This window comes from Taudactylus pleione, unplaced genomic scaffold (assembly GCF_031769625.1).
Source record: "Taudactylus pleione unplaced genomic scaffold, aTauple2 ptg000372l, whole genome shotgun sequence".
In the NCBI taxonomy this organism is placed as follows: domain Eukaryota; kingdom Metazoa; phylum Chordata; class Amphibia; order Anura; family Myobatrachidae; genus Taudactylus; species Taudactylus pleione.
The window spans coordinates 18151410-18290743 of NW_028284773.1; the positions used below are offsets into that span (position 1 = coordinate 18151410).

The 139334-nt window shown below is 53.9% G+C and overlaps 1 protein-coding gene and 1 non-coding gene across 6 annotated transcripts; both read left to right on the forward strand.

The window, feature by feature from the left end:
• The first annotated feature begins 355 nt into the window (after positions 1 to 355).
• LOC148508333 (UAP56-interacting factor-like) lies at positions 356 to 42221 on the forward strand. Of its 5 annotated transcripts, none has more exons than XM_088444864.1 (10): positions 356 to 457; positions 9251 to 9561; positions 10567 to 10680; positions 13926 to 14044; positions 25973 to 26076; positions 40025 to 40121; positions 40454 to 40509; positions 40662 to 40736; positions 40878 to 40998; positions 41164 to 42221. In XM_088444864.1, exons 2-10 carry the CDS (start codon positions 9453 to 9455, stop codon positions 41257 to 41259), a joined length of 891 nt encoding a protein of 296 aa, XP_088300990.1. In that variant the 5' UTR covers positions 356 to 457; positions 9251 to 9452; the 3' UTR covers positions 41260 to 42221. The 5 variants fall into 5 exon arrangements, with proteins under 5 accessions (XP_088300990.1, XP_088300989.1, XP_088300987.1 ...); XM_088444863.1 differs by lacking the exon at positions 356 to 457 and adding an exon at positions 787 to 892; XM_088444861.1 differs by lacking the exon at positions 356 to 457 and adding an exon at positions 902 to 1443.
• An 8453-nt stretch (positions 42222 to 50674) lies between these two features.
• On the forward strand, positions 50675 to 50856 carry LOC148508334 (U2 spliceosomal RNA). Its single transcript, XR_015869607.1, has one exon. It is a non-coding gene; the product is annotated as a U2 spliceosomal RNA (small nuclear RNA).
• Positions 50857 to 139334: the final 88478 nt, after the last annotated feature.

Sequence of the window (139334 nt, forward strand, 5' to 3'; positions counted from 1 at the left end):
ATCTGACCGTGTATGCACCATAAGGACTCTCCAGGCGGCACTGCTGCATAGATTCTGGCTGCAGGATGCCATTCTAAGCACCCTGCAAGCCAAATGAGGCTAGCAGAAAAACCTATGAGGGCCAGACAAAATGATTCCGGAGGCCTTATATGGCCCCCGGTTCCCCATCCCTGCTATAGATGAAAGACATGAAGGATCAGATGCTACCGGTCTCATTGGTCACATACCATGTGGTCAGTTGTTTGAATGCTGAGAGGCGAGTCAGGATGTTCCAACTCAGCTTTATACACTGGATCACCATGCACTACCTGGCATATACCTGTAGAGCCATCAGAAGTCCAGGTGTGGTCACGGTGGGGGGTGAGCAGGGCTGGCTAGAAGAGGAGAAAGCTGTCTCTAGGACTCCTGCTTTACTGACCTCCCCTCCTGCATCGCACATAACTACTCTGACAACCGGGTGAGTGTTCATGACCAAAGTCGCTCCTCTAGGCAACAGAGAACTACATTCAAGCAGCCAGACAGCTCCCTGGTCTCCGGCCGCAGCAGCTCCATCCCTAGGTGGAAGTGGTGCAGCCGGTACAGCTAGAGGCGGGGCTGGTGGTCCCGGTAAAGCGCTGTTGAGAGCCCAGGACAGGCCCCAGCCGGTGGAGAGGGCCGGACATGGCGCGGCAGGGAGGAAGTAACGAGGCCGTAGCTACCGAACCCACGACAGGCGGAAATACGTACAATAGCAGGTGAAACTATATAAAATACAGTGGAGGCCCGGTCTAGTCCGGGAGGAGCAGCAGCTGAGACCGGCTGGCCCGGGACAGGAAGTGACAGAGCTGAGAAGAGGCGCGGCCTGGCCTGGGACAGCCCACCCGGCGTTCAGCAGCTGAGTGAGGAGATTCGGGTAATAACGTTATTACTAGCCGGGAGCAGGAGGCAGTGCTGGGTGCGCTGTCATTATTCTCCCAGTCTGCGCGCACACCGAGAGCACCGCACTGACACAGCGCCGGTGACGTAGCGGCGCCATTATGTAACCAATGTCACGGCCTCCTCCGTATGTTACTGTCCCGGCGCTGGCCGCTCACACGCCCGCAGACAGCGAAGCCGCTGCACAGCACCACGCATCCATAAGAGACACTCCTGTAAGTGAGACAGGAGGACGTCTCATCTCCGCTTCTACCGCTTAGCAAAAGGTTTACAGCACAGACAGCAGGTGATGACCCATTCTATGCCGCTTACCGCCATCCCCCCTAGACCAGTAGCCTGGATACTGCTGCGGTAACGTGACTCCGCCTTCCGGCTCCCGCACAGGGTGTAGGGAGAGACGTCATAACGTCTCTCCCACAGTTACAGGGCCAATCGAGGAGCCTTTGGACAGCTGGTGGCGGAAGCAAGTTCAGCGCCGCGGTGACTGATTTACAGTGCGGCTGGCTCAGCTCCCAGATTGGCGGCCGGGTGAGTGCTGTCACTGTGACTCATACTATGGAAGGGGGCACTACTATGTGGCCTACTGCGTGTAAGGGGCACTACTGAGTGGCATAATGTGTGTAAGGGGCTCTAATGTGTGGCATACTGTGTTTAAGGGGCACTACTGAGTGGCATAATGTGTGTAAGGGGCACTATTGTGTGGTGTAGCATAAATATGGGGCACTTATGTGGTGTAATATGAATAAGGTTACAGGGCAGTAACTAGGGTGGTGCGACCAGTGCCATGGCGCAGGGCAGGGGGTGCTGTTTGGGCCTGTCAATTTTCTTTTTATTATCAAGTTCGCTTGTAGCTTCCTCTTTTATCACCAGCATCTCTTGGCCTACCCTATCTCTTTTCTAGCTGTTACCCATAAGGCCATGGCCCTTTTTCGGGTGCGCCGTCTTATTTCCCTATTTAAAATATTATGTGGGGAGGAGGGGGGGGAGTGCCAATGCTCTTTCTGGCACAGGGCATCAAAAAGTCTAGTTACGGCTCTGTAAGTTGCACTACTGTGTGCCATAATTTGTAAAAGGCTCTACTGTGTGATGTAGCATTAATAAGGGGCACTACTGTGGCGTAATGTGAGTAAGGTTGCACTACTGTGTGGGGTAATGTGAATAAAGTTGCACGACTGTACGGCGTAATTTTAATTGGGGGTATTATTGTGTGGCCCTGCCCCTTCCCCACAAGACCACACTCCTATTTGTTCCTGTTTAAAATATGGGTGGGGGCGCTAATGCTCTTTCTTGCATAGCACCAAAATGTTCAGCATCACCTGGCTGGACTCCACATCATGCTGTATTAGCGTGTCTGCCTCTTCTCCTAACCCTGGTCTTCCAGAGCTCAGAGGGGGTCATTCAGACCCGCTCGCGAGCAAAGGACGCTCGCAAGCGGGTCGATGTTGCCCCACTGCGCATGCGCACGACGGAGGGAGCTCCGTCGTGCGCATGCGCGAGACCCGGATAGCGACCGGCTCTCCGTCGCTCCGGGTCTCGCACCAAAGGGGGCGTGCTGTCGATGTTGATTGACAGCACGTCCCCTTTGGTGGGCATGCCGGGGGCGTGGCTGCCAGACGGAGGCGTTCCCATGGGAACGCCTACCGTCTGAAGCCGGCCCCACTGACATCACTAGTGATGTCAGTGGGAGTGATTTTGGCTCTGATAGAGGCAAAATCACTCCTGGGCTTGCGGCAGCGAGACCCTACCGCAGGGTCTCGTCGCAAGCCCGATGGTCAAAGACCATTGCGACGATCTTTTTGGCCGCTCGCATATGCTGTGGGTGGTCACCCACAGCAATGCGAGCGGCCAGGAGGCCGCTCCATTTTCAGGTAGGAGGGCACTGATTCAGAGCGAGCGCTCTGGTCAGAGCGTTCAGCTCTGAATCAGGCCCAGAGTCTCCCGCATCGCCTCCTCAGTGGTTGTTAGGCATGGCATCCCTGTTGTGGGCAGAGACTGCAGTCCCTGGAGTGCATGCAGGCAGCAGCATAGCTGTGGGCAGGAAACTATGGAGCGGTGCACACAGTGACAGATCCTCGCTGTGCCCAGTGTCTATCTGCACTCTATTTCCATCTCCCCTTTACACTTCCCGTGGCATCTTAAGTTTCGGGCAGAATAAAGGAGGCGGAGCCACATTGAATGTGGTGGGAACTTACTCCTGTGACAGGCACACAGCGAAGCGCCCACTCCTGTAACCACCTCTGGGGGAACATTTTTATTTAGTTTTTTTTAACAATTAACTTTATTAGAAATAGACCTGGCTCTTGTAAAATGTAGTTGCCAATACTTTAATTTATGTGCAAACTGAGGATTTCCTGGAAAATCTGCTTTATATACATGCCCATTTCAGATGTGATGTTCTTGTGAGCAGGTGGGTAGTGGTTTTTATGCTGTTTCTGTAGGTTTGTTTTTTTTTCACAAAAAAATAAAATATTTTCTATTTAAAGTTGTGACTGGGGGTTTTGATGAGTTGGTTGTTCAAATAAAAGTTCATTTCAAACTGTGTTAAGCTTTTTTGTATACTTTTAGCTATGTGCTTTGGCAAAAATTGGTGCACACAACAGTCATTTGTTAACAATATCTTGCATTATATCATATCATTTATAAATGTAATCTAATGTAATTGTATGTTCTTAATATCGCGTGTGTTCATCTGTGAATGAAAGAGTGCCCGGGTTTATATATTTTCCATATGAATAAACATGGTTTCTCTGCGTTCCTATTGGGCCACTGGAGACAATGGGCTCGATTCAATTCAATGTGAATTGAATAGCGCCGGGAATGAGCTCCTGGAGCTATTCAAATCTGCGCGCTGTTAGGTCGGGGAATGCCCGTTCTCGCGCCTTAAACAGGGTGTTTAGTCGCGATGCACCTGTACTTTTGTCGGATTTCTGCTCGCAGCCCAGAGAGGTATAGCAGGTGCGGAGAGAATCTGGGCACTAAAAGGTTAAAGATCTTCCTGAACAGGCTTCTCTCTCTCTATACCCCACACCCTGCCTCCTGATAGACAGGGGTTTTTTTTTTTTCTAAGAGCCTCAAGAGTCGGCACACAAATTTTATTCTACTTTTGCACTGGGTTGTACGTGGCTCTTCTGTGTACAGCTGCAAGTCCAGTTCTCTGTGGAGCTGCTACGGGGTCCCGCCGAAGGCAGTTACAAGGACCCAACAGCAGATGAAGAACTCCCGGCTTGAGACGTCATCTGCACGTGGCTAAGGTAACAGGGGTCCTGCTACCCAGCGGGCCACCATCTTCCCATTTATTGGGTGGCTATTCCCCACTTGTCAGTGGAGGCTGACATTGGGGGGGAGGGGTCATAGAGGCAAGCGACAGCACGGTTTACCAAGCCCTCACTGAGCCACAAGGGATAGAGGCTGCGGTTCGATGGCTAGGCACCTAAGTGGTCAGCCCTGGGAAAGGAGCTCTTCCCCTTTCTCTTAATGCGCTCGCCTGCTGGACTGCCCGCTGAAAAGCTCATCTCTCCCAATGCTGAGTGGTAATTTTTTCCAGAGGCACTGGTGTTCCTGCAGTTAAGTGGTTTGGGAAAAGGGAAAATCCTCTTGTCTATACCTCCCAGCCTCCTCCTGTGCAGCTATAGTTTATTGTGTACTATTAACAGTTGGTGACCTGTGTGTTTGCGTTCTCACTACTCTTGCACTATAGTGACGGACTTCCTCACTTTCTTTAGGACATACATTACAGAGTTGTTTTTCACATGTTTTTTTATATACATTGTGTCACCATGTCTCCTAAAGGGAGTTCTAAGGCTGCTGACAAATCTTCTCGCCATAGATGCAAAACGCTGCCAAAGGAAGCTTCATTGTGGGGCTCCAGACCGCAATGGGCTCTGTGAGGCATGTTTTGCAGAGCCACAGGAGGATAGTCCTCATGTTCATCCCCATCTTAGACAACTTGGGCAAATTTCCTATCTAATGCTATGCAAGAGCTGTTCCAGCAATTATCCCTGTCTAGACAAGCTCCTAGTGTTCCCGATAGGCTGTTTTAGAGGGGCTCAGCGCCCTGCCCTTTTGCCGGCACCCCGTTTAAACAACATGCAGGGTGCCGTCTCCACCCGCAGGTGGGAAAAATTGCGGTGCGCCGGTGAATAGATGCCGTGTGCATGCGCACAGCATCTGTTCACAGAGAGGGGAGAGCTTGGGGGCAGTCCGACATGTCCGTAAGTGCCGGGCATGCCCCCATGAGTGATGAAAAGGGGGCGCGTCTGCCCCCTTTTCTCGTGGTCACTCTCCCTTTTCGGGCGCTAAAGTGTCCCCTCTATGGTCCGGCTCTTTGCCCCTCGCCACACCTAGAGTGAACTCTAAGCTGCTCCCAGCACGAGTGCCCAACCACCCTCCCAGGAGCCTGCTTGGGTGTCTAGCTTATCCTAGTCTGTACAAGGGTTAGTACAGGATTCATCTTCCCTACACCGGATGTTAGATCCGACAGTTGCACGCACCCAGAATCGCCACTTATTTGTCCCAGAGGTACAGGATTATCTTTCTGGTTCTGATGTTTCCTCTGTAGGTGAGGAAGCGTGCCCACAGGAATCTGATTTTGAACAATCCTCAGTGGTTGAAGAGGATTCTAACAGTCCTTTCAATGTGGAAGCTCTAATTGGGGAGATTAAGGCTCCTGATGGTGTCCCTGAAAAGGTGTCCTCCTTTTTTAAGTGCAAGAAAAGGGAATTCATTACTTTCCCCTCCCCCCGGTAGACGCCCCCATTGCACGTTTTGCTAAGGCTACTACTATTGCTCTGCTAAATGCAGCCTCGCTTAATGATGTAAATGATAGGAAACTTGATGGGTCTCTCAAATCTATTTTTTATCACCACAGGTCTCTCACTTCATCCAGCACTCTTTGCAGCCTGCGTCAACAAGGCCATGGAATGCTGGGTGGACTCCTTAAATGATGGACTTCTTAGTGGTTCATTATGTGCGGAGCTGTTACCTTTGGTGGAAAATCTCAGATTGGCATCCAGGTACTTGGTGAAGCGGCTATTGATTTGGAGGTTTTGTCTTTTAGGGCCTTAGCTTCTGCCATCGCTACCTGTCGTGCTTTGTGGTTATACACGTGGCAGATGGATGCAGAATCTAAAAAGGCACTGGAGTCTCTTCTGTTCAAGGGTGACATCTTGTTCGACCCTGAACTGGAGAAGATCATTGTAGCAGCATCAAAACCCACACTTTTGCCTTACTTTGCACCAGAACCAATTTCTTTCTTTCATCCGCAGGGAAGGCAAAGGTTTGTCCCCTCCTCGAGGGGAATGCAGTCTTTTCACCCAGTTCCCTCCCAAGGATCAAGGTCCAGAGGTCGTCAAGCAGGTCCGGAGCGTCAACCAGCTCCCAAGCCGGCCAACAAGCCTGAAGCATGACTGTTCTTCACGTCTCCTTCCACACCACTAATGGGATTCGATGGTGGGAGCTCGTCAGGTTCAGCAACCAGTGGCTTCTTTCAAGAACAGAAAGATGGGTCCACAACATCGTATCTAGGGGGGATATGCTATTCTTGCCAACTTCCCAGTTGGTTTGTTGTTACAGGCCTTCCCTCCGATCCAGTAAAAGCAGCGGCTCTGTAGGGTTCCATCCTTTCCTTGTTAACATCAGAAGTCATTGTGCCTGTACATCATCTTCAGTGAGCACGAGATTTCTACTCAAACCTCTTCCTTGTGCTGAAGCCGGACAGGTCCCTCCATCCCATGAGGGATTTGTGATTCCAAAATCTTCATCTTTGGTTTCCCAAATTCAAGATGGAATCCTTCAGATTGATCAAATCTTGGAATCCTTGGTTCCTGCCCAACAGATGCTCCATTTGGGAGCTCTTCTGGACACTGGGTCAGAGCAGTTTTTCTTGCCAGAAGATAAGATCTTAGGGCAGATGTTCCCAAACACTGTCCTTAAGGTTCCCCAACAGTTCAGGTTTTAGAGATATCCATGGTTGAGCACAAGTGATTTAATTAGTACCTCAGTCAATTTGATTTAACCACCTGTGCTCAACCATGGATATATCTAAAACCTGAATTTTTGGGGAGCCTTGAGGACCTGTTTGGGAGCCTCTGTCTTAAGGGTTCAATCAATTGTACAGCTGCTTCTCCCAACGGACGACAGTTTTGATCCATTTCTGCATGAAAGTTCTCTGCAAACTGTTGTCGACCATCGACATGGTGGAGTTTGCATAGGGAGCTGTTGTCCAAATAGAACGGCCCTCTTCAGATATGCTCCCAGTTCATCCATCTGTTTACCAAGACAAGGCAGTCCCTACTGTGGTGGTTGATCAGGCCTTACTAGGACAAGGGCTGTTTTTTGTTTTTCCAAATATCGCGGACAATAACCCTTCACACGACCTTTCAGGGTCATTGGTGATCTCGGGAGGCGTGTTTTTCCATCAATAGTCTCGAACTCAGAGTTGGCTATCTAGCTCTGGTACAGGCTCTTTTTCAGGGACTTCCTGTCAATGTCCCATTGAGACAGTGCGACAGCGGTTGCTTACATAAATAAGCTGGAACATGAAGTGCTGAGACCATGAGGGAAGCAACACACATTATGTCCTGGGCCAAAAAGCATCTTTCTGCCATATCTGCGGTCTACATTCCCGGGGAGACAACTGGGAGGCAGATTCTCAGCCTCCAGGATGTCCACTCAGGGGAGACATCCCTTCATCCTACAGTCTTCCAGTTCTCGTACTCTGTGTCCAGCGGCTTACCTCGTAGACGCTCTGTCCGCTTTGTGGAATTTGAGGATGGTCTATCTTTTTCCTCCCACAGCTCTCAATACCCAGTTATGGGAGGAACGTGGCAATCCCAGTAGCTCTTTGTTGGCCTTGTCACTCCTTGTACACTAATGTTCTTCGAATGTCTGTAGCCTCCCTCCCCTTGGGGCTAACTTTGTCCAGACCTTGTCAGCCAAGGTCCATTTCATTACCAAGATTTAGTCTCTGCTTTGACGGGGTGGCTATTGAGAGAGCCATCCTGAGGGCGAAGGGATTCTCTGATGCAGTGGTAAAGACCATGCTCAAGGCGAAGTAGCCATTGTTGGCTATGATTCATCATAGGATTGGAAAGCTTATTTCGTTTGGTGCGAAAAACAGGAGCTTTCTCCTTATTTCCGGCCCGGCTTTCCAGGCTGCTCTCTTTCCTTCAGAAGTGATTGGATTTGGGTCTTTTGAGTTCACCAAAGGTCCAGGTATCGTTTTTTTCAGTTTTCTTTCAAAAGAAACTTGCAGTCATTCCTGCAATTCAGACTTTCCTACAGGGGGTGTTGCACATTCAGCCCCCCTTCGTACCTCCGGCAGTTCCTTGGGACTTGGTTTTGGTTCTTGAGGCTCTTCAGAAGTTCGTTCTGAACCGCTGGACTCTGTGGACCTTCAAATGGACGATTCCTGACGTGGAAGACCGTCTTCTTGCTGGCTATCTTTTCGGCCAGGCCAGTCTCTGAATTATCAGCCTTGCCGTATGGGTCTCCTTTTCTTGTTTTCACCAGGACCATGCAGAGCTGTTACCTTTTGGTGACAAATCTCAGATTGGCATTCCAGTACTTGGGTGAAGCGGCTATTGGGGGATTTGTCTTCTAGGGCCTCAGCTTCTGCCATCGCTACCCGCCGTGCTTTGTGGTTATGCACATGGCAGACTGATGCAGAATCTATTCACTTTTATTAAATTCCACCATTTTGACACCTTTTGCTTCTCGTAATGCAGCTTTTGGTCGCAGAGTGTTATCTTCTGCACAGGAGCCCTCCCTCCCTTAGGGACAGCTATGGTACGTCCCCATTGTCTACAGTATCGCCCATAGGAAGGCAGAGAAAACAGTTTTTTTGTTCTTAGCTGTTAAATCCTTTTCTCTGTTTCCATGGAGGACACTGGACGCCCTCCTTGGCGCTCCCAGCTAATTCTTGGAGCATGTTGGCTTTCTGACCATCTTCCTGTGTATGTTTGTGGTTGTGATTGCCTTCTTTTTCTCCTCTCCTTTCTACTCCCTCTGTCCTTTCAACTTTGTTAGTGTAAACTGGCTGCCAGGGGGTGGGGTATAGAGGGGGCGGAGCCTGTGCAGGAAGAGAGCTAACCTTTTAGTTCCCAGACTCTCTCCGCACCTGCTATACCCTATTGTCTCCAGTGTGTCCCATGAAAACAGAGAAAATTATTTAACAGGTAAGAACAAAAATCCAGTTTTTTTTTCCTTTGGAAACGTGTTTTAATGCTTTAGCTGGCAGGGAATTTCCTATTATATCTAGCATCTATGATATTTTGTAAGCGTAAGTAATTTACTGATGACAATAATACATATAAAACCATTCCATATCTTTCTATAGTGCCACTCAAGCAGCAGCGCGGCGCCTCCACAAAGATGGCTACAGTATAGTTCTGTGTTGTCACAAAGGCCCTTTATGATGTAACAGGTCAACAACAAGCATAAGATTCTGGCTTACTCAGATCATTGTATCAGCACTCTTCGTTCTGAGCGGACGCAGAATGATACACGGCTAGCTGCGGAAGAGTTCTCTGGGACAACTCATGACGGCAGTGACCGCAATAATGCCACCTGCTGCCAACGCAAGCATGGATGATATTACTGCGAAGATTGACAAGATAGCCCTAATTGACAAGATTGACATGTCACTGGGTAAGGGAGCTCTTGTTATACATGTCCCTGGTATTAGTGAGTGAGCTGTGTGTACTGTACTTTTGTGTGTAGCTGGGCAGAGAGGGCTTCCTCTGTACTCATGACACCTAATGCTTAGTAAGCCATTAATGACACTTGCACCTGTCTGATAGGTCACTGGCTGGCCAGCAGTCAGTGATTCTTTCTCCTTACACCACAGGTTTCTGTCTCATACTACTATATACATATATCCTGTCATTAACACAGCCTTTAGTGGTTGTATGTAAAGGTGCGTACACACTGGGCGATAAAGTGGACGACTGAACGATAACGATATCGTTATCGTTCAGTCGTCTACTTTATCGTCCATTTTTAACCCCAAAAAGATTAACGATGGCGCGCGTTCCCGCGGGTCGTTCGTCATTATCGTTCATCGGGCTGACATGCAGGCCAACCTGACGATCTCGTCAGGTTGCTGCATGTCAGGGAATGGGGGAGAGAGCCCGGCGCTGAACGATATCGTTAATGATATCGTTCAGCGGCTGTGCTCAATGTCATGAACGACATTGAGCACAGCCTGCCGGGGACAACACTACACAATATCGCTCAGGGAGCATATCGTGTAGTGTGTACCCACCATAAGAAACACATTTTCTCCTGGAACAATTTATGGTAATTTCCTGACAATCTACGTACAGTTTTTACTGCCATTTATGTAGTGCGTACTTATATATTTGCTAGGAGCCTACTACACAGAGGCACTGCATGATCAATAATAATAATTATGACTACTTGTTATGAGATTTTGTAGGTGCTGATTACTTGTGCTTCCCAATTGTTTGTCATGTGTGTCATATTTTTTATTTTATTTTTTCTAAACGTCTTTATATCATCTGGTTAATTTAGCAATGTTTGTCACTCCATTTTGAAAAGTTGAAACTAATTTAGTGCTAATTATAAATGATGTTGCTCAGTAGTATGCTACATATTTATATTCTATTTTGTTTATTTACTTTTTTGCTGCAGATGAAATTATCAAGCTGAATAAGCAATTACATAATGATGTGCTATTCAATGGGAATGCACCGACAAATTCATTCCAACAAGCGAAGAGCAACTGGATTCTTCCATACCATAAAGGTGTGTGTGTGTGTGTGTGTGTGTGTGTGTGTGTATGTATTACCCCACTGTATACAGTACACACTTGTACAGTAAGACTTGAGATCAGATTCTTCTTAAAATTACACTTTAGATTGAAAGTCAGATGAACATACAGATTGATGTGTACACACAATTACAATCTACCGTTGATCCTCATCTCTTGAAAATGTCCTGACTGCACCAGCAGCAGAAGTATTAAGCTGGTTGCACACTAACAGATATATTGGCCAATCAATTGGTCAGCCAATGTATCTGCTGCCCATCGGGCAGTGTGTACCCGTGATATGTCGGTGAACGTCGGCGTTCACCGACATCGCAATTGGCTGTGCTGCACAGCCGATGGACATATGTCTGCAGACATATCTGTCCATCGACAGGTGTCGACCGTCCGTAGACACACAGCGGCAGCCACGAGGAGGGGGGTGGGACACGCCCCCCCTGCCTGCAGGGACACGCCCCCTGGTCACCGGGACCTGCGGGCAGGCACAGATGATGGTGGTTCAGTGTGTACTAACAACCATCATCTGCAGATCACTCGATCTGCAGATATATCTGTATAGTGTGTACCCACCTTTAGACAGAACGCTTTGTGGTGCGTACACACTTCAAATTTTGTCCAACATTCTGCCATCGCATCTCACGTCCATAAAACCTGATCTCCAGATGCAATCTGTTTTCTTCGATAAAACATTACTGTATGTGCATACAGTTTAAGATTTCTCGCAAATGGATTTGGGATTGTATAGGTGTGTACCTAGTTTAAGCTCGTACAAGGGCAATGTTAAGTTTCTCTATCAAATACTTGGTTGGATCCTTGCTAATACCTAGTTTAGCAATATTTCCAGTCCCATCAGGAGTGGGCACTGTTATCTATATTCATTCCGTTTGCTATTTAAACAATGAGAGACTGGTGTATTTGCTTGTTCTAAGTTATAATGTGAAAATAACTTCTTTATCTTATTAAGCTGAGAAGCTAACCGGATTTTGATTCAGTACTTCCATTGCAATTTCACTTAATGTATTGTGCTTTAAGACTTCATTCACCTATCCTGACTCAGCATTACTGGGGATATACTGAGTTGTGGTGCTGCAAAACTATCTGACAGTTTCCATAACAGCAGCACATTAGAAAGTTTAATGCTGCTGGCTCACATATTCACATTAAATCTTTTTCTCTAAGTCCATTGAGGACCCTGGAACAAAGGGCTATAGAGGTGCCTGTAGTTTGGGTACTTTATGAATAAAAATAACTTTTCAATCTCCTCCTTCTCTATATACAGATGTGTCCACATGCATCTATCCCCCGTGCCCTACAAGTCCAGTTACACACAACACGTGAGAGCAGTGTGACTCTGTAACGCAGAGCGTCTTTTCGTGCAACTTTTTACCTTCAAATGCGTCTTATAATAGGACGCACAAGCAGCTTCTGTTGATTCTGTGTGCGACTGTAGTTTTATCTGCATGCGAAATGCTATGTTAGTGTCAGCGGCTGTGACACTGTAAAGTAGCGCTTCACATGCAGATACACCTGCAGTTGCACACAGAATATAGGCATGCCACATATTTTAATCAGCAGAAGGTGTTTGTGCATCCTATTCACACCACTGTGCCAATAAGAAGCATTTGAAGGTAAAAAGTCGTACGAATGGACGCTCTGCACTACTGAGTCACGGCATGGTGCGAGTAGAAGGGCTTTTTAATGCACATGGAGGCTAGATATATGGGGACACATCTGTACCCCAGCCGTTAACACTGCAGTTATTTGATTAACACAACCACAGAATAGTAGACTAAAAATCAAAGTGAGAGAGAGGAGAGGACAAAATGCAGAATGTTCAAAACAAGAACATGTCAAATAAAAAGAGAAGAGCCTAAAGCAGAGTACACCTGGCCGAAACAGCCGACCTATCTAACGATTGGTAAGTACACACACACACTTCCTAATTGTTCGGCTGATTTGTCTGCACTGACATCACAACTGGGCGGGCATTTCAATTTGCCCCTCCCAGTTGAGATGTCAGTCGCCCCCGTACTCACAGCAAGATGTGCCGTTATATCTGCAAGATATATTGGCATCGGCTGTGCTGCAGGGCAGATGCGATATGTCTGTGAACGACGTCTGGCTGACATTTTCTCCAAGAATGAAAATTAAGATATACAGATTGTGAATTTTCACACAGAATGCTTTTCTGAAGCTGCGATTTCCGTCCTGATCAAAGCCACTGGAGTTGGTATTGAAATACTGTCCGCAGCCTAGTAGACTAGCATCTATGATCACAATTGTGTAGATTGAAAATGGATGACTTCTGTAGAGATTCTCACTTCCTCAGCCACCAGAGAATGGCCTTTCAGTCACAGGAAACAACCTGTATAGTTGTTTCGACAGGTTGTTGTGAGACTTTATCATGAGCAACTCCCTCTGGAATTCTCTTGAGTGGAACTGAGCAAACCGGACTGCCATTTTTACTAATACTCTCATAGCTAACTGAAATACTGTGATATAGCCGCAGCTCTGAATAGCACTCGGTGCATCAATATATCTGCTACTGATTTGCCAGCAGTAGCCTCATGGGTTTGTGGTCATTACCAGCAACTAATGTCTGGGTCCCCCTTCAGTGCTCAAAAGAATGGGGCCAGCAGCATTAAGAAGTGCCTGCCAGGACTTCAGCTCTTACTTATGTACAAGAAAAAATGTGTGAGAACAATAACTAAGATCAGCACTATGATAACAAAATGAAGAATGAAATACATATTTTACAAATATACTAATAAATAGTGCTTGCTAGGTAGCATTGAAAGAAAACTCTCTGGGTACTTAAAACATTTATTTATTTTTTAAAGTGCAGATTTCCTAGCTGGAGATTATAAACTGCAAGAAGCTTTAGCTTCAATTTTTTTTTTATTTTTTTAAATTGCTCAAGATCCTACCGCTACCTCTGGTCTTCGGAAAAATGATATGGCGGACATTTTCCCACGGTGGATGCGCAGATCACTCGGAAAATGTCAGCACCATCATTTTCCCAGTGATTGGTGCAGTGCTGCTGCAGGTAAGTATTAAAGAAGTTAAAGAACATGGGTATGGGCGTCTTGGACCCAGGGGCCCATGTGCACCGCACACCCTGTACCCATTATAGATAAGCCATTGCTTTCATCCTACAAACATATTATACTGTAGGTTGTCAGGAACCAAAGACATTTTTATGAAGGTTGTATTTTTCATGTAGGTGCTAGTAGTTTGAGAAGAGAGGAAATGCGCCTATATCGTGCTCGCCCAGGCCAGTCGGTGCAAAACATCTCATACGGGATCGGTGTTGAACTCTTTAAACGTCCACTTCGTGTGAAGGTGAGTTATTCAATATTTAGTATAATCTTTTTTACACAGCCATCATTCCAAAATGAGATGTATCTTATGGTGCATACATACGGTACGATTAAAATGGACGATATGAACCAACGACTTGTGATGCGCGGGCACGTATGGACGATATCGTCCATCGCCCGTGCATGCAGGCCAACCTGGTCGATATTGACCAGGTTACTATAGGAACCCACGATCGTTGGCCATCGTTGGTAGGTACATGGTGTGATGGATGTTCGATATCGGACATCCAGCACACCCAGGATATCGTACAACAATAAAGTGGGTTTCAATTTTGCAGCTAAATTGCTTAAATCAATGCACTTGCTGAAACTCACAGGCTATTAATTTTGTCCATAGTCCTATCTTGTTCCTAACTCAGTTTATAAAATATTTACCAAAGTTCTAGCAGATCGTTTAAAACTAGTACTTGCCATTTCCATGTGTGGTTTTCTATTTTCTGCAATACGAAATCCTTGTACAATGTACCATGTTTTCTGATGGCTGTAAAGCGACTTTGAGTCCTACGGGAGAAAAGTGTAATGTAATTAAAATTAATATTATTATTCTAAAATCCAAAAGTATTGGTCTGGTCCTATCTGAGGTTGGAACTCCTGTGACTAGCATATGGGAGACAACTCCCCCTCCTCCCTTTTCCATCTATACAGTAATTGGAGGCATCTCGGCAGAGTGATCCCAATCATTATGCTTTTTTCGAATGCTGAAAAACTTTTTGCATTGGTCTCTTGGAATTATCTGTTTGAGACCCTCCATGGATTGGATTTTTCTGACTCCTATATAGGTATAACATGAATGCTTTGGGGGTAAATGTCTTTTTGCATTCAGCGGTGCAAGCGCAAGAGTCTCCTTTCTCTGTTGCTGTTGGCCATGGCCTCAGAACCTCTGCCTATAGTTTTATGGGATAATGCCTCCCTCTCTGATATCACCGTTGGCACCTGCTGGAGTAATCCGGCTTTAATCGCAAATTATAGGCTTTTACTGATTTCAAGCCATCTACTTCTATTCCTACGGTGCTTGATATTGTTTCTATTTTTAACTCTTTTGTTAGCTACAAAATAAATTTTAATAAATCAGAATTATTACCTCTGACTAATCCAAATTTTTTAATCCTCCTCTCTAGCCTCTTTATGATGGCTCAGAAAAAATGTATCTTGGAGGTCTTATCCTATCTATGCTTTGTGATCTGTATAAACTTCTCTGATCAATTAAATAACCCAAAAGTTCTAAAACTGGAAACATTTAGGGGTAGATTTACTAAAGCTTCTAAAACAGACAAGTGGGGGTGTTGCCCATAATAACCAATCAGAGTCTAGCTAATATTTCTCTGTTGCATTCTAGTAAATATTAGATAGATATAATATGATTGGTCACCACCACTTGTCTGTTTTAAAAGCTTTAGTAAATCTACCCCTTATAATCTATTTTGGGACTGCTGTTTGTAATCAAGTGTGATTGTTTTTCCTAAGACTGGGTACACACCTGGGCGACTTCTCCACCAACCGAGCGTCCGATTGATAAGCCAATACACACTTTCCAATCTGCCGCTCGATGTGTCTGCGCTTACATCACAACTGGGTGAGCATTTAAATTTGCCTGGCAAGTTGAGATGTCAGTGTCCAGTACACACAGCCAAATGTACTGATATATCTGCAAGATATATTGGCATAAGCTGTGCTGCAGGGCCGATGCGTTATGTCTGTGAACGTCGTCATTCAGATATTTTATGTGTACACACCCGCCGATGCACTATACGATGTTGTTTGTCGGCTGATTGAACTACATATCGAATAGTGTGTACCCAGCATAAGTCTCCTACCAGATCCAAATGCTTCCCATTAGTATAAACAAACAGCATGCAAATGCTTGTTCTAATATTTGAACCGCTTTTATTTAGTAAAATAAGAAACCCAACATAGCTACAAACTAAATGTCATAGAGGCTTAGGGGAATTCATATGTAATGCCGGTGGATGTTTGGATCAAATACCAACAGCGGCAGCCTGACTGATTGAAATCCCTAGTAGTGCTTAAACCTCCCTTTCCCAACCCTAACCCTCCCGGAGGGTTGCCTAGACCCTAAGTCCCCCCAGGGGTCCCTAACCCTCCCCTCACCTCCTCCTCTCCCATAAATTAGTGAGTTGTATACAAATAAATAGATAAAATGGGCTAGAAACAGACATATATTATACTAAAGCAACTAAATGAATAAGCGGCCTTAAACCAGACATAATGGGATGATCCCATAAAATAGCGAGTTATATAAAAATATTTAAATAAAGAACGGAAATGACTGGGCAGCTAAATGTGGCAGGTTTTTTCCTTAGAATAACAACTTGTGTATGTGTGTGTATATATATATATATATGTGTGTGTGTGTGTGTGTGTATATATATATATATATATATATATATATATAATAATTTACATCAAAAGAGCACAAAATCAACCATAAGAATATACACAAGGATACAGTAATATGAAAAGATAAAGACATCGATCAAACGGTACAGCAAAATAATGGACTACTGGCTATTAAAATGCCTCGGGCTCCTGTGGGAATGTAAAAAGAGGAGCAGTCCCGTCCCAGCGCATCCAAGGACAAACGGAGAAGTACATAAAATATATCAACGGCAAATCTTGAAGCCGTGGCACATCCGACAGGATAGAAAAACAAATCTTTATAGGAGCCACAGCTGTGTCCAACCACCCTCGATCGAAGGAGATAACAAATTCGGAGAATCCCAGCCATAGGGAAGGAGAAATCCAGGAAATGAGCTTTCACAAAAGAAGTGGGGACTGCAGATTCAGGAATTGTAGCTACAGACACCCCAATGTCCTCCTGAGGCTTCCAAAGGATACAGCAAGGGGAGAGAATAGCCCCCTGTAAATCTCCTAATGTGTTGATAAGCTTTTGGGCAGAGGCATTAATAGCTTGCAGGATCTGTTGTAGAGAGGTATCCATTCTTAACTTATACAGAAAGCAGATGAATATTAAAGGCTACTGTGAGGTTCTCAGCTGAGGCAGCAAGAAAACAGGATTTCTACTTCAGGGTCCATAGGGTATCCACAGGATACCTTGGGGTATAGGTGTGACGTCAGTCGCAGGGCACCAAAGAGTTAAGCTTTCAGCCTCCCAGGATGCACTAGGTCCCCCTCCTATACCCCGCCCCCGGGCCAAGGCACCTCAGTTTAGTTTGGTGCCCAGCCGGAGTCGGGTGCACCTGTTGGAGTGGGGGCTAGAAGAGCCCCTGAAGCTTTTTCTTCATGCAGCTGTGGCTGCACATCTGGATGAACAGCATGGACAGTCAGTCCTGACGTCCATGCTGTCTTCCCTACACCCCGCCGGTACCAGAACGCCGGTACTGATCCGGGGATGCTGGTGGGCGTCTGGGGTCACAGCTAGCGGTGACCCCAGATGCTCCGGACCATGGCCGGATTCAAGGGGGACAGAGGTAAGCAGCTGGGTTCCTGCGGTGGGTCCCCGCTGATCACATGGTCCTAAGTCCCCAGGCAGGGGGCTCCCTGGGGACTGGCTGCAGCGTGGAGCCAGGCGACCAACCTGCGCTTCCACTACCCCCTGGGACAGCGGACCGCAGCAGAGCGGTAGCGCTGCGGCGTCCCAGGGGTTAAATGCATGCCAGGGGAGCGCGCCTTCCCTGTCTCACAGCCGGCGCCTCCCCCGCTGCACACAGCCCTCTCTGCATGCTGCCGACTGGTCCTGTGGCAGCGCTCCTCCCCCAGGCCAGCCTCCTCTCTGCTCCTCGGCGGCCATCTTCTCCAGAACGCATGGTGAACGCTGCTGGAAGCGCTGGACGGAAGCATCGTGGTCTGGGTCCCCCCGCATACCTCTCCTCCGCTGTGGCTCAGGTCTGTGTATGCAGCGCTGTGTCCTACCAGGCCCTGTGTCTGTGTAGTTGAGTAATCAGCGCTGTTAGTGCAGGAATTGTTATTTCTCTGCATTGTATGTGACTGTGCTAGCGCTGCCTGTAACTTTCCTTCTCTAAACTGTCAGCTTTATTACTGTCCCTGTTCTTCTGCTAAAGCCCTTGCGGTGCGGTGCTGCAGGGTGGTCTCTCGCCTATTTAATACTTAATTGGTGAGAGAGGTCACATACGTGGTGCCATCATGTCTGAAAGTGATTTTCCCCTCCGGCTACAGTGTACCACGTGCAAAGTACCGTTAGCGGAGGGGGAGGGTAGCGCGGAGGGCCTTTGCCGGCAGTGTTTGTCCATGGCGCGGCCTATTACGGTTACAGCACCGGTACAGGAGCCGCCCTGGCTTGTTTCGCTCAGGCGTTAACAGCTTTAGTGGGCCAGTTAGCTCCGCAGCCCACGTTTACTCCGATGGGTTTGTCCCAGCAGTCTGTGGTGTCGTCACCCATGCAGGGGTTCCCACGACAATTGGTGGTACCCCACAGTCTCCCTATTTCCCCGCTCCCGGGTTCTCAGGAGCCAGCGTGGGTTAACTCCCTGACGAGTTCTGTACAGCACTTGTCGGATGTGTTGCAAGGGGAGTCTGTGATGCGGCCTCATAAAAGGCCGGTGGCGTCTCTGTCCGCTCCTTATGAGGATGACGAAGGGACGTCTGATGATGGGGAGATTCTGGATCCTTACGATCAGGAACCTCTCCATACTAAGGACGCTGATGCTAAGTCCAAAGTATATATTCCTGGACTTATTCGGGCGGTCCGCACAGCCTTGGTGATTGAGGACGAAGTTCCCCCAGCGGCTAAGTCTAAGTATGCCTTTTTCAAAGATGTGAAGGGCGATGCCACAGTCTTTCCTCTTTCGGGTCAGTTGGTGGACCATTTAGAGGAGGCGTGGAAACAACCTGGCAAAAGATACCAGCCGCAGAGACGCCTGGCGGTGGCTTATCCGTTCGCGGATAATTATTTTGCTAAGTGGGAATCCCCTCCACAGGTGGATTCTCACGTGACCCGTCTTGTCCGTAGTGCCACATTGCCGATGCCATCCATGTCCTCCCTTAAGGATGCTACGGACCGCAAGGTAGAAATCTGCCTGAAGTCCGCTTATTCCCTTGCAGGGGGGGCAGCACGGCCGGCTATGGCCATTTGCTGGGTTGCCAGAGCGATGGAGCGCTGGGCGGATTCATTAGAGGCTTCTTTTGAATCCGACTGTCCGGCCGAACAGGCGGAGTTGATTGGCAATCTCCGTGATTCGGCCACCTACATCAACGAGGCGGCTCTAGACATTAGTACTCTGGTGTCTAGAATTTCTTCAGCAGCGGTAGCTGCTCGTCGCACCTTGTGGCTGCGATCCTGGAAGGCGGACGCAGATTCCAAGAAAGGTCTGGAAGCGTTGCCGTTTACCGGAGAAGTTCTCTTCGGTCCGGATCTGGATAAGATTGTGGCCACGCTGGCGGCAGCCAAATCTGCTTGTCTCCCGTCGGCCGCTGCTCCTTCTGTTTCGGGACCATCGTCCTTTCGGTCATCTAGGGCCCAGGGCAGGCCCAAACCACAGTCGTTTCCTCGACAGGCTGGCCCTAAGAAATCGGTCAAGCCCCGGAAGCAGGCATGGAGTACCAGACGTCCGGCCCCCAAGCCAGATGACAAGCCTGCGGCCTGACGGTCCGGGCCTCCCTTTGGGGGATCCCAGGGTGGGAGGCCGCCTGCTACAGTTCGCCCAGTGTTGGTCGACCACTACGACAGACACTTGGGTTCTGGAGGTGGTTTCCCACGGATACGCCCTCTCCTTCCGGCACAGACCCCCGGCTCGCTTCTTCACCACGGGTCTCCCATCAGACCGGAACAAGGCTACGGAACTGCGGAAGGTATTGCACACTATGCTCCAGGCTGGAGTTATAGTGGCTGTTCCATTCTCCCAGAGGGGCCAGGGTTTCTATTCAAATCTATTTTTGGTACAGAAACCCAATGGGTCATATCGTCCGATTCTCAACCTCAAAGCACTCAACAAGTCTTTGCGGGTCCCGAAGTTTCAGATGGAGACCCTACGGTCCATCATTCTGGCGCTGGAACCTGGGGACTACTTGGTGTCATTGGACATACAGGACGCTTACCTGCATGTCCCTATTCTTTTGCGCCATCAACAGTTCCTCAGGTTTGCAATCCGCAGCGACCACTTCCAGTTTCGGGCGTTACCTTTTGGCCTGGCAACAGCACCACGTGTTTTCACCAAGGTGATGGCGGTCATGGCGGCTTCTCTGCGGCTGCAGGGAGTCCGCATGTTGCCGTATTTGGACGACCTGTTATTGGTGGCAGGATCTCCAGAGCTCCTGTTACGCCACTTGGACCTGACCATTGCACTGCTGCAACGGCACGGCTGGCTAATCAACTGGCAGAAGTCCACTCTAATCCCGTCTCGGAGGATTCTGCATCTTGGAGCCTTATTGGACTCGGGACAGCAAAGGATCTTCGTGACGGAGGACAAGATCTCTGCTTTACAGTCAAGGGTGCGCAGTTGCCTGCACAGCCGCCGGGTGTCCTTACACTCTGCGATGAGGTTACTGGGCTCCATGGTGTCGGTGTTCGACATGGTGGAATACGCCCAGTTTCACTCCAGACCTCTGCAGCACCTGATCCTGTCCAAGTGGAACGGGCTGACTCAGTCTCTGAAGTCCCAGACGATTGTGCTAACCCAGGAGGTTCGCCTGTCCCTTGCGTGGTGGTTACAGACGACCCACCTCAACAAGGGACGTCCGTTCTGGGTTCCAAATTGGGTCCTGTTGACAACGGACGCCAGTCTTCGGGGCTGGGGAGCAGTTTCGGGTCCACACTTGTTCCAGGGCAGGTGGACGCCGACAGAAGCGGAGCTTCCAATAAATATCTTGGAACTCCGTGCGGTCTTCAATGCTCTCCAGCAGGCACAGCGGTTTCTCCAGGGTCGCCCGGCGCAGGTCCAGTCGGACAACGCTACCACCGTGGCCTACATAAACAGACAAGGAGGAACTCGCAGTCGGGCGGCTCTCGTAGAGGTCTCTCGGATCCTGGTTTGGGCGGAGCGCAATCTTCCGGCCATATCAGCGGTCTTCATCCCGGGAGTGCTAAATTGGGAGGCGGACTTTCTAAGTCGCCAGGACGTTCATCCGGGGAATGGTCCCTGCACCCGGACGTTTTTCAACTACTGGTGGACAGGTGGGGTCTTCCAGAAATCGACCTCATGGCGTCCCGGCACAACAACAAGTTGCCGGTGTACGGGTCTCGCACAAGAGACGAAGGGGCGTCTCTGGTGGATGCTCTGTCCGTCCGGTGGACGTTCCGGTTCGCATACCTGTTCCCTCCGGTCTCCCTTCTTCCACGGGTAATCCGGAAATTCAAACAGGAAGGAGGGACGCTCCTGTTGATAGCTCCCGCGTGGCCCAGACGGCACTGGTTCTCAGACCTTCAGGGTCTGTCCGTGGACAGTCCTCTGCGGTTGCCGCTACGACCGGACCTTCTGTCTCAGGGTCCTTGCCTTCACCCGGACCTGACTCGGCTGTCTTTGACGGCGTGGCTGTTGAGACGGCCATGCTGAGGTCCCGGGGGTTTTCCAGCTCTGTGGTGCGTACCATGTTACGAGCTCGGAAACCGTCTTCCGCGAGGATATACCATCGCGTGTGGCATACGTTCTTCCAGTGGTGTCGACCGAGAGGTTATGCACCGCGGGAGTTTCGTCTGTCTCGGATTCTCGCCTTCCTGCAAGCGGGACTAGATCATGGGCTTCGCCTTGCTTCTTTGAAGGTACAGGTTTCGGCCCTATCTGTCTGGTTTCACCGTAGGATTGCTACAATCCCGGATGTGCGCACCTTTATGCAGGGTGTTCTCCGCATTCAGCCGCCCTTTGTTCCACCTGTGGCGCCTTGGGATTTGGCTGTGGTCCTGAGGGCTCTCCAAGGACCGCCGTTTGAACCACTGGGCTCAGTGGATCTTAAATGGCTAACAGCTAAGACTGTTTTCCTTCTGGCCATTGCTTCGGCCAGACGTGTTTCTGAGTTAGGGGCTCTTTCTTGTAGACCCCCTTTCTTGGTTTTTTATGGGAACAGGGCAGTGCTCCGCACTCGGCCCGAGTTTCTTCCCAAAGTTGTTTCCCGGTTTCATGTTAACGAGGAAATAGTTGTTCCGGCCTTTAACTCACCGGGTCTTTCCGTGGGTGAGGCCTCTTTGGATGTTGTGCGGGCCTTAAGGACTTATGTTGACCGCACTTCTTCGTTTAGGAAGTCGGACGCTTTGTTTGTCCTCTATGGCTTCCGTAAAAAGGGTTGGCCTGCTTCAAAGCAAACTTTGGCAGCCTGGATCCGTATGGCTATTTCTGAAGCTTATCTTCATGAAGGCCTACCGGTCCCTCCTTCTCTGAAGGCTCATTCCACTAGGTCTGTGGGTCCTTCGTGGGCAGCTCGACGTGGTGCCTCGGCAGTTCAGATCTGCAAGGCTGCTACGTGGTCTTCTGTCCATACCTTCGTGAGGTATTACAGGTTTGACACCTTCGCCTCTCAGGATGCTTCCTTCGGGCGGCGGATTCTCCTTTCTGCACAGGAGCGTCCCCACCCTTAAAGGATACTGCTTTGGGACATCCCCAAGGTATCCTGTGGATACCCTATGGACCCTGAAGTAGAAAATATGAGATATGGTAAGAACTTACCCTTGTTATCTCTATTTCTACGAAGTCCATAGGGTTCCACAGGACTCCCGCCCTGTCGCACCTGTGCTGCAGATGGGCTTTGCTCTGGTCACCGGTTTTCCGTCTCCCTCTGGTGAGAATGTGATTCTTGTATGTGTCCAGATCTTTGTTCTCTCTCTTCCTTCTCCTCCTCCGGCCTATGGCTTGGTAACTAACTGAGGTGCCTTGGCCCGGGGGCGGGGTATAGGAGGGGGACCTAGTGCATCCTGGGAGGCTGAAAGCTTAACTCTTTGGTGCCCTGCGACTGACGTCACACCTATACCCCAAGGTATCCTGTGGAACCCTATGGACTTCGTAGAAATAGAGATAACAAGGGTAAGTTCTTACCATATCTCATATTATTTCTCTGAAGTCACTTCAGATAGGGAAGGCAGGGAGAGAACTCCTAGATAGCCAGAAACTACATATTGGAAAAGTCAGGGAGACATTGGGGGTCATTCAGACCCGCTCGCAAGCGGGTCGATGTTCCCCCACTGCGCATGCGCACGACAGAGGGAGCTCCGTCGTGCCCATGCGCAAGACCCGGCGAGCGACGGGCTCTCCATCGCTCCGGGTCTCGCACCAAAGGGGGCGTGCTGTCGATGTTGATTGACAGCACGCCCCCTTTGGTGGGCATGCCTGCCAGACTGAGGCGTTCCCATGGGAACGCCTACCGTCTGAAGCCGGCCCCACTGATATCACTAGTGATGTCAGTGGGAGTGATTTTGGCTCTGATAGAGCCAAAATCACTCCTGGGCTTGCGGCAGCGAGACCCTACCGCAAGGGTCTCCGTCGCAAGCCCGATGGTCGCAATGGTCAAGACCATCGCGACCATCATCATGGACGCTCGCATATGCTGTGGGTGGTCACCCACAGCTATGCAGGAGGCCGCTCCATTTTCATGGAGGAGGGCCCTGATTCAGAGCGAGCGCTCTGGTCAGAGCGTTCGGCTCTGAATCAGGCCCATAGAGCGCAGTAACAGACGGGCATCCAATAAACTTATCTTGTCTCCTCTAAAAGGACTGGAGTTTCAACAGCCACCAGCAATACAAGGCAGGGAGGAACGGCATGCAGCCCACCAGTAGCTCTACACAGGACAATAGCCGGAGGAAGGACTCCACTGACAGCCGAATCCAAGATGGCCGTCGGCTTCACAGACGCTGCTCTCGTTTGCAGCAGCTGAGACTCCCGAAGTACCGGTGGCAAAGACACTGGACAACAACAGGCAGGAGAAAGGAGATCCGCCGCATCAGACCACGCCAAACACAGCCGGAAGTGAGCAGAGCCAGCTCAACGAAGGAGGCACGCCATACAGGACCGAAGAAGAGGATGCTAGCAGGGCCAGCATGCCGGGACCCTGCCAGGAGGCAAGTAGGCAGCAAAGGCCACGAAAACAGCGTCCCAGGGAGCAGTATGCAATCACCCCCTAGGCAGACAGGGAGAAAGTCGGGCCCCGCTGCAAGAAACGGATGAGACAGATGGATTTATGCAGGAGAGCAGGGAACCAGCGACCTACTCCATACTAGTCCAGGCCACGCCCCCACAACAATAATCTTTTTAAAGACACCTATAGGACTTGACTTTGTATCTATAGAAAACTAAAGAGATCACCAGTGTAGTAATTACATCTCTATTTGTGGTAACCCCGGATTTCTTCTTTATTTGGAAGCTTATAGGTATTTTGATGATTAAGGATGTCACAGATCCAGGGGGCATTATCTTTACTTTCCAACAGTTAATGGAGAAACATGGGCTCTGAAATTCACTCTTGTATCTTCAAGTGTGTTGCTATATCTATAGTTTACAACATAACTGTGTCTTGCCCCGTGCCCGATATACTTAATGCATTACTAACCTTCTCCTACACAACTCCATAAAGAATTTGGTACCTTTGCTCAGACTTCATTAAGTCGGCCACCATTTCTCTATGGGCTAATTCTTGGAAAGCATGGAAATCTGGGTAGCATCTTAGAACGAGTTGGGTATGGGATGCCGGCAATCTGGATTCCAGCATCCCGACAGGGCTAGCATACCCTTAGTGCCTAACCCTCCTCCGAGTGCCTAACCATAACCCTGAAACCTAACCCTCAACCCTCCCCGCTACTTACCTTCGGTATCCTGGCGGTTGGGATGCTGGCGCCAGGATTGTGAGTAGCGTCGGAATTCCGGTGCTGGCATCGCGGCCGCCGGGATATTGACTGTATCCCCTTAGAACACATGGTTCCAGTGTTTGAGGCCCTTAGCTCGTCAATGTTACAAGAAGTACACCTACAAACCATGAACAGAGCATACATTTCTTCAGCTCAAAGGAAACCTTTTGTAGATTGTGAATTGGGGCTCTGCCCTATATAAGAGAGTCACATAGCCACTTTTGTACATAATATGCAGGAATATAGAAAAATAACCAAATACTAGAATAGACTTCTGGCTTACATAAACTGCTGCTTTGGGCTTGGTAAAGCTTTGAATCATTTCCCCAAACTGTTAATTTCACATGTTGTAAGCTAAGCTCCCATAATGCGCATATTACACCTTTTTTATTGGCTACTTCCTATAACCAAAAACGTTATTTTTTTTAAAACACTGACTTCCTCCTCCCCTCCCAAGGTTCTGATGTTGCTATTTTCTCTATTGTTTTGTTTATCGGGTACCTTCTAAATTAGACACCAATGGTGTTGGCCTTTGAATCTATCTTTGTTTTCCTTCAATGTCATTTATTTTATCTATATGTAAAATACAAATTTCTGCAGGTTTTGTATTTGTTTTTTGCAATGTTTGATAGTTTGTAAATTTGTTGTGCCATGAAAGAAGATAATAAAAGTGTATATGCAGGATGAGGAGACAAATCAAACTGTTCCCTCTGGTACAATTAATTAATGCATTATGTGTAATATTACTGAAGATTACTTATTATCAGAGAAATATTAAAAAGGATAATGTCTAAAAGGTGAAAAATTCTGGTAAACCTACATTGTGCTTGTAACATGTTTTCACTGAGATCATATTACTATAAACCCACTTTTTGTAATGAACTTTTTGTAGTCAGACAGTGCGGCATTTAAGCATGGGAGTATATGAAATACTGATCCAGGTAATGGCTGTTGAGAATATGCTAATTGAGACAACACATAGGCCTATAATAATCTCAATCATTCCTGTGTAGCTTTTGATACTCAGTATATATTTTGGCTTCCTTCACCCACCTGTGTTGATTGTACTAGTCTATTCTAAATTTTGTCTGTACAAACAGAACAGTTAATATCCATATTTTGCTTTTGCAGAATACATCTGGTCATCTTAAAAATTTCAGAAGAGCAAACTTTGCAAGACCTTGGGACTTTGTAAACAATTCCTTATCTTCAAGTTGGAGACACTACTATAATGGGTAAGCTGGAGATATCGCTGACTGAATAATAAAGAGTCCGTAGAAGCTGGGACAACCAATCCCTTTAGGAGAATTCTCCAAATCGGGTGCTCTGTGCTCCTCATATAGGATACAGGCACCTGGTATAAACAGCTAATGTGAATCTCGATCCAAAGGTAGAACAAGGATGTAATTGCCGACCAGCAGATTATTGCTGTAAAGATGGGCTGTAAACACCAGATTGCAGCTTGCAACTGTAGCAGATTATTCCCACAGGTCCTATTGCCGAACAGCGGCTTATTGCATCATTTTATGTTAAAATCCGCTTGATACATATGCCCATAAGTCTCTCCCTTCTGAGTACTTTCTCTGTATTGCAATTTTTTCTTTTCTGTCCATCTCTAAATTTCTCTATTATAGACTGTTACTTGCATTTCACCACTCATTTGTAGTACACAGACATTTATTGCCTCTCCCCTGTATACACGAACTGTGCCTCCTGGTTATACACTGTGTTTGGGGACTACCCTCTAGTTTTCCAATAGTTATGCTACTAAAGCTTCTAAGGAGGTGAGTGCTGCTTCTCGAACACAGGGCCTGATTCTGACCCGCTCGCAAGCGGGTCGATGGTGCCCTAGTGCTCCGTCGTGCGCATGCGTGAGACCCGAATAGCGACGGCCAAGCCGTCGCTATGGGTCTCGCACCAAAGGGGATATGCTGTCTATGTTGATTGACAGCACGCCCCCTTTGGTGGGCGTGCCAGGGGCGTTGCTGCCCAGACGGAGGCGTTCCCATGGGAACGCCTACCGTCTGGGGCCGGCCCCACTGACATCACTAGTGATGTCAGTGGGAGTGCTTTTGGCTGTGATGGAGCACTCCTGGGCTTGCGGCAGCAAGACCCTACCGCAGGGTCTCGTCGCAAGCCCGATGGTCGCGATGGTCTTGACCATCGCGACCATCTTTTTGGCCGCTCGCATAAGCTGTGGGTGGTCACCCACAGCTATGCGAGTGGCCAGGAGGCCGCTCCAATATTAGGTAGGAGGGCCCTGATTCAGAGCGAGCGCTCTTGTCAGAGCGTCCGGCTCTGAATCAGGCCCACAGCTCCCTGCAGAAGCTGCCATGAGGTTATTTCTCCTTGGGGCCGTATTCAATTAGAAGCGAAAAGCCGTTTTTGGCGAAAAAGTATCGCGGATGACAGCGATACTGCTATTGATTCGGACATAAGATAACTGCTTCCGTGGTGGCCACTAGAAGGACCCTTTGGCTACGATCCTGGAGGTTGGACTCAGATTCCAAGAAGGCACTAGAAGCTCTCCCTTATTTGGGTGATGTCTTATTTACTGAAGAAAGAGAAAGTGTTCCAAAAAGGGGCACTCATGGACTCATTCTGCTATAGAAATCTCATAACTGGTAACCCAAGACAAATGAAAATCTTAAAAATTAACTTTTAATTTATCTATTAAAATATTAGTGAAATATTATGTGTTAAAGTGCTTTCAATGTGAGACAAAACTGACATAAAAATAAAATGTTGTGTCCACTCTCAGTCTGATATATACTCCTGGTAATCAACTCTAATGACTTCTAAATCATATCTCCTTCACAATGTGAATACGCTTTCCCCTACGTACTGTGGGGTTGATAGGGTGGTATGGATGTCACTTATGATCTATTTCAATATAGATTAGTAGTCTTAAATCCAATCACTCCATCGCTATATGTGATTTATAAATTCCTAAATCGCATTAATTCCATATCACATGACATATTAGTCCACATGTCTCAATATGTCACTATACAGTAAGACTAAGGGCCAAATGTAATCGGGTGAGAGTTTAGAAAATGTGAGAGTTTAGCAGTATACTCTCACATTGGTTGAGTTTTATCTTCAAAATGGGAAAACATCTGAATGAGATTTTAAATCATGAGTTTTTTTAAGTCTAAAAAAACATGCAAGTTCACTCTGTTACTTTGTTTTTGGACTCTATTACATTGGCAAAGTTTAAAAAGTGTCAGAAACTCACACTTTTCTAAACTCTCACCCTATTACATTTGGCCCCAAGTATCTATCATGCAAAAATAATTGATATATTGTCAAATGATTGATAGATGGATCTATTAAGCGTGTCTCATTCATACAAAAATTATTATTATTATCATCTATTTAATCGTCCTCGGGGCATGTGAATTAAATTCATCATCACTCTCATAAATTCTATTCAACACCACTAAAATAATATTTAATCCAGTAATCTGGTAGGGAGTCTAATGTGCCTGATCATAAGTAGTCACGACTATGGTTCATCACCTGTTAACTGGTAACCCAAGACAAATGAAAATCTTAAAAATTAACTTTTAATTTATCTATTAAAATATTAGTGAAATATTATGTGTTAAAGTGCTTTCAATGTGAGACAAAACTGTGATCACCTGTTGTTATCAATGTGAATAACTTACGATGGTAATATCCTTCTCATTTATATACCACTGTGTTGCCACATTGCTCACTAGACACAGTGTCATTGTTACTGCTTGTGACCCAGATTGTAAATATTGTAACAGTGTTCGAGTATGAGGACTATATACTGAAATAGATGGTATATAGGTCTGTTCCTAGATTAGTATCGTTATAATTAGTCACCGCAATCCATAATCAGCCTAATTCATACAATTATGAATTGCTTATAACGGTGATAATCACATTATTCCCTAGATAAATAGTATCAAATTGTCTGTTGAGACACACACAGAAATATTGTAGCAATAATAAGGAGTGTAGACTGATTACACCCGGTATTTTAATTATGAGTCCTATATTCACAGCATCTCTGTATATCAGATAGCGTTATATTGCCACATTGTTTAATCATCTAGACACATAATTATTGCCATAGGATATATGGGGGCATGATTGTGATACAAGCTGGTGTGGGAACTCTGCCGCTTATTATATCCGTTGTTAATACGAGCCCTACATTCGCAGCATCATATATTTATTATTTGCTGATAACAATATCAATCAGCAACACACTGTATAGGGAAAGCATGTGGATAGACATACACCAACACAGACTCCCGGACACGCTAGCCCACGTGTGCGGTACTCCTGGCTGGTATGAGAGCTCTGTCACTTTTGTAGTCCGTTACTAGTACGAGCCTTGCATTCACAGCATCTTATTTTTATTATTATTAGCTGGTAACATTATCGCCCAGCAACACATTGTATACGGAGGACATTTGAGTGAACATACAACAATTAAAACCACCGGACACGCGGGTCCACGTGTGCGGTACTCCTAACGTACATTTCGCGAACACTTCATCATAGGATCAACCCGACAAGTGGTTTGCACGGGGCTATAATCTCACTGATCACCAATCAGTATACTTGTTAATGATCAACAGATCTCTCAGCCTATCAGTGTTGCCTGTCAGCTTATTTCTTGGTTGAATCACGATCCTCTTGTTTTGTTACAGGGAAGCTGTTGTAATTTCTATGAATGACAGATTTCCCAACCAATCGCCTTTCGCTGTCATTCTCCTCAAAGAGTTCCGAATTAAAAGATGAGATATATGTATATTCAGTATATGGAAAAAAGAAAACCCGTTGCTTCCTCTGTTTGTTAGTAAATCTATATGGATGAATCTCATCAGGATTAATTAGTTAGTATTTGTAAAATGCCTAACCATAGAGATGAATAAATTGGCATAATAAGATCAACTCCCAATATTGCACATATAGTTATCCGTCTTAGAATATAAATAATCATGAAAATAATTAACTAGCTGTGACATAATTTAACCATAAATTACAGTATTAAATAATATAGCGAATGACCCATTAAAATAAATAATTGACTGCAACATCATTAAAATTAACCATAGGTTACAATACTAAATAGTATAGTGACAATCTCATCTAACAATAATTAGTATTGATAATGAGAATTAAAGTGATATAAATAATGTGAATAAACCTAAACAAAAATAATTGATTAACCATAAATGCTAAACACACTGAGGTATGTGAAAAACTATAACTAAAACTCATATAAATAAGTGTAATATAAATGTGTGTGAAGTAATAAATATATGTGATCCCGTGATCACTATGAAAATGATATATAATGTATAAGGGCCAAGTTAGATAATATTATCCTACCCTGACCACTAGTTCATAATAATGTATATGATATATATAAAAAACAAAGTGAATAACCAAAAATTGGTGAAGTGTCCTCTCATATCATTAAACTAATTAACTATAACAATTAGAATCATCCCATATGCGTTATTGTGTTATATCATCTCATTGAAGAAATACCCCATAATTTATGAATTCATTAAGTCCTGATGGTTGTAATCCTCCCATTAAAAAGTTCCATTGGCTTTCTCTTTTAAGTAGTCGTTGGGTGAGGTTTCCACCTCTTATACCCAAATACACTCTTTCCAATCTAAACGCTGTTAATCCACTAGGATTACCACAATGATAATCATTGAAATGTTTCGCTACAGAGGTCAATGGTTTAAATTTTTCTTTATCGGCTCTAGAATTTCTAATTGAGCCTATATGCTCCAAAATATGCTGTTTTTAGAGCTCTTGTAGTCATACCAATGTACCTCTTCCCGCACGGACATGTAATACAATATCCATTGTTTTACAATTTATATAGTCTCGTATCTGTTTTTTTCCATATTTGTCTATGAAGTGGGTGGTTCTTTGCATGTAATTACATGCCTTGCATTCCCCACACCTAAAACTTCCTTCCGCAATAGCCTTCCTCCTGTTGGACTTGGTAAAATGGCTATGGACCAATTGATCCTTTAAGTTGACCGAATGTCTCCAAGTAATCGATGCCCTTGTACCAAGGGCCTTTGCAAAATCCTGATCTAGCAACAATGTGTGCCAGTGCTTTTTAATTATATTTTGAATATCCCTCCATTCGGAGCAGAAATCTCCCACTAATCTTCTAGTTTCTAATTTCCACTCAGCCACTCTTCTATTTGGGTATAGCAGGGAGTTCCAATCTCTCTGATTTGCTTCATATCTTGCTCTTTTCACAGCTCTTCTGCTGTAACCTCTCTGTATCAACCTCTCAGCGGAGTTAATCAGCCCTTGTTTCAAATTGTGAGGCATCTGAGCAATTCCTCTTGATATGAAGGAACTCACCTTTCGGGATTCCTTTAAGAACTGGAAGGAAATGAGCACTAGTTCTATGTAGAACACTTACTTGCCGTGATTTTCCTATGTAAGTAGTGGAAGCCGACCACCCTCTCCTCTTTGTATTTTCAAGTACAAGAAAGTAACATCAGAGTTACTAATTTCATACGTCAATCTTAGATTTAGGCTATTTGTGTTCAAGATCTCAATGAATTTAACAAATTTATGTCTGGGACCATCCCATAGGATAAGGAGGTCGTCTACCTAATCCACATTAAAATGCATTTAGTATACTCCTCATGTATATCACTGAAAACAATAGACTCCTCCCACCATCCGAAATATATGTTGGCATAGGTGGGGGCACAAGCCACTCCCATGGCTGTGCCCCTCACCTGTAAGAAAAACTGGTCATTGAAAACACAAAAAAAATTTTCAACACAAATCTCAAGTCCAAAAGGAATTCACCAAAATGGGTTAATCTCTCCTTTTCCAGGAAGAACTTGACTGAGTAAATTCCCCTGTCATGTATAATGCTGGTATATAGCGATTCTACATCGCATGTAACAAGTAGAACCCCTTCTTCAATATGGATTTTATCTAATTTACGCAGGACATCCAATGTGTCCTGTACGTATGAGGGTAAAGTAATCACATACTTCCTCAGGTGAATATCCAAGAACTTACATGGTGATCAGTGAGATTATAGCCCCGTGCAACCCACTTGTCGGGTTGACCCTATGATGAAGTGTTAACGAAATTTACGTTAGGAGTACCGCACACGTGGACCCGCGTGTCCGGTGGTTTTAATTGCTGTATGTTCACTCAAATGTCCTCCGTATACAATGTGTTGCTGGGCAATACTGTTACCAGCTAATAATAATAATAAAAATAAGATGTTGTGAATGCAAGGCTCGTACTAGTAACGGACTATAAAAGTGACAGAGCTCTCATACCAGCCAGGAGAATCGCACACGTGGGCTAGCGTGTCCGGGAGTCTGTGTTGGTGTATATCTAATCATATGCTTTCCCTATACAGTGTGTTGCTGATTGATATCGTTATCAGCAAATAATAAATATATGATGCTGCGAATGTAGGGCTCGTATTAACAACGGATATAATAAGCGGCAGAGTTCCCACACCAGCTTGTATCACAATCATGCCCCCATATATCCTATGGCAATAATTATGTGTCTAGATGATTAAACAATGTGGCAATATAACGCTATCTGATATACAGAGATGCTGTGAATATAGGACTCATAATTAAAATACCGGGTGTAATCAGTCTCCACTCCTTATTATTGCTACAATATTTCTGTGTGTGTCTCAACAGACAATTTGATACTATTTATCTAGGGAATAATGTGATTATCACCGTTATAAGCAATTCATAATTGTATGAATTAGGCTGATTATGGATTGCGGTGACTAATTATAACGATACTAATCTAGGAACAGACCTATAGATCATCTATTTCAATATATAGTCCTCATACTCGAACACTGTTACAATATTTACAATCTGGGTCACAAGCAGTAACAATGACACTGTGTCTAGTGAGCAATGTGGCAACACAGTGGTATATAAATGAGAAGGATATTACCATCGTAAGTTATTCACATTGATAATAACAGGTGATCACAGATTGGGGTGATGAACCATAGTCGTGACTACTTATGATCAGGCACATTAGACCCCCTACCAGATTACTGGATTAAAATTATTTTAGTGGTGTTGAATACAATTTGAGCGTGATGATGAATTTAATTCACATGCCTTGAGGACGAGTAAATAAATGATGATGATAATTTTTGTATGAATGAGACACTCTTAATAGATCCATCTATCAATCATTTGACAATATATCAATTATTTTGCATGATGGATACTTTCTTACTGTATAGTGACATACATTGAGACATGTGGACTAATATGTCATGTGATATGGAATTAATGCGATTTAGGAATTTATAGCAATGGAGTGATTGGATTTAAGACTACTAATCTATATTGAAATAGATCATAAGTGACATCCATACCACCCTATCAACCCCACAGTACGTAGGGGAAAGCGTATTCACATTGTGAAGGAGATATGATTTAGAAGTCATTAGAGTTGATTACCAGGAGTATATATCAGACTGAGAGTGGACACAACATTTTATTTTTGTCAGTTTTGTCTCACATTGAAAGCACTTTAACACTATTTTTGCACATAATATTTCACTAATATTTTAATAGATAAATTAAAAGTACATTTTTAAGATTTTCATTTTCCTTGGGTTACCAGTTATGAGATTTCTATAGCAGAATGTTGTCATATTAAATAATCCGTGAGTGCCCCTTTTTGGAACACTTTTCTACTTCAGGGTCCATAGGGTATCCACAGGATACCTTGGGGGTATAGGTGTGACGTCAGTCGCTGGGCACCATAGAGTTAAGCTTTTCAGCCTCCCAGGATGCACTAGGGTCCCCCTCCTATACCCCGCCCCCGAGCCAAGGCACCTCAGTTTAGTTTGGTGCCCGGCCGGCGTCAGGTGCACCTGTCGGAGTGGGGGCTAGAAGAGCCCCTGAAGCTTTCTTCAGTGCAGCTGTGGCTGCACATCTGGATGTACAGCATGGACAGTCAGTCCTGACGTCCATGCTGTCTTCCCTACACCCCCGCCGGTACTAGAACGCCGGTACCGATCCGGGGATGCTGGTGAGCATCTGGGGTCACAGCTAGCGGTGACCCCAGATGTTCCGGACCATGGCCGGATCCAAGGGGGACAAAGGTAAGCAGCGGGGTCCCGCGGTGGGTCCCCGCTGGTCACATGGTCCTAAGTCCCCAGGCAGGGGGCTCCCTGGGGACTGGCTGCAGCGTGGAGCCAGGCGACCAACCTGCGCTTTCCACTACCCCCTGGGACAGAGGACCGCAGCAGAGCGGTAGCGCTGCGGCGTCCCAGGGGTTAAATGCATGCCAGGGGAGCGCGCCTTCCCTGTCTCACAGCCGGCGCCTCCCCCGCTGCACACAGCCCTCTCTGCATGCTGCCGACTGGTCCTGTGGCAGCGCTTCTCCCCCAGGCCAGCCTCCTCTCTGCTCCTCGGCGGCCATCTTCTCAGAACGCATGGTGAACGCTGCTGGAAGCGCTGGACGGAAGCATCGTGGTCTGGGTCCCCCCGCATACCTCTCCTCCGCTGTGGCTCAGGTCTGTGTATGCAGCGCTGTGTCCTACCAGGCCCTGTGTCTGTGTAGTTGAGTGATCAGCGCTGTTAGTGCAGGAATTGTAATTTCTCTGCATTGTATGTGACTGTGCTAGCGCTGCCTGTAACTTTTCTTCTCTAAACTGTCAGCTTTATTACTGTCCCTGTTCTTTCTGCTAAAGCCCTTGCGGTGCGGTGCTGCAGGGTGGTCTCTCGCCTATTTAATACTTAATTGGTGAGAGAGGTCACATACGTGGTGCCATCATGTCTGAAAGTGATTTTCCCCTCCGGCTACAGTGTACCACGTGCAAAGTACCGTTAGCGGAGGGGGAGGGTAGCGTGGAGGGCCTTTGCCGGCAGTGTTTGTCCATGGCGCGGCCTATTACGGTTACAGCACCGGTACAGGAGCCGCCCTGGGCTTGTTTCGCTCAGGCGTTAACAGCTTTAGTGGGTCAGTTAGCTCCGCAGCCCGCGTTTACTCCGATGGGTTTGTCCCAGCAGTCTGTGGTGTCGTCACCCATGCAGGGGTTCCCACGACAATTGGTGGTACCCCACAGTCTCCCTATTTCCCCGCTCCCGGGTTCTCAGGAGCCAGCGTGGGTTAACTCCCTGACGAGTTCTGTACAGCACTTGTCGGATGTGTTGCAAGGGGAGTCTGTGATGCGGCCTCATAAAAGGCCGGTGGCGTCTCTGTCCGCTCCTTATGAGGATGACGAAGGGACGTCTGATGATGGGGAGATTCTGGATCCTTACGATCAGGAACCTCTCCATACTAAGGACGCTGATGCTAAGTCCAAAGTATATATTCCTGGACTTATTCGGGCGGTCCGCACAGCCTTGGTGATTGAGGACGAAGTTCCCCCAGCGGCTAAGTCTAAGTATGCCTTTTTCAAAGATGTGAAGGGCGATGCCACAGTCTTTCCTCTTTCGGGTCAGTTGGTGGACCATTTAGAGGGCGTGGAAACAACCTGGCAAAAGATACCAGCCGCAGAGACGCCTGGCGGTGGCTTATCCGTTCGCGGATAATTATTTTGCTAAGTGGGAATCCCCTCCACAGGTGGATTCTCACGTGACCCGTCTTGTCCGTAGTGCCACATTGCCGATGCCATCCATGTCCTCCCTTAAGGATGCTACGGACCGCAAGGTAGAAATCTGCCTGAAGTCCGCTTATTCCCTTGCAGGGGGGGCAGCACGGCCGGCTATGGCCATTTGCTGGGTTGCCAGAGCGATGGAGCGCTGGGCGGATTCATTAGAGGCTTCTTTTGAATCCGACTGTCCGGCCGAACAGGCGGAGTTGATTGGCAATCTCCGTGATTCGGCCACCTACATCAACGAGGCGGCTCTAGACATTAGTACTCTGGTGTCTAGAATTTCTTCAGCAGCGGTAGCTGCTCGTCGCACCTTGTGGCTGCGATCCTGGAAGGCGGACGCAGATTCCAAGAAAGGTCTGGAAGCGTTGCCGTTTACCGGAGAAGTTCTCTTCGGTCCGAATCTGGATAAGATTGTGGCCACGCTGGCGGCAGCCAAATCTGCTTGTCTCCCGTCGGCCGCTGCTCCTTCTGGTTCTGGACCATCGTCCTTTCGGTCATCTAGGGCCCAGAGCAGGCCCAAACCACAGTCGTTTCCTCGACAGGCTGGCCCTAAGAAGTCGGTCAAGCCCCGGAAGCAGGCATGGAGTACCAGACGTCCGGCCCCCAAGCCAGATGACAAGCCTGCGGCCTGACGGTCCGGGCCTCCCTTTGGGGGATCCCAGGGTGGGAGGCCGCCTGCTACAGTTCGCCCAGTGTTGGTCGACCACTACGACAGACACTTGGGTTCTGGAGGTGGTTTCCCACGGATACGCCCTCTCCTTCCGGCACAGACCCCCGGCTCGATTCTTCACCACGGGTCTACCATCAGACCGGAACAAGGCTACGGAGCTGCGGAAGGTATTGCACACTATGCTCCAGGCTGTAGTTATAGTGCCTGTTCCATTCTCCCAGAGGTGCCAGGGTTTCTATTCAAATCTATTTTTGGTACAGAAACCCAATGGGTCATATCGTCCGATTCTCAACCTCAAAGCACTCAACAAGTCTTTGCGGGTCCCGAAGTTTCGGATGGAGACCCTACGGTCCATCATTCTAGCGCTGGAACCTGGGGACTACATGGTGTCATTGGACATACAGGACGCTTACCTGCATGTCCCTATTCTTTTGCGCCATCAACAGTTCCTCAGGTTTGCAATCCGCAGCGACCACTTCCAGTTTCGGGCGTTACCTTTTGGCCTGGCAACAGCACCACATGTTTTCACCAAGGTCATGGCGGCTTCTCTGCGGCTGCAGGGAGTCCGCATGTTGCCGTATTTGGACGACCTGTTATTGGTGGCAGGATCTCCAGAGCTCCTGTTACGCCACTTGGACCTGACCATTGCACTGCTGCAACGGCACGGCTGGCTAATCAACTGGCAGAAGTCCACTCTAATCCCGTCTCGGAGGATTCTGCATCTTGGAGCCTTATTGGACTCGGGACAGCAAAGGATCTTCGTGACGGAGGACAAGATCTCTGCTTTACAGTCAAGGGTGCGCAGTTGTCTGCACAGCCGCCGGGTGTCCTTACACTCGGCGATGAGGTTACTGGGCTCCATGGTGTCGGTGTTCGACATGGTGGAATACGCCCAGTTTCACTCCAGACCTCTGCAGCACCTGATCCTGTCCAAGTGGAACGGGCTGCCTCAGTCTCTGAAGTTCCGGACGATTGTGCTCACCCCGGATGTTCGCCTGTCCCTTGCGTGGTGGTTACAGACGACCCACCTCAACAAGGGACGTCCGTTCTGGGTTCCAAATTGGGTCCTGTTGACAACGGACGCCAGTCTTCGGGGCTGGGGAGCAGTTTCGGGTCCACACTTGTTCCAGGGCAGGTGGACGCCGACAGAAGCGGAGCTTCCAATAAATATCTTGGAACTCCGTGCGGTCTTCAATGCTCTCCAGCAGGCACAGCGGTTTCTCCAGGGTCGCCCGGTGCAGGTCCAGTCGGACAACGCTACCACCGTGGCCTACATAAACAGACAAGGAGGAACTCGCAGTCGGGCGGCTCTCGTAGAGGTCTCTCGGATCCTGGTTTGGGCGGAGCGCAATCTTCCGGCCATATCAGCGGTCTTCATCCCGGGAGTGCTCAATTGGGAGGCGGACTTTCTAAGTCGCCAGGACGTTCATCCGGGGGAATGGTCCCTGCACCCGGACGTTTTTCAACTACTGGTGGACAGGTGGGGTCTTCCAGAAATCGACCTCATGGCGTCCCGGCACAACAACAAGTTGCCGGTGTACGGGTCTCGCACAAGAGACGAAGGGGCGTCTCTGGTGGATGCTCTGTCCGTCCGGTGGACGTTCCGGTTCGCATACCTGTTCCCTCCGGTCTCCCTTCTTCCACGGGTAATCCGGAAATTCAAACAGGAAGGAGGGACGCTCCTGTTGATAGCTCCCGCGTGGCCCAGACGGCACTGGTTCTCAGACCTTCAGGGTCTGTCCGTGGACAGTCCTCTGTGGTTGCCGCTACGACCGGACCTTCTGTCTCAGGGTCCTTGCCTTCACCCAGACCTGACTCGGCTGTCTTTGACGGCGTGGCTGTTGAGACGGCCATGCTGAGGTCCCGGGGGTTTTCCAGCTCTGTGGTGCGTACCATGTTACGAGCTCGGAAACCGTCTTCCGCGAGGATATACCATCGCGTGTGGCATACGTTCTTCCAGTGGTGTCGACCGAGAGGTTATGCACCGCGGGAGTTTCGTCTGTCTCGGATTCTCGCCTTCCTGCAAGCGGGACTAGATCATGGGCTTCGCCTTGCTTCTTTGAAGGTACAGGTTTCGGCCCTATCTGTCTGGTTTCACCGTAGGATTGCTACAATCCCGGATGTGCGCACCTTTATGCAGGGTGTTCTCCGCATTCAGCCGCCCTTTGTTCCACCTGTGGCGCCTTGGGATTTGGCTGTGGTCCTGAGGGCTCTCCAAGGACCGCCGTTTGAACCACTGGGCTCAGTGGATCTTAAATGGCTAACAGCTAAGACTGTTTTCCTTCTGGCCATTGCTTCGGCCAGACGTGTTTCTGAGTTAGGGGCTCTTTCTTGTAGACCCCCTTTCTTGGTTTTTCATGGGAACAGGGCAGTGCTCCGCACTCAGCCCGAGTTTCTTCCCAAAGTTGTTTCCCAGTTTCATGTTAACGAGGAAATAGTTGTTCCGGCCTTTAACTCACCGGGTCTTTCCGTGGGTGAGGCCTCTTTGGATGTTGTGCGGGCCTTAAGGACTTATGTGGACCGCACTTCTTCGTTTAGGAAGTCGGACGCTTTGTTTGTCCTCTATGGCTTCCGTAAAAAGGGTTGGCCTGCTTCAAAGCAAACTTTGGCAGCCTGGATCCGTATGGCTATTTCTGAAGCTTATCTTCATGAAGGCCTACCGGTCCCTCCTTCTCTGAAGGCTCATTCCACTAGGTCTGTGGGTCCTTCGTGGGCAGCTCGACGTGGTGCCTCGGCAGTTCAGATCTGCAAGGCTGCTACGTGGTCCTCTGTCCATACCTTCGTGAGGTATTACAGGTTTGACACCTTCGCCTCTCAGGATGCTTCCTTCGGGCGGCGGATTCTCCTTTCTGCACAGGAGCGTCCCCACCCTTAAAGGATACTGCTTTGGGACATCCCCAAGGTATCCTGTGGATACCCTATGGACCCTGAAGTAGAAAATATGAGATATGGTAAGAACTTACCCTTGTTATCTCTATTTCTACGAAGTCCATAGGGTTCCACAGGACTCCCGCCCTGTCGCACCTGTGCTGCAGATGGGCTTTGCTCTGGTCACCGGTTTTCCGTCTTCCTCTGGTGAGAATGTGATTCTTGTATGTGTCCAGATCTTTGTTCTCTCTCTTCCTTCTCCTCCTCCGGCCTATGGTTTGATAACTAACTGAGGTGCCTTGGCTCGGGGGCGGGGTATAGGAGGGGGACCCTAGTGCATCCTGGGAGGCTGAAAAGCTTAACTCTATGGTGCCCAGCGACTGACGTCACACCTATACCCCCAAGGTATCCTGTGGAACCCTATGGACTTCGTAGAAATAGAGATAACAAGGGTAAGTTCTTACCATATCTCATATTTTTCTCTTTCTTCATATATATGTATTCAATTGTTCCTGGGTGCACCCCCCTTTAAGCAGTAATAATTATTTATATTAATACTATATAGGGGAAGGACATTATATTATTACATAGGTCTGTGCGGACAACCTTTTAGTTTTGGGTGATGTCTTATTAGGCCCAGAGCTAGATAGGATTGTGGCCATGGTAGCAACATCTAAGACAGCCTTCCTGCTGTCCACAGCTGCCAAGCCTCGGTCTCTCCTTTCAGTCCTTTCACAAGGGAAAGCAAAGGGGCAGTCCTACTCCAGGTCTCTGGTTTCCTTCTCCAAACCTCCCAAGCCCCGCCTCCTGGGCTTCCCGTTGCCTGACTCTTAAGCCTGCAGACAGCAAGCCTGCCGCATGACTGGGTGGGCCCCAACCTCAGGGTTCCCAAGTTTTGGATGAAGTCAATTGTGTCGTTCGGTTTAGTGGAAAAGCACTCAGGTTTACAGATTCACAGTGCTGTTTTTAATTTCTTTACTTAATGTTACAGCAATTATTCTGAAACGAGAAGCTTTAGAAGAGGTCAGAAGATAAAAGAACAGAGGAACAACAGGCACGCCACATATGTCCATAGAAGAGGCTTGAAGGTAATGATCAGCAACACAGAGACTGTGATCAAAATCCTAACAGGATTGCCCACAGTCTGTTCTCACTACAGCCCCCCCTCTCCCAGCTCCCAGACCACAGCAGACCCCAGATACGCCCACCTCCTGCTGCTGACTGCTTTTCTTGCAGGAAGTATAACTAGGTACTACTGTGCAGCTTTATATCAAATCTATTCAGTTTTGAGAAGCTTTATACTTAACTCTGAAGCAGGCAAATCTACCTTCAGGGGGTACACACGGTCATAGCCGAACCTGCTTGGATACCATATTTATACTTCCTTTTATTTTTTTTATTTTTCTCTGTGTCTCTGCAGGTTCAGGCTACAATGGACTTCTATGAACCTAAAGCATTTAACAGCCCTGATGACCCGTGAGTGTGCAAATATTGTATTTGAGTTTTCCAAAATTGTGCAATATCATGTAATTATTACCATATTGCTAGAATTGTTTATGGACTTGTCTTTCCCCATTGCTGAAAAATGTATATTGTGAGTAGAACAGCTGCCATTCTTTATGTTTCAGATGGAGGACATGTAAAAACCACAGTGGTATTCTCACAGTGTCACTCTCTAACCCTTCTGCTGTAGTATTCCCAAGGTATGTCGCTAGGTTCTAAAATTCTTAAGAAATGTAAGTCTCATTTATTTTTATGCTCTCATGACTATGAAGTCTTCTTAAACGTGTATGTATTTGACTTCAAATACTTAAACATGTCTCTTACGTGCTTGTGTCCTACAGCAGTGTGGAGACCAGGTTGCCTCGACCCCCGCTCCCCTTTTTGTTGAAAAAGGAGGGTACAGAAATAAAGGTTCCCAAAGGAGTCCCTCTAGACTTTGACATAAACAGTGTTGCAAAACAGGTAACTGTCGTCTTGTGTTTGCTGACTCTATTGCCTTCTTAGGAAAAGACTATTTTGGAGCTGTCGTTGTTTTTTTGTTTTGCTTAACATTACTGTGTGTGTTTTTCAGTGTGTGAAACTTAACTATGCTAGGGAGATTATTCTAACGGTCTTGTTTTTCACTAGACTGGAATCACATTGAATGAACGCTTCAAGATATTGAAGGAACAAAGCCTGTCCCAGACAGTCGGCAAAGGCAGCAGATTTGTGACTGTGGGATGAGGCCCTGATGTCTGCACCCTGCCTCTGCTTGTTCTTGTGTTTACGTTCTTATTTGTTCACTTGACTTTAAGCAGAGACCAAGTCGACATAAAGTCGACTGCACTGAGGCTGTGGATTCCTCAGATCCTTGGGATTTTTTTTGAGAGCTCTAAAGTGGAAAACCTTTTTGTATCGTTTTTACTGTGAAATATGCATAAAGGAAAATTTAATACGAAGACGGTGAAATGTGACTTGGAATTGTTAGCTCTAGCAAAAGTGTTCGCTAGGCAGCCAAGATACCATTATGAGTACATGGTAACTATTTTATTTTGCTGGACAAAGATGGTTTCATATTAAAAACCTAACATATTGATGTTTTCCTACACTGTTTTCTTGTACAGTTTTATTTATGCTTTGTACCCTTTCCATTAATAAACTGGATGGCTAAAAAGTCTCCTGCAAACAAAGGCAACATATAATTTGCTCTACCAACAGTTTCTGAGACCTACTACTGGAGTGAAAGTAGTATGGTGTTCCCCATGAAGGCAGAGGAAATATCCGTCTCTTTGTAGCACTCTTATCAGCTGCACATACTGGGAATCTGATTGTACTTTTGAGCAAGAGCAAATTGTTTATGGTCATCTTATTGGTCCCCTTACCAATTTTCTGCTTAAACTATGGACTAGTGGCAAAACTATAGAAGCTCAAGAAGTGAACTGGGAAATGTTCCTGCGTAGCATACTGGAAAATATATAAATAACGTTTTTGTTATTGGTTAGAGATTTGATTGATATGTAGAGGCATGTTCTTTGCCTGAGTTGAGGATTTCATTCTGAGCTTTCCCACTGGATACAGATCATACACCTTGTTTGTCACCCTGAATGACTTTTTTTTTTTTTCTGCTAAAGTTTAATTCTGTTGATAAAATTATGTTGTTTAACTTACCTTTTCGTTTTCATAATAAAATGTTCTGCACTGTTTAAGTCTCATATAATAGGTGTTTTTTATTCTCCTTTTACACAACAAATTATCATATAAGGCAATCCAATGGTTTTTTTTTTGTGAAGCCACTTGCGGTGTGCTAGGTCAAAAGCCTGGGCCACTTGCTTGTGTTTTCTTCCCAGGCTAAAATTTGCCAGACAGTTATGCTGGGTACACACTGGCCGATATATTGGCCGATCAATTGATCGGCCAATATTTCGTGCCCCTGTCGGCCCGTGTGTCCAGACGATATGTCTGTGAACCGCGTTGTTCAGACATATCGCATTGGCTGCGCTGTACAGCTGATGAACAGATATGTCTGCAACATATCTGTCCATCGGCAAGTGTGTACGGGTGATCAGCCAATCGCCCATACACAGGGGCGCCGAGAGGGGGGAGCCGCGAGCGGTTACTAATTACCCAGGTCCGGCACCGCTCCCCATCCCTCTTAGGTCACAGCAGCCCAACACACGCTGCTGTGTGCTGGGCTGCACTGAGAGACTGTCCGAGGCTGCTAAAGCAGCAGCCGGAGAGTCTCCAATGCCAAAAGGGGGGAGCGATCACGCTGACCGCACCCCCCCCATGGGCTGTGCGCTGGGCTGAAGGCCACACAGTGCCTCCCTCCCCAGCACCGCAAATGGGCTTTCTCCCCCGAAGGGGGCGTGGCCACGAGGCTGTGATTAGGCCACGCCCTCTATCCGCCCCCAGGCTGGCCCAACCCGCTGCATCATGCAGATGATGGTCGTTCAGTGTGTATGAACTACCATCATCTGCAGATCACTCGATCTGCAGATATATTGCTATAGTGTGTACCCACCTTTAGCCACTGGTCCAATTACTTAAATTGCTGGGATTTATTATACATTTATATATACACCCTGAACACACCTGATCTCGTAATGCTAAGCAGGGTCAGGCCTGGTTAAGACCTGAATGGGAGACCACCTGAATACCAGGTGCTGTAGGCTAAACAGTACATTGAGCCAGAACTCTCATTCAGGACTTAATGTGCTTGATTCCCAGGTGACTCGCATCATTATATGTTGTTACCTTCTAATGTTTTATGCGTACCTCAGCATGCTTGCCTGGCTGGGGAGATACCACGGTCAGAAGATTTTTCACCCACTTGCACTCCAGCTGTGCTGACCTGTTATTTTACCAAATACGGAAACTTGACTGCTTATTTTGGTAGTGAGGGACTGCGTTGTGCTCCCCTTGTACACCTGGGTTCATACACATTAGTGTTTTCTACTTCAGGGTCCATAGGGTATCCACAGGATACCTTGGGGTATAGGCGATGGCGGCAGACATCGGGCACCTCCAGAGTTAATTTTTCAGCCTCCCAGGATGCACTGGGGTCCCTCTCCTAATCCCCACCCCCGAGCCAAGGCAATCCAGTTTCGTAGGTACCCAGCTCTGAGTCGGATCACCTCTTCAGAGGGGGGCTGTTGGAACAGCTCCTGAAGTTTCTTCTAGCAGCTTTTGCTGCGATGATATGAGCGGGCAGCATGGACAAGCTAATTAAGATCCATGCTGCCGCTCCTTCACCCCACCGGGCCAGAACGCCGGTACTGACCCGGGGATACTGGGGGGTATCAGGGTCTCAGCTAGCAGGGACCCCGGTATTCCAGACTGTGGAAAATGCTCCAGCGTCCGAGGGGTTAACAGCATGCCTCGAGTGTGTGCTTTCCCTGTCTCACAGGCGGCGCCTACCCCCCTGCACAGTGCCTTTCCACAGCGGTCTATGGCAGCGTTCCTCCCCCGGACCTGTCTCCTATCAGCTCCTCAGCGGCCATTTTATAAAAGAGTGGCGAACGCTGCTGGATTCTGATACAGGGGGCATCGCGGTCCGGGCCCCCTGCATACCTCTTCTCCAATGAGGTCAGTGTATGCAGCACTGTTTCCTATCAGGCTCTGTGTCTGCGTAGTTGATCATAGTGCTTGTAGTGCAGGTGATTTATTTCTGCATTGTATGTGACTATGGGGGTCATTCAGACCCACTCGCGAGCGGCAGTACGCTCGCAAGTGGGTCGATGTTCCCCACTGCGCATGATGGAGGGAGCTCCGTCGTGCTCATGCGCGAGACCCGGCGAGAGACGGGCTTTCCATCGCTCGGGGACTCGCATCAAAGGGGGCGTGCTGTCGATGTTGATTGACAGCACGCCCCCTTTGGTGGGCGTGCCGGGGGTGTGCCTGCCTGACGGAGGCGTTCCCATGGGAACGCCTACCGTCTGAAGCCGGCCCCACTGACATCACTAGTGATGTCAGTGGGAGTGATTTTGGCTCTGATAGAGCCAAAATCACTCCTGGGAAACCCGACCGCAGGGTTTCCCTCGCAAGTACGATGGTCGCGATGGTCCAGACCATCGCGACCATCTTTTTGCACGCTCGTATATGCTGTGGGTGGTGACCCACAGCTATACGAGCGTCCAGGAGGACGCTCCATTTTAATGTAGGAGGGCCCTGATTCAGAGCGAGCCCTCTGGTCAGAGCGTCCGGCTCTGAATCAGGGCCTATATGCTAGTGCTGTCTGACTATACTTCACTTTATGACTGTCAGCCATTTTACTATCCCTGTCTTTCTCTCTCTTGTGGTGCGATGCTGCAGGGTGCTTATTGCCTAAAATGAAAAGTGTTTTTCTGTGTGGTGCGTCACATACACATCGTTTACACTCATCATTTCTGAGAGTGAATGTGATTATTCTCCTCAGCTAAAACGTACTACATGCACAGTACTGTTAGCGGAGGGTGATGTGAACACTGAGGGTTTCTCACATTTATATATGCTATGTATTTTTGAGAATTGGTTTTGCACTCTGCCATATTTATGCAGTAAGTTTCTGCGGCTTGACAAGCATCAGACAGGACTAGTATTTTGCTTTACTACTATAATGTTTGTGTGTATGTATAGATATTTTTGTATATGCTATGTGGTCGCATTATACCCAGTGCATGCTGTGTGCTATTACCATGCGGTTGTGCCTGCAGGTATTACGTACACTCTGCTGTTCCACTCTACCTGTTATAAGGCAGGTACGTGAGGAGAAACAGCTAATTCTCACTCCCTGGTAGTTCACGCAGTGTTCACAGTAGTCTCTCCCTCCCTCCAGTCCATGTTGCAGGGATTTCCCTTAAGCCAAAATGGGACACGCTTTATGCGGAATCTGCATATTGCGCCCGTTCGCCTGCTCTTTGCTTCGGCGATGAAGTTTTGCGTGTATGCCTTGCTAGGTAGGCGGTCTGGGATTCGCCTGCGTGATACTTTTTTGCCAAAGCGAAATTGTTTCGCCTTTGCGATACTTTTTCGCCAAAGCGAGGTGCGAAACATTTATGTGTAAAGGGTATTCTGCGGAATTTCCTTCGTCAGTGATATCACAGGAATGTTAGCTGCAGGTTATCCATTTCCTGTAGTTCGTTACATGCCTAGTGAGTGCTGCAACCTTGCCTATGTTCTCTCGAATGCTACGTATCATAAAGTTGTACTATGTTGGAAGTCCATATACTTCCCAACAGAGGGGGCTTCCAGACCAGCTATGACCAAGCTTGGGTAGCCAGAGAATGGAACAAGGGGCAGATGCCTTGGATCCATATATGTCAATGAGGCAGCCTTAGTTATAGGTCTCCTCACTTCTAGAATTTCCTTGGCAGCAGTGGCAGCGCGCCGCTCCCTGTGGTGGCGCTCATGGAGAGCTGATCCAGACTCCAAGAAAGGGTTGGAATGCTTACCCTTTAATGGTGAGGTCCTCTTTGGCCCTGATCTGGACAAAATTGTGAGCACTTTGGCAGCAGCTAAATCCGCATGTCTACCATCGGCCCAAGTTCCTTCTGGGTCTGGGATATTGTCCTTTTGGCCCTGTTGGCCCAGGGTAAGTACAGGGGCCAGGTAGGCTATCAAGCCAAAGAACCAGACGCCCGGCTTTCACATCTGATAGTAAGCCCTAAGCCTGACGGGACGTACCTCCCACTGGGGGACCCCAGGGTGGGACGCCGACTTCTTCAGTTTGCCCAGTGCTGGTATCAGACTACTACAGACACTTGGGTAGGAGAAGTGGTCCCTCACGGGTACGCCCTCTCCTTCCGCAGAAGGCCTCCCAGCCGGTTTTTCTCCACAAGCCTTCAGTCAGTTGAAGACAAGGCCCTGGAATTCCAGAAAGTAGGGCACTCTATGCTTCAAGCGGGGGTTATAGTGCCTGTTTCGTTGCCTCTGAGAGGCAATGGGTCCTATCAGCCTATTCTCAACCTCAAGTCCCTCAACAAGTCTTTGAGGGTCCCTTGGTTCAGGATGGAGACCCTGCGTTCCCTCATATTGGCTATGGAGCCTGGGGATTTTATGGTGTCCTTGGACATTCAGGATGCCTACATGTATGTCCCAGTTGCTTTAGCTCACCAGCGGTTCCTCAGGTTCGCAGTGGTCAATCAACATTTCCAGTTTCAGGTACTGCCCTTTGGCCTTTCCACGGCACCTCGGGTGTTTACCAAGGTTATAACATTTATAGCAGCCCACCTGTGGATGCAAGGGGTCCGCCTGTTACCCTATTTGGACAACCTGCTATTGGGGGTACTTCAGGGCCATCTGCAACAGACAATGGCCCTAATTCAGAGCCACTCGTAAGCGGCCGCTCGTTCGTTCTGACCGATGTTCGCACATCTGCGCATGCGTACGGATTTTAGTACGCATGCGCGAACCAGTCAGTGTGGCCGAAAATCGTTTGTTCGCTATATAGCGAATGCCTGCTATTTTGAGTGACAGAAGGAGGCGTATGTGGGTGGTAACAGGGGAAGGTGCTTGAAAACGGGGGTGTGGAATTCGAAAGCAGGCGTGCTTAAAGGTCAAAACGGGCGTTTTAAGGGATTGCATAATTAATACAGGAGCGTCATTGACCACGTCACTTGTTTTTTTTTTTTACTCAGAACTGCTCGCAAAATAGCGGTTGAAAAAACCAGCCACAAAAATAGCGAGCAGTTCATACGCTGTTCGATGTACTCAATTAATCTAATAAATAGTGGACATGACGTATGGTGCGAGCGGCAAGGGGGCGTATTTTTCAAAATTACAACCACAAGTTTTGCTCGCTCGTTCAGACATAGAGGCGTGAACAGACCGCAATTAGCGAACGGTTCATTTAAATAGCCACCCCTTGTTTTAGAACGAACGACCGCAAATAGCGAGCGGCTCTGAATGAGGGCCAATATCTGTGTTGCAGAATCACGGCTGGCTGATAAACTGGAAGTGGTTCCTCAGACAACGAAGGATCTTTGACAGAGGAAAATATCTCTGCTTTACAGGAAAAGATTCATACTTGTCTTCAGAGTCGCCGAGTGTCCCTTCACTTAGCAATGAGGTTACTGGGATCCATGGTGTCAAAGTTCACCATGGTAGAGTATGCAAAGTTTTCACTCCAAACCTCTGCGGAATTTGATTTTCTCCAGATGGAATGAGTTGCCCCATCGGATAAAGACACTGACAATGGTGCTTTCTCCAGAGGTATGGCTGTCTCTGGCCTGATGGCTACAGACGTTCAACAAGGGACGCCCCTTTTGGATATCTGTCTGGGTCCTCCTGATGACGGACGCCAGTGTCCGAAGTTAGGGGGCTGTGACAGGTCCACACTTCTTTAGGGAAGGACAGCAGAATCTGCTCTTCCAATCAACATATTGGTACTTTGAGCGGTATTCAGAGCTCTTCAGCAAGCTAAACTAGTTCTTCACGGAAAACCCGTGCAAGTCCGGTCAGACTACGCCACCAAAGTGGCTTACATAAACCGCCAAGGAGGAACCAGAAGTCAGGCGGTCCTGACACAGGTGTCCCGCATTCTGGCTTGGGCGGAAGGCAATCTCCCAGCCATCTCAGCAGTGTTCATACCAGGAGTCCTCAACTGGGAAGCAGACTTCCTCAGCCGTCAGGATGTGCATCCAGGGGAATGGTCTCTTCACCAGGAGGTGTTTTAATTCCTAGTGAACTAGTGGGGCCTTCCAGAGATAAACCTCATGGCCTCCCGACACGACAAGCTGTCTATGTAGGGGTCAAGAACAAGAGACGAGGAGGCTCTACTGGTAGACTCTCTGTTGGTCCGGTGAACCTTCCAGTTTGCGTACCTCTTCCCTCTGTTCTCCCTTCTTCCTCGAGTACTTGGAAGTTCAAGCAAGAAGGAGGCACGCTCCTGTTGATAGCTTCAGCGTGGCCCAGACATCACTGGTACTCAGATCTTCGGAGTCTCCATAGACACTCCGATGCTGTTGCCTCAACGTCTGGACCTATTGTCTCAAGGTCCTTGCCATTACCCGGACCTGGGTCATCTGTCTTGACGGCGTGGCTGTTGAGACAGCCCTTTTAAGGTCCAGGGGTTTTTCCAGCTCTGTAGTTAACACCATGCTCAGAGCTCGGAAGCCTGCTTCTGCAAGAATTTACCACAGAGTGTGGCATACTTTCTTTGAATGGTGTCGCCCTAGAGGCTATGATCCTCAGGTGTTTAGGATATCCAGGGTTTGCTTCCCTGAAGGTGTAAGTGTCTGCCCTGTCAGTGTGGTTTCAGCATAGTATTGCTACTCGTATTCAGCCTCCCTTTGTTCCACCAGTGGCTCCTTGGGATTTGACTGTGGTTCTGAGGGCTCTCCAAGGACTGCCATTTGAACCACTGGGCTCAGTGGATTTCAAATGGCTTACAGCTAAGACTGTGTTTCTTCTGGCCATTGCTCCGGCCAGAAGGGTGTCAGATTTGGGGGCTCTCTCATGTCGCCCTCCCTTTCTGATTTTTCATAGGGACAGGGCAGCGCTTCGCACTCGCCCTGGGTTTTCTACCTAAGGTGGTATCTAGTTTCCACACTAATGAGGAAATTATAGTGCCGGCCTTTAATTCCTCAGACCTCTCAGCTGGTGAGGCCTACTTGGATGCGGTACGTGCTCTAAGGATTTATGTTGACCATACCAATTCATTTCGGAAGTCGGGCTCCTTGGTTGTCCTCTATGATTTCCGTAAGAAGGGTTGGCCTGTCACTAAGCAAACTTTGGCAGGGTGGAATTGCATGGTGATTTCTGAGGCTTACATTCATGAGGGCCTTCCTGTACCGTCCTCTGTTAAAGCTCATTCTACTTTTTCTGTGGGTCCTTCGTGGGCAGCTCGTCGTGGTGCTTCTGCTGTTCAGCTCTGCAAGGCAGACACGCGGTCTTCTGTCCATACCTTTGTGAGGTATTATACATTTGATACCTTCGCCTCTCAGGATGCTTCCTCCGGGCGACGGATTCTCCTTTCAGCACAGGAGCGTCCCCACCCTTAAAGGATAGGGTTCCACAGGCCTGTCGCACCTGTACTGCAGATGGGCTTTGCCCTTGTCACCGGTTTTTCCGTCTCCTTCTAGTGAGAATGTGATCCTTGTGTGTTCCAGAACTTTCTTCTCTCTCTTTCTTCTCCACCGGCCTATGGCTTGTTACGTAACTGATTTGCCTTGGCTCGGGGGCGGGGTATAGAAGGTACCCTAGTGCATCCTGGGAGGCTGAAAGATTAACTTTCAGATGCCCGATGTCTGCCGCCATCGCCTATACCCCAAGGTATCCTGTGGAACCCTATGGATTTCGTAGAAATAGAGATAACAAGAGTAAGTTCTTACCATATCTCATATTTTCTCCATACGTGGAGTTATAACATCCATAAGGGTTTTCGCCTAACGGCGTCAGTCCTTCTCCCAAACATAGCTTACGTCTGGACTATAGCTTATGTTTGGGCTATTGCTATATGTTGTGTGTGTGTGTGTGTGTGTGTGTGTGTGTGTGTGTGTGTGTGTGTGTGTGTGTGTGTGTGTGTGTGTGTGTGTGTGTGTGTGTGTGTGTGTGTGTGTGTGTATATATAATATATATATATGTATTTATTTTAAGTCTTGGGCAATACAGATTGTGTAATGGTTAGCATTACTGCCTCACAGCACTGAGGTCGTGGGTTCGATTCCCACCATGGCCCTAACTGTGTGGAGTTTCTATATTCTCCCTGTGTTTGCGTGGGTTTCCTCCGGGTGCTCCGGTTTCCTCCCACACTCCAAAAATATACAGGTAGGCTAATTGGCTCCCAACAAAAAAAAATTAACCCTTGTGTGTGAGCATGTTGTAGGGAATATAGATTGTAAGCTCCACTGGGGCAGGGACGGATGTGATTGGCCAAATATTCTCTGTAAATCGATGCAGAATATGTGTGCACAATATAAATAACTGGTAATAAGTAAATAAGTCTTCCTTATGAGACTAATGTGGGCAGCACGGAAGGTGTGGTGGTTGGCTTGCTGCTGACTGAGGTCATGGGTTCGTTTTCCCACTGCGGTCCTAGTGTGGATTGTGTTATATATAATTTACTTCAGCTCTGCTTTTAGTGCTGATGCTGTACAGTATTACGTTGCACTGTACTGCTGGGTCTCTCTTTTTAAACTATGAGGCTATAGACGGCCCAGTGTATCACTAACTGGTTCGGGTTCTCTCTTCCTGTTTTATAGATATGATGCTCGGTTTCGACCGATCATGTGTAGTATCTGTTTTTATCAGTAGCTAATATATGATTGCCCCTAGCTTGGGGCCATATGTTAAATTAATTTTACTACAGGGTGATGGAAGAAGAGTTTGCTCTGTCCACTCCACACATTAATTAGAGTATATCTTTGTCCCTCCTCTGGGGGGGAAGGTCTCCATAGCCAGTGTGAAATATGTGTTTATTTCTTCAGGGTCCATAGGCTCCACAGGGAGACCTTGGGGATATAGCTGGATCTGGATCCTGGGCACCACACAGTTAAAAGCTTTGCTCCCAGGATGCACTGGAACCATCCTCTATACCCCGCCCCCGAGCCAGAGGCACCTCAGTTCTAGTTGGTACCCGGCTGGAGTCGGGTCACTGTTTTGCGCAGGGGGGCTGATTAGCAGCCCCAAAGCTGTTTTTATTTTATGAGTTATTAGGTTTTTTTTACTTTGACTCTTCAGAGAGGGCAGCTGCACACTGTCCATAGGACGTCTGCGCTACTGCTCCGTCACCCTGCCGGCACGGTGACGCCAGTAAAAATCTGGGGATCTCGTCTGGACTGTTTGTGCTAGCAGGGCTCCGCAGGATACCCTGGACTGCTGACGGACATACGGGGACAGGCAAGAGTGGATCACCGCTTGCGGTGATCCGCGTGTTAGCAGTCCAAACCTCTGATCTTTGGGGACAGACTGGAGGTGCTGGCGGTGGAGGCAGGCCCCCCCATATCCTGCGCTTCCACTAGACCACCAGGGACTTGAAGTTGGTAGCGGGAACCAGCGTCCTGGGGGTTAATTGCCGGCCTGGGCAGGCAGCCTTCCCTGTTTAGCGGCTCCTCAGCTCAGCGCGCCTTTCAGCTATGGTCTGGCTTTGCTGAGCTGCTCTCCTCCTACGGCCACGCCCCCTTTGAAGTGTCCGGCAGCCATTTTCTCTTGGTGCATCGCAGATCTCCTCGGGCAGTGTGCGGACCAGTCCACCTGTATACCTCTTCCCTGGGGTTAGTGTATACAGCACTATAGCCTTCTGGGCAGTTGAATGTAGTGCCAATTTGCAGTAAGTAATCTATCTGCATTGTATGTGACTTCTGCTAGCGCTGACTGTGTCTTTTTTCCAATTCTGTCAGTTTATATCTATCCCTTTCCCTTTCTATAGCCCTAAAGGTGTATTTGGGGAGGTTATTTGAGCTCACATATATAGACTAAGTATTTGTGACGTCTGTCACATACATTTGTGTGCTGACTTTTTCAGTTCACCTAGAGCTGGTGTCACTCCACCAAGGATGCTTGGGTAAAAGAAGTGGTCTCAAGGGTACACCCTCTCATTCCGTCGAAGGCCTCCCCACCAATTTTTCTGCACAAGCCCTCCGCTGTACAAGAACAAGGACTTGCAGATCCAAGAGGCCATAGAGTCCTTGCTGAAAGCAGGGGTCATTGTACCAGTTCCACTGTCTCTGCACAGGACTGGTTACTATTCTACTCTGTTTCTGGTTCAAAAGCTGAATGGGTCTCATCGGCCAATCCTCAACCTAAAATCTCTGAATGAGTTCCTTAGGGTGCCCAGGTTCAGGATGGAGACTTTACGATCCATCATACTGGCTATGGAACCTGGGATTACATGGTATCACTGGACAGTCAGGATGCATACCTACATGTCCCCATAACGCCTTCCCACCAGCATTATCTGCGGTTTGCCATACTGCAACAACACTTCCAGTTTCGGGCCTGGCCTTTGGCCTTTCCACGCTTCCAAGAGTATTTACCAAAATTATGGCTGTCATGGCGGCCCATCTACGGAGTCAGGTTATTCGACCCCTGCCATACCTAGACGACCTCCTCTTGTTGGCGGGCTCTCCATAGGTACTTGAGCAACACCTGCACCTGATGGTGGCTGATCAATTGGAAAAAGTCCTCCCTAATTCCCTCACAGAGGATGATTCATTTGTGAGCCTTTCTGGATTCTCATCAGCAGAGAATTTTTCTAACTCCAGAAAAGATCTCCTCTCTGCAACTGCGGAACACTCGGCAATGCAGGTTCTAGGATCCATGGTATTCACATTCGACATGGTGGAATATGCCCAGTTCCATTCAAGACCCCTGCAGGGGCTGATACTATCCAAGTGGAATGGGTTAACCCACCGGATCTGGACTCAGATGCTGGTGCTTTCTCCGGAGGTGTGCCTGTCTCCTTGGTGGCTACAAACAACTCATCTCACCAAGGGTCGCCTTTTGGAACCCAGACTGGGTACTTCTGACAACGGACACCAGTCTCCAGGGTTGGGGCGCGGTGACCGGCCCGCACTAATTTCAGGCCCGATAGCGGACGAAGCAATCCTACCCATCAATATATTGGAACTTCGGGCTGTGTACAGGGCCCTCATGATGGCAAAGTACATTCTTCACGGAAAGCCAGTGCAGGTTCAGTCCGACAACACCACCACAGTGGCTTACATCAACCATCAAGGGGGCACTCGAAGATGGGCAGCAATGACAGAGTTGTCCCGCATACTGACATGGGCAGATTTTCACCTCCTGGCCGTCTCGGCAGTGTTCATTCTGGGAGTCCTCATTTGGGAAGTGGACTTCTTCAGCCGCCACGACATGCATCCAGGGGAATGGGAGATACCGAAGCAAGCTTAGTGGATGCTCTGTTGGTGAAGTGGACCTTCCAGTTTGCGTACCTGTTTAACACTATCCCTGCATCCTCGGATTCTTCGGAAGTTCAAACAGGACGGAGGCACGGTCCTGCTGGTGGCTCCAGCTTGGCCCAGACGTCATTGGTACTCAGATCTGCAGAGTCTTTCTATCGACACTCCGTTCCTGCTACCTCTGCGTCCGGACTTGTTGTCTCAAGGTCCTTGCCTTTTCCCAGACCTGGATCGGCTGTCTTTGATGGCGTAGCTCTTGAGATATCCATCCTAAGGTCCAGGGGATTTTCTAGCTCGGTCATCAACATGACGCTTCGAACCTGCCTCAGCCAGGATCTATCACAGTGTGTGTCATACTTATTTCCTGTGGTGTCGCACAAGGGATTACGACCCTCAAGTGTTTCGTGTTTTCCAGAATACTAGCATTCCTTCAAGCTGGTTTGGATCTCAGCCTACGCCTGGCCACGTTGAAGGTGCATGTCTCTACACTGTCAATGTGGTTCCAGCGAAGGATAGCTCCGCTCCTGGATATCCACACCTTTTTTTCAGGGTGTTCTCCGGTTTCAACCTCCCTTTGTGCCACCTATGGCTCCTTGGGATTTGGCGGTAGTTCTCCGGGACCTCCAGGGTCCTCCATTTGAACCACTAGATTCGGTGGAAATTTAGTGGTTAACCGCTAAGACTCTCTTTCTTCTGGCAATTGCATCTGCCGGGATGGTGTCAGAATTGGGGGCGCTTTCCTGTTGTCTTCCCTTTCTGATATTTCACCAGGACAGAGCTGTGCTTCGCACTCACCCTGAGCTTCGGCCTTTCAGTCACATGACCTCTTGGCTGGTGAGGCCTCCTTGGATGTGGTCCTGCTCTCTTCGGAAATCGGACTCCTTATTTGTGCTCTATGGATTTCACAAGAAGGGATGGCCAGCTAACAAGGAAACATTGGCTAGATGGCCTCGTATGACTATATCAGAGGCTTACACACAGGCAAGCCTGCCTGTTCCGGCTTCTGTTACCGCTCATTCTACTCTGCCTGTGGGCTCCTCGTGGGCAGCTTGCCGTGGCGCCTCGGCTGTTCAGCTTTGTAAGGCGGCCACGTGGTCTTCTATCCAGACCTTTCTAAGGTTCTATGCATTTGATACCTTTGCCTCTCAGGATTCTTCCTTTGGGCGCTGGATTCTCCTCTCAGCGCAGGAGCGTCCCCACCCTTAAAAGGACTGCTTTGGGACATCCCCAAGGTCTCCCTGTGGAGCCTATGGACCCTGAAGAAGAAAATGAGTTATGGTAAGAGCTTACCTTTATTGACTCTCTTTCTTCAAAGTCCGTGGGGTCCACAGGGCACCCGCCCTGACGCACCTGGCTTCATATGGGCTGTCGTACTGGTCACCGGTTTCTGTCTCCTTCTCTGTGAGTGTGATTCTCGAGTGTTCCAGTCTTCCTTCTCTCTTTTCCTCCTCCAGCTTTTGGCTACTTATGAACTGAGGTGCCTTTGGCTCAGGGGCGGGGTATAGAGGAGGATCGTTCCAGTGCATCCTGGGAGCAAAGCTTTTAACTGTGTGGTGCCCGGGATCCAGATCCAGCTATTACCCCCAAGGTCTCCATGTGGAGCCTATGGACTTCGAAGAAAGAGAGGTAAAGGTAAGTTCTTACCGTGACTCTCATTTTTATCCATCCCAATACTAGCTTGTAAGGTCTGGTCTGTTCCCTGAACCTGTTCCTTTAGACTTGGAGTTCTTCCATGCTTCCCATGTGAGTGCATTAAGAATTTTAGTTTTACGCTGTTCTCATTCTGCGAGTCTTAGACTGCGGTATCCTGGTGTGACCACTAATGTCTCCACTAACAACTCTCCCAGTTTTTAACACAGGGTGAGGCTTTTACTGACTCTAGTCCATTCTACAGACCATGTAAGGCATAGGTTCTCAGTCTACCTACGAAACCTATTGGTGCTCTACCTGCATGAGGATATTGGCACCGTTGTACACAGGTCACTTAAGTCCACAAAGAGACCAGGTGGTCCCTGGTCGCCTCTGGGTAAAGGTTCGCTCCACTTTTCTAAACAGGTGCTCTTGTCTCCCTTTCATTTAGCCGAGTAACAGTCTCACTGTGCAACAGCACGCTCCTGACATAACACCTTAACAGCTATACTGGCAGATATCTGTCCCAGTAGGGTACCTCCCTTCCTATCCGTTTGACTCAAAACCCTAGAAGTATGGTTCTATATTCAATACTTCTTTCTATATGAAAGACGAGCCAGAGTTAAGGAATCGACTCTGCTTCGCACTGTCCTAATGTACATAACCTACTACATGTCGTTACTTTATGTTCATTTGTTTCTTGGTATCCTGCTGAGTGCTTGTGAGCAGGTCGATGGTGTGCTCACTACAAAAGGCGCAGCGGGGTGGTGGCTTCATAAACTGAGGCGTTTGTGGGAGCCCCACTGACATCACCAGTGTTGTCAGTGGGAGAGCTTCCGGCTCTATTAGAGCCAGAAGCTCTCTGGGGCTTGCGGCCACGAGACCCTACCACAAGGGTCTCGTCGCAAGCCCCGATGGTCGTGATGGTCTTGACCATCATCCTGGCCGCTCGCAATGGCTGTGGGTGGTCACCTACAGCTATGCGAGCGTCCAGGAGGCCGCACAAAAAAAAACGCCCTGATTCAGAGCGAGCGCTCTTTCAGAGCGTCCGTCTCTAAATCAGGCCCTCTGTCTGCCAATCCTTTAGTGCATTATGTTTCCTTGGGGAGTTATATCTGCATTGCCTTATGAGGTACATAGGTGTTCATAGTTTCACTTACCGAATTTCCCTCCTTGCTAGAGTGATACCCCTTGACTAGCATGCTCTAGATATTTAATGGTTGTTCTGGACAGTCACTTCCAGGGTCAAGGGTTGCCTCAAGAGTCATCGATCCAGACGAATGTGCTGGAACTCAGTGTAATCTTCACACTCTTCTGAAAGCTACCTCCCTTCTCGAAGGTCGGTCTGTTCAGATCCTGTCAGACAACGCCACAATCGTCTAGTTTATTATCCATCAAGGATGGAGCTTTGCACTAGACGAGTAGCTTTCTATGGTGGACAGAGGCTCATGTTTTGGCGAACAAGGGTGTTCTTCCAAAAGTGGAAATCTAGGAGGCCAACTTTCTATTAGGTCCTTTATCCTGAAGTATAGGACCCTGAGCAAGTAGTTTTCTCCCAACTGCTAGTCAGTAGGTGGGGCAGGCCAGACTTACATCTCAGTGCCTCCAGGTACAGTCATCTGTTGCCTCAGTAATGATTCAGGACTCGGGACCCAAATGCAGAGACGGTAGGCACTCTAACAGTGCTAGTCCTCTAGCGTGTCAAGCAAGAAGTGGACACTGTTTCCTTGTATCTCCGTTCTGGCCGTTGAGCTTGGTTCTCAAGTCTCCAACTGCTCCTCGTCTAGGATCCCTGGCCACTACCGTTTTCGGACGGACCTACTGTTTATAGGTCAGTTCGTATTCCCTGACTTACAGCACCTGCATTTCCTGGCATGGCTGTTTGGCTGCCATTTTAGATGTAGTGGGCTTCCGGACTCTGTGATTCCACTGGGTTCATGGCTCGCATGCTGGTTACGTCTGCTCCTTATTTTCCCACCTGGTGTTATGTTATCTGGTGTGAAGAGTAGATGTTTCCCACCACTGTCTTCTGTCGTCTTGTCTCATTATTTTCTTCACCGGGACCTGGATGCTGGGTTACGCCTCGGTTCTTACAAGAGTTCAGGTCTCGGCATTGTCGATTTTCAGCGCCGCCTGGATTCTCCTTTCAGATTTAATCTTTTTTTCAAAGGGTTCTCATAGGACAGCCACTGTTGTCCTACCTACACCTTATCCTGGTGCTGCTGTTCCTCCAGTTGTCTCTATTCAGGACTTGGAGGATGTGGACCCAAAACTCAGTTTTTGGATGATGGTCCTCCTATGGGCCCTGGCTTCGGACAGGCGAGTCTCTCTTGTCGACTTACTTATCTAATTTTCATGTTGACCTGCGGAACTCTGTTAAAAACAGTCTTCCTTCTTAACAGGGTTTTTCGGCTTTATCTTCAACCACAATGGTGTTGCCACTGCAATATGCGTTCTGCTGCATTGCGGCTTTCAGTATCCTTGTCTGCCCTTTATTGTGCTGCTAATCGGGTTTGGCCTGCTTCTAGGCAGTTGTTTGCCATATGGATCCAGTTGGCCATCCAACAGGCGTATGTTGCTAGTGCCCGGCTTCACCAACTTTTTCTATCTGTGCATTTCAGTCGTGTGGTAGGCTTATTCTTGGGCTGCCCATGTGGCACCTCAGCTGTTTTATTCTTCCGTGTGGGCCGTGGTCCACCTTTGTGCTTTTGGTTCGCTATGTGACCTTTTCTGGCATCTGTATCTACTTTGGTTGCAGGGTTTTGCAGGTTAATCAGGGCTCTCCCACCCGGAGGAGGGTAACTTTGGGACGTTCCCAGTGTCTTTAGCTCCAGTTTCCCCTGGTGGATGAAGGAGAAAATAGGATTTAGGTACTTACCAGCAAAATCCCTTTCTCCGATTCCACAGGGGACACTGGACGCCCTCCCAGCACTTTTTTACCTGCCATTGTGTTCTTTTGTTTTATACATGTTGCCTATATTTTTGTTATGTATGTTTTTATGTGGCTTTTGCCGTCCTTGTTGTTTGATTCCTCCTCCTCCTCCTCCTCCTCCAGTATATCTTCTGATTCTGTTACGTGTCCTCGGGCTATAAATTCTCTAACTGGGGCTTCTGAGCTGATAGAGGGGGAGGAGTCACTCACACTTAAAGATATAAAAGTGCCAGCTCCTCTCATCCACCCATCTATACCCTGGTGTCTTTAGCTCCAGTGTCCCTGTGGAATCAGAGAAAGGTATTTTACTGGTAAGTACCAAAATACTATTTTCTACACACACGAGGGAGGGGAATGACGAATGCGTTACAATACGGGCGAGGGAGGAAAATATTACTACAGAGATCAGATTGTTTGGGGCATCTGGAAAAATGCTTGTCCGGAGATGGAAATGTGAGCGCTACCATCAGTCCTGTGTTATGCCAACAGTAAAGCATACTGAGACCGTTCATGTGTGGGGTGCTTCTCAGCCAAGGGAGTGGGCTCACTCACAATTTTATTAAACAAAGCATTGGGAACATGTATACCGGATTTGTAGGGAACATAAAAGGAAGGGGGCAGGTTTCAGGTCAGCTATGCCTTGACAAAGACCCGTGGAGGGTGGAAACGCGTCGGCAGCTGACTTGAAACGGCGTTCATGTTATTATCCACCACGATTGCTTTTTGAGATACAAGACGGGCAAAACTGCCAGGTGACAGCTGCCGGTTGATAGCCAGAACGAGTGGGACCCTTGCATCATTTTCTGCACATATATGTTATTATCCACCACGATTGCTTTTTGAGATACAAGACGGGCAAAACTGCCAGGTGACAGCTGCCGGTTGATAGCCAGAACGAGTGGGACCCTTGCATCATTTTCTGCACATATACCATCAGCCGCGGGTGAGAGCCGCGAACATCAGCCGTGAGTGAGTAGTCACAAGCACACAGGAGGGGGAGTGTTTGGAGAATCGGGCAGATTTCGGGTGAGAGCCGAGCCCAGCATTACATCTATCCCGCAGGAGAAATACCATCCTGAGATCGTTTCAGGTGTCATAGGATTCCTTCTGGGTGAACACTCACCTGTGTAAATACACAGTGCCTGGATTGCTTGGGTCCCTACAGGTCCGGTAAGCCCATCTATTTTTGCATGCAAAGACTGTATATCGTGAGATTATATAGAATTTCCTTTTTAAGGAGATTGAACTTTTTGCATTATTTTTCCTTTTTTTGTCTTGGAATTTTGTTTTAATTAAAGATCGTTTTTATGGATACAACAGCATCTTTTAGACTTTGTTTTTCTGCTAATATTATCAACAAACATCTTTTGGCTTAAAAAGAATATTTTTTTTGAAAACCATATATATTTTTTTTTTTACTGACTTAAAGAATAACATTTTCGAATTTTGTACAGGAGGATTGTGTTTCATTGAAGTGGTTGGATTTGATTTATATTGAACATTACATACGCAGCGCTGCTATATGACACTTAAATTGCTATTTGGTTCTTCACTCAAAATTTTGCCATGAATAAAGAATGGTACCAAAACATCCTTAAAGAGCAACTTCTCCCAACCATCCAAGAACAGTTTGGCGACAAACAATGCCTTTTCCAGAATGATGGTGCACCTTGCCATAAGTGATAACTAAGTGACTCGGGGAACAAACCATCAAAATTTTGGATCCATGGTCAGGAAACTCCCCAGACCTTAATCCCATTGAGAACTTGTGGTCAAACAAAAACCCACAAATTCTGACAAACTCCAAGCATTGGTTAGCCAAGAATGGGTGGCCATCAGTCAGTATGTGGCCCCGAAGTTGATTGACAGCATGCCAGGACATATTGCAGAGATCTTGAAAAAGAAGGGTCAACACTGCAAATATTGGCCCTGATTCAGACCCACTCGCGAGCGGCTGTCCGCTCGCAAGTGGGTCGATGTTCTGCACTGAGCATGCGCACGACGGAGGGAGCTCCGTCGTGCGCATGCGCCAGAGGCGACGAGCGAAGGAAAGTCCTTCGCTCGTTGTGTCTGATCTAAGGGGGCGTGCTGTCGATGTTGATTGACAGCACGCCCCCTTTGGTGGGCGTGCCGGGGGCGTGCCTCCCTGACGGGGGCGTTCCCACGGGAACGCCTCCCATCAGAAGCCGGCCCACTGACATCACTAGTGATGTCAGTGGGAGTGATTTTGGCTCTGATAGAGCCAAAATCACTCCGGAGCTTGCGGTTGAAAACCTCAACCGCAGGCTCCGGCTCGCAGTTTCGATGGTCGCGATGGTCAAGACCATCGCGGCCATCAAACTGCACGCTCGTATAGCCTGTGGGTGGTGACCCACAGCTATACGAGCGTCCAGGAGGACGCTCCATTTTCATGGAGGGCGGCCCTCATTCAGAGCGTGCGCTCTGCTCAGAGCGTACGGCTCTGAATGAGGGCCATTGACTCTATGTATAAACTTAATGTAATTGTCAATAAAAGCCTTTGACACTTATGAAATGCTTGTAATTTTACTTCAATATATCATAGTAACATCTGACAAAAAGATCTAAAAACACTGAAGCAGCAAATTGTGAAAAACAATACTTGTGTAATTCTCAAAACTTTTGGCCATGGCCATATGTTTTATGCATGTTTAATTAAATGTGTTATATTTAATTGTTTTGCGCTCCTTTCATGGTGATTTACTGTTTTATTGTTGCACATTGAAGTATATCAATAGATAGTTGATGGGAGCTGCACTTAGTAGGATATCATTGGTAACTTATAATTAAACTGCACCCAAATCTGTTGCTTAATATATTTTTCCATAATGTGGTAGCTATTTTTGGCACCTTCTCTGGTTTTAGGATTACTTTGACAACATAATTCCACTCCATGGTCTCCTCTCTGTCCTCTTCCAGGGACTTTACAGTTTCGCTGTTCAGGTGTGTTGGTGACTCTTATTTCTGCTGACTGTTTCTTGCAACCTAAGTATATGTACAAGATGCAGCACTCTCTAAATGCCATGAACAGGACAGTCTTCTGATTTCTGTGTGTGGGATGGGGGAATAAAAAGCCAAGCTCAAGCCTACTGCTTTATGGTAGTCTAAATCCTCTGTGGGTGTTTGGCTCTGCCCTCTGCTTTAAGCTTTATTATGTGGCTTCCCATCTCACACATTTGGCGGATACTGTGTAGGACTCTAGATGTAGTACACTGGCAGGCCTTATTACTGAGCAGACGGAATTCCCTCTAACCCCTTTGCAGATGCTGATAATAGATCCGCCACCATTGCTCCTCTTATTAGGCAAGCTTCCTTTTCCAAGATAGCTGTCTTACTTAGCTACTGCGCATGCGCTGCGCCATTTTGACACAGCATCCCTGCACCACTAACCGGTCATCATATACACTCAACGGCTGGTGAGTTGTACATCACTTTGCTCTGCTCCATCAAACCAGTGTATAACATTGAGTACGGCTATATCTCATATAACACCAATAAAACCACTCCACTGGTTAAGAAATTGTACTGTTTGTTGTCTCAGGGCATCTGCTGGTGTGTACTGGAACTCTGCTACACCTACAAGCCTGTAAACACATTTCCAAAATCCCTAAGCCTGACTTTGCCTACACATATGAGAATTTTCATACATTATTGATGATATGTGTTAGAGACAGAGGGTTAGTCTGGCAGATTTGAGTCGTACACAGTTCTAAGAAGCGATGCTTTAGGCGGACACTGCCTAGAAAGTTTCAGCACGGTGCGGAGTTTGAGCCGTGTTGCAATCTTGAGGGTTGAACTCTTGGCAAGAAGCGTCCTGTGCCCATAAACAAGATGCAGCCTTTGGGCTGTGTGGCTGCCTTGAAGGCTGGCTAGTTGTGGCAGCCTTGAAGGCTGGTATATCTTGGCTTGTTGCGGGCTGTGGACCAAAGACCATATGCAGCCTCTGGGCTGTGTGGCAACCTTCAGGGCTGATATGCCTTGGTTTGTTGTGGCCTGTGGGCAGAGGACAAGATGCAGCCTTTGGGCTGTGTGGCAGCCTTGAGGGCTGGGATAGCTTGGCTTGTTGTGGCCTGTGGGTCAAGGACGAGATACAGCCTTTGGGCTGTGTGTCAGCCTTGAGGGCTGGGATAGCTTGGCTTGTTGTGGCCTGTGGGTCAAGGACGAGATACAGCCTTTGGGCTGTGTGTCAGCCTTGAGGGCTGAGATATCTTGGCTTGTTGCGGCCTGTGGGCCGACGATGCGATGCAGCCATTGGGCTGTGTGGCAGCCTTGAGGGCTGGGATATCTTATCACTTATAATGAGTAGTACAGAGGTTCCCAAACTCTGGGCCTGATTCAGAGCCGGACGCTCTGACAGAGTGCTCGCTCTGAATCAGGTCCACTTCTTGATAAAGCTGCTGTATGCAGAGAAACAGGTTGAAGTTTATGGACCTTTTGTTCTTCATGCCAGAGACTTTTTGACGGCTGTTACCGTTTGATCTGAGGTGCCGGGACATCACATCAGCTCACCTGGCTCTGTGCACATTCACTACCTGTTTCCGCTTGTATTGCCGTGCACACATAGCGGCCACACCACCTGGAGCAGCTGCACTACCCGGAGGTGAGCGCGCTGTGCGGGAGCCCCGTCCTTATTGCCGTGCACACTGAACGGCCACATCACCTGGAGCGGCTGCATTACCCGGAGGTGAGCGCACTGTGCAGAAGCCCCGACGGGGGTAGAAAGCAGACGTCTGCGACACTGGTCCCTGTGAGCACACTGCTGCAGGATACCGTCCATTTAAATACACGATTGAGCACCCACCTCTGCATGGTAATTATACCACACTGTGCCGTTTTACAGCCACTTACTCTGGAGCTTTGACTACTATGTAGAGACTTACTGATACATATTGAGAGTCTCTATTTTATATCTGTATTCTTTTTTTGGCCATGATGATCAGCCTCAGCTTTGAATATTAACCCTATATTTTATTATTCTGTGAAGTATCTATTATATGATTCCAACTGTTTGGTGCCGCATCCAGCAGGTGTCATTTATTGGAATATTATCTGCTACTATTAGCATATTTTATTAGATATTATTTGTGTATTTATTTGTTTCTTATTTGTCATTGTTGATACACTCCCGGGAGTATTTTTATTATATACTTTCCATATATTCATTAAACATACTCAATTGTTTATCAAGCAGCGCCATCTGTATGTGTTTTCTAAAGTAGTAGGAGGCTGAACTTTGATGTGATGTTTACACTTTTATCGCAAATTCGCTTTACTTTATCCGCTTCCAGTATATCATGTGTCCAAGTGGGAATTGCCTCCCAAGGTTGACATGGTGGTGGCACATTTAGCTTAACACACAGCTCTTCCTGTTAAGGCTTGGCATTCTTTAAGGATCCGGTAGATAAAAAATTGGAGGTTGTCTGAAGTCTATCTTCATGGGCTCCAGGGTCATTATCTGACCTTTACTGGCCTCAGCATGGTTGGCTCGAGCTATGGAGACTTGGTCTGGCAAACTCATTGATGTGCTTTACAGTGATTTGTCCAGGGATTCCCTATTGGACTTTGCGGAACAGCTTCACAGTGCAGCTGAATATGTGTGTGAAGCCGTGCAAGATAGTACTCAGGTGGCTACATGCTTGGAGTGCGGATTCGGAATCTAATAGTTTTTTGGAATCTCTTTTGTTTGGTGGGTGTGTACTCTTTGGGCCAGAACTAGATTCTATTATCGTCCAGGCTATCGGTGGGAAAAGCACTTTTTAGTTGCCCCTAAACAGTGGGGTTTGTGTTTCTGTGCCAATAGGGCCAAGGAAGTCTCCAGAGAAGCCTAGCATCTCACAAGGTCTTACTCCACCCAGTCCGGTCACCTGTCGAAGGGTGGCTGCTCCAGTTCAGAGACCATTGGGTGGAGTCTTCATCAGATGCCTGTGTGTGGGTCACCATTTCCAGAGGTTACATTATCGACCTCAGGGGTCCGCTACCAAGGCGGTTTTTCACCACCGATCTTCCATAGGGATGTGGAGAAGAGGGTGGCATTGGTCCAGACTATCAAGTCTCTCTCAGAGGGCATAATTGCTTCACTTCCACCGCTGGAACGGAAACTAGGGATTTACTCCAACTTGTTCCTTGTTTAGAAGCCAAACAATTAATTCCAGTCAATCTTAAACTTTTGCGCCTTGAACATCAGGTTATTGGTGGATCATTTTCGGATGGAATTTCTCAGAGCAGTGATCCACAACATGGAGGCCACTGAGTTTTTGACCTCCCTAGATGTCAGTGATGCGTATCTTCACATCCCAATTTGAGCAAGTCCATCATTTTCTCCGTTTGCAGTTGGCTCTAATCACTATCAATTCCAGGCCCTACCATTATTTCAGTCATGGCAAACTTACTGTGCAGGGAAGGTATCACAATCATCCCTTATTTAGACGGTCTCCTCATGGAAGCCAATTTGGCTTCACAGTTAAAAAAAAACACAGAGAGCGCACAGTCCAGGTACTTCAGGATCACGGGTTTCCGAGTTGGGGGTTTTGTCTTGCAAGCCTCCTTTTCTCGTATTCATAATGATAGATCGATTGTGTTGCCATTTTACTTAAACTAGGAATTTGTATTTCCTGTTTTTCCTTCAGCGACTTCCTGGGACCGGGATGATCTACCTCTGCTTGATGTTTTTTTAGCTCTTCGTCAGCAACACAGACTTATTTTTCTTTACAACGCACATAAACATGGTTGGCTGGCTACAAAGTAGATCATTGCACTTTTGGATCTGCTCAGTCATCACTCAAGCTTATTCGAGTGCGGGGCGACTGGCACCAGACCTGGTGTCAGCAGATTCCTCAAGGATGGTGGCGACCTCCTGGACGGCACGACATGGGGCTTCACCGGAACAGATCTGTTGTGCAACTACCTGGTCCTCTTTCCAAACGTTTGCTTGTTTTTACCGTTTTCATGTTTTTGCCTCCAGGGATGCCCACTTTCTGCGTACAGTTCCCTAGTCCCCTGAGCGTCCCCTCCCCTACGGGTGGCAGTTGAACGTCCCATTGTCCAGTGTCCCCCAGCCTTGCTGCCAGAGAAAAGAGGATTTTGGTCACTTACCATTGAATCCTTTTCTCTTATGTAGGCTGGGGGACACTGCATTCCATCCTTCACGCTCAGTCGTTCAGTTTTGTACTTCTTTTCCCTACTAGTTTGTTTTTAGGTTCTAACTGTTTCACTGGGTTACTGCTACTCCTTACCAGACTCATTTAAAGTAGTACTGACATTATGGGGTTGCAGGGAGGAGGAGCTTTGTTTTAAAGCTACAGTATAGTTTTAGTGCCAACTCCAGCCCCAACCTGCAATCCCATGGTCCAGTGTCCCCCAGCCTGCTTAAGAGAAACAGTAAATTACCAAAAATCCTCTTTTCAGTTCAAGTTTGTGAAGGCATCTATCAAGAGCAGAGTCTAAGGAGACGATGTAGAGTTGAACGCAAATCGATCATAAATGCTTCCGTATTGTATTTACCGAGCTAAATGAGTATATTCGCCTATATGCAGTGTTGTATGTATCTATGTAGCAGGAACGCCTCTATCTACATACTAGGTTTCATAGCTATCATCATTCTTAGTGCGCAGTTGGACCAACCCTATCCCAGGTACAAAAGATCTGTCTGAAAACAGGTTTAATTATGTATATAGAAGAAGTAAAATAATACTGCGCTGGTGTGTTTCTGTCAAAAACAACAATCAACCGCACCAATAATAGATATCACATATATTTATTAAAAATTATCATATAATCAGATATACACATAAACACTAGACGGTGACGATAAGACTAAACCTCGACAGTACCTAGTATATATTGAATAGCTTTAAGATGTAGCACAGTAATAGCTCAATAGAGTAATAAGTATCATATAAAACACAAATGTATCCGATGGGGATTTAGATGGCAACAATGTCCCATGCACAAATGAATGTCAATACACGGATTAGGTAAACCGTGATAGAAAATGCAGCTCTTGATATATAATTAGCAAGGATAAAAAATGGATACGTTTACAAATGCTGATAGTAAACAGTCATAGCCTGCAAGTGTGGTTTGGAAGAAAAAGGGCAGTTGAATAATGTCCGATTACACCTGCTCAGATTGATTAAACCCACTTGGGGATAATGGGATAGAGCCCCCGTACAGATGGTTTACTCACGGAGCATCTCCAGCCCAAAACTCCACATGTGGCATGTAACCCAGCAGTCTGGATATCCCTTGAGTGCCTCCAGCAGTCTCGCTCTCTCACTCCGCCAACGGAGAGAGAGCAAGCGGCCTCCACCCTGTACCAGACTGTGTAAGCTGGATGTCTCCGTGCAGTCCGCCGCGCCAACAGCTGTGATGGCAATCAGGTAAGCACGTGGAAGGCAGCGTCCGGTCTCAGTGATTAGCAGGGAGGGCTTGAGTTACAAAGTATCCAAATAGTTTCCAATATCAGGTGTCAAGATGCTGGATGATATAGATAGATCAATGAGGTAAACAGCAACGCGTTTCGGCAATGGCCTTTATCAAGCTGGATAACTCCTCATATCCTGGATCCGGTTTAAATAGAAGGGTCATTTCTTTCATTGGTTAATTACAATTAACTCCTTCAACCTATATCATTCAAACTCGCACTTTCGCGCACTTTTAAAAAGTGCGAGTTTGTACTGAAACTCGCAAATTCAATAGCCTGCGAACTTTTCAGCTCGAGGCTACTGCATTTGCGAGTTTAGGACTATGTAAACTGACACCTTTTAATGCGAGTAGCATTAAAAGGTGCGAGTTTTAGAGAAGCCATCACAGATCAGTGAGATCCGTGATGGCTTCTGTGTGTGTTTAAAAAAAAAACGTGCACTCCCTCCCCAAAAGCATAACCAACCCCGGGCTTTATAAAGCCTGTTCTGGTTCTAAAAATACAAGGGCCAAAATGCGTAGGGGGCCCCTGTATATTAAGAACCAGCACAGGGCTTTGTTGAGCTGGTTCTGGAAAATCGGGACAAAACGAGTAGGGGTCCCCTGAAAATTCCACAACCAGCACCAAACTTTCTAGCGGAGGGATAATGCCACAGCCAGGGAAAACCTTTCACCGGTTTCCCCGGCCAAAGCATTATCCCTGACCGCTAGTCAGTCCAGGCCGGGGATCCCTGGGGAGTTGGGTACCCCCCCAATAAAGGGGTACCCCTCTCCAGGGCACCCCAGGCCTAGACTGATAGCCCGGGGCTATCCCCAGCACCCGGGATGATAGTGTGAAGTGTAAAAATAAAGTTTCCATATTGTCTTTAGTTGTAGAACCACAAGTACCAGCAAGCCTCCCCTGTATGCTGGTATTTGGAGAACCACAAATACCAGCATTCGGGGCATTACGGGCCCACTGGCACTTGTAGTTCTACAACTAAAGAAATACGTAAATAAACAAACATACACCGTGAAAGTAAAATTTTAATAAAACATACATGCACACTCACACATACTCACCTAGTATCCAAAATAATCCATAGGGGTACCTGAAAAAAAAAAATACTGACCTCTCCTATGCGTCGATCGCGTCCACTTGTCCAAGTAGGCAATCCAGGGGTTAAAATAACAAACACGCAAAAAACTTGATCCATGTGGACTGAGCAAAGGTATGTGTGTACACATACCTTTGCTCCGCGTAAATGACCGGGGCACACGTGTGCCCCGTCATTGAAGAGGCCGCCAGCCAAACAGGGAGCATCTCGGAGCAGCTCCCTGATTAGCTCAGCCTGTGTCTCCCATAGACTTCTATGGTGAGAATTCCCCATTAAAGTCTATGGTGGGAACTGCTACATCGTAGCCGCAAGGTTACCTCAGGTTAATCTTGTGGTAACATCACTGATACAATGTCGCGACATTATATCATTGATGTAACCACAAGATTAACATCAATTAATCTTGGTTATGCTTTTGGGGAGGGGGTGCACATAATTTTTTTTTAATTTAAAAACATTTTACATAAGTTCACAGAAACATATACATATCTCATGGATATGTGCATGTTTCTGTGTTAATCTGACCTGCTCAGGATATTCTCGCTAGCCTTAGGCTTTTGGTAATCTTTTTTTTGGGAGTCTGAAACAGACACTCTATTACATTGGGCGAGTTGATTGTTTTGAATCTGAAAACATTTGGATGCGAGTTTGAGAATGGGGAGTTTTAGTAACTCTGAAAAATGTGAGTTTTAGTGAACAGACACCCTATTACATTGGAGAGTTGTGAAAAATTGCGAGTTTAGCACCAAACTCGCAATTTACCAAAACAGACACCCTATTACATTTGGCCCATAGTGTTTCTAGTCATGATTAACATGTTCCCATGCAATATGTACGGGAACATTATAATTCACATAGATATATTAATACAAAAAAGTCAGTTAATTAATATTTTGTGTCGAAGCTGGATTAGTGGCTGAGACGGAATCAGCGTAGAAATTGGTGTGCGTGACGCCATCTTGAGAATGGCAGCTAGACTCCATTTTAGAAACAAGAATCTGCAAGAAGCCATTTTGCGACCAGCGCCATTTTGAGTTACAACTCACGAGCTAAGTACAGATGGCAATGTTTTTGATAATCTACCAAGGGCAACTGGAAGAACAGCCTCCTGAGAAAAAGTAAATAGAATAGACTATGCACCAGAATACTGTGAGTGTTTTACATACAAATTGGGAATCCCTGTATGTAGACAAGTATAGTTGTGGCAATTGTAATATAACCCAGACATTGATCTACACAATTGAATTTGAATCCTAAACAGGTTTTAGCCCCACACCCAGACAGAATGGCCCCGGCTTCACAGCTGGGGGTAACACATTTGCATTGCAGTTTGAAACTGTGAGTGAGGAATGAGATGTGTGTGTATGTATGTATGTGTATATATATATGTGTATGTATATGTATATGTTAAGACCATCATAGATGGAATCTCATGCATAAACACCGCACATTACGCACAGTTGAGCTGCTAACATGACGCTCAGTAGCGAATGCACAATATCCTGCATGCAAATGCTGTTTATTAGCCTCATGCGCACGCATCTGCCCCAAGTTAACTAGCACCTTTCTATCAAACCCCACATACTTACACATTACATATTTACATACAAGGTTCCATAAGCTTTAAAGTATAAGATTCAAGTTTGTTCATTTATTATAATTGCTGTGAAATAAAGGTTATTTAGTAGCTCAGGTTTAATACATGATAAGTATGCCGTGCTTGGTATTATACTGATCTGCACCCTCTCCACAGCTTCCCGGTATCGTCGGTGGGAAGATCGCAACATGCACTCGCAACTTATGGGCCGCAGAGACTTCAAGCACCTAAATGTACATTATAAAACCAACTGTTAGGATTTGCATGAGGCGGGAAACAGGCAACCAGCTGTCGGAGGCTGGACTGTGTCTATTTGAATCAACCTGTTAAATGCTCTGTAACAGATGCGTCCCCCATGGGAACCAATGGCATCAGCAACAAGCCTTTTTATTGTGTTGTCTATTTCTGGGGGGTATAAATATGTGTGCTCTGACCCTGGGTTTCTAGTCTTCATGCTGATTGACAGAGGTTATCTTGCTGATGCCGGGATCTGGTCTAGAGCGCCTGCGTATGTATAACTGTACTTGGGTCTGTATAATTTCTTTGCGCTAAATTGTACTTAGATCATAGCGTGTAACTGACTGTACTTTTACTTGAATAATACTTTGTGCTTTGGAACCACAGGTTCAAGGTCTGGAGTCTTTATTTACTGTATGACTGCGTACGCAAAATAGCGTCTTCCTTAGAGGTTAATAGGAAGGATATTAGAAGGTATAGGCAGGAGTGTATAGAGGTTAGAATCCATAATCCTTATTTGACAGAGAATATGCACAACTCTACCGTTCCAACTATGCTCTCTCTATGAATTTAGACCACGTTAGAATGCCCCATTGCCACCCAGTTACGCCCTATAGTTGAATGTAGCGATGCAACTGAGTTGCCGACTACCATGCAACACCCCATACAACATATGCCAGGCTCAAGTGTATATGTAATGTTAAAAAGTCATATTTTCTTCAATTAATTACCAAAATTGTCTTTAGTTAATAGAGCATTGATTTCTAATTTTAAAAAACAGGGTGTCCTGTGACAATAACTTTAACACCCCCCCCCCCCGAGTGTGTCGACCGGGCTACCACCGCCAAGCAAGTCTGGATCACAGGCGCTGGCTCCAGGCTCTGTTCCGCCTGTAAGAGCAGAGCAGGAGTCGGTGAAACGGGGGAAAGCTCTAACAATGCCATCTTCAGGCAGTGTTATTATCACAAGGCTCTCCCATTATTTTTTTACAATTTTATTTTCATAAATCTGAAAAAGTTTGCATTTCCCATTAAAAATATGGGAAATGCGAACTGTTTATTAAAATAATGCAAATTTAAGGGCTTGGGGTAGTTTTTTATGAGAACTGCTGCAAAAGCCCTTTAATAAATTAAAGTAATGTGAAATCACTGGATAGTGTGAATATAAAACCGGTTGTTACACTATTTTAAAACTTTTAACAGTGAAGCAATATCATACGTTTAATTAATGCTCTTGTACAGTAAAATGTTCAATCCATATGTGAACCAGATCTGTTTATGTTGGCACTAAGCCATTTCCATTTGCAGTGAGTTTCTAACAGGCTTGATGTTTGTGCAGAGGGATGTTTAACTTTATTCCCATAGAGGGGTAAAAAAAAAAATGGCATGACTAAACAATGGTTTAAAATATATTTGATTCTTGCAGGCAAAACACAATAACAGGGTATTCCTCAACAGCTGAAGATTGCACAAATGAAACAAGACTGAGGGGTAAATTTACTAAGATTCGATTTGGTCCCGATTTGTCCCGTTTTTCAACTCTGATAGGATCGATCAAAAACGGCCATTTTTTTACAAAAAAAAATCATGAATTTACCAAGGTTCCGGTTTTGACAGGATTGTTTTGATTGATGGTGTATTTGGTCCATCCTGTCCAATTTGAAGTCCCAATTTACACGGACAAGTTTGTCTCCCGAACAAGCAGCCTGCACATATCAGTGAAATAAGTTCAGACTGTTTGTTTTGTATTTTTAGGGTTACATTTTTGAAAATAAATGACTTGAGGTGCCCCCCCCCACACACACACAAAAAAGGCTAACCAGCCCGGGACTAGCCAGCCTGTCCTGGTTCTTAAAATTACGGGGAACAAAATAAGTAGGGTTCCACCATAATTTAAGAACCAGCACCTGGCAGCAGGGCCAGACCTGGTTTTAAATATAGGGTGATAAAAAAAAGCGTGAGGTTCCCCCTATATTTTAAATCGGCTCCGGACCCAAACCAACCGGGCTGTAATGCCACAGCCTGGAGACCCTTTCACCGGGGCTCCGTGGCCAAAGAATTCGCAGCCCAAGCCGGGGATCTCATGGGAGGTGGGGTGCCCCCCAAGATGGGGTCCCCCCCTTCCCAGAACCCAGGCTTGGTCTGAAGCCCAGGGCTCTTCCCCTGTAGCGGTGGGTACGGGGGCAATGGGGGGGTCAAATAAAGTGTAACTATTGTATTTTACCATGGAACTACAGGTGTCAGCATGTCCGCCATTGAATATTTGTGGAACTAAAAGTGCCAGCAGATGTCCGGCACCTGTATCTCCACGTGGCTCCCAGCAAATAAGCGGCCGCTAAAGTAAAGCCGACGCTCATTGGCTCGCGACCCGAGACTAATGACAGCTCATTCCCATGAGCGGACATTCGGGTACAGTAACTACATGCTGAAGCATGTAGTTACAGTGTGTCCATGGTCATTAATGGACTTCTGTTGAGAACATCATGGGCCAAAAGGTGAGTATTGGATTTTTTTAAACAGCTACATCCATGGATACTTTACGTTGACAAGTGGACGTGAACATCATGCAGCAGGTAAGTATGTGAGAGTGTGGTAGGCGTGCAATAAAGTTCTACTTTCCATGGTGTGTGAGTGATGTGGTTTTTTAACTATTTGTTTTACAGTGGAGATACAGGTGCTGGACGTCTGCTGGCACTTGTAGTTCCACAAGTCCTCAATGGCGGACATCCTGGCACCTGCAGTTCCATGGTAAAATACAATAGTTACACTTTATTTGGCCCACCATTACCCCCGTACTCACTGCTGGGCTTCAGACCAGCTTCAGGTTGGGGAGCCGGGGGGGGGGGGTTGAGGGTTCAGAGCTGCCACGAGGTGGGGGATGGCAGACTCAGTTGTACTAAGGGGAGTTGAACAACAGGGGAGGAAGCCAATGGGAGTGGAGAGGAACAGGAAACAGGAGGCGTGGGGAATGATTTCTGACAGTGTCAGTGCAGGGGTATGCGGGCCCAGGGGGAGGAGAATTGGCCCCTGTGTGTCACAGTGTGACTGCCAGTGTTTTACTTGGGGGGAGGAAAGGTTTCAGTGGGTGGAGCTTCGGCTGGACAGCTGCTGTAACAGAAAAAGTTTCCTGTCTAGACTACAGCAGCAAGCAGTTTAAAAAGTATTAATAGGTGCGTCCCATTTTATTCTATTCCTGATGCTCGGGGCCCTCCTGACCTTCGGAGCCCGGTACAGGTGTCCCCTTTATCCCCCCTGTCACTGGGACTTTACAAACCTAAACATGTTTGCCATTCAAATTCTAGTAACAGAAAACATTTAAAAAATACTAGAAAATTATGCAAACCAAATAAGCCTTTAGGGTAGTATTTTCTTCTTGTTAATGGGCCTGATTCAGCAGAGGATGCACTACCCATCGTAGCTACTAGCATGGTAGCAGCTGCGATAGCTCTAATATGGTAATGCAGCAGGCGGCGTCATACCTCCTACCTGCATTACTAATCTGAGATGCGTTCATCAGACCATCTGCCTGACTATCGCCAGCTAAGTGACCCATGGGGTCACCCATGCCAGCTGCTGCAGATGCTAAAAAGAGTCCAGGAAATTGCCGTCAGCTGATGGAGATCCTGGCCACGTTACTTCCCCATAATGGCGGCGGCACTGCGTTTTGGGAAACAAAGGCTGTTGTTGCCCCCTCCCCACCCTGTCAATCACTATCAGTCTGCTGCCGAACAAGCGATATCGTAGAACCATACTGCAAATGCGCAGTATAGGTCTAGCACAGATTCCCTAACATTGGGAGTCTGCGTAAAAGACTGCGCTGTGTCTGCAGCTGAATGAGGCCCAAAAGTAATGGGACTATCAACTCAAAAGCTATTTCATGGACAGGTGTGGGCAATTCCCTCGTTATTTCATTATCAATTAAGCAGGTAAAAGGTCTGGAGTTGATTCTAGGTGTGACATTTGCATTTGAAATTAGTTGCTGTTGACTCCCAGCGTGTCAGCCTCTTTCCCCCCAGCCCCAGTGTGTGTCAGCATCTTTCCCCCTCCAGCATGTATCAGCCTCTTTCCCCCCAGCCCCAGTGTGTGTCAACCTCTTTCCCCCCAGCCCCAGTGTGTGTCAGTATCTTACCCCCCAGCATGTATCAGCCTCTTTCCCCCCCAGCCCCAGCATGTGTCTCAGCCTCTTCGCTCCCAGCCCCAGCATGTGTCTTAGCCTCTTTCCCCCCAGCCCCAGTGTGTCAGCCTCATTCTCCCTCCATCTCTAGCATGTCTCTGCCTCGTTCTTCCTGCCAGCATGTGTCCCAACCCGAGCGAGTCAGCATCTTTCCCCCCTAGCGCCAACGTGTCAGCCTCTTTCCCCCCCAGCCCCAGTGTGTGTGTCAGCCTCTTTCCCCCCCAGCCCCATCGTGTCAGTCTCTTTCACCCCAGCCCCAGCGTGTCAGTCTCTTTCCCCCCAGCCCCAACGTGTGTCATCATCTTTCCCCCCAAACCCAGCATGTCTCAGCCTCTTTCCCCCCAGCCCCAGCATGTGTCTCAGCCTCTTTCCCCCCAGTCCCAGCATGTGACTCAGCCTCTTTCCCCGCAGCCCCAGCATGTGTCTCAGCCTCTTTCCCCCCCAGCCCAGCATGTGTCTCAGTCTCTATCCCCCCCAGCCCCAGCATGTGTCTCAGTCTCTATACCCCCAGCCCCAGCATGTGTCAGTCTTTTTCCCCCCAGCCCCAGCGTGTGTCAGCATCTTTCCCCCCCAGCCCCAGCATGTGTCTCAGCCTCTTGCCCCCCAGCCCCAGCATGTCTTAGCCTCTTTTCCCCCAGCCCCAGCGTGTGTCTTAGCCTCTTTTCCCCCCAAGCCCCAGTGTGTGTCTCAGCCTCGTTCTCCCCCCAAGCCCCAGTGTGTCAGCCTCATTCTGCCTCCATCTCCAGCATGTCTCTGCCTCGTTCTTCCTGCCAGCGTGTGTCCCAAACCCAGCGTGTCGGCGTCTTTCCCCCCAGTACCAGCGTGTCAGCCTCTTTTCCCCCCAGCCCCAGTGTGTGTGTCAGCCTCTTTCCCCCCCAGCCCCAGTGTGTGTGTCGGCCTCTTTTCCCCCCAACCCCATCGTGTGACAGTCTCTATCCCTCCCAGCCCCAGCGTGTGTCAGTCTCTTTCCCCCCAGTCCCAGCGTGTGTCATCATCTTTTCCCCCAGACCCAGCATGTGTCTCAGCCTTTTTTCCCCAGCCCCAGCATGTGTCTCAGCCTCTTTCTGCCCCAGCATGTGTCTAAGCCCCTTTCCCCCCCAGGCCCAGCGTGTGTCAGAATCTTTTCCCCCAGCCCTAGCGTGTGTCAGCATCTCCCCCCCAGCCCCAGCATGTGTCTCAGCCTCTTTTCCCCCCAGCCTCAGCATGTGTCTCAGTCTCTACCCACCCCCCAGCCCCAGCATGTGTCTCAGCCTCTTTCCCCCCAGCCCCAGCATGTGTCAGTCTGTTTCCCCCCAGCCCCAGCGTATCAGCCTCTTTCCCCACAGCCCCAGTGTGTGTCAGCATCTTTCCCCTCCAGCCCCAGCATGTGTCTCAGCCTCTTTCTCCCCCAGCCCCAGGATGTGTCTCAGCCTCTTTCTCCCCAGCCCCAGCGTGTGTCAGTCTCTTTCCCCCCAGCCCCAGCATGTGTCTTAGCCTCTTTCCCCCCAGCCCCAGCGTGTGTCTTAGCCTCTTTCCCCAGCACAAGCGTGTGTCAGTCTCTTTCCCCCCAGCCCCAGTGTGTGTCAGTCTCTTTCCTCCCAGCCACAGTGTGTGTCAGCCTCTTTCCCCCAGCCCCAGCGTGTGTCTCAGCCTCTTTCCCCCCAGCCCCAGCATGTCTCAGCCTCTTTCCCCCCCAGCCCCAGCATGTAACAGCCTCTTTACCCCCAGCCCCAGCATGTGTCAGAATCTTTTCCCCCAGCCCCAGGGTGTGTCAGCATCTCCCCCCCAGCCCCAGCATGTGTCTCAGTTTCTATCCCCCATCCCCAACATGTGTCTCAGCCTCTTTCCCCTCAGCCCCAGCATGTGTCAGTCTTTTTACCCCCAGCCCCAGCGTGTGTCAGCATCTTTTGCCCAGCCCCAGGATGTGTCTCAGCCTCTTTCTCCCACAGCCCCAGTGTGTGTCAGTCTCTTTCCCCCCAGCCCCAGGATGTGTCTCAGCCTCTTTCCCCCCAGCCCCAGCGTGTGTCAGTCTCTTTCCCGCCAGCCCCAGCATGTGTCTCAGCCTCTTTCTCCCCCAGCCCCAGCGCGTGTCAGTCTCTATCCCCCCAGCCCCAGCATGTGTCTCAGCCTCTTTCCCCCCAGCCCCAGCATGTGTCTCAGCCTCTTTCCCCCAACCCCAGCGTGTGTCAGTCTCTTTCCCCCCAGCCCCAGCGTGTGTCAGTCTCTTTCCCCCCAGCCCCAGCGTGTGTCTCAGCCTCTGTCCCCCCAGCCCCAGTATCTCAGCCTCTTTCCGCCCAGCACATGTCTCAGCCTCATTCCCCCCCAGCCCCAGCATGTATCAGCCTCTTTCCCCCCCCAGCCCCAGCGTGTGTCAGAATCTTTTCCCTCAGCCCCAGCGTGTGTCAACATCTCCCCCCCAGCATGTATCTCAGTCTCTATCCCCCCCAGCCCCAACATGTGTCTCAGCCTCTTTCCCCCCAACCCCAGCATCTGTCAGTCTTTTTTCCCCAGCCCCAGCGTGTGTCAGCATCTTTCCCCCCCAGCTCCAGCATGTGTCTCAGCCTCTTCCCCCCAGCCCCAGCATGTGTCTTAGCCTCTTTTCCCCCAGCCCCAGCGTGTGTCTTAGCCTCTTTTCCCCCAGCCCCAGCATGTGTCTCAGCCTCATTCTCCCCCCAAGCCCCAGTGTGTCAGCCTCATTCTGCCTCCATCTCCAGCATGTCTCTGCCTCGTTCTTCCTGACAGCGTGTGTCCCAACCCCAGCGTGTCGGCGTCTTTCCCCCCCAGTACCAGCGTGTCAGTCTCTTTTCCTCCCAGCCCCAGTGTGTGTGTCAGCCTCTTTCCCCCCCAAGCCCCAGTGTGTCAGCCTCACTCTCCCTCCATCTCTAGCATGTCTCTGGCTCGTTCTTCCTGCCAGCGTGTGTCCCAACCCCAGCGTGTCAGCCTCTTTCCCCCCCAGTGCCAGCGTGTCAGCCTCTTTTCCCCCCAGCCCCAGTGTGTGTCAGCCTCTTTCCCCCCAGCATGTGTGTCAGCCTCTTTTCCCCCCAGCCCCAGTGTGTGTGTCGGCCTCTTTCCCCCCCAGACCCATCGTGTGACAGTCTCTTTCCCCCCAGCAGGTGTCAGTCTCTTTCCCCCCAGACCCAGCATGTGTCTCAGCCTCTTTCTCCCCCAGCCCCAGCGTGTGTCAGTCTCTTTCCCCCCAGCCCCAGGATGTGTCTCAGCCTCTTTCCCCCCAGCCCCAGCGTGTCAGTCTCTTTCCCGCCAGCCCCAGCATGTGTCTCAGCCTCTTTCTCCCCCAGCCCCAGCATGTGTCAGTCTCTTTCCCCCCCCAGCCCCAGCGTGTGTCAGAATTTTTTCCCTCAGCCCCAGCGTGTGTCAACATCTCCCCCCCAGCCCCAGCATGTATCTCAGTCTCTATCCCCCCCAGCCCCAACATGTGTCTCAGCCTCTTTCCCCCCAGCCCCAGCATCTGTCAGTCTTTTTTCCCCAGCCCCAGCGTGTGTCAGCATCTTTCCCCGCCAGCTCCAGCATGTGTCTCAGCCTCTTCCCCCCCAGCCCCAGCATGTGTCTTAGCCTCTTTTCCCCCAGCCCCAGCGTGTGTCTTAGCCTCTTTTCCCCCAGCTCCAGCATGTGTCTCAGCCTCATTCTCCCCCCAAGCCCCAGTGTGTCAACCTCATTCTGCCTCCATCTCCAGCATGTCTCTGCCTCGTTCTTCCTGACAGCGTGTGTCCCAACCCCAGCGTGTCGGCGTCTTTCCCCCCCAGTACCAGCGTGTCAGCCTCTTTTCCTCCCAGCCCCAGTGTGTGTGTCAGCCTCTTTCCCCCCCAAGCCCCAGTGTGTCAGCCTCACTCTCCCTCCATCTCCAGCATGTCTCTGCCTCGTTCTTCCTGCCAGCGTGTTTCCCAACCCCAGCGTGTCAGCCTCTTTCCCCCCCAGTGCCAGTGTGTCAGCCTCTTTTCCCCCCAGCCCCAGTGTGTGTCAGCCTCTTTCCCCCCAGCATGTGTCAGTCTCTTTCCCCCCAGACCCAGCGTGTGTCTCAGCCTCTTTCCCCCCCAGCCCCAGCATGTGTCTCAGCCTCTTTCTCCCCCAGGCCCAGCGTGTGTGAGAATGTTTTCCCCCAGCCCCAGCGTGTGTCAGCATCTCCCCGCCAGCCCCAGCATGTGTCTCAGCCTCTTTCGCCCCCATCCTCAGCATGAGTCTCAGTCTCTACCCCCCCCAGCCCCAGCATGTGTGTCAGCCTCTTTCCCCCCAGCCCCAGCATGTGTCAGTCTTTTTCCCCCAGCCCCAGCGTGTCAGCCTCTTTCCCCACAGCCCCAGTGTGTGTCGGCATCTTTCCCCTCCAGCCCCAGCATGTATCAGCCTCTTTCCTCCCCAGCCCCAGCGTGTGTCAGTCTCTTTCCCCCCAGCCCCAGCATGTATCTCAGCCTCTTTCCTCCCAGCCCCAGTGTGTGTCTTAGCCTCTTTCCCCCCAGCCCCAGCGTGTGTATTAGCCTCTTTCCCCTCAGCCCCAGCATCTGTCAGTCTCTTTCCCCCCAGCCCCAGCGTGTATCAGCCTCTTTCCCCCCCAGCCCCAGCATGTGTCAGTCTCTTTTCCCCCAGCCCCAGCGTGTGTCAGCATCTGCCCCCCCCAGCCCCAGCATGTGTCTCAGCCTCTTTCCAGCCCCAGCATGTGTCTCAGCCTCTTTCCCCCCCACACCCCAGCATGTGTCAGTCTTTCCCCTCAGCCCCAGCATCTGTCAGTCTCTTTCCCCCCAGCCCCAACGTGTATCAGCCTCTTTCCCCCCCAGCCCCAGCATGTGTCAGTCTCTTTTCCCCCAGCCCCAGTGTGTGTCAGCATCTGCCCCCCCAGCCCCAGCATGTGTCTCAGCCTCTTTCCAACCCCAGCATGTGTCTCAGCCTCTTTCCCCCCCAGCCCCAGCGTGTGTCAGTCTCTTTCCCCCCCAGCCTCAGCATGTGTCTCAGTCTCTACCCCCCCAGCCCCAGCATGTGTCTCAGTCTCTATCCCCCCCAGCCCCAACATGTGTCTCAGCCTCTTTCCCCCCAGCCCCAGCATGTCCGTCTATTTTCCCCAGCCCCAGCGTTTGTCAGCATCTTCCCCCCCAGCCCCAGCATGTGTCTCAGCCTCTTCCCCCCCAGCCCCAGCATGTGTCTTAGCCTCTTTTCCCCCAGCCCCAGCGTGTGTCTTAGCCTCTTTTCCCCCAGCCCCAGCATGTGTCTCAGCCTCATTCTCCCCCCAAGCCCCAGTGTGTCAGCCTCATTCTGCCTCCATCTCCAGCATGTCTCTGCCTCGTTCTTCCTGACAGCGTGTGTCCCAACCCCAGCGTGTCGGCGTCTTTCCCCCCCAGTACCAGAGTGTCAGCCTCTTTTCCTCCCAGCCCCAGTGTGTGTGTCAGCCTCTTTCCCCCCCAAGCCCCAGTGTGTCAGCCTCACTCTCCCTCCATCTCCAGCATGTCTCTGCCTCGTTCTTCCTGCCAGCGTGTGTCCCAACCCCAGCGTGTCAGCCTCTTTCCCCCCCAGTGCCAGCGTGTCAGCCTCTTTTCCCCCCAGCCCCAGTGTGTGTCAGCCTCTTTCCCCCCAGCATGTGTGTCAGCCTCTTTTCCCCTCAGCCCCAGTGTGTGTGTCGGCCTCTTTCCCCCCCAGACCCATCGTGTGACAGTCTCTTTCCCCCCAGCATGTGGCAGTCTCTTTCCCCCCAGACCCAGCGTGTGTCTCTGCCTCTTTCCCCCCCAGCCCCAGCATGCCTCAGCCTCTTTCTCCCCCAGGCCCAGCGTGTGTGAGAATGTTTTCCCCCAGCCCCAGCGTGTGTCAGCATCTCCCCGCCAGCCCCAGCATGTGTCTCAGCCTCTTTCGCCCCCATCCTCAGCATGAGTCTCAGTCTCTACCCCCCCAGCCCCAGCATGTGTGTCAGCCTCTTTCCCCCCAGCCCCAGCATGTGTCAGTCTTTTTCCCCTAGCCCCAGCCTCTTTCCCCACAGCCCCAGTGTGTGTCGGCATCTTTCCCCTCCAGCCCCAGCATGTATCAGCCTCTTTCCTCCCCAGCCCCAGCGTGTGTCAGTCTCTTTCCCCCCAGCCCCAGCATGTATCTCAGCCTCTTTCCTCCCAGCCCCAGTGTGTGTCTTAGCCTCTTTCCCCCCAGCCCCAGCGTGTGTCTTAGCCTCTTTCCCCTCAGCCCCAGCATCTGTCAGTCTCTTTCCCCCCAGCCCCAGCGTGTATCAGCCTCTTTCCCCCCCAGCCCCAGCATGTGTCAGTCTCTTTTCCACCAGCCCCAGCATGTGTCAGCATCTGCCCCCCCCAGCCCCAGCATGTGTCTCAGCCTCTTTCCAGCCCCAGCATGTGTCTCAGCATCTTTCCCCCCCACACCCCAGCATGTGTCTCAGCCTCTTTCCCCCCCAGCCCCAGCGTGTGTCAGTCTCTTTCCCCCCCAGCCTCAGCATGTGTCTCAGTCTCTACCCCCCCAGCCCCAGCATGTGTCTCAGCCTCTTTCCCCCCAGCATGTGTCAGTCTTTTTCCCCCCAGCCCCAGCGTGTCAGCCTCTTTCCCCACAGCCCCAGTGTGTGTCAGCATCTTTCCCCTCCAGCCCCAGCATGTATCAGCCTCTTTCCTCCCCAGCCCCAGCGTGTGTCAGTCTCTTTCCCCCCAGCATGTATCAGCCTCTTTCCCCCCAGCCCCAGCATGTGTCTTAGCCTCTTTCCCCCCAGCCCCAGTGTGTCAGCCTCATTCTCCCTCCATCTCCAGCATGTCTCTGCCTCGTTCTTCCTGCCAGCGTGTGTCCCAACCCCAGTGAGTCAGCCTCTTTCCCCCCTAGCACCATCGTGTCAGCCTCTTTCCCCCAAAGCCCCATCGTGTCAGTCTCTTTCACACCAGCGTGTCAGTCTCTTTCCCCCCAGCCCCAACGTGTGTCATCAGCTTTCCCCCCAAACCCAGCATGTGTCTCAGCCTCTTTCCTCCCAGCCCCAGCATGTGTCTCAGCCTCTTCGACCCCAGCCCCAGCATGTGTCTTAGCCTCTTTCCCCCCAGCCCCAGCATGTGTCTCAGCCTCTTTCCCCCCCAGACCAGCATATGTCTCAGTCTCTATCCCCCCCAGCCCCAGCATGTGTCTCAGTCTCTATCCCCCCCAGCCCCAACATGTGTCTCAGCCTCTTTCCCCCCAGCCCCAGCATGTGTCAGTCTTTTTCCCCCCAGCCCCAGCATGTGACTCAGCTTCTTTCCCCCAACCCCAGCGTCTGTCAGTCTCTTTCCCCCCAGCCCCAGCGTGTGTCAGTCTCTTTCCCCCCAGCCCCAGCGTGTGTCAGTCTCTTTCCCCCCAGCCCCAGCGTGTGTCTCAGCCTCTGTCCCCCCAGCCCCAGCATCTCAGCCTCTTTCCACCCAGCACGTGTCTCAGCCTCATTCCCCCCCAGCCCCAGCATGTATCAGCCTCTTTCCCCCCCCAGCCCCAGCGTGTGTCAGAATCTTTTCCCTCAGCCCCAGCGTGTGTCAACATCTCCCCCCCAGCCCCAGCATGTGTCTCAGTCTCTATCCCCCCCCAGCCCCAACATGTGTCTCAGCCTCTTTCCCCCCAGCCCCAGCATGTCAGTCTTTTTCCCCCAGCCCCAGCGTGTGTCAGCATCTTCCCCCCCAGCCCCAGCATGTGTCTCAGCCTCTTCCCCCCCAGCCCCAGCATGTGTCTTAGCCTCTTTTCCCCCAGCCCCAGCATGTGTCTCAGCCTCGTTCTCCCCCCAAGCCCCAGTGTGTCAGCCTCATTCTGCCTCCATCTCCAGCATGTCTCTGCCTCGTTCTTCCTGCCAGCATGTGTCCTAACCCCAGCGTGTCGGCGTCTTTCCCCCCCAGTACCAGCGTGTCAGCCTCTTTTCCCCCCAGCCCCAGTGTGTGTGTCAGCCTCTTTCCCCCCCAAGCCCCAGTGTGTCAGCCTCACTCTCCCTCCATCTCAAGCATGTCTCTGCCTCGTTCTTCCTGCCAGTGTGTGTCCCAACCCCAGCGTGTCAGCCTCTTTCCCCCCCAGTGCCAGCGTGTCAGCCTCTTTTCCCCCCAGCCCCAGTGTGTGTGTCAGCCTCTTTCCCCCCAGCATGTGTGTCAGCCTCTTTTCCCCCCAGTCCCAGCGTGTGTCATCATCTTTTCCCCCAGACCCAGCATGTGTCTCAGCCTTTTTTCCCCAGCCCCAGCATGTGTCTCAGCCTCTTTCTGCCCCAGCATGTGTCTAAGCCCCTTTCCCCCCCAGGCCCAGCGTGTGTCAGAATCTTTTCCCCCAGCCCTAGCATGTGTCAGCATCTCCCCCCCAGCCCCAGCATGTGTCTCAGCCTCTTTTCCCCCCAGCCTCAGCATGTGTCTCAGTCTCTACCCACCCCCCAGCCCCAGCATGTGTCTCAGCCTCTTTCCCCCCAGCCCCAGCATGTGTCAGTCTGTTTCCCCCCAGCCCCAGCGTATCAGCCTCTTTCCCCACAGCCCCAGTGTGTGTTAGCATCTTTCCCCTCCAGCCCCAGCATGTATCAGCCTCTTTCCGCCCCAGCGTGTGTCAGTCTCTTTTCCCCCAGCCCCAGGATGTGTCTCAGCCTCTTTCTCCCCCAGCCCCAGGATGTGTCTCAGCCTCTTTCTCCCCAGCCCCAGCGTGTGTCAGTCTCTTTCCCCCCAGCCCCAGCATGTGTCTTAGCCTCTTTCCCCCCAGCCCCAGCGTGTGTCTTAGCCTCTTTCCCCAGCCCAAGCATGTGTCAGTCTCTTTCCCCCCAGCCCCAGTGTGTGTCAGTCTCTTTCCTCCCAGCCACAGTGTGTGTCAGCCTCTTTCCCCCAGCCCCAGCGTGTGTCTCAGCCTCTTTCCCCCCAGCCCCAGCATGTCTCAGCCTCTTTACCCCCAGCCCCAGCATGTGTCAGAATCTTTTCCCCCAGCCCCAGGGTGTGTCAGCATCTCCCACCCAGCCCCAGCATGTGTCTCAGTTTCTATCCCCCATCCCCAACATGTGTCTCAGCCTCTTTCCCCTCAGCCCCAGCATGTGTCAGTCTTTTTACCCCCAGCCCCAGCGTGTGTCAGCATCTTTTGCCCAGCCCCAGGATGTGTCTCAGCCTCTTTCTCCCCCAGCCCCAGTGTGTGTCAGTCTCTTTCCCCCCAGCCCCAGGATGTGTCTCAGCCTCTTTCCCCCCAGCCCCAGCGTGTGTCAGTCTCTTTCCCGCCAGCCCCAGCATGTGTCTCAGCCTCTTTCTCCCCCAGCCCCAGCGTGTGTCAGTCTCTATCCCCCCAGCCCCAGCATGTGTCTCAGCCTCTTTCCCCCCAGCCCCAGCATGTGTCTCAGCCTCTTTCCCCCAACCCCAGCGTGTGTCAGTCTCTTTCCCCCCAGCCCCAGCGTGTGTCAGTCTCTTTCCCCCCAGCCCCAGCGTGTGTCTCAGCCTCTGTCCCCCCAGTCCCAGCATCTCAGCCTCTTTCCGCCCAGCACATGTTTCAGCCTCATTCCCCCCCAGCCCCAGCATGTATCAGCCTCTTTCCCCCCCCAGCCCCAGCGTGTGTCAGAATCTTTTCCCTCAGCACCAGCATGTGTCAACATCTCCCCCCCAGCCCCAGCATGTATCTCAGTCTCTATCCCCCCCAGCCTCAACATGTGTCTCAGCCTCTTTCCCCCCAGCCCCAGCATCTGTCAGTCTTTTTTCCCCAGCCCCAGCGTGTGTCAGCATCTTTCCCCCCAAGCTCCAGCATGTGTCTCAGCCTCTTCCCCCCCAGCCCCAGCATGTGTCTTAGCCTCTTTTCCCCCAGCCCCAGCGTGTGTCTTAGCCTCTTTTCCCCCAGCCCCAGCATGTGTCTCAGCCTCATTCTCCCCCCAAGCCCCAGTGTGTCAACCTCATTCTGCCTCCATCTCCAGCATGTCTCTGCCTCGTTCTTCCTGACAGCGTGTGTCCCAACCCCAGCGTGTCGGCGTCTTTCCCCCCCAGTACCAGCGTGTCAGCCTCTTTTCCTCCCAGCCCCAGTGTGTGTGTCAGCCTCTTTCCCCCCCAAGCTCCAGTGTGTCAGCCTCACTCTCCCTCCATCTCCAGCATGTCTCTGCCTCGTTCTTCCTGCCAGCGTGTGTCCCAACCCCAGCATGTCAGCCTCTTTCCCCCCCAGTGCCAGCGTGTCAGCCTCTTTTCCCCCCAGCCCCAGTGTGTGTCAGCCTCTTTCCCCCCAGCATGTGTGTCAGCCTCTTTTCCCCCCAGCCCCAGTGTGTGTGTCGGTCTCTTTCCCCCCCAGACCCATCGTGTGACAGTCTCTTTCCCCCCAGCGTGTGTCAGTCTCTTTCCCCCCAGCCCCAGGATGTGTCTCAGCCTCTTTCCCCCCAGCCCCAGCGTGTGTCAGTCTCTTTCCCGCCAGCCCCAGCATGTGTCTCAGCCTCTTTCTCCCCCAGCCCCAGCGTGTGTCAGTCTCTTTCCCCCCAGCCCCAGCATGTGTCTCAGCCTCTTTCCCCCCAGCCCCAGCATGTGTCTCAGCCTCTTTCCCCCAACCCCAGCGTGTGTCAGTCTCTTTCCCCCCAGCCCCAGCGTGTGTCAGTCTCTTTCCCCCCAGCCCCAGCGTGTGTCTCAGCCTCTGTACCCCCAGCCCCAGCATCTCAGCCTCTTTCCGCCCAGCTCGTGTCTCAGCCTCATTCCCCCCCAGCCCCAGCATGTATCAGCCTCTTCCCCCCCCCAGCCCCAGCGTGTGTCAGAATTTTTTCCCTCAGCCCCAGCGTGTGTCAACATCACCCCCCCAGCCCCAGCATGTATCTCAGTCTCTATCCCCCCCAGCCCCAACATGTGTCTCAGCCTCTTTTCCCCCAGCCCCAGCATCTGTCAGTCTTTTTTCCCCAGCCCCAGCATGTGTCAGCATCTTTCCCCACCAGCTCCAGCATGTGTCTCAGCCTCTTCCCCCCCAGCCCCAGCATGTGTCTTTGCCTCTTTTCCCCCAGCCCCAGCGTGTGTCTTAGCCTCTTTTCCCCCAGCATGTGTCTCAGCCTCATTCTCCCCCCAAGCCCCAGTGTGTCAGCCTCATTCTGCCTCCATCTCCAGCATGTCTCTGCCTCGTTCTTCCTGACAGCGTGTGTCCCAACCCCAGCGTGTCGGCGTCTTTCCCCCCCAGTACCAGCGTGTCAGCCTCTTTTCCTCCCAGCCCCAGTGTGTGTGTCAGCCTCTTTCCCCCCCAAGCCCCAGTGTGTCAGCCTCACTCTCCCTCCATCTCCAGCATGTCTCTGCCTCGTTCTTCCTGCCAGCGTGTGTCCCAACCCCAGCGTGTCAGCCTCTTTCCCCCCCAGTGCCAGTGTGTCAGCCTCTTTTCCCCCCAGCCCCAGTGTGTGTCAGCCTCTTTCCCCCCAGCATGTGTGTCAGCCTCTTTTCCCCCCAGCCCCAGTGTGTGTGTCGGCCTCTTTCCCCCCCAGACCCATCGTGTGACAGTCTCTTTCCCCCCAGCATGTGTCAGTCTCTTTCCCCCCAGACCCAGCGTGTGTCTCAGCCTCTTTCCCCCCGAGCCCCAGCATGTGTCTCAGCCTCTTTCTCCCCCAGGCCCAGCGTGTGTGAGAATGTTTTCCCCCAGCGTGTGTCAGCATCTCCCCGCCAGCCCCAGCATGTGTCTCAGCCTCTTTCGCCCCCATCCTCAGCATGAGTCTCAGTCTCTACCCCCCCCAGCCCCAGCATGTGTGTCAGCCTCTTTCCCCCCAGCCCCAGCATGTGTCAGTCTTTTTCCCCCAGCCCCAGCGTGTCAGCCTCTTTCCCCACAGCCCCAGTGTGTGTCGGCATCTTTCCCCTCCAGCCCCAGCATGTAGCAGCCTCTTTCCTCCCCAGCCCCAGCGTGTGTCAGTCTCTTTCCCCCCAGCCCCAGCATGTATCTCAGCCTCTTTCCTCCCAGCCCCAGTGTGTGTCTTAGCCTCTTTCCCCCCAGCCCCAGCGTGTGTCTTAGCCTCTTTCCCCTCAGCCTCAGCGTCTGTCAGTCTCTTTCCCCCCAGCCCCAGCATGTATCAGCCTCTTTCCCCCCCAGCCCCAGCATGTGTCAGTCTCTTTTCCCCCAGCCCCAGCGTGTGTCAGCATCTGCCCCCCCCAGCCCCAGCATGTGTCTCAGCCTCTTTCCAGCCCCAGCATGTGTCTCAGCATCTTTCCCCCCCACACCCCAGCATGTGTCTTAGCCTCTTTCCCGCCAGCCCCAACATGTGTCTCAGCCTCTTTCCCCCCAGCCCCAGCATGTCAGTCTTTTTTCCCCAGCCCCAGCGTGTGTCAGCATCTTCCCCCCCAGCCCCAGCATGTGTCTCAGCCTCTTCCCCCCCAGCCCCAGCATGTGTCTTAGCCTCTTTTCCCCCAGCCCCAGCGTGTGTCTTAGCCTCTTTTCCCCCAGCCCCAGCATGTGTCTCAGCCTCATTCTCCCCCCAAGCCCCAGTGTGTCAGCCTTATTCTGCCTCCATCTCCAGCATGTCTCTGCCTCGTTCTTCCTGACAGCGTGTGTCCCAACCCCAGCGTGTCGGCGTCTTTCCCCCCAGTACCAGCATGTCAGCCTCTTTTCCTCCCAGCCCCAGTGTGTGTGTCAGCCTCTTTCCCCCCCAAGCCCCAGTGTGTCAGCCTCACTCTCCCTCCATCTCCAGCATGTCTCTGCCTCGTTCTTCCTGCCAGCGTGTGTCCCAACCCCAGCATGTCAGCCTCTTTCCCCCCCAGTGCCAGTGTGTCAGCCTCTTTTCCCCCCAGCCCCAGTGTGTGTCAGCCTCTTTCCCCCCAGCATGTGTGTCAGCCTCTTCTCCCCCCAGCCCCAGTGTGTGTGTCGGCCTCTTTCCCCCCCAGAACCCATCGTGTGACAGTCTCTTTCCCCCCAGCATGTGTCAGTCTCTTTCCCCCCAGACCCAGCGTGTGTCTCAGCCTCTTTCCCCCCGAGCCCCAGCATGTATCTCAGCCTCTTTCTCCCCCAGGCCCAGCGTGTGTGAGAATGTTTTCCCCCAGCCCCAGCGTGTGTCAGCATCTCCCCGCCAGCCCCAGCATGTGTCTCAGCCTCTTTCGCCCCCATCCTCAGCATGAGTCTCAGTCTCTACCCCCCCCAGCCCCAGCATGTGTGTCAGCCTCTTTCTCCCCAGCCCCAGCATGTGTCAGTCTTTTTCCCCCAGCGTGTCAGCCTCTTTCCCCACAGCCCCAGTGTGTGTCGGCATCTTTCCCCTCCAGCCCCAGCATGTATCAGCCTCTTTCCTCCCCAGCCCCAGCGTGTGTCAGTCTCTTTCCCCCCAGCCCCAGCATGTATCTCAGCCTCTTTCCTCCCAGCCCCAGTGTGTGTCTTAGCCTCTTTCCCCCCAGCCCCAGCATATGTCTTAGCCTCTTTCCCCTCAGCCACAGCATCTGTCAGTCTCTTTCCCCCCAGCCCCAGCGTGTATTAGCCTCTTTCCCCCCCAGCCCCAGCATGTGTCAGTCTCTTTTCCCCCAGCCCCAGCGTGGGTCAGCATCTGCCCCCCCCCAGCCCCAGCATGTGTCTCAGCCTCTTTCCAGCCCCAGCATGTGTCTCAGCATCTTTCCCCCCCACACCCCAGCATGTGTCTTAGCCTCTTTCCCGCCAGCCCCAACATGTGTCTCAGCCTCTTTCCCCCCAGCCCCAGCATGTCAGTCTTTTTTCCCCAGCCCCAGCGTGTGTCAGCATCTTCCCCCCCAGCCCCAGCATGTGTCTCAGCCTCTTCCCCCTCAGCCCCAGCATGTGTCTTAGCCTCTTTTCCCCCAGCCCCAGCGTGTGTCTTAGCCTCTTTTCCCCTAGCCCCAGCATGTGTCTCAGCCTCATTCTCCCCCCAAGCCCCAGTGTGTCAGCCTCATTCTGCCTCCATCTCCAGCATGTCTCTGCCTCGTTCTTCCTGACAGCGTGTGTCCCAACCCCAGCGTGTCAGCGTCTTTCCCCCCCAGTACCAGCGTGTCAGCCTCTTTTCCTCCCAGCCCCAGTGTGTGTGTCAGCCTCTTTCCCCCCCAAGCCCCAGTGTGTCAGCCTCACTCTCCCTCCATCTCCAGCATGTCTCTGCCTCGTTCTTCCTGCCAGCGTGTGTCCCAACCCCAGCGTGTCAGCCTCTTTCCCCCCCAGTGCCAGTGTGTCAGCCTCTTTTCCCCCAAAGCCCCAGTGTGTGTCAGCCTCTTTCCCCCCAGCATGTGTGTCAGCCTCTTTGCCCCCCAGCCCCAGTGTGTGTGTCGGCCTCTTTCCCCCCCCAGACCCATCGTGTGACAGTCTCTTTCCCCCCAGCATGTGTCAGTCTCTTTCCCCCCAGACCCAGCGTGTGTCTCAGCCTCTTTCCCCCCGAGCCCCAGCATGTATCTCAGCCTCTTTCTCCCCCAGGCCCAGTGTGTGTGAGAATGTTTTCCCCCAGCCCCAGCGTGTGTCAGCATCTCCCCGCCAGCCCCAGCATGTGTCTCAGCCTCTTTCACCCCCATCCTCAGCATGAGTCTCAGTCTCTACCCCCCCCAGCCCCAGCATGTGTGTCAGCCTCTTTCTCCCCAGCCCCAGCATGTGTCAGTCTTTTTCCCCCAGCCCCAGCATGTCAGCCTCTTTCCCCAGAGCCCCAGTGTGTGTCGGCATCTTTCCCCTCCAGCCCCAGCATGTATCAGCCTCTTTCCTCCCCAGCCCCAGCGTGTGTCAGTCTCTTTCCCCCCAGCCCCAGCATGTATCTCAGCCTCTTTCCTCCCAGCCCCAGTGTGTGTCTTAGCCTCTTTCCCCCCAGCCCCAGCGTGTGTCTTAGCCTCTTTCCCCTCAGCCCCAGCATCTGTCAGTCTCTTTCCCCCCAGCCCCAGCGTGTATCAGCCTCTTTCCCCCCCAGCCCCAGCATGTGTCAGTCTCTTTTCCCCCAGCCCCAGCGTGTGTCAGCATCTGCCCCCCCCCAGCCCAGCATGTGTCTCAGCCTCTTTCCAGCCCCAGCATGTGTCTCAGCCTCTTTCCCCCCCACACCCCAGCATGTATCTCAGCCTCTTTCCCCCCCCAGCCCCAGCGTGTGTCAGTCTCTTTCCCCCCCCAGACTCAGCATGTGTCTCAGTCTCTACCCCCCCAGCCCCAGCATGTGTCTCAGTCTCTATCCCCCCCAGCCCCAACATGTGTCTCAGCTTCTTTCCCCCCAGCCCCAGCATGTCCGTCTATTTTCCCCAGCCCCAGCGTTTGTCAGCATCTTCCCCCCCAGCCCCAGCATGTGTCTCAGCCTCTTCCCCCCCAGCCCCAGCATGTGTCTTAGCCTCTTTTCCCCCAGCCCCAGCGTGTGTCTTAGCCTCTTTTCCCCCAGCCCCAGCATGTGTCTCAGCCTCATTCTCCCCCCAAGCCCCAGTGTGTCAGCCTCATTCTGCCTCCATCTCCAGCATGTCTCTGCCTCATTCTTCCTGACAGCGTGTGTCCCAACCCCAGCGTGTCGGCGTCTTTCCCCCCCAGTACCAGAGTGTCAGCCTCTTTTCCTCCCAGCCCCAGTGTGTGTGTCAGCCTCTTTCCCCCCCAAGCCCCAGTGTGTCAGCCTCACTCTCCCTCCATCTCCAGCATGTCTCTGCCTCGTTCTTCCTGCCAGCGTGTGTCCCAACCCCAGCGTGTCAGCCTCTTTCCCCCCCAGTGCCAGCGTGTCAGCCTCTTTTCCCCCCAGCCCCAGTGTGTGTCAGCCTCTTTCCCCCCAGCATGTGTGTCAACCTCTTTTCCCCCCAGCCCCAGTGTGTGTGTCGGCCTCTTTCCCCCCCAGACCCATCGTGTGACAGTCTCTTTCCCCCCAGCATGTGGCAGTCTCTTTCCCCCCAGACCCAGCGTGTGTCTCAGCCTCTTTCCCCCCCAGCCCCAGCATGTCTCAGCCTCTTTCTCCCCCAGGCCCAGCGTGTGTGAGAATGTTTTCCCCCAGCCCCAGTGTGTGTCAGCATCTCCCTGCCAGCCCCAGCATGTGTCTCAGCCTCTTTCGCCCCCATCCTCAGCATGAGTCTCAGTCTCTACCCCCCCAGCCCCAGCATGTGTGTCAGCCTCTTTCCCCTTAGCCCCAGCATGTGTCAGTCTTTTTCCCCCAGCCCCAGCCTCTTTCCCCACAGCCCCAGTGTGTGTCGGCATCTTTCCCCTCCAGCCCCAGCATGTATCAGCCTCTTTCCTCCCCAGCCCCAGCGTGTGTCAGTCTCTTTCCCCCCAGCCCCAGCATGTATCTCAGCCTCTTTCCTCCCAGCCCCAGTGTGTGTCTTAGCCTCTTTCCCCCCAGCCCCAGCGTGTGTCTTAGCCTCTTTCCCCTCAGCCCCAGCATCTGTCAGTCTCTTTCCCCCCAGCCCCAGTGTGTATCAGCCTCTTTCCCCCCCAGCCCCAGCATGTGTCAGTCTCTTCCCCCCCAGCCCCAGCATGTGTCTTAGCCTCTTTTCCCCCAGCCCCAGCGTGTGTCTTAGCCTCTTTTCCCCTAGCCCCAGCATGTGTCTCAGCCTCATTCTCCCCCCAAGCCCCAGTGTGTCAGCCTCATTCTGCCTCCATCTCCAGCATGTCTCTGCCTCGTTCTTCCTGACAGCGTGTGTCCCAACCCCAGCGTGTCAGCGTCTTTCCCCCCCAGTACCAGCGTGTCAGCCTCTTTTCCTCCCAGCCCCAGTGTGTGTGTCAGCCTCTTTCCCCCCCAAGCCCCAGTGTGTCAGCCTCACTCTCCCTCCATCTCCAGCATGTCTCTGCCTCGTTCTTCCTGCCAGCGTGTGTCCCAACCCCAGCGTGTCAGCCTCTTTCCCCCCCAGTGCCAGTGTGTCAGCCTCTTTTCCCCCAAAGCCCCAGTGTGTGTCAGCCTCTTTCCCCCCAGCATGTGTGTCAGCCTCTTTTCCCCCCAGCCCCAGTGTGTGTGTCGGCCTCTTTCCCCCCCCAGACCCATCGTGTGACAGTCTCTTTCCCCCCAGCATGTGTCAGTCTCTTTCCCCCCAGACCCAGCGTGTGTCTCAGCCTCTTTCCCCCCGAGCCCCAGCATGTATCTCAGCCTCTTTCTCCCCCAGGCCCAGTGTGTGTGAGAATGTTTTCCCCCAGCCCCAGCGTGTGTCAGCATCTCCCCGCCAGCCCCAGCATGTGTCTCAGCCTCTTTCACCCCCATCCTCAGCATGAGTCTCAGTCTCTACCCCCCCCAGCCCCAGCATGTGTGTCAGCCTCTTTCTCCCCAGCCCCAGCATGTGTCAGTCTTTTTCCCCCAGCCCCAGCATGTCAGCCTCTTTCCCCACAGCCCCAGTGTGTGTCGGCATCTTTCCCCTCCAGCCCCAGCATGTATCAGCCTCTTTCCTCCCCAGCCCCAGCGTGTGTCAGTCTCTTTCCCCCCAGCCCCAGCATGTATCTCAGCCTCTTTCCTCCCAGCCCCAGTGTGTGTCTTAGCCTCTTTCCCCCCAGCCCCAGCGTGTGTCTTAGCCTCTTTCCCCTCAGCCCCAGCATCTGTCAGTCTCTTTCCCCCCAGCCCCAGCGTGTATCAGCCTCTTTCCCCCCCAGCCCCAGCATGTGTCAGTCTCTTTTCCCCCAGCCCCAGCATGTGTCAGCATCTGCCCCCCCCAGCCCAGCATGTGTCTCAGCCTCTTTCCAGCCCCAGCATGTGTCTCAGCCTCTTTCCCCCCCACACCCCAGCATGTGTCTCAGCCTCTTTCCCCCCCAGCCCCAGCGTGTGTCAGTCTCTTTCCCCCCCCAGACTCAGCATGTGTCTCAGTCTCTACCCCCCCAGCCCCAGCATGTGTCTCAGTCTCTATCCCCCCCAGCCCCAACATGTGTCTCAGCTTCTTTCCCCCCAGCCCCAGCATGTCCGTCTATTTTCCCCAGCCCCAGCGTTTGTCAGCATCTTCCCCCCCAGCCCCAGCATGTGTCTCAGCCTCTTCCCCCCCAGCCCCAGCATGTGTCTTAGCCTCTTTTCCCCCAGCCCCAGCGTGTGTCTTAGCCTCTTTTCCCCCAGCCCCAGCATGTGTCTCAGCCTCATTCTCCCCCCAAGCCCCAGTGTGTCAGCCTCATTCTGCCTCCATCTCCAGCATGTCTCTGCCTCGTTCTTCCTAACAGCGTGTGTCCCAACCCCAGTGTGTCGGCGTCTTTCCCCCCCAGTACCAGAGTGTCAGCCTCTTTTCCTCCCAGCCCCAGTGTGTGTGTCAGCCTCTTTCCCCCCCAAGCCCCAGTGTGTCAGCCTCACTCTCCCTCCATCTCCAGCATGTCTCTGCCTCGTTCTTCCTGCCAGCGTGTGTCCCAACCCCAGCGTGTCAGCCTCTTTCCCCCCCAGTGCCAGCGTGTCAGCCTCTTTTCCCCCCAGCCCCAGTGTGTGTCAGCCTCTTTCCCCCCAGCATGTGTGTCAACCTCTTTTCCCCCCAGCCCCAGTGTGTGTGTCGGCCTCTTTCCCCCCCAGACCCATCGTGTGACAGTCTCTTTCCCCCCAGCATGTGGCAGTCTCTTTCCCCCCAGACCCAGCGTGTGTCTCAGCCTCTTTCCCCCCCAGCCCCAGCATGTCTCAGCCTCTTTCTCCCCCAGGCCCAGCGTGTGTGAGAATGTTTTCCCCCAGCCCCAGTGTGTGTCAGCATCTCCCTGCCAGCCCCAGCATGTGTCTCAGCCTCTTTCGCCCCCATCCTCAGCATGAGTCTCAGTCTCTACCCCCCCCAGCCCCAGCATGTGTGTCAGCCTCTTTCCCCTTAGCCCCAGCATGTGTCAGTCTTTTTCCCCCAGCCCCAGCCTCTTTCCCCACAGCCCCAGTGTGTGTCGGCATCTTTCCCCTCCAGCCCCAGCATGTATCAGCCTCTTTCCTCCCCAGCCCCAGCGTGTGTCAGTCTCTTTCCCCCCAGCCCCAGCATGTATCTCAGCCTCTTTCCTCCCAGCCCCAGTGTGTGTCTTAGCCTCTTTCCCCCCAGCCCCAGCGTGTGTCTTAGCCTCTTTCCCCTCAGCCCCAGCATCTGTCAGTCTCTTTCCCCCCAGCCCCAGTGTGTATCAGCCTCTTTCCCCCCCAGCCCCAGCATGTGTCAGTCTCTTCCCCCCCAGCCCCAGCATGTGTCTTAGCCTCTTTTCCCCCAGCCCCAGCGTGTGTCTTAGCCTCTTTTCCCCCAGCCCCAGCATGTGTCTCAGCCTCATTCTCCCCCCAAGCCCCAGTGTGTCAGCCTCATTCTGCCTCCATCTCCAGCATGTCTCTGCCTCGTTCTTCCTGCCAGCGTGTGTCCCAACCCCAGCGTGTCGGCGTCTTTCCCCCCCAGTACCAGCGTGTCAGCCTCTTTTCCCCCCAGCCCCAGTGTGTGTGTCAGCCTCTTTCCCCCCCAAGCCCCAGTGTGTCAGCCTCACTCTCCCTCCATCTCAAGCATGTCTCTACCTCGTTCTTCCTGCCAGCGTGTGTCCCAACCCCAGCGTGTCAGCCTCTTTCCCCCCCAGTGCCAGCGTGTCAGCCTCTTTTCCCCCCAGCCCCAGTGTGTGTGTCAGCCTCTTTTCCCCCAGCATGTGTGTCAGCCTCTTTTCCCCCCAGCCCCAGTGTGTGTGTCGGCCTCTTTCCCCCCAGCCCCATAGTTTGACAGTCTATTTCCCCCCAGCATGTGTCAGTCTCTTTCCCCCCAGACCCAGCATGTGTCTCAGCCTCTTTCCCCCCCAGCCCCAGCATGTGCCTCAGCCTCTTTCTCCCCCAGGCCCAGCATGTGTGAGAATGTTTTCCCCCAGCCTCAGCGTGTGTCAGCATCTCCCCCCCAGCCCCAGCATGTGTCTCAGCCTCTTTCACCCCCATCCTCAGCATGAGTCTCAGTCTCTACCCCCCCAGCCCCAGCATGTGTCTCAGCCTCTTTCCTCCCAGCCCCAGCATGTGTCAGTCTTTTTCCCCCAGCCCCAGCATGTCAGCCTCTTTCCCCACAGCCCCAGTGTGTGTCGGCATCTTTCCCCTCCAGCCCCAGCATGTATCAGCCTCTTTCCTCCCCAGCCCCAGCGTGTGTCAGTCTATTTCCCCCCAGCCCCAGCATGTATCTCAGCCTCTTTCCTCCCAGCCCCAGCGTGTGTCTTAGCCTCTTTCCCCCCAGCCCCAGCATGTGTCTTAGCCTCTTTCCCCTCAGCCCCAGCGTCTGTCAGTGTCTTTCCCCCCAGCCCCAGCATGTATCAGCCTCTTTCCCCCCCAGCCCCAGCATGTGTCAGTCTCTTTTCCCCCAGCCCAGCGTGTGTCAGCATCTGCCCCCCCCCCAGCCCCAGCATGTGTCTCAGCCTCTTTTCCCCCCAGCCTCAGCATGTGTCTCAGTCTCTACCCACCCCCCAGCCCCAGCATGTGTCTCAGCCTCTTTCCCCCCAGCCCCAGCATGTGTCAGTCTGTTTCCCCCCAGCCCCAGCGTATCAGCCTCTTTCCCCACAGCCCCAGTGTGTGTCAGCATCTTTCCCCTCCAGCCCCAGCATGTATCAGCCTCTTTCCGCCCCAGCGTGTGTCAGTCTCTTTCCCCCCAGCCCCAGCATGTGTCTCAGCCTCATTCTCCCCCCAAGCCCCAGTGTGTCAGCCTCATTCTGCCTCCATCTCCAGCATGTCTCTGCCTCGTTCTTCCTGACAGCGTGTGTCCCAACCCCAGCGTGTCAGCGTCTTTCCCCCCCAGTACCAGCGTGTCAGCCTCTTTTCCTCCCAGCCCCAGTGTGTGTGTCAGCCTCTTTCCCCCCCAAGCCCCAGTGTGTCAGCCTCACTCTCCCTCCATCTCCAGCATGTCTCTGCCTCGTTCTTCCTGCCAGCGTGTGTCCCAACCCCAGCGTGTCAGCCTCTTTCCCCCCCAGTGCCAGTGTGTCAGCCTCTTTTCCCCCAAAGCCCCAGTGTGTGTCAGCCTCTTTCCCCCCAGCATGTGTGTCAGCCTCTTTTCCCCCCAGCCCCAGTGTGTGTGTCGGCCTCTTTCCCCCCCCAGACCCATCGTGTGACAGTCTCTTTCCCCCCAGCATGTGTCAGTCTCTTTCCCCCCAGACCCAGCGTGTGTCTCAGCCTCTTTCCCCCCGAGCCCCAGCATGTATCTCAGCCTCTTTCTCCCCCAGGCCCAGTGTGTGTGAGAATGTTTTCCCCCAGCCCCAGCGTGTCAGCATCTCCCCGCCAGCCCCAGCATGTGTCTCAGCCTCTTTCACCCCCATCCTCAGCATGAGTCTCAGTCTCTACCCCCCCCAGCCCCAGCATGTGTGTCAGCCTCTTTCTCCCCAGCCCCAGCATGTGTCAGTCTTTTTCCCCCAGCCCCAGCATGTCAGCCTCTTTCCCCACAGCCCCAGTGTGTGTCGGCATCTTTCCCCTCCAGCCCCAGCATGTATCAGCCTCTTTCCTCCCCAGCCCCAGCGTGTGTCAGTCTCTTTCCCCCCAGCCCCAGCATGTATCTCAGCCTCTTTCCTCCCAGCCCCAGTGTGTGTCTTAGCCTCTTTCCCCCCAGCCCCAGCGTGTGTCTTAACCTCTTTCCCCTCAGCCCCAGCATCTGTCAGTCTCTTTCCCCCCAGCCCCAGCGTGTATCAGCCTCTTTCCCCCCCAGCCCCAGCATGTGTCAGTCTCTTTTCCCCCAGCCCCAGCGTGTGTCAGCATCTGCCCCCCCCAGCCCAGCATGTGTCTCAGCCTCTTTCCAGCCCCAGCATGTGTCTCAGCCTCTTTCCCCCCCACACCCCAGCATGTGTCTCAGCCTCTTTCCCCCCCAGCCCCAGCGTGTGTCAGTCTCTTTCCCCCCCCAGACTCAGCATGTGTCTCAGTCTCTACCCCCCCAGCCCCAGCATGTGTCTCAGTCTCTATCCCCCCCAGCCCCAACATGTGTCTCAGCTTCTTTCCCCCCAGCCCCAGCATGTCCGTCTATTTTCCCCAGCCCCAACGTTTGTCAGCATCTTCCCCCCCAGCCCCAGCATGTGTCTCAGCCTCTTCCCCCCCAGCCCCAGCATGTGTCTTAGCCTCTTTTCCCCCAGCCCCAGCCCCAGCGTGTGTCTTAGCCTCTTTTCCCCCAGCCCCAGCATGTGTGTCAGCCTCATTCTCCCCCCAAGCCCCAGTGTGTCAGCCTCATTCTGCCTCCATCTCCAGCATGTCTCTGCCTCGTTCTTCCTGACAGCGTGTGTCCCAACCCCAGTGTGTCGGCGTCTTTCCCCCCCAGTACCAGAGTGTCAGCCTCTTTTCCTCCCAGCCCCAGTGTGTGTGTCAGCCTCTTTCCCCCCCAAGCCCCAGTGTGTCAGCCTCACTCTCCCTCCATCTCCAGCATGTCTCTGCCTCGTTCTTCCTGCCAGCGTGTGTCCCAACCCCAGCGTGTCAGCCTCTTTCCCCCCCAGTGCCAGTGTGTCAGCCTCTTTTCCCCCAAAGCCCCAGTGTGTGTCAGCCTCTTTCCCCCCAGCATGTGTGTCAGCCTCTTTTCCCCCCAGCCCCAGTGTGTGTGTCGGCCTCTTTCCCCCCCCAGACCCATCGTGTGACAGTCTCTTTCCCCCCAGCATGTGGCAGTCTCTTTCCCCCCAGACCCAGCGTGTGTCTCAGCCTCTTTCCCCCCCAGCCCCAGCATGTCTCAGCCTCTTTCTCCCCCAGGCCCAGCGTGTGTGAGAATGTTTTCCCCCAGCCCCAGTGTGTGTCAGCATCTCCCTGCCAGCCCCAGCATGTGTCTCAGCCTCTTTTGCCCCCATCCTCAGCATGAGTCTCAGTCTCTACCCCCCCCAGCCCCAGCATGTGTGTCAGCCTCTTTCCCCTTAGCCCCAGCATGTGTCAGTCTTTTTCCCCCAGCCCCAGCCTCTTTCCCCACAGCCCCAGTGTGTGTCGGCATCTTTCCCCTCCAGCCCCAGCATGTATCAGCCTCTTTCCTCCCCAGCCCCAGCGTGTGTCAGTCTCTTTCCCCCCAGCCCCAGCATGTATCTCAGCCTCTTTCCTCCCAGCCCCAGTGTGTGTCTTAGCCTCTTTCCCCCCAGCCCCAGCGTGTGTCTTAGCCTCTTTCCCCTCAGCCCCAGCATCTGTCAGTCTCTTTCCCCCCAGCCCCAGTGTGTATCAGCCTCTTTCCCCCCCAGCCCCAGCATGTGTCAGTCTCTTCCCCCCCAGCCCCAGCATGTGTCTTAGCCTCTTTTCCCCCAGCCCCAGCGTGTGTCTTAGCCTCTTTTCCCCCAGCCCCAGCATGTGTCTCAGCCTCATTCTCCCCCCAAGCCCCAGTGTGTCAGCCTCATTCTGCCTCCATCTCCAGCATGTCTCTGCCTCGTTCTTCCTGCCAGCGTGTGTCCCAACCCCAGCGTGTCGGCGTCTTTCCCCCCCAGTACCAGCGTGTCAGCCTCTTTTCCCCCCAGCCCCAGTGTGTGTGTCAGCCTCTTTCCCCCCCAAGCCCCAGTGTGTCAGCCTCACTCTCCCTCCATCTCAAGCATGTCTCTACCTCGTTCTTCCTGCCAGCGTGTGTCCCAACCCCAGCGTGTCAGCCTCTTTCCCCCCCAGTGCCAGCGTGTCAGCCTCTTTTCCCCCCAGCCCCAGTGTGTGTGTCAGCCTCTTTTCCCCCAGCATGTGTGTCAGCCTCTTTTCCCCCCAGCCCCAGTGTGTGTGTCGGCCTCTTTCCCCCCAGCCCCATAGTTTGACAGTCTATTTCCCCCCAGCATGTGTCAGTCTCTTTCCCCCCAGACCCAGCATGTGTCTCAGCCTCTTTCCCCCCCAGCCCCAGCATGTGCCTCAGCCTCTTTCTCCCCCAGGCCCAGCATGTGTGAGAATGTTTTCCCCCAGCCTCAGCGTGTGTCAGCATCTCCCCCCCAGCCCCAGCATGTGTCTCAGCCTCTTTCACCCCCATCCTCAGCATGAGTCTCAGTCTCTACCCCCCCAGCCCCAGCATGTGTCTCAGCCTCTTTCCTCCCAGCCCCAGCATGTGTCAGTCTTTTTCCCCCAGCCCCAGCATGTCAGCCTCTTTCCCCACAGCCCCAGTGTGTGTCGGCATCTTTCCCCTCCAGCCCCAGCATGTATCAGCCTCTTTCCTCCCCAGCCCCAGCGTGTGTCAGTCTATTTCCCCCCAGCCCCAGCATGTATCTCAGCCTCGCCTCTTTCCTCCCAGCCCCAGCGTGTGTCTTAGCCTCTTTCCCCCCAGCCCCAGCATGTGTCTTAGCCTCTTTCCCCTCAGCCCCAGCGTCTGTCAGTGTCTTTCCCCCCAGCCCCAGCATGTATCAGCCTCTTTCCCCCCCAGCCCCAGCATGTGTCAGTCTCTTTTCCCCCAGCCCAGCGTGTGTCAGCATCTGCCCCCCCCCCAGCCCCAGCATGTGTCTCAGCCTCTTTTCCCCCCAGCCTCAGCATGTGTCTCAGTCTCTACCCACCCCCCAGCCCCAGCATGTGTCTCAGCCTCTTTCCCCCCAGCCCCAGCATGTGTCAGTCTGTTTCCCCCCAGCCCCAGCGTATCAGCCTCTTTCCCCACAGCCCCAGTGTGTGTCAGCATCTTTCCCCTCCAGCCCCAGCATGTATCAGCCTCTTTCCGCCCCAGCGTGTGTCAGTCTCTTTCCCCCCAGCCCCAGCGTGTGTCAGCATCTTTTGCCCAGCCCCAGGATGTGTCTCAGCCTCTTTCTCCCCCAGCCCCAGTGTGTGGCAGTCTCTTTCCCCCCAGCCCCAGGATGTGTCTCAGCCTCTTTCCGCCAGCCCCAGCGTGTGTCAGTCTCTTTCCCGCCAGCCCCAGCATGTGTCTCAGCCTCTTTCTCCCCCAGCCCCAGCGTGTGTCAGTCTCTATCCCCCCAGCCCCAGCATGTGTCTCAGCCTCTTTCCCCCCCAGCCCCAGCATATGTCTCAGTCTCTTTCCCCCCAGCCCCAGCGTGTGTCAGTCTCTTTCCCCCCAGCCTCAGCGTGTGTCTCAGCCTCTGTCCCCCCAGCCCCAGCATCTCAGCCTCTTTCCGCCAAGCACATGTCTCAGCCTCATTCCCCCCCAGCCCCAGCATGTATCAGCCTCTTTCCCCCCCAGCCCCAGCGTGTGTCAGAATCTTTTCCCTCAGCCCCAGCGTGTGTGAACATCTCCCCCACAGCCCCAGCATGTATCTCAGTCTCTATCCCCCCCAGCCCCAACATGTGTCTCAGCCTATTTCCCCCCAGCCCCAGCATCTGTCAGTCTTTTTTCCCCAGCCCCTGCGTGTGTCAGCATCTTTCCCCCCCAGCTCCAGCATGTGTCTCACCCTTTTCCCCCTGAGCCCCAGCATGTGTCTTAGCCTCTTTTCCCCCAGCCCCAGCGTGTGTCTTAGCCTCTTTTCCCCCAGCCCCAGCATGTGTCTCAGCCTCATTCTCCCCCCAAGCCCCAGTGTGTCAGCCTCATTCTGCCTCCATCTCCAGCATGTCTCTGCCTCGTTCTTCCTGACAGCGTGTGTCCCAACCCCAGCGTATTGGCGTCTTTCCCCCCAGTACCAGCGTGTCAGCCTCTTTTCCTCCCAGCCCCAGTGTGTGTGTCAGCCTCTTTCCCCCCCAAGCCCCAGTGTGTCAGCCTCACTCTCCCTCCATCTCCAGCATGTCTCTGCCTCGTTCTTCCTGCCAGCGTGTGTCCCAACCCCAGCGTGTCAGCCTCTTTCCCCCCCAGTGCCAGCGTGTCAGCCTCTTTTCCCCCCAGCCCCAGTGTGTGTCAGCCTCTTTCCCCCCAGCATGTGTGTCAGCCTCTTTTCCCCCCAGCCCCAGTGTGTGTGTCGGCCTCTTTCCCCCCAGACCCATCGTGTGACAGTCTCTTTCCCCCCAGCATGTGTCTCAGTCTCTATCCCCCCCAGCCCCAACATGTGTCTCAGCCTCTTTCCCCCCAGCCCCAACATGTCCGTCTTTTTTCCCCAGCCCCAGCGTGTGTCAGCATCTTCCCCCCCAGCCCCAGCATGTGTCTCAGCCTCTTCCCCCCCAGCCCCAGCATGTGTCTTAGCCTCTTTTCCCCCAGCCCCAGCGTGTGTCTTAGCCTCTTTTCCCCTAGCCCCAGCATGTGTCTCAGCCTCATTCTCCCCCCAAGCCCCAGTGTGTCAGCCTCATTCTGCCTCCATCTCCAGCATGTCTCTGCCTCGTTCTTCCTGACAGCGTGTGTCCCAACCCCAGCGTGTCAGCGTCTTTCCCCCCCAGTACCAGCGTGTCAGCCTCTTTTCCTCCCAGCCCCAGTGTGTGTGTCAGCCTCTTTCCCCCCAAGCCCCAGTGTGTCAGCCTCACTCTCCCTCCATCTCCAGCATGTCTCTGCCTCGTTCTTCCTGCCAGCGTGTGTCCCAACCCCAGCGTGTCAGCCTCTTTCCCCCCAGTGCCAGTGTGTCAGCCTCTTTTCCCCCCAGCCCCAGTGTGTGTCAGACTCTTTCCCCCCAGCATGTGTGTCAGCCTCTTTTCCCCCCAGCCCCAGTGTGTGTGTCGGCCTCTTTCCCCCCCAGACCCATCGTGTGACAGTCTCTTTCCCCCCAGCATGTGTCAGTCTCTTTCCCCCCAGACCCAGCGTGTGTCTCAGCCTCTTTCCCCCCGAGCCCCAGCATGTATCTCAGCCTCTTTCTCCCCCAGGCCCAGTGTGTGTGAGAATGTTTTCCCCCAGCCCCAGCGTGTGTCAGCATCTCCCCGCCAGCCCCAGAATGTGTCTCAGCCTCTTTCGCCCCCATCCTCAGCATGAGTCTCAGTCTCTACCCCCCCCAGCCCCAGCATGTGTGTCAGCCTCTTTCTCCCCAGCCCTAGCATGTGTCAGTCTTTTTCCCCCAGCCCCAGCATGTCAGCCTCTTTTCCCACAGCCCCAGTGTGTGTCGGCATCTTTCCCCTCCAGCCCCAGCATGTATCAGCCTCTTTCCTCCCCAGCCCCAGCGTGTGTCAGTCTCTTTCCCCCCAGCCCCAGCATGTATCTCAGCCTCTTTCCTCCCAGCCCCAGTGTGTGTCTTAGCCTCTTTCCCCCCAGCCCCAGTGTGTGTCTTAGCCTCTTTCCTCTCAGCCCCAGCATCTGTCAGTCTCTTTCCCCCCAGCCCCAGCGTGTATCAGCCTCTTTCCCCCCAGCCCCAGCATGTGTCAGTCTCTTTTCCCCCAGCCCCAGCGTGTGTCAGCATCTGCCCCCCCCAGCCCCAGCATGTGTCTCAGCCTCTTTCCAGCCCCAGCATGTGTCTCAGCCTCTTTCCCCCCCACACCCCAGCATGTGTCTCAGCCTCTTTCCCCCCCAGCCCCAGCGTGTGTCAGTCTCTTTCCCCCCCCAGACTCAGCATGTGTCTCAGTCTCTACCCCCCCAGCCCCAGCATGTGTCTCAGTCTCTATCCCCCCCAGCCCCAACATGTGTCTCAGCTTCTTTCCCCCCAGCCCCAGCATGTCCGTCTATTTTCCCAGCCCCAGCGTTTGTCAGCATCTTCCCCCCCAGCCCCAGCATGTGTCTCAGCCTCTTCCCCCCAGCCCCAGCATGTGTCTTAGCCTCTTTTCCCCCAGCCCCAGCGTGTGTCTTAGCCTCTTTTCCCCAGCCCCAGCATGTGTCTCAGCCTCATTCTCCCCCCAAGCCCCAGTGTGTCAGCCTCATTCTGCCTCCATCTCCAGCATGTCTCTGCCTCGTTCTTTCTGACAGCGTGTGTCCCAACCCCAGCGTGTCGGCGTCTTTCCCCCCCAGTACCAGAGTGTCAGCCTCTTTTCCTCCCAGCCCCAGTGTGTGTGTCAGTCTCTTTCCCCCCCAAGCCCCAGTGTGTCAGCCTCACTCTCCCTCCATCTCCAGCATGTCTCTGCCTCGTTCTTCCTGCCAGGCGTGTGTCCCAACCCCAGCGTGTCAGCCTCTTTCCCCCCCAGTGCCAGCGTGTCAGCCTCTTTTCCCCCAGCCCCAGTGTGTGTCAGCCTCTTTCCCCCAGCATGTGTGTCAACCTCTTTTCCCCCCAGCCCCAGTGTGTGTGTCGGCCTCTTTCCCCCCCAGACCCATCGTGTGACAGTCTCTTTCCCCCCAGCATGTGGCAGTCTCTTTCCCCCCAGACCCAGCGTGTGTCTCAGCCTCTTTCCCCCCCAGCCCCAGCATGTCTCAGCCTCTTTCTCCCCCAGGCCCAGCGTGTGTGAGAATGTTTTCCCCCAGCCCCAGTGTGTGTCAGCATCTCCCCGCCAGCCCCAGCATGTGTCTCAGCCTCTTTCGCCCCCATCCTCAGCATGAGTCTCAGTCTCTACCCCCCCCAGCCCCAGCATGTGTGTCAGCCTCTTTCCCTTAGCCCCAGCATGTGTCAGTCTTTTTCCCCCAGCCCCAGCCTCTTTCCCCACAGCCCAGTGTGTGTCGGCATCTTTCCCCTCCAGCCCCAGCATGTATCAGCCTCTTTCCTCCCCAGCCCCAGCGTGTGTCAGTCTCTTTCCCCCAGCCCCAGCATGTATCTCAGCCTCTTTCCTCCCAGCCCCAGTGTGTGTCTTAGCCTCTTTCCCCCCAGCCCCAGCGTGTGTCTTAGCCTCTTTCCCCTCAGCCCCAGCATCTGTCAGTCTCTTTCCCCCAGCCCCAGCGTGTATCAGCCTCTTTCTCCCCCAGCCCCAGCATGTGTCAGTCTCTTCCCCCCCAAGCCCCAGCATGTGTCTTAGCCTCTTTTCCCCCAGCCCCAGCGTGTGTCTTAGCCTCTTTTCCCCCAGCCCCAGCATGTGTCTCAGCCTCATTCTCCCCCCAAGCCCCAGTGTGTCAGCCTCATTCTGCCTCCATCTCCAGCATGTCTCTGCCTCGTTCTTCCTGCCAGCGTGTGTCCCAACCCCAGCGTGTCGGCGTCTTTCCCCCCCAGTACCAGCGTGTCAGCCTCTTTTCCTCCCAGCCCCAGTGTGTGTGTCAGCCTCTTTCCCCCCCAAGCCCCAGTGTGTCAGCCTCACTCTCCCTCCATCTCCAGCATGTCTCTGCCTCGTTCTTCCTGCCAGCGTGTGTCCCAACCCCAGCGTGTCGGCGTCTTTCCCCCCCAGTACCAGCGTGTCAGCCTCTTTTCCCCCCAGCCCCAGTGTGTGTGTCAGCCTCTTTCCCCCCCAAGCCCCAGTGTGTCGGCCTCACTCTCCCTCCATCTCAAGCATGTCTCTGCCTCGTTCTTCCTGCCAGCGTGTGTCCCAACCCCAGCGTGTCAGCCTCTTTCCCCCCCAGTGCCAGCGTGTCAGCCTCTTTTCCCCCCAGCCCCAGTGTGTGTGTCAGCCTCTTTTCCCCCAGCATGTGTGTCAGCCTCTTTTCCCCCCAGCCCCAGTGTGTGTGTCGGCCTCTTTCCCCCCAGCCCCATCGTTTGACAGTCTATTTCCCCCCAGCATGTGTCAGTCTCTTTCCCCCCAGACCCAGCATGTGTCTCAGCCTCTTTCCCCCCCAGCCCCAGCATGTGCCTCAGCCTCTTTCTCCCCCAGGCCCAGCATGTGTGAGAATGTTTTCCCCCAGCCTCAGCGTGTGTCAGCATCTCCCCCCCAGCCCCAGCATGTGTCTCAGCCTCTTTCACCCCCATCCTCAGCATGAGTCTCAGTCTCTACCCCCCCCAGCCCCAGCATGTGTCTCAGCCTCTTTCCTCCCAGCCCCAGCATGTGTCAGTCTTTTTCCCCCAGCCCCAGCATGTCAGCCTCTTTCCCCACAGCCCCAGTGTGTGTCGGCATCTTTCCCCTCCAGCCCCAGCATGTATCAGCCTCTTTCCTCCCCAGCCCCAGCGTGTGTCAGTCTATTTCCCCCCAGCCACAGCATGTATCTCAGCCTCTTTCCTCCCAGCCCCAGCGTGTGTCTTAGCCTCTTTCCCCCCAGCCCCAGCATGTGTCTTAGCCTCTTTCCCCTCAGCCCCAGCGTCTGTCAGTCTCTTTCCCCCCAGCCCCAGCATGTATCAGCCTCTTTCCCCCCCAGCCCCAGCATGTGTCAGTCTCTTTTCCCCCAGCCCAGCGTGTGTCAGCATCTGCCCCCCCCCCAGCCCCAGCATGTGTCTCAGCCTCTTTTCCCCCCAGCCTCAGCATGTGTCTCAGTCTCTACCCACCCCCCAGCCCCAGCATGTGTCTCAGCCTCTTTCCCCCCAGCCCCAGCATGTGTCAGTCTGTTTCCCCCCAGCCCCAGCGTATCAGCCTCTTTCCCCACAGCCCCAGTGTGTGTCAGCATCTTTCCCCTCCAGCCCCAGCATGTATCAGCCTCTTTCCGCCCCAGCGTGTGTCAGTCTCTTTCCCCCCAGCCCCAGCATGTGTCTTAGCCTCTTTCCCCCCAGCCCCAGCGTGTGTCTTAGCCTCTTTCCCCAGCCCAAGCGTGTGTCAGTCTCTTTCCCCCCAGCCCCAGTGTGTGTCAGTCTCTTTCCTCCCAGCCACAGTGTGTGTCAGCCTCTTTCCCCCAGCCCCAGCGTGTGTCTCAGCCTCTTTCCCCCCAGCCCCAGCATGTCTCAGCCTCTTTCCCCCCCAGCCCCAGCATGTAACAGCCTCTTTACCCCCAGCCCCAGCATGTGTCAGAATCTTTTCCCCCAGCCCCAGGGTGTGTCAGCATCTCCCCCCCAGCCCCAGCATGTGTCTCAGTTTCTATCCCCCATCCCCAACATGTGTCTCAGCCTCTTTCCCCTCAGCCCCAGCATGTGTCAGTCTTTTTACCCCCAGCCCCAGCGTGTGTCAGCATCTTTTGCCCAGCCCCAGGATGTGTCTCAGCCTCTTTCTCCCCCAGCCCCAGTGTGTGTCAGTCTCTTTCCCCCCAGCCCCAGGATGTGTCTCAGCCTCTTTCCCCCAGCCCCAGCGTGTGTCAGTCTCTTTCCCGCCAGCCCCAGCATGTGTCTCAGCCTCTTTCTCCCCCAGCCCCAGCGTGTGTCAGTCTCTATCCCCCCAGCCCCAGCATGTGTCTCAGCCTCTTTCCCCCCAGCCCCAGCATGTGTCTCAGTCTCTTTCCCCCCAGCCCCAGCGTGTGTCAGTCTCTTTCCCCCCAGCCCCAGCGTGTGTCTCAGCCTCTGTCCCCCCAGCCCCAGCATCTCAGCCTCTTTCCGCCAAGCACATGTCTCAGCCTCATTCCCCCCCAGCCCCAGCATGTATAAGCCTCTTCCCCCCCCCAGCCCCAGCGTGTGTCAGAATCTTTTCCCTCAGCCCCAGCGTGTGTGAACATCTCCCCCCCAGCCCCAGCATGTATCTCAGTCTCTATCCCCCCCAGCCCCAACATGTGTCTCAGCCTCTTTCCCCCCAGCCCCAGCATCTGTCAGTCTTTTTTTCCCAGCCCCAGCGTGTGTCAGCATCTTTCCCCCCCAGCTCCAGCATGTGTCTCAGCCTCTTCCCCCCGAGCCCCAGCATGTGTCTTAGCCTCTTTTCCCCCAGCCCCAGCGTGTGTCTTAGCCTCTTTTCCCCCAGCCCCAGCATGTGTCTCAGCCTCATTCTCCCCCCAAGCCCCAGTGTGTCAGCCTCATTCTGCCTCCATCTCCAGCATGTCTCTGCCTCGTTCTTCCTGACAGCGTGTGTCCCAACCCCAGCGTGTCGGCGTCTTTCCCCCCAGTACCAGCGTGTCAGCCTCTTTTCCTCCCAGCCCCAGTGTGTGTGTCAGCCTCTTTCCCCCCCAAGCCCCTAGTGTGTCAGCCTCACTCTCCCTCCATCTCCAGCATGTCTCTGCCTCGTTCTTCCTGCCAGCGTGTGTCCCAACCCCAGCGTGTCAGCCTCTTTCCCCCCCAGTGCCAGCGTGTCAGCCTCTTTTCCCCCCAGCCCCAGTGTGTGTCAGCCTCTTTCCCCCCAGCATGTGTGTCAGCCTCTTTTCCCCCCAGCCCCAGTGTGTGTGTCGGCCTCTTTCCCCCCCAGACCCATCGTGTGACAGTCTCTTTCCCCCCAGCATGTGTCAGTCTCTTTCCCCCCAGACCCAGCGTGTGTCTCAGCCTCTTTCTCCCCCAGCCCCAGCATGTGTCAGTCTCTTTCCCCCCAGCCCCAGGATGTGTCTCAGCCTCTTTCCCCCCAGCCCCAGCGTGTGTCGGTCTCTTTCCCCCCAGCCCCAGCATGTATCTCAGCCTCTTTCCTCCCAGCCCCAGTGTGTGTCTTAGCCTCTTTCCCCCCAGCCCCAGCATGTGTCTTAGCCTCTTTCCCCTCAGCCCCAGCATCTGTCAGTCTCTTTCCCCCCAGCCCCAGCGTGTATTAGCATCTTTCCCCCCCAGCCCCAGCATGTGTCAGTCTCTTTTCCCCCAGCCCCAGCGTGTGTCAGCATCTGCCCCCCCCCAGCCCCAGCATGTGTCTCAGCCTCTTTTCCCCCCAGCCTCAGCATGTTTCTCAGTCTCTACCCACCCCCCAGCCCCAGCATGTGTCTCAGCCTCTTTCCCCCCAGCCCCAGCATGTGTCAGTCTGTTTCCCCCCAGCCCCAGCGTATCAGCCTCTTTCCCCACAGCCCCAGTTTGTGTCAGCATCTTTCCCCTCCAGCCCCAGCATGTATCAGCCTCTTTCCGCCCCAGCGTGTGTCAGTCTCTTTCCCCCCAGCCCCAGCATGTGTCTTAGCCTCTTTCCCCCCAGCCCCAGCGTGTGTCTTAGCCTCTTTCCCCAGCCCAAGCGTGTGTCAGTCTCTTTCCCCCCAGCCCCAGTGTGTGTCAGTCTCTTTCCTCCCAGCCACAGTGTGTGTCAGCCTCTTTCCCCCAGCCCCAGCGTGTGTCTCAGCCTCTTTCCCCCCAGCCCCAGCATGTCTCAGCCTCTTTCCCCCCCAGCCCCAGCATGTAACAGCCTCTTTACCCCCAGCCCCAACATGTGTCTCAGCCTCTTTCCCCTCAGCCCCAGCATGTGTCAGTCTTTTTACCCCCAGCCCCAGCGTGTGTCAGCATCTTTTGCCCAGCCCCAGGATGTGTCTCAGCCTCTTTCTCCCCCAGCCCCAGTGTGTGTCAGTCTCTTTCCCCCCAGCCCCAGGATGTGTCTCAGCCTCTTTCCCCCAGCCCCAGCGTGTGTCAGTCTCTTTCCCGCCAGCCCCAGCATGTGTCTCAGCCTCTTTCTCCCCCAGCCCCAGCGTGTGTCAGTCTCTATCCCCCCAGCCCCAGCATGTGTCTCAGCCTCTTTCCCCCCAGCCCCAGCATGTGTCTCAGTCTCTTTCCCCCCAGCCCCAGCGTGTGTCAGTCTCTTTCCCCCCAGCCCCAGCGTGTGTCTCAGCCTCTGTCCCCCCAGCCCCAGCATCTCAGCCTCTTTCCGCCAAGCACATGTCTCAGCCTCATTCCCCCCCAGCCCCAGCATGTATAAGCCTCTTTCCCCCCCCAGCCCCAGCGTGTGTCAGAATCTTTTCCCTCAGCCCCAGCGTGTGTGAACATCTCCCCCCCAGCCCCAGCATGTATCTCAGTCTCTATCCCCCCCAGCCCCAACATGTGTCTCAGCCTCTTTCCCCCCAGCCCCAGCATCTGTCAGTCTTTTTTCCCCAGCCCCAGCGTGTGTCAGCATCTTTCCCCCCCAGCTCCAGCATGTGTCTCAGCCTCTTCCCCCCGAGCCCCAGCATGTGTCTTAGCCTCTTTTCCCCCAGCCCCAGCGTGTGTCTTAGCCTCTTTTCCCCCAGCCCCAGCATGTGTCTCAGCCTCATTCTCCCCCCAAGCCCCAGTGTGTCAGCCTCATTCTGCCTCCATCTCCAGCATGTCTCTGCCTCGTTCTTCCTGACAGCGTGTGTCCCAACCCCAGCGTGTCGGCGTCTTTCCCCCCAGTACCAGCGTGTCAGCCTCTTTTCCTCCCAGCCCCAGTGTGTGTGTCAGCCTCTTTCCCCCCCAAGCCCCAGTGTGTCAGCCTCACTCTCCCTCCATCTCCAGCATGTCTCTGCCTCGTTCTTCCTGCCAGCGTGTGTCCCAACCCCAGCGTGTCAGCCTCTTTCCCCCCCAGTGCCAGCGTGTCAGCCTCTTTTCCCCCCAGCCCCAGTGTGTGTCAGCCTCTTTCCCCCCAGCATGTGTGTCAGCCTCTTTTCCCCCCAGCCCCAGTGTGTGTGTCGGCCTCTTTCCCCCCCAGACCCATCGTGTGACAGTCTCTTTCCCCCCAGCATGTGTCAGTCTCTTTCCCCCCAGACCCAGCGTGTGTCTCAGCCTCTTTCTCCCCCAGCCCCAGCATGTGTCAGTCTCTTTCCCCCCAGCCCCAGGATGTGTCTCAGCCTCTTTCCCCCCAGCCCCAGCGTGTGTCGGTCTCTTTCCCCCCAGCCCCAGCATGTATCTCGGCCTCTTTCCTCCCAGCCCCAGTGTGTGTCTTAGCCTCTTTCCCCCCAGCCCCAGCATGTGTCTTAGCCTCTTTCCCCTCAGCCCCAGCATCTGTCAGTCTCTTTCCCCCCAGCCCCAGCGTTTATTAGCATCTTTCCCCCCCAGCCCCAGCATGTGTCAGTCTCTTTTCCCCCAGCCCCAGCGTGTGTCAGCATCTGCCCCCCCCCAGCCCCAGCATGTGTCTCAGCCTCTTTTCCCCCCAGCCTCAGCATGTGTCTCAGTCTCTACCCACCCCCCAGCCCCAGCATGTGTCTCAGCCTCTTTCCCCCCAGCCCCAGCATGTGTCAGTCTGTTTCCCCCCAGCCCCAGCGTATCAGCCTCTTTCCCCACAGCCCCAGTTTGTGTCAGCATCTTTCCCCTCCAGCCCCAGCATGTATCAGCCTCTTTCCGCCCCAGCGTGTGTCAGTCTCTTTCCCCCCAGCCCCAGCATGTGTCTTAGCCTCTTTCCCCCCAGCCCCAGCGTGTGTCTTAGCCTCTTTCCCCAGCCCAAGCGTGTGTCAGTCTCTTTCCCCCCAGCCCCAGTGTGTGTCAGTCTCTTTCCTCCCAGCCACAGTGTGTGTCAGCCTCTTTCCCCCAGCCCCAGCGTGTGTCTCAGCCTCTTTCCCCCCAGCCCCAGCATGTCTCAGCCTCTTTCCCCCCCAGCCCCAGCATGTAACAGCCTCTTTACCCCCAGCCCCAACATGTGTCTCAGCCTCTTTCCCCTCAGCCCCAGCATGTGTCAGTCTTTTTACCCCCAGCCCCAGTGTGTGTCAGCATCTTTTGCCCAGCCCCAGTGTGTGTCAGTCTCTTTCCCCCCAGCCCCAGGATGTGTCTCAGCCTCTTTCCCCCAGCCCCAGCATGTGTCAGTCTCTTTCCCGCCAGCCCCAGCATGTGTCTCAGCCTCTTTCTCCCCCAGCCCCAGCGTGTGTCAGTCTCTATCCCCCCAGCCCCAGCATGTGTCTCAGCCTCTTTCCCCCCAGCCCCAGCATGTGTCTCAGTCTCTTTCCCCCCAGCCCCAGCGTGTGTCAGTCTCTTTCCCCCCAGCCCCAGCGTGTGTCTCAGCCTCTGTCCCCCCAGCCCCAGCATCTCAGCCTCTTTCCGCCAAGCACATGTCTCAGCCTCATTCCCCCCCAGCCCCAGCATGTATCAGCATCTTTCCCCCCCAGCCCCAGCATGTGTCAGTCTCTTTTCCCCCAGCCCCAGCGTGTGTCAGCATCTGCCCTCCCCCAGCCCCAGCATGTGTCTCAGCCTCTTTTCCCCCCAGCCTCAGCATGTGTCTCAGTCTCTACCCACCCCCCAGCCCCAGCATGTGTCTCAGCCTCTTTCCCCCCAGCCCCAGCATGTGTCAGTCTGTTTCCCCCCAGCCCCAGCGTATCAGCCTCTTTCCCCACAGCCCCAGTGTGTGTCAGCATCTTTCCCCTCCAGCCCCAGCATGTATCAGCCTCTTTCCGCCCCAGCGTGTGTCAGTCTCTTTCCCCCCAGCCCCAGCATGTGTCTTAGCCTCTTTCCCCCCAGCCCCAGCGTGTGTCTTAGCCTCTTTCCCCAGCCCAAGCGTGTGTCAGTCTCTTTCCCCCCAGCCCCAGTGTGTGTCAGTCTCTTTCCTCCCAGCCACAGTGTGTGTCAGCCTCTTTCCCCCAGCCCCAGCGTGTGTCTCAGCCTCTTTCCCCCCAGCCCCAGCATGTCTCAGCCTCTTTCCCCCCCAGCCCCAGCATGTAACAGCCTCTTTACCCCCAGCCCCAGCATGTGTCAGAATCTTTTCCCCCAGCCCCAGGGTGTGTCAGCATCTCCCCCCCAGCCCCAGCATGTGTCTCAGTTTCTATCCCCCATCCCCAACATGTGTCTCAGCCTCTTTCCCCTCAGCCCCAGCATGTGTCAGTCTTTTTACCCCCAGCCCCAGCGTGTGTCAGCATCTTTTGCCCAGCCCCAGGATGTGTCTCAGCCTCTTTCTCCCCCAGCCCCAGTGTGTGTCAGTCTCTTTCCCCCCAGCCCCAGGATGTGTCTCAGCCTCTTTCCCCCAGCCCCAGCGTGTGTCAGTCTCTTTCCCGCCAGCCCCAGCATGTGTCTCAGCCTCTTTCTCCCCCAGCCCCAGCGTGTGTCAGTCTCTATCCCCCCAGCCCCAGCATGTGTCTCAGCCTCTTTCCCCCCAGCCCCAGCATGTGTCTCAGTCTCTTTCCCCCCAGCCCCAGCGTGTGTCAGTCTCTTTCCCCCCAGCCCCAGCGTGTGTCTCAGCCTCTGTCCCCCCAGCCCCAGCATCTCAGCCTCTTTCCGCCAAGCACATGTCTCAGCCTCATTCCCCCCCAGCCCCAGCATGTATCAGCCTCTTTCCCCCCCCCAGCCCCAGCGTGTGTCAGAATCTTTTCCCTCAGCCCCAGCGTGTGTCAACATCTCCCCCCCAGCCCCAGCATGTATCTCAGTCTCTATCCCCCCCAGCCCCAACATGTGTCTCAGCCTCTTTCCCCCCAGCCCCAGCATCTGTCAGTCTTTTTTCCCCAGCCCCAGCGTGTGTCAGCATCTTTCCCCCCCAGCTCCAGCATGTGTCTCAGCCTCTTCCCCCCGAGCCCCAGCATGTGTCTTAGCCTCTTTTCCCCCAGCCCCAGCGTGTGTCTTAGCCTCTTTTCCCCCAGCCCCAGCATGTGTCTCAGCCTCATTCTCCCCCCAAGCCCCAGTGTGTCAGCCTCATTCTGCCTCCATCTCCAGCATGTCTCTGCCTCGTTCTTCCTGACAGCGTGTGTCCCAACCCCAGCGTGTCGGCGTCTTTCCCCCCCAGTACCAGCATGTCAGCCTCTTTTCCTCCCAGCCCCAGTGTGTGTGTCAGCCTCTTTCCCCCCCAAGCCCCAGTGTGTCAGCCTCACTCTCCCTCCATCTCCAGCATGTCTCTGCCTCGTTCTTCCTGCCAGCGTGTGTCCCAACCCCAGCGTGTCAGCCTCTTTCCCCCCCAGTGCCAGCGTGTCAGCCTCTTTTCCCCCCAGCCCCAGTGTGTGTCAGCCTCTTTCCCCCCAGCATGTGTGTCAGCCTCTTTTCCCCCCAGCCCCAGTGTGTGTGTCGGCCTCTTTCCCCCCCAGACCCATCGTGTGACAGTCTCTTTCCCCCCAGCATGTGTCAGTCTCTTTCCCCCCAGACCCAGCGTGTGTCTCAGCCTCTTTCTCCCCCAGCCCCAGCATGTGTCAGTCTCTTTCCCCCCAGCCCCAGGATGTGTCTCAGCCTCTTTCCCCCCAGCCCCAGCGTGTGTCAGTCTCTTTCCTGCCAGCCCCAGCATGTGTCTCAGCCTCTTTCTCCCCCAGCCCCAGCGTGTGTCAGTCTCTTTCCCCCCAGCCCCAGCGTGTCTCAGCCTCTTTCCCCCCAGCCCCAGCATGTGTCTCAGCCTCTTTCCCCCAACCCCAGCGTGTGTCAGTCTCTTTCCCCCCAGCCCCAGCGTGTGTCAGTCTCTTTCCCCCCAGCCCCAGCGTGTGTCTCAGCCTCTGTCCCCCCAGCCCCAGCATCTCAGCCTCTTTCTGCCCAGCATGTGTCTCAGCCTCATTCCCCCCCAGCCCCAGCATGTATCAGCCTCTTTCCCCCCCCAGCCCCAGCATGTGTCAGAATTTTTTCCCTCAGCCCCAGCGTGTGTCAACATCTCCCCCCCAGCCCCAGCATGTATCTCAGTCTCTATCCCCCCCAGCCCCAACATGTGTCTCAGCCTCTTTCCCCCCAGCCCCAGAATCTGTCAGTCTTTTTTCCCCAGCCCCAGTGTGTGTCAGCATCTTTCCCCCCCAGCTCCAGCATGTGTCTCAGCCTCTTCCCCCCCAGCCCCAGCATGTGTCTTAGCCTCTTTTCCCCCAGCCCCAGCGTGTGTCTTAGCCTCTTTTCCCCCAGCCCCAGCATGTGTCTCAGCCTCATTCTCCCCCCAAGCCCCAGTGTGTCAGCCTCATTCTGCCTCCATCTCCAGCATGTCTCTGCCTCGTTCTTCCTGACAGCGTGTGTCCCAACCCCAGCGTGTCGGCGTCTTTCCCCCCCAGTACCAGCATGTCAGCCTCTTTTCCTCCCAGCCCCAGCGTGTGTCAGCCTCTTTCCCCCCCAAGCCCCAGTGTGTCAGCCTCACTCTCCCTCCATCTCCAGCATGTCTCTGCCTCGTTCTTCCTGCCAGCGTGTGTCCCAACCCCAGCGTGTCAGCCTCTTTCCCCCCCAGTGCCAGTGTGTCAGCCTCTTTTCCCTCCAGCCCCAGTGTGTGTCAGCCTCTTTCCCCCCAGCATGTGTGTCAGCCTCTTTTCCCCCCAGCCCCAGTGTGAGTGTCGGCCTCTTTCCCCCCCAGACCCATCGTGTGACAGTCTCTTTCCCCCCAGCATGTGTCAGTCTCTTTCCCCCCAGACCCAGCGTGTGTCTCAGCCTCTTTCCCCCCCAGCCCCAGCATGTGTCTCAGCCTCTTTCTCCCCCAGGCCCAGCGTGTGTGAGAATGTTTTCCCCCAGCCCCAGCGTGTGTCAGCATCTCCCCGCCAGCCCCAGCATGTGTCTCAGCCTCTTTCGCCCCCATCCTCAGCATGAGTCTCAGTCTCTACCCCCCCCAGCCCCAGCATGTGTGTCAGCCTCTTTCCCCCCAGCCCCAGCATGTGTCAGTCTTTTTCCCCCAGCCCCAGCATGTCAGCCTCTTTCCCCACAGCCCCAGTGTGTGTCGGCATCTTTCCCCTCCAGCCCCAGCATGTATCAGCCTCTTTCCTCCCCAGCCCCAGCGTGTGTCAGTCTCTTTCCCCCCAGCCCCAGGATGTATCTCAGCCTCTTTCCTCCCAGCCCCAGTGTGTGTCTTAGCCTCTTTCCCCCCAGCCCCAGCGTGTGTCTTAGCCTCTTTCCCCTCAGCCTCAGCGTCTGTCAGTCTCTTTCCCCCCAGCCCCAGTTTGTATCAGCCTCTTTCCCACCCAGCCCCAGCATGTGTCAGTCTCTTTTCCCCCAGCCCCAGCGTGTGTCAGCATCTGCCCCCCTCCAGCCCCAGCATGTGTCTCAGCCTCTTTCCAGCCCCAGCATGTGTCTCAGCATCTTTCCCCCCCACACCCCAGCATGTGTCTTAGCCTCTTTCCCCCCAGCCCCAACATGTGTCTCAGCCTCTTTCCCCCCAGCCCCAGCATATCAGTCTTTTTTCTCCAGCCCCAGCGTGTGTCAGCATCTTCCCCCCCAGCCCCAGCATGTGTCTCAGCCTCTTCCCCCCCAGCCCCAGCATGTGTCTTAGCCTCTTTTCCCCCAGCCCCAGCGTGTGTCTTAGCCTCTTTTCCCCCAGCCCCAGCATGTGTCTCAGCCTCATTCTCCCCCCAAGCCCCAGTGTGTCAGCCTCATTCTGCCTCCATCTCCAGCATGTCTCTGCCTCGTTCTTCCTGACAGCGTGTGTCCCAACCCCAGTGTGGCGGCGTCTTTCCCCCCCAGTACCAGTGTGTCAGCCTCTTTTCCTCCCAGCCCCAGTGTGTGTCAGCCTCTTTCCCCCCCAAGCCCCAGCGTGTCAGCCTCACTCTCCCTCCATCTCCAGCATGTCTCTGCCTCGTTCTTCCTGCCAGCGTGTGTCCCAACCCCAGCGTGTCAGCCTCTTTCCCCCCCCAGTGCCATTGTGTCAGCCTCTTTTCCCCCCAGCCCCAGTGTGTGTCAGCCTCTTTCCCCCCAGCATGTGTGTCAGCCTCTTTTCCCCCCAGCCCCAGTGTGTGTGTTGGCCTCTTTCCCCCCCAGACCCATCGTGTGACAGTCTCTTTCCCCCCAGCATGTGTCAGTCTCTTTCCCCCCAGACCCAGCGTGTGTCTCAGCCTCTTTCCCCCCGAGCCCCAGCATGTATCTCAGCCTCTTTCTCCCCCAGGCCCAGCGTGTGTGAGAATGTTTTCCCCCAGCCCCAGCGTGTGTCAGCATCTCCCCGCCAGCCCCAGCATGTGTCTCAGCCTCTTTCGCCCCCATCCTCAGCATGAGTCTCAGTCTCTACCCCCCCAGCCCCAGCATGTGTGTCAGCCTCTTTCTCCCCAGCCCCAGCATGTGTCAGTCTTTTTCCCCCAGCCCCAGCGTGTCAGCCTCTTTCCCCACAGCCCCAGTGTGTGTCGGCATCTTTCCCCTCCAGCCCCAGCATGTATCAGCCTCTTTCCTCCCCAGCCCCAGCGTGTGTCGGTCTCTTTCCCCCCAGCCCCAGCATGTATCTCAGCCTCTTTCCTCCCAGCCCCAGTGTGTGTCTTAGCCTCTTTCCCCCCAGCCCCAGCATGTGTCTTAGCCTCTTTCCCCTCAGCCCCAGCATCTGTCAGTCTCTTTCCCCCCAGCCCCAGCGTGTATCAGCCTCTTCCCCCCCCAGCCCCAGCATGTGTCAGTCTCTTTTCCCCCAGCCCCAGCGTGTGTCAGCATCTGCCCCCCCCAGCCCCAGCATGTGTCTCAGCCTCTTTCCAGCCCCAGCATGTGTCTCAGCATCTTTCCCCCCCACTCCCCAGCATGTCAGTCTTTTTCCCCCAGCCCCAGCATGTCAGTCTTTTTCCCCCAGCCCCAGCGTGTCAGCCTCTTTCCCCACAGCACCAGTGTGTGTCGGCATCTTTCCCCTCCAGCCCCAGCATGTATCAGCCTCTTTCCTCCCAGCCCCAGCGTGTGTCAGTCTCTTTCCCCCCAGCCCCAGCATGTATCTCAGCCTCTTTCCTCCCAGCCCCAGTGTGTGTCTTAGCCTCTTTCCCCCCAGCCCCAGCGTGTGTCTTAGCCTCTTTCCCCTCAGCCCCAGCATCTGTCAGTCTCTTTACCCCCAGCCCCAGCGTGTATCAGCCTCTTTCCCCCCCAGCCCCAGCATGTGTCAGTCTCTTTTCCCCCAGCCCCAGCGTGTGTCAGCATCTGCCCCCCCCAGCCCCAGCATGTGTCTCAGCCTCTTTCCAGCCCCAGCATGTGTCTCAGCCTCTTTCCCCCCCACACCCCAGCATGTGTCTGAGCCTCTTTCCCCCCCAGCCCCAGCATGTCTCAGCCTCTTTCTCCCCCAGGCCCAGCGTGTGTGAGAATGTTTTCCCCCAGCCCCAGTGTGTGTCAGCATCTCTCCGCCACCCCCAGCATGTGTCTCAGCCTCTTTCGCCCCCATCCTCAGCATGAGTCTCAGTCTCTACCCCCCCCAGCCCCAGCATGTGTGTCAGCCTCTTTCCCCCCAGCCCCAGCATGTGTCAGTCTTTTTCCCCCAGCCCCAGCCTCTTTCCCCACAGCCCCAGTGTGTGTCGGCATCTTTCCCCTCCATCCCCAGCATGTATCAGCCTCTTTCCTCCCCAGCCCCAGCGTGTGTCAGTCTCTTTCCCCCCAGCCCCAGCATGTATCTCAGCCTCTTTCCTCCCAGCCCCAGTGTGTGTCTTAGCCTCTTTCCCCCCAGCCCCAGCGTGTGTCTTAGCCTCTTTCCCCTCAGCCCCAGCATCTGTCAGTCTCTTTCCCCCCAGCCCCAGCGTGTATCAGCCTCTTTCCCCCCCAGCCCCAGCATGTGTCAGTCTCTTTTCCCCCAGCCCCAGCATGTGTCAGCATCTGCCCCCCCCAGCCCCAGCATGTGTCTCAGCCTCTTTCCAGCCCCAGCATGTGTCTCAGCATCTTTCCCCTCCACACCCCAGCATGTGTCTCAGCCTCTTTCCCCCCCAGCCCCAGCGTGTGTCAGTCTCTTTCCCCCCCCAGCCTCAGCATGTGTCTCAGTCTCTACCCCCCCAGCCCCAGCATGTGTCTCAGCCTCTTTCCCCCCAGCATGTGTCAGTCTTTTTTCCCCCAGCCCCAGCGTGTCAGCCTCTTTCCCCACAGCCCCAGTGTGTGTCAGCCTCTTTCCTCCCCAGCCCCAGCGTGTGTCAGTCTCTTTCCCCCAGCATGTATCAGCCTCTTTCCCTCCAGCCCCAGCATGTGTCTTAGCCTCTTTCCCCCCAGCCCCAGTGTGTCTTAGCCTCATTCTCCTTCCATCTCCAGCATGTCTCTGCCTCGTTCTTCCTGCCAGCTTGTGTCCCAACCCCAGTGAGTCAGCCTCTTTCCCCCCTAGCACCATCGTGTCAGCCTCTTTCCCCGCCAGCCCCAGTGTGTGTGTCAGCCTCTTTCCCCCCCAGCCCCATTGTGTCAGTCTCTTTCACCCCAGCGTGTCAGTCTCTTTCCCCCCAGCCCCAACGTGTGTCATCAGCTTTCCCCCCAAACCCAGCATGTGTCTCAGCCTCTTTCCTCCCAGCCCCAGCATGTGTCTCAGCCTCTTCGACCCCAGCCCCAGCATGTGTCTTAGCCTCTTTCCCCCCAGCCCCAGCATGTGTCTCAGCCTCTTTCCCCCCCAGCCCAGCATATGTCTCAGTCTCTATCCCCCCCAGCCCCAGCATGTGTCTCAGTCTCTATCCCCCCCAGCCCCAACATGTGTCTCAGCCTCTTTCCCCCCAGCCCCAACATGTGTCAGTCTTTTTCCCCCCAGCCCCAGCATGTGACTCAGCTTCTTTCCTCCAACCCCAGCGTCTGTCAGTCTCTTTCCCCCCAGCCCCAGCGTGTGTCAGTCTCTTTCCCCCCAGCCCCAGCGTGTCTCAGCCTCTGTCCCCCCAGCCCCAGCATCTCAGCCTCTTTCCACCCAGCACGTGTCTCAGCCTCATTCCCCCCCAGCCCCAGCATGTATCAGCCTCTTTCCCCCCCCCAACCCCAGCGTGTGTCAGAATCTTTTCCCTCAGCCCCAGCATGTGTCAACATCTCCCCCCCAGCCCCAGCATGTGTCTCAGTCTCTATCCCCCCCAGCCCCAACATGTGTCTCAGCCTCTTTCCCCCCAGCCCCAGCATGTCAGTCTTTTTTCCCCAGCCCCAGCGTGTGTCAGCATCTTCCCCCCCAGCCCCAGCATGTGTCTCAGCCTCTTCCCCCCCAGCCCCAGCATGTGTCTTAGCCTCTTTTCCCCCAGCCCCAGCATGTGTCTCAGCCTCATTCTCCCCCCAAGCCCTAGTGTGTCAGCCTCATTCTGCCTCCATCTCCAGCATGTCTCTGCCTCATTCTTCCTGCCAGCGTGTGTCCCAACCCCAGCGTGTCGGCGTCTTTCCCCCCCAGTACCAGCGTGTCAGCCTCTTTTCCCCCCAGCCCCAGTGTGTGTGTCAGCCTCTTTCCCCCCCAAGCCCCAGTGTGTCAGCCTCACTCTCCCTCCATCTCAAGCATGTCTCTGCCTCGTTCTTCCTGCCAGCGCGTGTCCCAACCCCAGCGTGTCAGCCTCTTTCCCCCCCAGTGCCAGCGTGTCAGCCTCTTTTCCCCCCAGCCCCAGTGTGTGTGTCAGCCTCTTTCCCCCCAGCATGTGTGTCAGCCTCTTTTCCCCCCAGCCCCAGTGTGTGTGTCGGCCTCTTTCCCCCCAGCCCCATCGTGTGACAGTCTATTTCCCCCCAGCATGTGTCAGTCTCTTTCCCCCCAGACCCAGCATGTGTCTCAAACTCTTTCCCCCCCAGCCCCAGCATGTGCCTCAGCCTCTTTCTCCCCATGGCCCAGCATGTGTGAGAATGTTTTCCCCCAGCCTCAGCGTGTGTCAGCATCTCCCCCCCAGCCCCAGCATGTGTCTCAGCCTCTTTCACCCCCATCCACAGCATGAGTCTCAGTCTCTACCCCCCCCAGCCCCAGCATGTGTCTCAGCCTCTTTCCCCCCAGCCCCAGCATGTGTCAGTCTTTTTCCCCCAGCCCCAGCGTGTCAGCCTCTTTCCCCACAGCCCCAGTGTGTGTCGGCATCTTTCCCCTCCAGCCCCAGCATGTATCAGCCTCTTTCCTCCCCAGCCCCAGCGTGTGTCAGTCTCTTTCCCCCCAGCCCCAGCATGTATCTCAGCCTCTTTCCTCCCAGCCCCAGTGTGTGTCTTAGCCTCTTTCCCCCCAGCCCCAGCGTGTGTCTTAGCCTCTTTCCCCTCAGCCCCAGCATCTGTCAGTCTCTTTACCCCCAGCCCCAGCGTGTATAAGCCTCTTTCCCCCCCAGCCCCAGCATGTGTCAGTCTCTTTTCCCCCAGCCCCAGCGTGTGTCAGCATCTGTCCCCCCAGCCCCAGCATGTGTCTCAGCCTCTTTCCAGCCCCAGCATGTGTCTCAGCCTCTTTCCCCCCCACACCCCAGCATGTGTCTCAGCCTCTGTCCCCCCCAGCCCCAGCGTGTGTCAGTCTCTTTCCCCCCCCAGCCTCAGCATGTGTCTCAGTCTCTACCCCCCCAACCCCAGCATGTGTCTCAGTCTCTATCCCCCCCAGCCCCAACATGTGTCTCAGCCTCTTTCCCCCCAGCCCCAGCATGTCCGTCTATTTTCCCCAGCCCCAGCGTGTGTCAGCATCTTCCCCCCCAGCCCCAGCATGTGTCTCAGCCTCTTCCCCCCCAGCCCCAGCATGTGTCTTAGCCTCTTTTCCCCCAGCCCCAGCGTGTGTCTTAGCCTCTTTTCCCCCAGCCCCAGCATGTGTCTCAGCCTCATTCTCCCCCCAAGCCCCAGTGTGTCAGCCTCATTCTGCCTCCATCTCCAGCATGTCTCTGCCTCGTTCTTCCTGACAGCGTGTGTCCCAACCCCAGTGTGTCGGCGTCTTTCCCCCCCAGTACCAGAGTGTCAGCCTCTTTTCCTCCCAGCCCCAGTGTGTGTGTCAGCCTCTTTCCCCCCCAAGCCCCAGTGTCTCAGCCTCACTCTCCCTCCATCTCCAGCATGTCTCTGCCTCGTTCTTCCTGCCAGCGTGTGTCCCAACCCCAGCGTGTCAGCCTCTTTCCCCCCCAGTGCCAGCGTGTCAGCCTCTTTTCCCCCCAGCCCCAGTGTGTGTCAGCCTCTTTCCCCCCAGCATGTGTGTCAGCCTCTTTTCCCCCCAGCCCCAGTGTGTGTGTCGGCCTCTTTCTCCCCCAGACCCATCGTGTGACAGTCTCTTTCCCCCCAGCATGTGGCAGCCTCTTTCCCCCCAGCCCCAGCATGTGTCTTAGCCTCTTTCCCCTCAGCCCCAGCGTCTGTCAGTCTCTTTCCCCCCAGCACCAGCATGTATCAGCCTCTTTCCCCCCCAGCCCCAGCATGTGTCAGTCTCTTTTCCCCCAGCCCCAGCGTGTGTCAGCATCTGCCCCCCCCCAGCCCCAGCATGTGTCTCAGCCTCTTTTCCCCCCAGCCTCAGCATGTGTCTCAGTCTCTACCCACCCCCCAGCCCCAGCATGTGTCTCAGCCTCTTTCCCCCCAGCCCCAGCATGTGTCAGTCTGTTTCCCCCCAGCCCCAGCGTATCAGCCTCTTTCCCCACAGCCCCAGTGTGTGTCAGCATCTTTCCCCTCCAGCCCCAGCATGTATCAGCCTCTTTCCGCCCCAGCGTGTGTCAGTCTCTTTCCCCCCAGCCCCAGCATGTGTCTTAGCCTCTTTCCCCCCAGCCCCAGCGTGTGTCTTAGCCTCTTTCCCCAGCCCAAGCGTGTGTCAGTCTCTTTCCCCCCAGCCCCAGTGTGTGTCAGTCTCTTTCCTCCCAGCCACAGTGTGTGTCAGCCTCTTTCCCCCAGCCCCAGCGTGTGTCTCAGCCTCTTTCCCCCCAGCCCCAGCATGTCTCGGCCTCTTTCCCCCCCAGCCCCAGCATGTAACAGCCTCTTTACCCCCAGCCCCAGCATGTGTCAGAATCTTTTCCCCCAGCCCCAGGGTGTGTCAGCATCTCCCCCCCAGCCCCAGCATGTGTCTCAGTTTCTATCCCCCATCCCCAACATGTGTCTCAGCCTCTTTCCCCTCAGCCCCAGCATGTGTCAGTCTTTTTACCCCCAGCCCCAGCGTGTGTCAGCATCTTTTGCCCAGCCCCAGGATGTGTCTCAGCCTCTTTCTCCCCCAGCCCCAGTGTGTGTCAGTCTCTTTCCCCCCAGCCCCAGGATGTGTCTCAGCCTCTTTCCCCCAGCCCCAGCGTGTGTCAGTCTCTTTCCTGCCAGCCCCAGCATGTGTCTCAGCCTCTTTCTCCCCCAGCCCCAGCGTGTGTCAGTCTCTATCCCCCCAGCCCCAGCATGTGTCTCAGCCTCTTTCCCCCCAGCCCCAGCATGTGTCTCAGTCTCTTTCCCCCCAGCCCCAGCGTGTGTCAGTCTCTTTCCCCCCAGCCCCAGCGTGTGTCTCAGCCTCTGTCCCCCCAGCCCCAGCATCTCAGCCTCTTTCCGCCAAGCACATGTCTCAGCCTCATTCCCCCCCAGCCCCAGCATGTATCAGCCTCTTTCCCCCCCCCAGCCCCAGCGTGTGTCAGAATCTTTTCCCTCAGCCCCAGCGTGTGTCAACATCTCCCCCCCAGCCCCAGCATGTATCTCAGTCTCTATCCCCCCCAGCCCCAACATGTGTCTCAGCCTCTTTCCCCCCAGCCCCAGCATCTGTCAGTCTTTTTTCCCCAGCCCCAGCGTGTGTCAGCATCTTTCCCCCCCAGCTCCAGCATGTGTCTCAGCCTCTTCCCCCCGAGCCCCAGCATGTGTCTTAGCCTCTTTTCCCCCAGCCCCAGCGTGTGTCTTAGCCTCTTTTCCCCCAGCCCCAGCATGTGTCTCAGCCTCATTCTCCCCCCAAGCCCCAGTGTGTCAGCCTCATTCTGCCTCCATCTCCAGCATGTCTCTGCCTCGTTCTTCCTGACAGCGTGTGTCCCAACCCCAGCGTGTCGGCGTCTTTCCCCCCCAGTACCAGCGTGTCAGCCTCTTTTCCTCCCAGCCCCATTGTGTGTGTCAGCCTCTTTCCCCCCCAAGCCCCAGTGTGTCAGCCTCACTCTCCCTCCATCTCCAGCATGTCTCTGCCTCGTTCTTCCTGCCAGCGTGTGTCCCAACCCCAGCGTGTCAGCCTCTTTCCCCCCCAGTGCCAGCGTGTCAGCCTCTTTTCCCCCCAGCCCCAGTGTGTGTCAGCCTCTTTCCCCCCAGCATGTGTGTCAGCCTCTTTTCCCCCCAGCCCCAGTGTGAGTGTCGGCCTCTTTCCCCCCCAGACCCATCGTGTGACAGTCTCTTTCCCCCCAGCATGTGTCAGTCTCTTTCCCCCCAGACCCAGCGTGTGTCTCAGCCTCTTTCTCCCCCAGCCCCAGCATGTGTCAGTCTCTTTCCCCCCAGCCCCAGGATGTGTCTCAGCCTCTTTCCCCCCAGCCCCAGCGTGTGTCAGTCTCTTTCCTGCCAGCCCCAGCATGTGTCTCAGCCTCTTTCTCCCCCAGCCCCAGCGTATGTCAGTCTCTTTCCCCCCAGCCCCAGCGTGTCTCAGCCTCTTTCCCCCCAGCCCCAGCATGTGTCTCAGCCTCTTTCCCCCAACCCCAGCGTGTGTCAGTCTCTTTCCCCCCAGCCCCAGCGTGTGTCAGTCTCTTTCCCCCCAGCCCCAGCGTGTGTCTCAGCCTCTGTCCCCCCAGCCCCAGCATCTCAGCCTCTTTCTGCCCAGCACGTGTCTCAGCCTCATTCCCCCCCAGCCCCAGCATGTATCAGCCTCTTTCCCCCCCCAGCCCCAGCGTGTGTCAGAATTTTTTCCCTCAGCCCCAGCGTGTGTCAACATCTCCCCCCCAGCCCCAGCATGTATCTCAGTCTCTATCCCCCCCAGCCCCAACATGTGTCTCAGCCTCTTTCCCCCCAGCCCCAGAATCTGTCAGTCTTTTTTCCCCAGCCCCAGCGTGTGTCAGCATCTTTCCCCCCCACTTCCCAGCATGTCAGTCTTTTTCCCCCAGCCCCAGCATGTCAGTCTTTTTCCCCCAGCCCCAGCGTGTCAGCCTCTTTCCCCACAGCCCCAGTGTGTGTCGGCATCTTTCCCCTCCAGCCCCAGCATGTATCAGCCTCTTTCCTCCCCAGCCCCAGCGTGTGTCAGTCTCTTTCCCCCCAGCCCCAGCATGTATCTCAGCCTCTTTCCTCCCAGCCCCAGTGTGTGTCTTAGCCTCTTTCCCCTCAGCCCCAGCATCTGTCAGTCTCTTTACCCCCAGCCCCAGCGTGTATCAGCCTCTTTCCCCCCCAGCCCCAGCATGTGTCAGTCTCTTTTCCCCCAGCCCCAGCGTGTGTCAGCATCTGCCCCCCCCAGCCCCAGCATGTGTCTCAGCCTCTTTCCAGCCCCAGCATGTGTCTCAGCCTCTTTCCCCCCCACACCCCAGCATGTGTCTGAGCCTCTTTCCCCCCCAGCCCCAGCATGTGTCAGTCTCTTTCCCCCCCCAGCCTCAGCATGTGTCTCAGCCTCTTCCCCCCCAGCCCCAGCATGTGTCTTAGCCTCTTTTCCCCCAGCCCCAGCGTGTGTCTTAGCCTCTTTTCCCCCAGCCCCAGCATGTGTCTCAGCCTCATTCTCCCCCCAAGCCCCAGTGTGTCAGCCTCATTCTGCCTCCATCTCCAGCATGTCTCTGCCTCGTTCTTCCTGACAGCGTGTGTCCCAATCCCAGCGTGTCGGCGTCTTTCCCCCCCAGTACCAGCGTGTCAGCCTCTTTTCCTCCCAGCCCCAGTGTGTGTGTCAGCCTCTTTCCCCCCCAAGCCCCAGTGTGTCAGCCTCACTCTCCCTCCATCTCCAGCATGTCTCTGCCTCGTTCTTCCTGCCAGCGTGTGTCCCAACCCCAGCGTGTCAGCCTCTTTCCCCCCCAGTGCCAGCGTGTCAGCCTCTTTTCCCCCCAGCCCCAGTGTGTGTCAGCCTCTTTCCCCCCAGCATGTGTGTCAGCCTCTTTTCCCCCCAGCCCCAGTGTGTGTGTCGGCCTCTTTCCCCCCCAGACCCATTGTGTGACAGTCTCTTTCCCCCCAGCATGTGGCAGTCTCTTTCCCCCCAGACCCAGCGTGTGTCTCAGCCTCTTTCCCCCCCAACCCCAGCATGTCTCAGCCTCTTTCTCCCCCAGGCCCAGCGTGTGTGAGAATGTTTTCCCCCAGCCCCAGTGTGTGTCAGCATCTCCCCGCCACCCCCAGCATGTGTCTCAGCCTCTTTCGCCCCCATCCTCAGCATGAGTCTCAGTCTCTACCCCCCCCAGCCCCAGCATGTGTGTCAGCCTCTTTCCCCCCAGCCCCAGCATGTGTCAGTCTTTTTCCCCCAGCCCCAGCCTCTTTCCCCACAGCCCCAGTGTGTGTCGGCATCTTTCCCCTCCATCCCCAGCATGTATCAGCCTCTTTCCTCCCCAGCCCCAGCGTGTGTCAGTCTCTTTCCCCCCAGCCCCAGCATGTATCTCAGCCTCTTTCCTCCCAGCCCCAGTGTGTGTCTTAGCCTCTTTCCCCCCAGCCCCAGCGTGTGTCTTAGCCTCTTTCCCCTCAGCCCCAGCATCTGTCAGTCTCTTTCCCCCCAGCCCCAGTGTGTATCAGCCTCTTTCCCCCCCAGCCCCAGCATGTGTCAGTCTCTTTTCCCCCAGCCCCAGCATGTGTCAGCATCTGCCCCCCCCAGCCCCAGCATGTGTCTCAGCCTCTTTCCAGCCCCAGCATGTGTCTCAGCATCTTTCCCCTCCACACCCCAGCATGTGTCTCAGCCTCTTTCCCCCCCAGCCCAGCGTGTGTCAGTATCTTTCCACCCCCAGCCTCAGCATGTGTCTCAGTCTCTACCCCCCCAGCCCCAGCATGTGTCTCAGCCTCTTTCCCCCCAGCATGTGTCAGTCTTTTTCCCCCCAGCCCCAGCGTGTCAGCCTCTTTCCCCACAGCCCCAGTGTGTGTCAGCCTCTTTCCTCCCCAGCCCCAGCGTGTGTCAGTCTCTTTCCCCCCAGCATGTATCAGCCTCTTTCCCTCCAGCCCCAGCATGTGTCTTAGCCTCTTTCCCCCCAGCCCCAGTGTGTCTTAGCCTCATTCTCCTTCCATCTCCAGCATGTCTCTGCCTCGTTCTTCCTGCCAGCGTGTGTCCCAACCCCAGTGAGTCAGCCTCTTTCCCCCCTAGCACCATCGTGTCAGCCTCTTTCCCCGCCAGCCCCAGTGTGTGTGTCAGCCTCTTTCCCCCCCAGCCCCATCGTGTCAGTCTCTTTCACCCCAGCGTGTCAGTCTCTTTCCCCCCAGCCCCAACGTGTGTCATCAGCTTTCCCCCCAAACCCAGCATGTGTCTCAGCCTCTTTCCTCCCAGCCCCAGCATGTGTCTCAGCCTCTTCGACCCCAGCCCCAGCATGTGTCTTAGCCTCTTTCCCCCCAGCCCCAGCATGTGTCTCAGCGTCTTTCCCCCCCAGCCCAGCATATGTCTCAGTCTCTATCCCCCCCAGCCCCAGCATGTGTCTCAGTCTCTATCCCCCCCAGCCCCAACATGTGTCTCAGCCTCTTTCCCCCCAGCCCCAGCATGTGTCAGTCTTTTTCCCCCCAGCCCCAGCATGTGACTCAGCTTCTTTCCCCCAACCCCAGCGTCTGTCAGTCTCTTTCCCCCCAGCCCCAGCGTGTGTCAGTCTCTTTCCCCCCAGCCCCAGCGTGTGTCTCAGCCTCTGTCCCCCCAGCCCCAGCATCTCAGCCTCTTTCCACCCAGCACGTGTCTCAGCCTCATTCCCCCCCAGCCCCAGCATGTATCAGCCTCTTTCCCCCCCCCAACCCCAGCGTGTGTCAGAATCTTTTCCCTCAGCCCCAGCATGTGTCAACATCTCCCCCCCAGCCCCAGCATGTGTCTCAGTCTCTATCCCCCCCAGCCCCAACATGTGTCTCAGCCTCTTTCCCCCCAGCCCCAGCATGTCAGTCTTTTTTCCCCAGCCCCAGCGTGTGTCAGCATCTTCCCCCCCAGCCCCAGCATGTGTCTCAGCCTCTTCCCCCCCAGCCCCAGCATGTGTCTTAGCCTCTTTTCCCCCAGCCCCAGCATGTGTCTCAGCCTCATTCTCCCCCCAAGCCCTAGTGTGTCAGCCTCATTCTGCCTCCATCTCCAGCATGTCTCTGCCTCATTCTTCCTGCCAGCGTGTGTCCCAACCCCAGCGTGTTGGCGTCTTTCCCCCCCAGTACCAGCGTGTCAGCCTCTTTTCCCCCCAGCCCCAGTGTGTGTGTCAGCCTCTTTCCCCCCCAAGCCCCAGTGTGTCAGCCTCACTCTCCCTCCATCTCAAGCATGTCTCTGCCTCGTTCTTCCTGCCAGCGCGTGTCCCAACCCCAGCGTGTCAGCCTCTTTCCCCCCCAGTGCCAGCGTGTCAGCCTCTTTTCCCCCCAGCCCCAGTATGTGTGTCAGCCTCTTTCCCCCCTGCATGTGTGTCAGCCTCTTTTCCCCCCAGCCCCAGTGTGTGTGTCGGCCTCTTTCCCCCCAGCCCCATCGTGTCACAGTCTATTTCCCCCCAGCATGTGTCAGTCTCTTTCCCCCCAGACCCAGCATGTGTCTCAGCCTCTTTCCCCCCCAGCCCCAGCATGTGCCTCAGCCTCTTTCTCCCCCTGGCCCAGCATGTGTGAGAATGTTTTCCCCCAGCCTCAGTGTGTGTCAGCATCTCCCCCCCAGCCCCAGCATGTGTCTCAGCCTCTTTCACCCCCATCCACAGCATGAGTCTCAGTCTCTTCCCCCCCCCAGCCCCAGCATGTGTCTCAGCCTCTTTCCTCCCAGCCCCAGCATGTGTCAGTCTTTTTCCCCCAGCCCCAGCGTGTCAGCCTCTTTCCCCACAGCCCCAGTGTGTGTCGGCATCTTTCCCCTCCAGCCCCAGCATGTATCAGCCTCTTTCCTCCCCAGCCCCAGCGTGTGTCAGTCTCTTTCCCCCCAGCCCCAGCATGTATCTCAGCCTCTTTCCTCCCAGCCCCAGTGTGTGTCTTAGCCTCTTTCCCCCCAGCCCCAGTGTGTGTCTTAGCCTCTTTCCCCTCAGCCCCAGCATCTGTCAGTCTCTTTACCCCCAGCCCCAGCGTGTATAAGCCTCTTTCCCCCCCAGCCCCAGCATGTGTCAGTCTCTTTTCCCCCAGCCCCAGCGTGTGTCAGCATCTGCCCCCCCCAGCCCCAGCATGTGTCTCAGCCTCTTTCCAGCCCCAGCATGTGTCTCAGCCTCTTTCCCCCCCACACCCCAGCATGTGTCTCAGCCTCTTTCCCCCCCAGCCCCAGCGTGTGTCAGTCTCTTTCCCCCCCCAGCCTCAGCATGTGTCTCAGTCTCTACCCCCCCAACCCCAGCATGTGTCTCAGTCTCTATCCCCCCCAGCCCCAACATGTGTCTCAGCCTCTTTCCCCCCAGCCCCAGCATGTCCGTCTATTTTCCCCAGCCCCAGCGTGTGTCAGCATCTTCCCCCCCAGCCCCAGCATGTGTCTCAGCCTCTTCCCCCCCAGCCCCAGCATGTGTCTTAGCCTCTTTTCCCCCAGCCCCAGCGTGTGTCTTAGCCTCATTCTCCCCCCAAGCCCCAGTGTGTCAGCCTCATTCTGCCTCCATCTCCAGCATGTCTCTGCCTCGTTCTTCCTGACAGCGTGTGTCCCAACCCCAGTGTGTCGGCGTCTTTCCCCCCCAGTACCAGAGTGTCAGCCTCTTTTCCTCCCAGCCCCAGTGTGTGTGTCAGCCTCTTTCCCCCCCAAGCCCCAGTGTGTCAGCCTCACTCTCCCTCCATCTCCAGCATGTCTCTGCCTCGTTCTTCCTGCCAGCGTGTGTCCCAACCCCAGCGTGTCAGCCTCTTTCCCCCCCAGTGCCAGCGTGTCAGCCTCTTTTCCCCCCAGCCCCAGTGTGTGTCAGCCTCTTTCCCCCCAGCATGTGTGTCAGCCTCTTTTCCCCCCAGCCCCAGTGTGTGTGTCGGCCTCTTTCCCCCCCAGACCCATCGTGTGACAGTCTCTTTCCCCCCAGCATGTGGCAGCCTCTTTCCCCCCAGCCCCAGCATGTGTCTTAGCCTCTTTCCCCTCAGCCCCAGCATCTGTCAGTCTCTTTCCCCCCAGCCCCAGCATGTATCAGCCTCTTTCCCCCCCAGCCCCAGCATGTGTCAGTCTCTTTTCCCCCAGCCCCAGCGTGTGTCAGCATCTGCCCCCCCCCAGCCCCAGCATGTGTCTCAGCCTCTTTTCCCCCCAGCCTCAGCATGTGTCTCAGTCTCTACCCACCCCCCAGCCCCAGCATGTGTCTCAGCCTCTTTCCCCCCAGCCCCAGCATGTGTCAGTCTGTTTCCCCCCAGCCCCAGCGTATCAGCCTCTTTCCCCACAGCCCCAGTGTGTGTCAGCATCTTTCCCCTCCAGCCCCAGCATGTATCAGCCTCTTTCCGCCCCAGCGTGTGTCAGTCTCTTTCCCCCCAGCCCCAGCATGTGTCTTATCCTCTTTCCCCCCAGCCCCAGCGTGTGTCTTAGCCTCTTTCCCCAGCCCAAGCGTGTGTCAGTCTCTTTCCCCCCAGCCCCAGTGTGTGTCAGTCTCTTTCCTCCCAGCCACAGTGTGTGTCAGCCTCTTTCCCCCAGCCCCAGCGTGTCTCAGCCTCTTTCCCCCCAGCCCCAGCATGTCTCAGCCTCTTTCCCCCCCAGCCCCAGCATGTAACAGCCTCTTTACCCCCAGCCCCAGCATGTGTCAGAATCTTTTCCCCCAGCCCCAGGGTGTGTCAGCATCTCCCCCCCAGCCCCAGCATGTGTCTCAGTTTCTATCCCCCATCCCCAACATGTGTCTCAGCCTCTTTCCCCTCAGCCCCAGCATGTGTCAGTCTTTTTACCCCCAGCCCCAGTGTGTGTCAGCATCTTTTGCCCAGCCCCAGGATGTGTCTCAGCCTCTTTCTCCCCCAGCCCCAGTGTGTGTCAGTCTCTTTCCCCCCAGCCCCAGGATGTGTCTCAGCCTCTTTCCCCCAGCCCCAGCGTGTGTCAGTCTCTTTCCCGCCAGCCCCAGCATGTGTCTCAGCCTCTTTCTCCCCCAGCCCCAGCGTGTGTCAGTCTCTATCCCCCCAGCCCCAGCATGTGTCTCAGCCTCTTTCCCCCCAGCCCCAGCATGTGTCTCAGTCTCTTTCCCCCAAGCCCCAGCGTGTGTCAGTCTCTTTCCCCCCAGCCCCAGCATGTGTCTCAGCCTCTGTCCCCCCAGCCCCAGCATCTCAGCCTCTTTCCGCCAAGCACATGTCTCAGCCTCATTCCCCCCCAGCCCCAGCATGTATAAGCCTCTTTCCCCCCCCAGCCCCAGCGTGTGTCAGAATCTTTTCCCTCAGCCCCAGCATGTGTGAACATCTCCCCCCCAGCCCCAGCATGTATCTCAGTCTCTATCCCCCCCAGCCCCAACATGTGTCTCAGCCTCTTTCCCCCCAGCCCCAGCATCTGTCAGTCTTTTTTCCCCAGCCCCAGCGTGTGTCAGCATCTTTCCCCCCCAGCTCCAGCATGTGTCTCAGCCTCTTCCCCCCGAGCCCCAGCATGTGTCTTAGCCTCTTTTCCCCCAGCCCCAGCGTGTGTCTTAGCCTCTTTTCCCCCAGCCCCAGCATGTGTCTCAGCCTCATTCTCCCCCCAAGCCCCAGTGTGTCAGCCTCATTCTGCCTCCATCTCCAGCATGTCTCTGCCTCGTTCTTCCTGACAGCGTGTGTCCCAACCCCAGCGTGTCGGCGTCTTTCCCCCCAGTACCAGCGTGTCAGCCTCTTTTCCTCCCAGCCCCAGTGTGTGTGTCAGCCTCTTTCCCCCCCAAGCCCCAGTGTGTCAGCCTCACTCTCCCTCCATCTCAAGCATGTCTCTGCCTCGTTCTTCCTGCCAGCGTGTGTCCCAACCCCAGCGTGTCAGCCTCTTTCCCCCCCAGTGCCAGCGTGTCAGCCTCTTTTCCCCCCAGCCCCAGTGTGTGTCAGCCTCTTTCCCCCCAGCATGTGTGTCAGCCTCTTTTCCCCCCAGCCCCAGTGTGTGTGTCGGCCTCTTTCCCCCCCAGACCCATCGTGTGACAGTCTCTTTCCCCCCAGCATGTGTCAGTCTCTTTCCCCCCAGACCCAGCGTGTGTCTCAGCCTCTTTCTCCCCCAGCCCCAGCATGTGTCAGTCTCTTTCCCCCCAGCCCCAGGATGTGTCTCAGCCTCTTTCCCCCCAGCCCCAGCATGTGTCAATCTCTTTCCTGCCAGCCCCAGCATGTGTCTCAGCCTCTTTCTCCCCCAGCCCCAGCGTGTGTCAGTCTCTTTCCCCCCAGCCCCAGCGTGTCTCAGCCTCTTTCCCCCCAGCCCCAGCATGTGTCTCAGCCTCTTTCCCCCAACCCCAGCGTGTGTCAGTCTCTTTCCCCCCAGCCCCAGCGTGTGTCAGTCTCTTTCCCCCCAGCCCCAGCGTGTGTCTCAGCCTCTGTCCCCCCAGCCCCAGCATCTCAGCCTCTTTCTGCCCAGCACGTGTCTCAGCCTCATTCCCCCCCAGCCCCAGCATGTATCAGCCTCTTTCCCCCCCCAGCCCCAGCGTGTGTCAGAATTTTTTCCCTCAGCCCCAGCGTGTGTCAACATCTCCCCCCCAGCCCCAGCATGTATCTCAGTCTCTATCCCCCCCAGCCCCAACATGTGTCTCAGCCTCTTTCCCCCCAGCCCCAGAATCTGTCAGTCTTTTTTCCCCAGCCCCAGCGTGTGTCAGCATCTTTCCCCCCCAGCTCCAGCATGTGTCTCAGCCTCTTCCCCCCCAGCCCCAGCATGTGTCTTAGCCTCTTTTCCCCCAGCCCCAGCGTGTGTCTTAGCCTCTTTTCCCCTAGCCCCAGCATGTGTCTCAGCCTCATTCTCCCCCCAAGCCCCAGTGTGTCAGCCTCATTCTGCCTCCATCTCCAGCATGTCTCTGCCTCGTTCTTCCTGACAGCGTGTGTCCCAACCCCAGCGTGTCGGCGTCTTTCCCCCCCAGTACCAGCATGTCAGCCTCTTTTCCTCCCAGCCCCAGTGTGTGTGTCAGCCTCTTTCCCCCCCAAGCCCCAGTGTGTCAGCCTCACTCTCCCTCCATCTCCAGCATGTCTCTGCCTCGTTCTTCCTGCCAGCGTGTGTCCCAACCCCAGCGTGTCAGCCTCTTTCCCCCCCAGTGCCAGTGTGTCAGCCTCTTTTCCCTCCAGCCCCAGTGTGTGTCAGCCTCTTTCCCCCCAGCATGTGTGTCAGCCTCTTTTCCCCCCAGCCCCAGTGTGTGTGTCGGCCTCTTTCCCCCCCAGACCCATCGTGTGACAGTCTCTTTCCCCCCAGCATGTGTCAGTCTCTTTCCCCCCAGACCCAGCGTGTGTCTCAGCCTCTTTCCCCCCCAGCCCCAGCATGTGTCTCAGCCTCTTTCTCCCCCAGGCCCAGCGTGTGTGAGAATGTTTTCCCCCAGCCCCAGCATGTGTCAGCATCTCCCCGCCAGCCCCAGCATGTGTCTCAGCCTCTTTCGCCCCCATCCTCAGCATGAGTCTCAGTCTCTACCCCCCCCAGCCCCAGCATGTGTGTCAGCCTCTTTCCCCCCAGCCCCAGCATGTGTCAGTCTTTTTCCCCCAGCCCCAGCATGTCAGCCTCTTTCCCCACAGCCCCAGTGTGTGTCGGCATCTTTCCCCTCCAGCCCCAGCATGTATCAGCCTCTTTCCTCCCCAGCCCCAGCGTGTGTCAGTCTCTTTCCCCCCAGCCCCAGCATGTATCTCAGCCTCTTTCCTCCCAGCCCCAGTGTGTGTCTTAGCCTCTTTCCCCCCAGCCCCAGCGTGTGTCTTAGCCTCTTTCCCCTCAGCCTCAGCGTCTGTCAGTCTCTTTCCCCCCAGCCCCAGCGTGTATCAGCCTCTTTCCCCCCCAGCCCCAGCATGTGTCAGTCTCTTTTCCCCCAGCCCCAGCGTGTGTCAGCATCTGCCCCCCCCCAGCCCCAGCATGTGTCTCAGCCTCTTTCCAGCCCCAGCATGTGTCTCAGCATCTTTCCCCCCCACACCCCAGCATGTGTCTTAGCCTCTTTCCCCCCAGCCCCAACATGTGTCTCAGCCTCTTTCCCCCCAGCCCCAGCATATCAGTCTTTTTTCCCCAGCCCCAGCGTGTGTCAGCATCTTCCCCCCCAGCCCCATCATGTGTCTCAGCCTCTTCCCCCCCAGCCCCAGCATGTGTCTTAGCCTCTTTTCCCCTAGCCCCAGCGTGTGTCTTAGCCTCTTTTCCCCCAGCCCCAGCATGTGTCTCAGCCTCATTCTCCCCCCAAGCCCCAGTGTGTCAGCCTCATTCTGCCTCCATCTCCAGCATGTCTCTGCCTCGTTCTTCCTGACAGCGTGTGTCCCAACCCCAGTGTGGCGGCGTCTTTCCCCCCCAGTACCAGCGTGTCAGCCTCTTTTCCTCCCAGCCCCAGTGTGTGTCAGCCTCTTTCCCCCCCAAGCCCCAGTGTGTCAGCCTCACTCTCCCTCCATCTCCAGCATGTCTCTGCCTCGTTCTTCCTGCCAGCGTGTGTCCCAACCCCAGCGTGTCAGCCTCTTTCCTCCCCAGTGCCAGTGTGTCAGCCTCTTTTCCCCCCAGCCCCAGTGTGTGTCAGCCTCTTTCCCCCCAGCATGTGTGTCAGCCTCTTTTCCCCCCAGCCCCAGTGTGTGTGTCGGCCTCTTTCCCCCCCAGACCCATCGTGTGACAGTCTCTTTCCCCCCAGCATGTGTCAGTCTCTTTCCCCCCAGACCCAGCGTGTGTCTCAGCCTCTTTCCCCCCGAGCCCCAGCATGTATCTCAGCCTCTTTCTCCCCCAGGCCCAGCGTGTGTGAGAATGTTTTCCCCCAGCCCCAGTGTGTGTCAGCATCTCCCCGCCAGCCCCAGCATGTGTCTCAGCCTCTTTCGCCCCCATCCTCAGCATGAGTCTCAGTCTCTACCCCCCCAGCCCCAGCATGTGTGTCAGCCTCTTTCTCCCCAGCCCCAGCATGTGTCAGTCTTTTTCCCCCAGCCCCAGCGTGTCAGCCTCTTTCCCCACAGCCCCAGTGTGTGTCGGCATCTTTCCCCTCCAGCCCCAGCATGTATCAGCCTCTTTCCTCCCCAGCCCCAGCGTGTGTCGGTCTCTTTCCCCCCAGCCCCAGCATGTATCAGCCTCTTTCCTCCCCAGCCCCAGCGTGTGTCAGTCTCTTTCCCCCCAGCCCCAGCATGTATCTCAGCCTCTTTCCTCCCAGCCCCAGTGTGTGTCTTAGCCTCTTTCCCCCCAGCCCCAGCATGTGTCTTAGCCTCTTTCCCCTCAGCCCCAGCATCTGTCAGTCTCTTTACCCCCAGCCCCAGCGTGTATCAGCCTCTTTCCCCCCCAGCCCCAGCATGTGTCAGTCTCTTTTCCCCCAGCCCCAGCGTGTGTCAGCATCTACCCCCCCCAGCCCCAGCATGTGTCTCAGCCTCTTTCCAGCCCCAGCATGTGTCTCAGCCTCTTTCCCCCCCACACCCCAGCATGTGTCTGAGCCTCTTTCCCCCCCAGCCCCAGCATGTGTCAGTCTCTTTCCCCCCCCAGCCTCAGCATGTGTCTCAGTCTCTACCCCCCCAGCCCCAGCATGTGTCTCAGTCTCTATCCCCCCCAGCCCCAACATGTGTCTCAGCCTCTTTCCCCCCAGCCCCAACATGTCCGTCTATTTTCCCCAGCCCCAGCGTGTGTCAGCATCTTCCCCCCCAGCCCCAGCATGTGTCTCAGCCTCTTCCCCCCCAGCCCCAGCATGTGTCTTAGCCTCTTTTCCCCCAGCCCCAGCGTGTGTCTTAGCCTCTTTTCCCCCAGCCCCAGCATGTGTCTCAGCCTCATTCTCCCCCCAAGCCCCAGTGTGTCAGCCTCATTCTGCCTCCATCTCCAGCATGTCTCTGCCTCGTTCTTCCTGACAGCATGTGTCCCAATCCCAGCATGTCGGCGTCTTTCCCCCCCAGTACCAGAGTGTCAGCCTCTTTTCCTCCCAGCCCCAGTGTGTGTGTCAGCCTCTTTCCCCCCCAAGCCCCAGTGTGTCAGCCTCACTCTCCCTCCATCTCCAGCATGTCTCTGCCTCGTTCTTCCTGCCAGCGTGTGTCCCAACCCCAGCGTGTCAGCCTCTTTCCCCCCCAGTGCCAGCGTGTCAGCCTCTTTTCCCCCCAGCCCCAGTGTGTGTCAGCCTCTTTCCCCCCAGCATGTGTGTCAGCCTCTTTTCCCCCCAGCCCCAGTGTGTGTGTCGGCCTCTTTCCCCCCCAGACCCATCGTGTGACAGTCTCTTTCCCCCCAGCATGTGGCAGTCTCTTTCCCCCCAGACCCAGCGTGTGTCTCAGCCTCTTTCCCCCCCAACCCCAGCATGTCTCAGCCTCTTTCTCCCCCAGGCCCAGCGTGTGTGAGAATGTTTTCCCCCAGCCGAAGTGTGTGTCAGCATCTCCCCGCCACCCCCAGCATGTGTCTCAGCCTCTTTCGCCCCCATCCTCAGCATGAGTCTCAGTCTCTACCCCCCCCAGCCCCAGCATGTGTGTCAGCCTCTTTCCCCCCAGCCCCAGCATGTGTCAGTCTTTTTCCCCCAGCCCCAGCCTCTTTCCCCACAGCCCCAGTGTGTGTCGGCATCTTTCCCCTCCATCCCCAGCATGTATCAGCCTCTTTCCTCCCCAGCCCCAGCGTGTCAGTCTCTTTCCCCCCAGCCCCAGCATGTATCTCAGCCTCTTTCCTCCCAGCCCCAGTGTGTGTCTTAGCCTCTTTCCCCCCAGCCCCAGCGTGTGTCTTAGCCTCTTTCCCCTCAGCCCCAGCATCTGTCAGTCTCTTTCCCCCCAGCCCCAGCGTGTATCAGCCTCTTTCCCCCCCAGCCCCAGCATGTGTCAGTCTCTTTTCCCCCAGCCCCAGCATGTGTCAGCATCTGCCCCCCCCAGCCCCAGCATGTGTCTCAGCCTCTTTCCAGCCCCAGCATGTGTCTCAGCATCTTTCCCCTCCACACCCCAGCATGTGTCTCAGCCTCTTTCCCCCCCAGCCCCAGCGTGTGTCAGTCTCTTTCCCCCCCCAGCCTCAGCATGTGTCTCAGTCTCTACCCCCCCAGCCCCAGCATGTGTCTCAGCCTCTTTCCCCCCAGCATGTGTCAGTCTTTTTCCCCCCAGCCCCAGCGTGTCAGCCTCTTTCCCCACAGCCCCAGTGTGTGTCAGCCTCTTTCCTCCCCAGCCCCAGCGTGTGTCAGTCTCTTTCCCCCCAGCATGTATCAGCCTCTTTCCCTCCAGCCCCAGCATGTGTCTTAGCCTCTTTCCCCCCAGCCCCAGTGTGTCTTAGCCTCATTCTCCTTCCATCTCCAGCATGTCTCTGCCTCGTTCTTCCTGCCAGCGTGTGTCCCAACCCCAGTGAGTCAGCCTCTTTCCCCCCTAGCACCATCGTGTCAGCCTCTTTCCCCGCCAGCCCCAGTGTGTGTGTCAGCCTCTTTCCCCCCCAGCCCCATCGTGTCAGTCTCTTTCACCCCAGCGTGTCAGTCTCTTTCCCCCCAGCCCCAACGTGTGTCATCAGCTTTCCCCCCAAACCCAGCATGTGTCTCAGCCTCTTTCCTCCCAGCCCCAGCATGTGTCTCAGCCTCTTCGACCCCAGCCCCAGCATGTGTCTTAGCCTCTTTCCCCCCAGCCCCAGCATGTGTCTCAGCCTCTTTCCCCCCCAGCCCAGCATATGTCTCAGTCTCTATCCCCCCCAGCCCCAGCATGTGTCTCAGTCTCTATCCCCCCCAGCCCCAACATGTGTCTCAGCCTCTTTCCCCCCAGCCCCAGCATGTGTCAGTCTTTTTCCCCCCAGCCCCAGCATGTGACTCAGCTTCTTTCCCCCAACCCCAGCGTCTGTCAGTCTCTTTCCCCCCAGCCCCAGCGTGTGTCAGTCTCTTTCCCCCCAGCCCCAGCGTGTGTCTCAGCCTCTGTCCCCCCAGCCCCAGCATCTCAGCCTCTTTCCACCCAGCACGTGTCTCAGCCTCATTCCCCCCCAGCCCCAGCATGTATCAGCCTCTTTCCCCCCCCCAACCCCAGCGTGTGTCAGAATCTTTTCCCTCAGCCCCAGCATGTGTCAACATCTCCCCCCCAGCCCCAGCATGTGTCTCAGTCTCTATCCCCCCCAGCCCCAACATGTGTCTCAGCCTCTTTCCCCCCAGCCCCAGCATGTCAGTCTTTTTTCCCCAGCCCCAGCGTGTGTCAGCATCTTCCCCCCCAGCCCCAGCATGTGTCTCAGCCTCTTCCCCCCCAGCCCCAGCATGTGTCTTAGCCTCTTTTCCCCCAGCCCCAGCATGTGTCTCAGCCTCATTCTCCCCCCAAGCCCTAGTGTGTCAGCCTCATTCTGCCTCCATCTCCAGCATGTCTCTGCCTCATTCTTCCTGCCAGCGTGTGTCCCAACCCCAGCGTGTCGGCGTCTTTCCCCCCCAGTACCAGCGTGTCAGCCTCTTTTCCCCCCAGCCCCAGTGTGTGTGTCAGCCTCTTTCCCCCCCAAGCCCCAGTGTGTCAGCCTCACTCTCACTCCATCTCAAGCATGTCTCTGCCTCGTTCTTCCTGCCAGCGCGTGTCCCAACCCCAGCGTGTCAGCCTCTTTCCCCCCCAGTGCCAGCGTGTCAGCCTCTTTTCCCCCCAGCCCCAGTGTGTGTGTCAGCCTCTTTCCCCCCAGCATGTGTGTCAGCCTCTTTTCCCCCCAGCCCCAGTGTGTGTGTCGGCCTCTTTCCCTCCAGCCCCATCGTGTGACAGTCTATTTCCCCCCAGCATGTGTCAGTCTCTTTCCCCCCAGACCCAGCATGTGTCTCAGCCTCTTTCCCCCCCAGCCCCAGCATGTGCCTCAGCCTCTTTCTCCCCCTGGCCCAGCATGTGTGAGAATTTTTTTTTCCCCAGCCTCAGCGTGTGTCAGCATCTCCCCCCCAGCCCCAGCATGTGTCTCAGCCTCTTTCACCCCCATCCACAGCATGAGTCTCAGTCTCTACCCCCCCCAGCCCCAGCATGTGTCTCAGCCTCTTTCCTCCCAGCCCCAGCATGTGTCAGTCTTTTTCCCCCAGCCCCAGCGTGTCAGCCTCTTTCCCCACAGCCCCAGTGTGTGTCGGCATCTTTCCCCTCCAGCCCCAGCATGTATCAGCCTCTTTCCTCCCCAGCCCCAGCGTGTGTCAGTCTCTTTCCCCCCAGCCCCAGCATGTATCTCAGCCTCTTTCCTCCCAGCCCCAGTGTGTGTCTTAGCCTCTTTCCCGCAAGCCCCAGCGTGTGTCTTAGCCTCTTTCCCCTCAGCCCCAGCATCTGTCAGTCTCTTTACCCCCAGCCCCAGCGTGTATAAGCCTCTTTCCCCCCCAGCCCCAGCATGTGTCAGTCTCTTTTCCCCCAGCCCCAGCGTGTGTCAGCATCTGCCCCCCCAGCCCCAGCATGTGTCTTAGCCTCTTTCCAGCCCCAGCATGTGTCTCAGCCTCTTTCCCCCCCACACCCCAGCATGTGTCTCAGCCTCTTTCCCCCCCAGCCCCAGCGTGTGTCAGTCTCTTTCCCCCCCAGCCTCAGCATGTGTCTCAGTCTCTACCCCCCCAACCCCAGCATGTGTCTCAGTCTCTATCCCCCCCAGCCCCAACATGTGTCTCAGCCTCTTTCCCCCCAGCCCCAGCATGTCCGTCTATTTTCCCCAGCCCCAGCGTGTGTCAGCATCTTGCCCCCCAGCCCCAGCATGTGTCTCAGCCTCTTCCCCCCCAGCCCCAGCATGTGTCTTAGCCTCTTTTCCCCCAGCCCCAGCGTGTGTCTTAGCCTCTTTTCCCCCAGCCCCAGCATGTGTCTCAGCCTCATTCTCCCCCCAAGCCCCAGTGTGTCAGCCTTATTCTGCCTCCATCTCCAGCATGTCTCTGCCTCGTTCTTCCTGACAGCGTGTGTCCCAACCCCAGTGTGTCGGCGTCTTTCCCCCCCAGTACCAGAGTGTCAGCCTCTTTTCCTCCCAGCCCCAGTGTGTGTGTCAGCCTCTTTCCCCCCCATCCCCAGTGTGTCAGCCTCACTCTCCCTCCATCTCCAGCATGTCTCTGCCTCGTTCTTCCTGCCAGCGTGTGTCCCAACCCCAGCGTGTCAGCCTCTTTCCCCCCCAGTGCCAGCGTGTCAGCCTCTTTTCCCCCCAGCCCCAGTGTGTGTCAGCCTCTTTCCCCCCAGCATGTGTGTCAGCCTCTTTTCCCCCCAGCCCCAGTGTGTGTGTCGGCCTCTTTCCCCCCCAGACCCATCGTGTGACAGTCTCTTTCCCCCCAGCATGTGGCAGTCTCTTTCCCCCCAGACCCAGCGTGTGTCTCAGCCTCTTTCCCCCCCAGCCCCAGCGTGTGTCAGTCTCTTTCCCCCCCCAGCCTCAGCATGTGTCTCAGTCTCTACCCCCCCAGCCCCAGCATGTGTCTCAGCCTCTTTCCCCCCAGCATGTGTCAGTCTTTTTCCCCCCAGCCCCAGCGTGTCAGCCTCTTTCCCCACAGCCCCAGTGTGTGTCAGCATCTTTCCCCTCCAGCCCCAGCATGTATCAGCCTCTTTCCTCCCCAGCCCCAGCATGTGTCAGTCTCTTTCCCCCCAGCATGTATCAGCCTCTTTCCCCCCAGCCCCAGCATGTGTCTTAGCCTCTTTCCCCCCAGCCCCAGTGTGTCAGCCTCACTCTCCCTCCATCTCCAGCATGTCTCTGCCTCGTTCTTCCTGCCAGCGTGTGTCCCAACCCCAGTGAGTCAGCCTCTTTCCCCCCTAGCACCATCGTGTCAGCCTCTTTCCCCGCCAGCCCCAGTGTGTGTGTCAGCCTCTTTCCCCCCCAGCCCCATCGTGTCAGTCGCTTTCACCCCAGCGTGTCAGTCTCTTTCCCCCCAGCCCCAACGTGTGTCATCAGCTTTCCCCCCAAACCCAGCATGTGTCTCAGCCTCTTTCCTCCCAGCCCCAGCATGTATCTCAGCCTCTTCGACCCCAGCCCCAGCATGTGTCTCAGCCTCTTTCCCCCCCAGCCCAGCATATGTCTCAGTCTCTATCCCCCCCAGCCCCAGCATGTGTCTCAGTCTCTATCCCCCCCAACCCCAACATGTGTCTCAGCCTCTTTCCCCCCAGCCCCAGCATGTGTCAATCTTTTTCCCCCCAGCCCCAGCATGTGACTCAGCTTCTTTCCCCCAACCCCAGCGTCTGTCAGTCTCTTTCCCCCCAGCCCCAGCGTGTGTCAGTCTCTTTCCCCCCAGCCCCAGCGTGTGTCTCAGCCTCTGTCCCCCCAGCCCCAGCATCTCAGCCTCTTTCCACCCAGCACGTGTCTCAGCCTCATTCCCCCCCAGCCCCAGCATGTATCAGCCTCTTTCCCCCCCCCAGCCCCAGCGTGTGTCAGAATCTTTTCCCTTAGCCCCAGCGTGTGTCAACATCTCCCCCCCAGCCCCAGCATGTGTCTCAGTCTCTATCCCCCCCAGCCCCAACATGTGTCTCAGCCTCTTTCCCCCCAGCCCCAGCATGTCAGTCTTTTTTCCCCAGCCCCAGCGTGTGTCAGCATCTTCCCCCCCAGCCCCAGCATGTGTCTCAGCCTCTTCCCCCCCAGCCCCAGCATGTGTCTTAGCCTCTTTTCCCCCAGCCCCAGCATGTGTCTCAGCCTCGTTCTCCCCCCAAGCCCCAGTGTGTCAGCCTCATTCTGCCTCCATCTCCAGCATGTCTCTGCCTCGTTCTTCCTGCCAGCATGTGTCCCAACCCCAGCGTGTCGGCGTCTTTCCCCCCCAGTACCAGCGTGTCAGCCTCTTTTCCCCCCAGCCCCAGTGTGTGTGTCAGCCTCTTTCCCCCCCAAGCCCCAGTGTGTCAGCCTCACTCTCCCTCCATCTCAAGCATGTCTCTGCCTCGTTCTTCCTGCCAGCGTGTGTCCCAACCCCAGCGTGTCAGCCTCTTTCCCCCCCAGTGCCAGCGTGTCAGCCTCTTTTCCCCCCAGCCCCAGTGTGTGTGTCAGCCTCTTTCCCCCCAGCATGTGTGTCAGCCTCTTTTCCCCCCAGCCCCAGTGTGTGTGTCGGCCTCTTTCCCCCCAGCCCCATCGTGTGACAGTCTATTTCCCCCCAGCATGTGTCAGTCTCTTTCCCCCCAGACCCAGCATGTGTCTCAGCTTCTTTCCCCCCCAGCCCCAGCATGTGCCTCAGCCTCTTTCTCCCCCAGGCCCAGCATGTATGAGAATGTTTTCCCCCAGCCTCAGCGTGTGTCAGCATCTCCCCCCCAGCATGTGTCTCAGCCTCTTTCACCCCCTCCTCAGCATGAGTCTCAGTCTCTACCCCCCCCAGCCCCAGCATGTGTCTCAGCCTCTTTCCTCCCAGCCCCAGCATGTGTCAGTCTTTTTCCCCCAGCCCCAGCGTGTGTCGGCATCTTTCCCCTCCAGCCCCAGCATGTATCAGCCTCTTTCCTCCCCAGCCCCAGCGTGTGTCAGTCTCTTTCCCCCCAGCCCCAGCATGTATCTCAGCCTCTTTCCTCCCAGCCCCAGCGTGTGTCTTAGCCTCTTTCCCCCCAGACCCAGCATGTGTCTTAGCCTCTTTCCCCTCAGCCCCAGCGTCTGTCAGTCTCTTTCCCCCCAGCCCCAGCGTGTATCAGCCTCTTTCCTCCCCAGCCCCAGCATGTGTCTGTCTCTTTTCCCCCAGCCCCAGCGTGTGTCAGCATCTGCCCCCCCCCAGCCCCAGTATGTGTCTAAGCCTCTTTTCCCCCCAGCCTCAGCATGTGTCTCAGTCTCTACCCACCCCCCAGCCCCAGCATGTGTCTCAGCCTCTTTCCCCCCAGCCCCAGCATGTGTCAGTCTGTTTCCCCCCAGCCCCAGCGTATCAGCCTCTTTCCCCACAGCCCCAGTGTGTGTCAGCATCTTTCCCCTCCAGCCCCAGCATGTATCAGCCTCTTTCCGCCCCAGCGTGTGTCAGTCTCTTTCCCCCCAGCCCCAGCATGTGTCTTAGCCTCTTTCCCCCCAGCCCCAGCGTGTGTCTTAGCCTCTTTCCCCAGCCCAAGCATGTGTCAGTCTCTTTCCCCCCAGCCCCAATGTGTGTCAGTCTCTTTCCTCCCAGCCACAGTGTGTGTCAGCCTCTTTCCCCCAGCCCCAGCATGTGTCTCAGCCTCTTTCCCCCCAGCCCCAGCATGTCTCAGCCTCTTTCCCCCCCAGCCCCAGCATGTAACAGCCTCTTTACCCCCAGCCCCAGCATGTGTCAGAATCTTTTCCCCCAGCCCCAGGGTGTGTCAGCATCTCCCCCCCAGCCCCAGCATGTGTCTCAGTTTCTATCCCCCATCCCCAACATGTGTCTCAGCCTCTTTCCCCTCAGCCCCAGCATGTGTCAGTCTTTTTACCCCCAGCCCCAGCGTGTGTCAGCATCTTTTGCTCAGCCCCAGGATGTGTCTCAGCCTCTTTCTCCCCCAGCCCCAGTGTGTGTCAGTCTCTTTCCCCCCAGCCCCAGGATGTGTCTCAGCCTCTTTCCCCCAGACCCAGCGTGTGTCAGTCTCTTTCCCGCCAGCCCCAGCATGTGTCTCAGCCTCTTTCTCCCCCAGCCCCAGCGTGTGTCAGTCTCTATCCCCCCAGCCCCAGCATGTGTCTCAGCCTCTTTCCCCCCAGCCCCAGCATGTGTCTCAGCCTCTTTCCCCCAACCCCAGCGTGTGTCAGTCTCTTTCCCCCCAGCCCCAGCATGTGTCAGTCTCTTTCCCCCCAGCCCCAGCGTGTGTCTCAGCCTCTGTCCCCCCAGCCCCAGCATCTCAGCCTCTTTCCGCCCAGCACATGTCTCAGCCTC

Coding starts and splice junctions, on each gene's coding strand:
- LOC148508333 (XM_088444864.1), top strand. CDS start 9,453: ATGACGGCAGTGACCGCAATAATGCCACCTGCTGCCAACGCAAGCATG. Junction 26,077..40,024: donor TGGAGACACTACTATAATGG/GTAAGCTGGAGA, acceptor TTAATGTTACAG/CAATTATTCTGAAACGAGAA. Junction 40,510..40,661: donor TTTAACAGCCCTGATGACCC/GTGAGTGTGCAA, acceptor TTTATGTTTCAG/ATGGAGGACATGTAAAAACC.